Below are 126997 nucleotides of genomic sequence, written 5' to 3' on the forward strand. Positions count from 1 at the left end.
ATTATTTCATGTATTTCTTTCTGAAACACCTTTAGAGTTTGTTTTTGCATAAAGGAAAGAGGGCGTAATCCAGTTCGTTACTTTGCTGTGGATAAAAAGGAAAGTGACTGTTTTATTTTTATTCTGATTATTTTTTAATTACTTTATTAGCATACCATTAGGTAATTTTAGTTGGAGACTTTCCACAAGGCATATTAAAATGCTGGATGGGCTTTTCCACTGCACGCATCTCACACACTAGGGCTGTAACCTTCGGTCGTGGTCGAGAGGGTGGCTCCTACTTTCCCTTTGCGCCCATGAGTTCCCTCTGAGCCTGAACCACCAGCGCTAAACATACTTGACTCTAGGAAGCAACTGAGAGCCGTGTAGTTTTTCATCGACTTCAGAAGTGCAGTTTAGATAAATTTGTGAGGTTCTAAGCTGATTCATCGTGTTCAGCGACAATTAATTACATTTTCTGCTTTGAAGTCTCCCTTTGTTAACAGGTGCCCGGCGCTCTTGTAATTAAATGTATTTATAAAGCTTTTCGCCCGGTCGCCGCCTGCGGATGACTCTGCACCGGGAGCGCGTCTCTGTCCCGCGGGAGAGCTGGGCGCGGGGCGGGGCGCGGACCCGGCGCCTCCGGCCTCTGCTCTGCGGGGCGCGCGGGGCGGGGCGGGGGCGCTGCTGCGGGGGCGCTGCTCCGGCTCGTCCCCCAGCGGCGGCTGCGGGCGGAGGACGGGGCGCGGTGCTTCGGGCGGCTGGCCCGGGTCCGAGCGCCCCCCGCCCGGAGGACGAGCCGCCCTCACCCGGAGGGGAAATCCCGCAGCTTCTTGAGAAATGCCCCCCAGGCCCCGGAAAGAAAACCTTCGGGGATTTGCCCCCGCCCTAAATCCTGGGGGGCCCCGGGCTGGAGGCTGGCCCGGGGAGGGGGACTCCGTGCCCCCAGGGGTGCGGGCCGGCGGGGCGGGGGCGCTGCGCCCCTCGGCGTCTCCCCGCAGCAGGGAGGGTGCGGGCGGGAAGGACACTCACCCCCCGCAGACGGGAGGGGCGACAGCCGGGGGGATCCCGTGTCTGACGGACAGACTCCCGCAGGAGGGCCACAGCCAGAGAAGATAAGGGCCCTGCGCACGGAAGGAAGGGTCCAGCGGGGGCACAGCCCTGCGCGCACATGGGGCCCCCACAGGGCACCTCGACATGAAAGGACCTTCTGCGGCGTCTTGGGGACCCGCGGCCATCCAGCCCCAGGGGCCTTCCCGTCCCACCGCCTCTTGGGGAGACCTCCCGGAGCAAACTCAGCGCGGACGGGGGCTCCAGGTGACACGCCAGGTGAGACGCATTCAATCAGCATTTACAGGACGGTCCACCCAGAGCCGCCGAAGACACACTCTCCTCAAGGGCGCACAGGACATTCTCAAAGATGGACACATGCGAGGGCACAAAACAAGTCTGCACAAGTCCGAGAAGATTTAATCACATCAGGCACCTTCTCGAATCCAGTGCCAGCGGGAATGCAGACGGTGCGGCCACGGGGGAAAGCGGTGTGCAGGTCCCTCAGGAATTAAATCTGGAACCGCCAATCAACCCAGCGAGCCCACTGCTAGGGACATATCCTAAGAAACCCAAACACCCTGTATCCATAGCAGCACAATTTACAACAGGTAAGACCTGGAAACAGCCCAAGTGCCCGTCAGGAGATGAATACATTAAAAAACGGTAGTACATTTTCCCCGTGGAATACTACACAGCTATAAAAAAGGACCTCTCACCTTTGGAGTCAGCATGGAGGGACCTGGAGAGTATCATGCTGAGTGAAATAAGCCAGGCAGACAGACAAGTACCAGAGGATCTCACTCAGCTATGAATCTAATGAACAGAACAAACCAATGAACAAAATAGATCCTGAGAAGCACAGAACAGACTGACAAACCTCAGAGGGAAGGTGGAGGTGAGGGGTGGGGAGCGATGAACCTGAGAATTTATATGCATATAAGCATAGCCTGTGGGCGCAGGCAATAGTGTGGTGAGGGTGTGGAAAGGGGGGATGGTGCTAGGTAGAGGGGACCAACGGGGGAAAGGGGCATCTGTAATACTTTCAACAATAAAGATAAATTTAAAAATAACAACAAAAAAACCACACCACAGAACCTAAAAGTATATCCCAAAGACAAAAAGAACTACAAAGAAATCCTAAATTGAATCCAGTTACTTTAGTGTTAGTAAAACAATATTTGTATTGTTATTTTGAAAAGATTAGATAGACATATATTGTATGTTAAACCAAATAAGTAATTATGTTGATGTTATTAGGATCTCAGGTTTTCAGGGTAAAAATACACAAATATACAAATATTTTTCCCCCCAAATATTTTTATAATTTATATATTTTTCAAGATGTTAAGCAAAAATTCTATAATCTTCCATTGATTTGAAAACATCAGTATGAATTCATGATATATTTTTCCCTTTCTATGAAAATATGTTTCCTAGTCTGTCCACTAAAAAGACCTGAAAGAAATGATGCCTAGTGGCAATGGGCTTTCCTACTCACTATCACCTAGATGGTGGTCTCTAAACACTATTGCCCAATAAAAGTAGCTAGACTTCCTTGCCCCGGTCTAATACAGGACACTTACAAAATGCCCCTTAAGTATCTTGTCATGCCAGAAAGAAAGGACCTATCAGAATACTAGGGCCGAAAAAAAAGATCATTATGCACAGGGGTTCCCACTCCCTAAAGATGGGACAATTTAAACATGACTACAGTGGATTGAATCACATATAACCCATGTGTTATAAATCTATACAACTCCATGAGTTCATAAAGATGCTTAAGAAAAAGTAAAACTATAAACATTTGGAAGTAGCTCTTCTGAAAACTGGTGATGAAAGGGAAAGTATCAGGCACTAATTCTGCCTTCCTCATAAAATCTGTACTTCAGAGGAATAATTGGATGAGAAGGGAAAAGTCTTTATAGAAGAACTCCAGCTAATCAGAGCTAAGGCAATAATAAAAATGGAAAACTCATCATGTTTCAAGCCTTAATAAGATAATGCATCCAAGCAATGAATCAAGGGATGCCACAACCCTTCCATGAAAGTGGATCAGGCTCATTCTGTCAATCTTTTGATTTTTGTGTATGTTTAAATGTTTCCACAATAAACGTTTCATCTTTAGGTTCCTTGTTCCTAGCATAGCACCTGGCATGTAAGAGTCAACTACTTTTTTTTTATTGTGACTCAGTTCAGTCATGCCTTATCTGTTTTCCTCAAACAGCTCCCCATTTTTAGGAAATCTTTTGTTTCTGTCTAAACCTGTGCTGCTCACACTTCAATGGGCCTGAGGACCGTGGGGCGGGACTGGAGGTTCTGCGTCTCTAATAAGCTCCAGATGGTGATGCGTTTCCTGGGCCGTGGACCGTGCTTCGGGCCTCAAGGATCTGAACCAGTGATGTAGTCGGTGGATAGGATGTGATCTCATATCCACTGACAGGAATAAGAAGTAGAAATACATTATAGCTGTTTACTCATTCCGCCCACTTAGGGCACAGCATTGAAAAAAACCTACCACATTGAGCACGCTGACCCGGCCCCTCAACCGCCGCTGCTGGACGGGGCCGGGGGAGCCCCGGGCCGCCATCGGGCTGCGTCTGGGATGATGCCCAGCCGGTCACGGCCCAGGGCGGCCACGTGCTGCGGGAAACGTGCGCGGCAAAGGCGGCCGAGAGCTAGGGCCGGACGGGATGCATTTGTGGGCTTTGTTGGCCACAGGGTCTGTTGGAACATGCGAGCAGACAATATGTAAAGAAAAGGAAGGGGTTGTGTTCCAAGAGAGCTTTATTCACTGCAATTCAAATTCCATATAATTTTCACATATCACAAAATATTATTCTTCCTTTGATCTTCTACCAACATCTTAAAAATACAAAAAATGTTCTTAGTTCACAGGTTGCACAGAAACAGCAGGTTAGATTTCAGCCATAATTTGCCAACCACTGGCTTAAAAGATGGAAAGACAATTATTTTTATTTTGGGGTTGTTGCTTTCTTACTGCTACTATCTATTTTTTCAACCCACTAAAAAGTGCATATTCCTAAAAAGTAGACCCCCCAGCTCATGCTTTCTCAGAGCGCAGGGGTCTTCTCAGGGGTGTTTTTAATCCCTCTCTTAGGGTGAATTCCAATACAAATCGGTATCTTCACACCAACATCTTTCAGCAACATTACCAGGTCTTAGCTCCCACAGAGAAGGTCATTACAACCAGGCACTGCAGTTCACGCTAAGGTATTCATTGGAGTGTTACTTAGAATAAATTTTAAAAACCAAACAAACAGTTAAATAGAAATTATGGAATTATGTGATTCTATCAGGTCACCACTAAGTGGAAAAATACTGGTAGAAGGATAGAATTTACAATGTGATCACGTTTTACGCATTTGTGAAACAAGTGTGATTTGTAATATTTAACATCAATCTAAATACACTCACAGATTTACTGAAAGATTAGAAATATATTTAACCCCGAGGTACCAAAGGAGTTTGAGAATAGACCCTATTTTTATAAGGTATCCTAAATGTCAGGCTACAGTTTGAAGCTGTGCATCATGTTCTTCAATATTAGAGTTCTGCGCAATCTACGTTTTGGGTACAGCAAAAAGTTGAAGTGTGGCTCAGTTATGTCCCACTGAGTTGCAAGAGAGCTTTAGCATATCAAGGATAAAGCGCTTCCACTCTTAAGGACAATCAGATCACGAACGGAATGAGCCTTCTGTTGATAAACAGAAATCCCAGGTATATAACTACATCCTAAAGTCAAATTCATTCACAGAAAACCACTTGTACATACAGTGTAAGCTGCTGCTGTCATGAGAAGCAAGCACTTCTCAAAGTCCATAAACTTTAATTCACCACTTTCTAATATCTTTCCTATTGTACACCAAACATTATATAATGTTTCTATCATGAGTCCTTCCCTATTAATAAGTGGGTCCTTCTGGGGCTCTCTTGGACCTTTCTTTCTGCAGAAAGAATTAGACTTTGCTCTAGGCTCTGAAATGGGACAGAATGGTCTATTAATTGAATGATCTCAATGTCCATTCTGAACTCAGAGACACTTCCACAACCCCAGCTCCACTTCTCTGACTGCACTAAGGGAGATGGGGCTTTGGAAACCCAGGGGTGTAATTCCGTGGAAATAAAGCTTCTTACCAAACCTCATCCTCCCGTGGGGGCCTCCAGAAATGCTTCTTCCAGCAGTACCCCAAGACCACACTTCCACCGATAACAATTTGTTACAGAGCCAGAGAAAACTAACACACTAACAAAGGACACCTACTTTTAAAAACCCACTATCTACATAATCATAGAGAGATATTCTGTTTTTCCTTTGCAATTTTGACAAGAAGTGGATACCAACTTCTCCTCCCACCCTTTTTTGAAACCCTGCTTGCATAAGAAAAATAATATTCTAGGCATTGGAAAAGAAGCAACAAAACTATCACAATTTATAGATTACATGGCTGTTCATGTAGAAGATCCAAAAGAATCTGCAGATAAATATTCAAGTAAGAAAAAATGAGAGTTTTGCAAAATACTGAATCCAACCTCAAAATGCAACATAACAATTTTATTTCTAAAAGCTGGCAAGGAAAAGAAAATTGATTTTTTAAATGACATTTATACTAGGATCAAAAGTATTAAATAATTGAGAATATATCTAAGAAATATATGCAAGATCTCTATGGAAAATATTTTTAAACATTGAGAGTTAATCAGGCAAACTATTAAATACTTTGGAAAACTCAATATTATATATGTCTCTTCTCCACAATTTATTTACAGATACAATGCAATTCCAATCAGAATCCTTGCGGTATATTTGTAGTGCTTGACAAGTTGTTTATAAAAGGTTTTTGGAGCCCTCTCCTGCTTCTTTCTCTTCCAAACATTTTGGTTGAAAGGCGTGGGGACAGAGGCAGGGAGGTGCGGGGGCCCAGAGCGAGGTGCTGGGGCCCGGATGGAACGAGGAGGGTGTGAGTCCGGGAGGGTCCCCTGCCCAGTGTTGGAGCTGGAGCCAGAGCGCCCCGAAAGGCGGGCGACATGGCAGGAGGGGTCAGACAGTGAGGCCAGGGGGCACCCCGCGGGCAGGACAGCCAGCCTGGTCTTCAGAGCCGACAGGGTAAGTCATCTGCAGAGGAGGGCCCGGCACAGGGTGAGGAAGGATGGGGTGAAGAGGGCACATGCCTGGCAGGGCCGGCAGTGGAGACAACCCAGTGTGGGGGTCACGATCCAGGGGGGAGGGAGGGGACACGTGCGCAGGGGCGGGGGACAGAGCTGGTTACCAACAGGAAGCCTGACCCGATAACCAGATACTGCGGATGGGGCCCGCTTACTGCCAGGAAAGGGGCTAAGAATGGAAAGGAAACAACTCGCATGAACCCTGTGGGGTTAGATTGGTGAGAACTCCTGCTTTTCAATATATTTCCAGAGAGCTGCAGACGAGTGTGCGCGGATGTGCGTGTCCATCGGCACACACGGTCCCTGTTGCTCTGCGGGGCCCGTGAGCAAGGAGAGCCCGGGAGCGACGCGCACCCCACAGCCAGCGCCGGGCCTTGGTTTCTAAACGTCCTCGCCCCTAAGGGGAATCGGGGCTTTTATGGAAAAGGCTGGTTCTAGGGCTGGGCAGGAAACCGCAGGGTGAGCCTGGAACATCCTGTTGCCCAGAGAGCAAGGAAGAGCTCACGGGAAAATGGGGACAGGTCAGAAAGACAGGAGGGCACCCCGAAAGGCCACCACGGGCCCAATCGGGGGAATTAAGCACCAAAACAGTCAGCTTTCCCTTCTCCCTCGTGCCCACTTGTCTTTACCTGTCTCGGTGCAGAAGGGATGGCGGGGTAAGGGCCCCAGCGCCTGGCAGACAACATGGCACCGGCTGATTCCAGCAGAATCATCGCGGGCGCTGTGCCAGCTGCGAGAGATTCAGAGGAGGGGCCAGGTAATGGCACCGCTCAGAGGCCCCCGCACAAGGGATCTGTGACATCAAAACATACATCGGAACTTCACTGTGGGCAGGCCTGGCAGACGCTTCTTCACCGCCCGCTCCAGGTCAACAGCGCCAGGCCTGGAGCAGAGCGTGTGCCCCAGGTCGCGGTGCTGGGAGATCCGCATCGCTGCGGGGCGCGCCCGCCCGACGGCATAACCTGCGCTGCGTGAGGGACCACGCGGCCCCGAACGGGAGCCCGCGGAATAACTGCCTGCACTCTGCAAACGGAGAGTCATGAAAAGCAAGGAAGCCCGAAGACTGTCCCAGATGAAGGAGAGGAAAGAAACGGGACGCTGGGCACAACACAGCGTCATGGATGTTCTTTGACCATAAAGGATATTACCGAGACAATAGGAAAATCTAAATGATATCCAAGATTAAATATTAATACTGAACCAATTTTAATTCTCCCATTTTGATAATTATACCGCAGTTAGGTCAGATAATTCCGTTTTCATAGGAAATGCACACTAAAGAACTGAGGAGTAAAGAGGCATGTTTGTAACTTTCAGATTTTATATATATGTGTGTGTGTGTGTGTGTCATACCTACATTTATATTTATCTCATGTTGCTAGTGCGAGAGTCCGTGGTTCAATACTTTGAAACCCCTTTGGAGACTCACTACATACACCAGAGACTGACAGAGACACAGACGAGACGGCAGGGAGTCAAAAGCCAGCAGGGCCCTGGGCAGTTTGGGTCAGTGGTTAGTGTCGGCCCCCAGGCTGAAGGTCTGAGGGGTGGATTCCGACAAGGGCAGGACCTCGGCTGCAGGCTCCATCCTGGGCCCTGGTGGCAGCATGTGCGGGAGGAACCAGCCCCTGTGTGTCTCACATCCATGTTCCTCTCTCTCTGTCTCTTCCATTCTCTCTGAAAAGCAATGGAAAAAATATCCTCTGTGGAGGATTTAAAAACAGACAAAACGTCAGGAGGACGGATGGACTGACCTGGAGATCCCTGCTGGCTCTCAGGGGCAGGGTCTCCCGATGCTCACAGGTGGGGGCCACACACCTGCTGTCCACCCGGGAACGTCATTCAAGGAGACCCACTTCCCTGCTCCCCCCTCGAAACAGTAAAAGGGACAGGACTTTATGAGGCCCCAGGGACCCCGCCTTCCTCTGAATTTCGGGGGAACTGCTGAATGCCCCAGGGGACACCTGTGAGTCTGGGAGCAGAGGGGGTTAGAGAAGGAACCTGTGCCCCCCGAGGTAAGGAAATGGGGGGAAGCAGTGGGTGGGGGGACAGAGGGAAGGAGTGGGACCTGAGGGCGGCTTTCCCAGGGGCTCCGAGGGTCCCTTGGGCCACTCTGCCTCGACCAGGGTGGCGGGACCATGGGTGTGCAATTCTATGGTGACTCCACACTGTCCCCCCAAACAGACTTCTCTCCAGTGTGTCTTGACCGTTTATTACTTCACGGGATCTTTTTATTTCTCTGTGGACAGTGTGGGAATTTTATAGAGAGAGCGTGGACTCCCCCCAGTCCGCAGACAGCACTGAGGGGAACCTGGCTGAGGGTCCCGGGGCCCAGCTCTGACCCTGTGTACACAGCTTCGGGGACACCCTCTGTTTGGCTTCAGCCTTGACGACCTCCCACCCCCTTTCCTCCGGTAACCAAGTTACTTTTGCCCGTGTCTCTGAGCTTCAGGTTTGTGTCCCACGTGTGAGTGAAGTCAGAGGGGTCTCAGCGTCTCCTGAGGGACTTATTTCCCTCAGCACGATATTCCCACGGTCCATACCTGGTGTCGCAAATGGCGGGACCTCAGTTTGCTCTCACTGAGCACCTGGGTTTGAGGCTGGGACGAGGAAGGGAAACACTCTCATCATGGAGCTTCTATCCTGGGGGAAGGAGGTGGGTGCTGGGCTGACTAAACATATTCTATGACAGCCTGGAGAGTGAGAAAAGCCTTGGGGAGAAAGGAGGCTGGAGAGCAGACAGGGCAGTGGGCAGTGTCTGTGTGGCCCCTGTGCGTCCCACAGTCTCTCAGGACTCACTCTCATGGACAAGCATCGTTAGGGGAGCGAACTCACAGTGGGGTCCCCAGCACATCGAGTTTCTGTTCTCATTTAAACTTTACGTGTTTTCAGATAAACATCCCCAGGTCCCCCAGGCCCCTCCATGCTGTCCCACATGGTAAGGTCCTTTCCTCTCGAGGCCCAGTAGTACCCACGGAGGGAATGTCCCAGAGCTTTTCTATGACTCACCTACCGACAGGCGCTGGGCTGCTTCCAAATCTTGGGAATTGTCTATAACCCTGCCATGGACATAGGGGGCAGGTGTTCTTTCAAATTAGCGTTTTGGGGTCTCTTTAGACCTGGAGATTGTTATGCTGAGTGAAATAAGCCCGTGAGAGAAAGACAAGTCCCCTATGATCTCACTTATATGTGGAATCTAATGAACCAAATAAACTGATGAACAAAATAGATCCAGAGGCCTGGAACCATGGAGGAGACGGACAGAGGTCAGAGGTCAGAGGGGAAGGGGACGGGGGGACCTGATGAAAGACAGTGAAGGGATGAGCCAAAGGACAGACACGCACAGCCCATGGACCCAGAAACACTGTGGTGAGGGCCAGGGGGACGGGGCGGGGGCTGGGTGAGGTGGGCAAGGGGGGGAAATGGGGACAAGTGTAATAGCGTCAATAGTAAAAGTAAAGTAAAAATAAAATAAATTTGTTAAGAGTAGATGAGAAGTTCTGACACCCACACCAGTTGTGACTCTGTGATGTGACACATACGTCAGTTCACCGAATCCTGGTCATCATGTCACAATATGTACCTATATCAGGTCATCACACAATGTCCCATGTCCCTTACACCCCAATCAACCTGGGGGGAAATAATATTGAACCAACGGAAACACAAACAGAAGTAAAAACCAGGCAAGTAGACATGGAAGGCGAGGCCTTGTCAGACGTGTCTAGACCTGCGGACGAGCCGTTTGTGGACGTGCCGGTGGGCAGCCCTAAGGTGGCCTTCGGTGGCCTTCAGCTGAGACAGCCACACCCTTGAGTGCAGGTGGCACCTGTGATCTGCCCCCAACCCACAGGGAGAAACCATGAGGCGCCTGTCAGTCCCTTCGCGCGTTTCTGAGAGTTTCTTCGGCCCGGCCGACAAACCGCGGCCGGTGGGTTTGCTGCTGCGACTCCTCACGCGAGGATCTTCTTTCCATTGATTTTTAGGAGGAGCGGAAGGGAAGGAGGGAGAGAAACATCGATGTGAGACCGACACATCAACTGGTCGCCTCCTGCCCTTGGCTGTAATCGAACCCGGGACCCTCGGGAGCAAAGACCAGCCGGGGGAGGCCTCCCTGCGTCCACTCTCAGGCAGAAGTCAGGGGACAGAGGCGGCTTAGGAGAGGACACTGAGCCGGGCCTGTGGGACACTGCGCAGGACACGCCCGCCCAGCTGCCTCAGTGGGCTCTGCCCGCTCTGCTGGGCTGGGGTTGGTGGGCGTGCGCTGGGCATGGCCCGCGTGGGATTCACGCCAATGCTGAGATGCCCGGCGCCTCCCTGTGTCCTGGGGTCCCCGACGATGCGGGAAGAAAGCACGGGGTTCCTTTGGGGTCCGAGCCGAGCTTTGGGTGACCAGGGCCGGGAGCTGCTCAGCCACGAGCAGAAGGCTCTGCTCACTGTCTCGGACCCGACGGAGCTTTAGACTCGGTGTGAGGACCATGGGAAAATGGATGAAACTGGTGCAGAATTAGGGTTGTAACTTTAACACTCTGACATAAAATACTGGGCATTGGCACGCACACTCACACACGGCGCACCGACCGACAGTCCCAGAGAATCCTAGTCCCTGGTACAGTCACTTTAGGGTATAAGGACCCTTTTTGTTTCCCCGAACCCCGGCAGTGGGATGCAGTTTTCTCCGTCTCCCTCCAGGATTCGGGGCTCCCTTCTCCGAGTCTCCGTGCTGTGCGTGGCTGTGTGCAGGTGAGGCAGGAAGAGGGGAGAGAAGCATTGCTGGAGACCACCTCTGCCTGTCAGGGCTCAGGAACAGCGTGACGGGTGGAACATGCCTGGCCCACTCTCCCATTCCCCATTTTAATCCTCTTCCCTCACAGCGCAGTGCCGGGGTCCTAGTGTCCTGCACCCTGAGTGGGGGCTGAGAAAGGAACCAGATCCTGGGAATCCCGAGCTGGGGGTCACAGCGCCGCCCTGCGCCCCCTCCTGTGCCGCCTGCACGGGGTTTCCTAAGATGCATCCAGTTCCCCTGAAGGGAAAGGGACTTGGGGACTCCGGGCTTTGGTCTCAATTCCCTGTCTCCTGGGCTGCGCCAGGCAAAGGCGTCCTGGTCCTGTAGGAACAGCAAAGACGATGCCTCCTGAGGCGGTGCCTCCATGAGCCAGCCTGTGTCCATCTTTCTGCTGTTTCTGATGCAACCCTGTTAGGGACTCGTAAGGGCTTCCATCCAACTCTGAGGGGACACGGACCCTGACACGGGTGACAGGGGCTCAGATAACCAGCCTGACCCTCATTTGTAAAACCCAGAGGAAGCAGAGTCAGACAAGGTGGGGGCCGCAGCGCCCCTGGAGCTGGAAAGCAGCCTGCTGAGTCCTGGGGTGACTGACGCTCATTTCGTGGGGACCGAGGAGGGTGGGAGGCCCCCCCAGAGCCCAGGACCCGCCTTCTCCGCAGGTGAGGCCCGTAGGGATTCACAGTGAACGTTCTCCGGCCCCGGGGCCTTTCCAGTGCCGAACAGAACTTCGGGACACACTTTAGGGACATTGTTTCTACTCAGAAGGCTGCTGACCTTGGACGGATACTTTGTATCCAGTCGCGCTGAGGACGAGAGTCGAGGTCTCAAAAGCTCACTCACAGTCTGCAGTCGTCCCGAGGTGGACGATCCCGCATGTGAACATTCATCTGCACTTTCCTTCCTTTATCTCACTCGCTCTCTCACCCCCGCGGCCTCCCACTCGCGACCTTCACGCCGCGTCGCTCACAGCCTCCGGCTCCCGCACCGGCTCGGCCACCCCGCGGCCCCGCCCCCGGCACGACCCCGGCCTTGGCGCGGCCTCCCCGCGCCGGGGCACACGCGCCGCGCGGGCCTCGGGAAATGTAGGCGCCTCCGGGACGCGGGCGCCGCGGCTCCCGGCGGGTCTCCGGGTCCCGCCTCGCCCCCCCGCCCAGCCCCGCGGTCCGCCCGACTCGCGACCCCTCGAACGAACCCCGCCCCCGCCCGGAAGCCAGCCGCTGTCACCCGAAGGACTTCGGGAGGCCCCGCCGGGCTCCGAGTGCGCGGGCGGCGAATCCTCCGCGGGGCGAGACTAGGGGAGGAGGTGACCCGAGGGGGGCACAGGCGGGGTTCAGAGTGAGGGGCCCGGGGCGCGGGCGGGGGAAGCGCCGTTTGAGAGCGTGCGCGCCTGCGCCTGACGTCAGAGGGCTCGAGGGGCGTGGCCCAGGGATTTTGCGGTGAAACCCGGCAGCGGGTCCAGAGGCCCCTACTTCGTGCCCCGCAGCACAGCTTTCCGGTCTCTCCCCTCCCTTGGAGACCGAAGCGTCCCTAGTTCCCGGGAGGGAGCTCCGCAGACCCGCGCGCTGTTTGGCTTTGTGACCTGTGCGGGTGGGACCGCGGCGTCGCGCGGGTGCGGCCCGCTGAGCCTGTCCCTGCGAGTGCGGCTTCCTTTCTGCGCTGAGTTTTCTGACTTAAGGTTAAGAGCAGCGACTGGGAACCCCGACTGTGTTCAACGTCAATTCTGTGACCCCAGCAACTTAGTACTTTTCTCACCTGTAAAATGGGGACATTCGTGTTCGCGTTCGGAGGCCCTGAGTCAGAGGACGTCTTTGGGACCAGGCCGCTCGGATGGAATCGCGCTCTGCCCTTGCCTGCGGGGACGTGGCGCCTGGTCTGCGGCCACGAGCACCGCCACTGGGAGTTTAACTAAATAAGGTTAAAAATTGTTTTTTCAGGGGATCCAGCAGAAGGAAAAACAGTCCTCTCAGACCTTCCTTTCAAGTGGATGGAGACACCACAAACGAATGAGTGAAATAAATAGTAGATCGAATGGAGGAAAGGACTCTGCAGGAACACAAGGCAGAGAGAGCGCGAGAGAGTAGAGACAATTGGAAAGGTTTGCTGTGGGCCGGGCGCGCGGGGCTCAGCGGTTCAGCATCGACCCCGAACCAAGAGGGGGAGGCCCGGTCAGGACAGGCAGCCGGGGTGGGGGGGGTGGGGGGGGTTGGGGGGGGTGTCTCTCCACCCGTCTCCCTTCCTCTCTCTCTAAAATCAATAAAAAACATTTTTAAACAATAAAACTAAAGTGAGCTTGATTCTACGTATGATGCGAAAACAGCGCCCTCTGCCGCCATGTCCGCGAACATGTTTTGTCTCTGTCGTTGCTCCGTCTGAGGGGACGCTCTGTATTTGTCCGTCTGTCTGTCCTGTCTAATCTCCTGCTGAAAGCGCACGTTCCGTGGGAACAGTTCGGTTTCTTTGACTTCCGTTCACGACAGTTTCTGGCGCAAAGCGGGTCCCTCAGTAGATAGACGGGGGACGGATGTGCCTGTAAGTCCCCCCGAAGCCGGTTCTTTCCCGAGGCTGCCGCAGGTAGAGACGCCCCCTCTGCCCTCCCGGGTGACCTAGTGACAAACACTGTGAAATCCCCGGATGAAAGGAAAAGGCAAAGAAAAACAAACAAACCCCGCCTCGGGCTGAAACCACAAGGCGAGAGCGCCAGGCTGTTCCCAGGCTGGCAGCGCCCCCCTGTGGACGGGAGCTCCAACGACACCAGCCTCCCGTCCTGGAAGCGGAGCTTGTCCCCAAGGTCCCCTCCCTCCCGCGACGTCCCTACTCGGGGCAAGTCCACTGAGACCCAATGACTAGAAGCCAAGGGACCCAGAAGGCTTTGCTGGTCAAATGAAATAGTGTCTCGGGGGTGAGCGTCGGCTCAGTTTCACGTGAGGAGGCGGCAGCTCCCTTTCAGGAAAACGTCCCCCCATCTCCGCCTACTGCAGAGCTGCCCCCTCGCCGGCCGGTTTGACTCAGCGGTTAGAGGGTCCGCGGGGGGCTGCAGGGTCCCGGGTTCTGTTCTGGCCAAGAGCACGTACCTCAGTAGCAGGCCGGATACCCCGCCCAGGTCGGGGTGCATGCGGGAAAGTACAAAGATATTTCATGAAAATGGAAACAAAAGACGAAGAAATCTCGGGTAGCAATACTTATAGCAGAGAACATAGACTTTCAGACGAAGGCCCTACAACAGGAGACAGAGAAGGACCCAGCACTTCTGCTCCTGGGTACTTGTCCGAAGAAGCCCCAACACTACGTGGGAGAGACACAGGCACCCACGTGCTCACTGCAGCATCATTTTCAAGAGTAAGATACGGAGCCACCTAAGTGTCCATCAGTAGGTTAATATTTTTTCAGACTGTTTGATGCCTTGTGTGGTCAGTGTCACAGCTGTCACCCCATAAACGGAATTACTTTGGGGTCCCCCATCATTTGTAAGATGGGACAGAGGTGCTGAAACCGGAACGTGGGATAGTCGCTGAGAACACAGTCCCTGGAGCCAGGACTCAGGGAGACGGGGTGACCAGCGCTCCCCCTGCAGGAGGGTCAGGACTCGGCTCCAGGCCCCCAGCCCTGGCTCTCAGGTCTCAGCCCAAGCGCGTAGTCTGGGGAGCGGAAGCTCAGACTTGGGGTGTCCCCAGCTCCCACATTTCACTTCCCTTCTCCAAACTTGTGTCCAGGCCTCCTGCCCAGATCTTCATGACGCACAATCACTTCTTGTTCCTATTGGCTGCGCCGTTCCTGGATTAGCCAATCAGCGTCGCTGCTGGTTGTGTTCTGACTTCCCGCTTACCGGCCGGGATTCTGATGGTCCCGGGACCCCGAGGATGCGCATCATGGGGTCCCCACCCCTCCTCCTGCTGCTCGCGGGGGCCCTGGTCCTGACCCGCACCCGGGCCGGTGAGTGCGGGGTCGGAGGGCGCGGCCTGTGCGGGGAGCAGCGCGGGACCCGGAAGCGCGTGTCCAGCGGCCCCCCGTCTCCCGTGTCCCCCCCAGGCCCCCACTCCCTGAGATATTTCCTCACCGCCGTGTCCCGGCCCGGCCGCGGGGAGCCCCGCTTCCTCATCGTGGGCTACGTGGACGACACGCAGTTCGTGCGTTTCGACAGCGACGCCGCGAATCCGAGGATGGAGCCGCGGGCGCCGTGGATGGAGCAGCCGTGGGTGGAGCAGGAGATGCCGGGGTATTGGGACCGTGAGACGCGGAGGAACAAGGAACATGCACAGAATTTCCGAGGGAACCTGAAGACCCTGCGCGGCTATTACAACCAGAGCGAGGACGGTGAGCCCCGCGGCCGCCCCGTCACCACCCCCATCCCCACGGACGGGCCGGGTCGCCCCGAGTGTCGGGGTCCGAGCTTCACCCGGAGGCTGCAGAACCGCCCTGCCCCCCACCCGGGAGGAGCCCGCGGGGACTTTGACCCGGTTTCACTTTCAGTTGAGGTTCAGTCCCCGCGGGCGGGGCGGGGGCGGGTGACCCGGGGGCGGGGTGAGTGGGCGGGGCTGACCCGGGGGCGGGGTGAGTGGGCGGGGCTGACCCGGGGGCGGGGTCAGGGTCTCACAGGATCCAGGTGATGTCCGGCTGTGACCTGGGACCCGACGGGCGCCTCCTCCGCGGGTCCTATCAGCTCGCCTACGACGGCGCCGACTACCTCGCCCTGAACGAGGACCTGCGCTCCTGGACCGCGGCCGACACCGCGGCTCAGATCACCCGGCGCAAGTGGGAGGCGGCCGGTGAGGCGGAGAGACTCAGGAGCTACCTGGAGGGCCTGTGCGTGGACTCACTGCGCCGTTACCTGGAGAAGGGGAAGGAGACCCTGCTGCGCACAGGTACAGGGCCCGCGGCGCCCACCTCTCCCTCGGGTGGGGCTCCCGCGAGGAGACGGGAAATGGGGTCCGTGTCAGACACCCCTGCTTGAGGTGCAGGGATGGAGTCCCCGGGACTTTGAGGTCAGGGACCAGAGAGGGACCCTCGCCCTCCTCTCAGGGACAGTTAGGGTGCAGTCTCCGGGGGTGCAGGGGAGACCCCCCTGAAACAGGCGCTCAGCGGTTCCCATGGACCCTGGGGTGGCTCTGGGCCCCAGGGGGCCTTTCTCTCGGGCCTGTTCCCTGCCCCACACCCCCTGTCTGAGGTCTGAGCCCCGCTGCTCTGAGTCCTTGGCCTCCCCCAGGTCAGGACCAGAAATGCCTTTTCTGCCCCCAGAGACCTGCCTCCCTCCCGCCCTGGGCTGTGCTGCTCTGACCCTGGAAGTTCCTAAGAGACCAATAGGTCATCCCCCTGCCTCTGTCCAGGCTGGTGTCTGGGTTGTGTCCCTTCCCCCACCCCAGTGTCCTGTCCCTTCTCATGATGGTCACCTGAGCCCTGCTGGAGGATCCCAGGGTGGAAGCAAAGTTCCTGAATCTTCTCCCCCTTCCCTCAGACCCTCCAAAGACACACGTGACGGGCCACCCCATCTCTGAGCATGAGGTCACCCTGAGGTGCTGGGCCCTGGGCTTCTACCCTGCGGACATCAGCCTGACCTGGCAGCGAGACGGGCAGGACCAGACCCAGGACATGGAGTTTGTGGAGACCAGGCCCGCGGGGGACGGGACCTTCCAGAAGTGGGCGTCCCTGGGGGTGCCCCCTGGAGAGGAGCAGAGATACACCTGTGTTGTGCAGCACGAAGGGCTGCCGGGGCCCCGGGCCCTGAGATGGGGTGAGGAGGGGACGTGGGCACAGAGCCTCTTCCCAGGGAAGCAGGGGCCTCTGGGGGCTCCAGCGGGCTCAGGGCTGAGGCCTGGGGGTCGGGGCCTCACCCTCCCTTCCCCTCTCTTCCCAGAGCCTCCCTCTCAGACCCCCTTCATCATCATGGGCGCTGTTGTTGGCCTGGTTGTCCTCGGAGCTGTGGTGGCTGGAGCTGTGGTGGCTGCAGCTGTGATATGGTGGCTGGAGCTGTGATGTGGGCGAGGAGGCGCTCAGGTGGGGAAGGGGGGTTGTGAGTTTCGTGTCCCCCTGGGGTGTCATCCCAGGGAGACGTGTGTCCTGCTTCATTCATTGGAAGCACCGTCCCCAGGCCTGGGATTGCCACTGTGGGGCCCTGTGTGCTGACTTCCTGTTTAGTGAGGCAGGTGTGACACTGAGGGACACATGTGTCACCTGATAGGTCTAGTGATGGGGACCTGGCCCCAGCAGCCCCAGGTCAGAGGGCAGGTCCCTGCTGAGAACAGACCTGCAGGAGGGAGGTGGGTCCAGTCCCTGCACATGCACTTTCCTCAGGTTTCCTGACCCTGCCCTGGGTCTGTACAGACACAGGGTTGTGGGAACTTCTCTGGGCCCAGGACTAGGCTCCTTTAGGACCTCATGGCCCTGCCCCCTCCCTGGTCTCTCACAGGATGTTTCCTTCCTGCAGGTGGGAAAGGAGGGAGCTACGCTCAGGCAGCCAGTGAGTATGGAGGGGGTGCCCCCTGAGACCCTGAGACAGTGCAGATGGGAGCCCATGGGGACCCTGCCACCCATAGTCCCTCCTTCAGTCTACTGTCCTGGGTCCCTGACCATGTCCTGTTGTGTCCACCCCAGGCACTGACAGCTCCCAGGGCTCTGATGTGTCTCTCTCGGCTTCTAAAGGTGAGACCCTGAATGGGGAGGGTTTGGGGCAGAGGGGACGGGACTGGGTTACGGGGACTCTGTGGACATTGTGAGCATGAAGTGGACCTTTGAGAATGTGACCAGTTAGAGCCACTGCCCTGAACTTGTTCCTGATGGTTTCCTTCCACAGCGTGAGGCAGCTGCCTGTGGGGACTGAGTGATGGAAGATCTGTTCAGGCTCCCACTTGGTGACTCAGGAACCTCAGATTAGGGGGCTGTCCTGGCTCTGCCCCCAGGTCCCCTCCCCACACTTCCCTGTCCAGCAGAGGCGGGGCTGCCCCCTCCCTTCGATTGCACTGATCTGTAGCTTCTTACTCCTGTATTGAAATGAGACCCCTCCCGGCCCGTGTGGCTCAGTGGTTGAATGTCTCGCATCCACCAGGAGGTCTCTGGTTGATTCCCAGTCGGGCTCATGCCCAGAGTGTTGGCTGGATCCCTAGTTGGGGGCGTGCAGGAGGCAGCCAATCAATGTTTCTCTCTCATCGATGTTCTGTCTCTCTCTGTCCCTTCCTCCATGAAATCTGTACAAACATTAAAGAAATCGAAGAAAGAGGCTCTATGATTTTGTTTGTTGACTTCTCGCCGTGAGGGCTGATGGGTGATTAGAGGAGAGGGTCCTAAAGTCTGAGAGGAAATACAGGAGAGCACCTAGGACTTCCCAGAAGCCCTGAGTGTGCTGTGCTGAGCCTGGGCAGGGGGACGGGAGAGGCTGTGAGGACCGAGTGAGGTCGGGGCCTGTGCCCAGTGGGCGCCCAGGGCCTTGTGGGCTTTGACGTGGTCACTGCCCGGCTGGGCCACCTCTCTGCTGCTTTGACCTTGTGCCTTCAGGGAACCTTGTCCCACCAGGACCCGTGGTCACAGGGACTCACATCCCCAGGCCCTGTCACTCGTCCTCGTGAAGCTCATCTCCAGGACCCTGGACAGTGAGGGCAGGTGGGGCCTGGTCAGCCTGGACTCAGACCTGGGCCCCCCTCAGCCCCATCTTCTGGGTGTTTGTTGTTTCTCTTTTCTGTAGAGATTCCGCCTGTGACTGTTTGTGTGAGTTTTGGTCTCGCTCTCTTGGTGGCTCCCTCCCCTCTGACAGCAACTGGGTCGCCTCCCTGTCATTGTCCACAAGGCCCCTTGGTCCCTGCACCGTGAGTCTGGTGTCTGGAGATGGATTTTCAGGCCCATCCTGCTCTCTCCTCCTTCCAGGGCCTGGAAGTTCCCTCCCTCTGACCTGCTTGGTCTTCCTGGGACCAGCCCCATCCTGAAGCTTCCAGGTCCCTCCGCCAGGAGCCATCTCATTAGCATCCCAGAGTCACCTGTCCCTCAGGAGATGCCCGGGTTCTGCTGCTCTGCGGGGACTTGGTGTTTTTACTCCACGCAAAGGAACCTGGAGATGTTCCTGACGGAAGAGGTAAATGACTGACAGTCAGCGACGCAGATCTAAACGTCGCCCCGGGTGACAGCAGGAGAACTAGCCGCTGCACTAAGTCCTGGTCCCTGGGAAGCCTGAGGCGTGGGTGACGCCCAGGTTTCTGGCACACTTTCAGCTGACATCCATCAGCATCGGAGGAAAGGACGGGAGTGGCCAGAAAGGAGAGACGCAGGGCCGGCTGGGTGGCTCAGCTGTGGGACTGTCCCTCGCAGCTAAAGGTGGCGGGTTCGATTCCCATCAGGGCACATGCCTAGGGGTCCCCTTTGCTCTCGGGTGGGGGCAGGAACGGGAGGTAATCAATCGATGTTTACCTTTCACATCGATGCTTCTCTCTCTATCTAGCTCTCTCCCTCCCTCCCTCTCTCTCTAAAATCAGTAAAAACATCTCCTCGGGGGAGGATTGAAAAGAGAGAGAGACACACGGACTGTTGAGGTCTCTAAAAGCTACGGGACGCGATGAGCAGATGCAGAATAAGTGGATCTTCCTCACGCTGCGCTTTCACTGTTCACTCGCTTTGGACAAGAAAACACGTGGTGCAGTCAGCGCCTGTCACCCGGACATGGAAAGTGCCCTTCCCCACTTACAGTGTGTTTCAGAAATCAATGCTGTTTCAATTTAATTAGCAAATTTTGGCAACATACCTTCTTTTAGTTTTCTAGTTAGATTTTTCAAGCTCCTGCTGCATCTGCAGGAAGTCAAATATATTTATATGATTTCCGTTTAATAAGAGACATTATTATAGGAACGAGAAAGAGCTTATGAAATGCGTCCTTTAAATAATGCTTTTAGAGACTAGACCTAACTTGGGGATTGCGTAAACAGAAAAATAATCACATAAATAAAATGGGGAAGAGATGCAAACTGTCCTGGACAAACACTTGATAGACAAGTTCACTTACTAACATAATTTTCCAAAGTTATACTCCTTAGTTAGCTTCCATCCCTACTAATCTCATGAACCTGGCTTGATAAAAATCATGCTTTAGAAACTAATTATGAGGTAAATTTATTTTCTCTGATTTTGTGTCTTGACTTACTCGAGTAGTTGACGTGACAGTGACTTTGTCCATTGTTTTTCTCCCTGGTGGAGTTGGTCATATTTTTCGAATTTGGAAAGTTCGGATTCCAGATCTTTCATTATGAGTTCTAACTCCCTTATTAATGAAGCTTTGGTATTCCCTCCTAACTGCTGTAGATTTTCTTGAGGTAATGATTGCATCTGAAGCAAATAAGAAAGATACATTTTCTAAAAAGCATAATTTGAATAATTATATTTGTTTCCTTTCATTTTGAGTCAATAATTCACAGAGCAGCTTTTAACATGAAAGTAAGCTGGTTTGAAATATTAGGTTAACTAAATTAAATCTAAATTATAAAAAGAAAGTTAACTCTTTCTTTTTTATTTAAATTTTATATTGTTAACACTATTGTAGATGTCCCCCGTTTTCTGCCCCTTTGCTGCCTCTAACCAGCCCCCACCCCCCCCACCTTGGCCATCACCACAGTGTTGTCCGTGTCCAGGGTCTATGCATAGATGTTCTTTAGCTAATCCCTTAACCTTCCTTTCTCCAGGCCCCCCGAACCCCCTCCCCTCTGACATCTGTCAGTCTGGTCCCTGTATCCACGCCTCTCATTCTATTTTGTTCGTCAGCTTATTTTGTTCATTAGATTCCACTTATTAGTAGCGTCATGTGGCATTTGTCTTTCTCTGACTTGCTCATTTCACCTAGCCTAAAATCTTTCTTTTATTAGTACTCATGTATTCTGATAACTCAAAAAATAATAGAATCAATTTACATTTTTAAAAATCAAACAATAGAACTTATAATAGTATAATTTTTAAATCAAAATTTTTACTTTTCTTCCTTAGAGTCTTGATTTACATCAATTGGTCTTTAAAATAAAATGATCCTCTAGTAAGAATCATTCTGAATGGTCAATTTAGTGATAATAATGATGGAAATTAAAATACTGAAATGAGAAACATGCCACCTTCCTTCCTGAAATCTACAGAACAAATTGCTATTAAGGGAAGTGGAGAAAACACATACAATGTCTATGTCCAAAGTAAAATCTGCAGTGAAATGAAATAAAGCACATTAAAGATCAAGAAATTAACCTGTAACAACAGATGGGCTTGTTTTAATTTTTCGTTTAAATGCTGTACTGTTTTCTCCCCGATCGTCTGTTCATGCTGTTCTGTTTCTGACATCTTCATTTCCATTTTTTTTTTGAGCACTTTTGCTTTTTGTTTCCACTTCTGTTTTTTATCCTCTAGTTTTTCACATTTCTTTTGAATTGCTTTCACTGATGGTAATGTCCGTTGAAGTGTATTTTCTTCATCCAGATGTGCCCATGCTGAAGATGCAGGTTCCTCTATTGCTATGAAATCATCAGTCTGCGTGAATGAAATAATATAGTTTGGTTATGAAGCTGTGGACTGAGAATAGTCTTAATTCAACACCAGTTAATTGTGACATTTTGAAATGAATTCAGTTGCAGTACAATGTTATCCGTACTGTAGAACAGTCTTAGAATGTGGAACCTTGGATTACTCAGAATCGAGACCAAAGTTAAAACAACCAGGAGTCACAAACATATATTTGCTGTCGTCATATTTGCCACACAGAGTCTGCAGTTGCTTTTATACTCTTTTTTTCTGTGACTGTTTCATGTCTTCCCTCCACAAAATGACTCTATGTCACCTCTTAGGAGAAAGCCTCTTACCTCTTCCCCCATCTTAACTCTTCATAATTTCTGAAGACGTGCAGGGATATCATTTTGAGGTATTTCGGACTGAGTCAACAAATGCATCCCAAAATAAGACTTTCAAAATGAGACTCTAATTAATGAATCTTCTAAATATGGATTCTAACGCCATAAGTCTTGTATTGAACTACGAACGGTTGATGCTCATTTGAATTGCATTCCAAGAAAAAATGATCCCATGGATTGCGGAGAAATCACACCTCTCACTGTAAAAGTTTAAGCGAGATGAGCCCTAAAAAAGTGGGGCTTAAATCAATAGGGAAATATTGAAATTCTTTGTTACTTCCCACAAAACAAGGGACCATACTAAACAAAAAGAACAGCACCGTCAACAACAAACCTGCTGGAATGTCAGTGACAGTGGGAGGAACAGCTTCCTTGGAGACGATGATTCTTTGCTAAGACAAGGCGAGTGAGGCAGTTCCTGAAACATGTCTGCAACTAACTCCTTTGCACTTCATGAAGCAGAGCTGGCCTTAGGCACTGGTTTCTAGTGAAGAGAATGTGGTGGACCTGCTGTGTGACTGCTGTGTCTGGTGACACAGCTCCCATCTGATATAGGGCCGGGGCCTCCCGTCGGCTGGGGCTGGGGCGGGTCCCGCAGGTGCTGCGGGTTTGGGAAGGGAGGCGGGTCCCGCAGGTGCTGCGGATCTGGGAGGGAGGCGGGTCCCGCAGGTGCTGCGGGTCTGGGAAGCGAAGCCCTTGCTGCCTTTTAGATCCGGAAGGTGGCGGGTCTGCAGAGCTCCCCGACTCCTAGCGCCCCCAATGCTCGCTTTCCACTTGGAAGCATCGAGAGCAACCCCCCATCGTCTTACTCCCCTGTCCCATCTCCCCCACTTGCAGGCTCACTCTACTGAGCAAAAGGGGGGCCTCCGGGTCACCAGGACCCAACGTGGGGCCCAAAGCAACAGGCCTGTGAAAGGGAGAGGAGAGATGGGGCGTGTGGGACACACACGCACACGCACACGCAATCCTAGTCGCTTTTCCTGTTTGGGGGGTTGTGCAAGATGCAAACAGGGACCCAGACAGCTTTCCCTGCTCCTTCCCGATTCTTTACTTCTTTTTATCTTCTCAGTTCTCAGCCGAGGATATATTGTCCTTGCTTTTCGGAGAGTGGGAGGGAGGGAGGGAGAGAACATCCATGTGAGGGACACACCAACTGGTTGCCTCCCCCGCTCACCCCGAGCCTGCGACCGAGGTGGGTGGGCTCGGACAGAATCGAACGAGGGGCCCTTCAGCCTGGGGCCGCCCCGCTGACCACTGAGAAACCGGCCGGGGCTCCAGTCCTTTAACTAACTAATGACTGAGAGAAGGACCCGGTCCTGTGTCTCCCATCGAAGCCACGGCTCGGCATCGACACATCCAGGGATCCTGGTGACCAGAGAACACAAGTCTCTTGAGCAGTGAGAGTGGACTGTACTCACTGCTGCGGGTTAGTTAATCCCAGGTGACACACGACCTTGTACTGGTTTCAGGTGTGCAGCAGAGTGACCGGACAACCCTGCACGTCATGAAGGGACCCCTCGATCGTCCCCGTGCCCACCGACACCACACGTAGTGATGACACTGTTATGGACCAGGTTCCTTGGAAAGCAGCATGGAGGCTCCTCAAAAAAAAAAAAATTAAAAATAGAACTATCTTACGGCCCAGAGATTCCACTTCTGGGTACTTATCTGAGGCAATCCAAAACGCGAATTCGAACAGACGTGTGCATTCTTTCTAATTCTTAGGCCTTTCTCCGATGGCTCCCTGGTTGCCGCTTCCAAACGGCTTGTTTAAATGAGAAACTGCTGATGCCACTGGCGGGGCCTGCGCTGGACACAGTGGGGCCCTCAGGCCAGGCTCCTGGCTCCGGGTCCCGACTCGGGTGGGGAAGCTGTCAGGTCTCCCATGAAAAGGCTTCACGGGGCGTTTCCCGGAGCTGCGAGAGGACAGGCCCACTTCACTGGGATTTTATCTTATTGATTTATGACTTTTTCAAAGCCAATTTATAAAATGAGCTTTAATATCCCCTCCCCCCCCAAAAAAGAAAGGTTGAACAACATAAACGAGTGAACATTTACATCCACTGTGCTTGTCACACTCAGATTTCTCTGGGAGCCTCGGTGGCCACCGGGTGCCCGGGAACAGCGCCCCCTCCGTGCTGGTCCTTAGGATCCGAGAAGCGTCTCCCCAGCCCTGAGCTCTGGATAAAGAACTCGCCCCGACCCGGCCGTCTCCCCGGGGTCTCCGCTTTCCGACCTTGGTTGCGGGCCGCCCTCCAGCTGGTCCTCAGTGGGTGGCTCAGGAAGGTTTTCTGCGTTTTGGGTGAAAGTCCAGTTGGTCCTGGGAGAGGGTCAGCGCGGCTTCCGCTCAGCCCACCGCCATCTTCGAATCTCTTTCTTCTGTGTTGGTTTATTTTTGAATCTGCTTTTCAATGGCAGTTTCCGCGCAGCGTTGCTCCTCCGCTCGCAGCCTCCTCCAGTGCCCGCTGTTCTGTGCGGTCTCCCCGGTGCCCGGGGGGTGCTCCCCCCGTGGCCTGTGGCTGGGGGGAGGGCTCCCTTTACCCCGGGGTGGAGCGGTTTGTCTTTTTAGTATGTTTTTTATTGACTTCTAGAGAGGGGAGGGCGAGGAGAGAGAGAGAAACATGGATTGGTTGCCTTCTGTACGCACACCGACTGGGGATTGAACCCAAAGCCTGACCGGGAATCGAACTGGCGACCCTTGGGAGCACAGGAGGATGCCCAGCCTCTGAGCCACACCAGCCAGGATGGGATCGTGTGTTTTTAATTAGAAACCTGTCTCTGCCCCTCCCGACTAGCGATGATTTACACCTGGAGACGAAGAGGCCAGAGGTAACACCCCCCAGCTGGGTCTTGGTGGCTCCCCGCCCCATCGGAGCTATTCTGGGCCTCTCCCAAGGTGCCCGCGGGAGAGCCGCCAGCCAGGCCGCCCACAGACAGGCCTGGGGGGCCGAGGTTCCCCGAAGGCCAGTCACAAGCCCGGGAGGGGTGCAGCTGGCTTCTCCGGGTTCCCCACATTAGAAGTCTGACTGGTGAGGTCTCCTTTCTCGTCTGCTCCAAACCTTTCCCAAAGGTGGTGTCCCTCCCCTTCTCAGGCCCTGCTGGCATATCCTTTCCTTTCTTTTTAAATCCTCACCCAAGAATGTTTTTATTGACTTTCAGAGAGAGGAAGGGGGGAGAGAGAGAGAAACATGGATGTGAGAGACGCACAGGGGCTGGTTCCTCCCGCACATGCTGCCACCAGGGCCCAGGATGGAGCCTGCAACCGAGGTCCTGCCCTTGTCGGAATCCACCCCTCAGACCTTCAGCCTGGGGGCCGACACTAACCACTGACCCAAACTGCCCAGGGCCCTGCTGGCTTTTGACTCCCTGCCGTCTCGTCTGTGTCTCTGTCAGTCTCTGGTGTATGTAGTGAGTCTGCCAAAGGGGTTTCAAAGTATTGAAACCACGGACTCTCGCACTAGCAACATGAGAGGGAATGAGTCCACGTTGCTGCTGACAGCTGATTGTCTGGCTTCGTAATTTCCCCAGCCTGGGAGCTGAGCAGCGATGTCACATTATGGCTTAATTTTAATTCCCCTCTGAAACTGCTGGGCAACTTTCATAAATGAATGGGCCCCGTAAACATCCTCAATAGGATGAGTGGACTCCTGATCATGACTGAGGGGCACCCAGTAATCTGCCAGTGTCTCTGTGTGACACTTTTGCTATTGATGGATCTCTGGTCAGAGGCCTGGGGGATGAGAGGAAAGGTCTGGTCTTGGCCCCGGTTCCTGGCACCCAGCTCCTAAACCCTGGGCATCTCCCGAGGGACAGGTGACTCTGGGATGCTAATGACATGGTTCCTGGCTGAGGGGCCTGGAAGCTTCAGGATGAGGCTGGTCCCAGGAAGACCAAGCTTGGTCAGAGGGAGGAACTTTCAGGCCCTGGAAGGAGGAGGGACTAGGATGGGCCTGAAAATCCATCTCCAGACACCAGACTCACGGGTGCAGGGACCGTGGGGCCTTGTGGACAATGACAGGGAAGCGACCCTGTTGCTGTCAGAGGGGAGGGAGCCACCAGGAGAGCGAGACCAAAACTCACAGACACAGTCACAGGCGGAATCTCCACAGAAAAGAGAAACAACAAACACCCAGAAGATGGGGCTGAGGGGGGCCCAGCCCTGAGTCCAGGCTGACCAGGCCCCTTCTGCCCTCACTGTCAAGGGTCCTGGAGATGAGCTTCACGAGGACGAGTGACAGGGCCTGGGGATGTGAGTCCCTGTGACCACGGGTCCTGGTGGGACAAGGTTCCCTGAAGGCACAAGGTCAAAGCAGCAGAGAGGTGGCCCAGCCGGGCAGTGACCACGTCAAAGCCCACAAGGCCCTGGGCGCCCACTGGGCACAGGCCCCGACCTCACTCGGTCCTCACAGCCTCTCCCGTCCCCCTGCCCAGGCTCAGCACAGCACACTCAGGGCTTCTGGGAAGTCCTAGGTGCTCCCCTGTATTTCCTCTCAGACTTTAGGACCCTCTCCTCTAATCACCCATCAGCCCTCACGGCGAGAAGTCAACAAACAAAATCATAGAGCCTCTTTCTTCGATTTCTTTAATGTTTGTACAGATTTCATGGAGGAAGGGACAGAGAGAGACAGAACATCGATGAGAGAGAAACATTGATTGGCTGCCTCCTGCACGCCCCCAACTAGGGATCCAGCCAACACTCTGGGCATGAGCCCGACTGGGAATCAACCAGAGACCTCCTGGTGGATGCGAGACATTCAACCACTGAGCCACACGGGCCGGGAGGGGTCTCATTTCAATACAGGAGTAAGAAGCTACAGATCAGTGCAATCGAAGGGAGGGGGCAGCCCCGCCTCTGCTGGACAGGGAAGTGTGGGGAGGGGACCTGGGGGCAGAGCCAGGACAGCCCCCTAATCTGAGGTTCCTGAGTCACCAAGTGGGAGCCTGAACAGATCTTCCATCACTCAGTCCCCACAGGCAGCTGCCTCACGCTGTGGAAGGAAACCATCAGGAACAAGTTCAGGGCAGTGGCTCTAACTGGTCACATTCTCAAAGGTCCACTTCATGCTCACAATGTCCACAGAGTCCCCGTAACCCAGTCCCGTCCCCTCTGCCCCAAACCCTCCCCATTCAGGGTCTCACCTTTAGAAGCCGAGAGAGACACATCAGAGCCCTGGGAGCTGTCAGTGCCTGGGGTGGACACAACAGGACATGGTCAGGGACCCAGGACAGTAGACTGAAGGAGGGACTATGGGTGGCAGGGTCCCCATGGGCTCCCATCTGCACTGTCTCAGGGTCTCAGGGGGCACCCCCTCCATACTCACTGGCTGCCTGAGCGTAGCTCCCTCCTTTCCCACCTGCAGGAAGGAAACATCCTGTGAGAGACCAGGGAGGGGGCAGGGCCATGAGGTCCTAAAGGAGCCTAGTCCTGGGCCCAGAGAAGTTCCCACAACCCTGTGTCTGTACAGACCCAGGGCAGGGTCAGGAAACCTGAGGAAAGTGCATGTGCAGGGACTGGACCCACCTCCCTCCTGCAGGTCTGTCCTCAGCAGGGACCTGCCCTCTGACCTGGGACTGCTGAGGGCAGGTCCCCATCACTAGGCCCATCAGGTGACGCATGTGTCCCTCAGTGTCACACCTGCCTCACTAAACAGGAGGTCAGCACACAGGGCCCCACAGTGGCAATCCCAGGCCTGGGGATGGTGCTTCCAATGAATGAAGCAGGACACACGTCTCCCTGGGATGACACCCCAGGGGGACACGAAACTCACACCCCCCCTTCCCCACCTGAGCGCCTCCTCGCCCACATCACAGCTCCAGCCACCACAGCTCCGAGGACAACCAGGCCAAACACAGCGCCCATGATGATGAAGGGGGTCTGAGAGGGAGGCTCTGGGAAGAGAGGGGAAGGGAGGGTGAGGCCCCGACCCCCAGGCCTCAGCCCTGAGCCCCCTGGAGTCCCCAGAGGCCCCTGCTTCCCTGGGAAGAGGCTCTGTGCCCACGTCCCCTCCTCACCCCATCTCAGGGCCCGGGGCCCCGGCAGCCCCTCGTGCTGCACAACACAGGTGTATCTCTGCTCCTCTCCAGGGGGCACCCCCAGGGCCGCCCACTTCTGGAAGGTCCCGTCCCCCGCGGGCCTGGTCTCCACAAACTCCATGTCCTGGGTCTGGTCCTGCCCGTCTCGCTGCCAGGTCAGGCTGATGTCCCCAGGGTAGAAGCCCAGGGCCCAGCACCTCAGGGTGACCTCATGCTCAGAGATGGGGTGGCAGGTCACATGTGTCTTTGGGGGGTCTGAGGGAAGGGGGAGAAGATTCAGGAACTTTGCTTCCACCATGGGACCCTCCAGCAGGGCTCTGGTTTCCATCCTGAGAAGGGACAGGACACTGGGGTGGGGAAGGGACACAACCCAGACACCAGCCTGGACAGAGGCAGGGGGATGACCTATTGGTCTCTTAGGAACTTCCAGGGTCAGAGCAGCACAGCCCAGGGCGGGAGGGAGGCAGGTCTCTGGGGGCAGAAAAGGCATTTCTGGTCCTGACCTGGGGGGAGGCCAAGGACTCAGAGCAGCGGGGCTCAGACCTCAGACAGGGGGTGTGGGGCAGGGAACAGGCCCGAGAGAAAGGCCCCCTGGGGCCCAGAGCCACCCCAGGGTCCATGGGAACCGCTGAGCGCCTGTTTCAGGGGTGGTGTCCCCTGCACCCCCGGAGACTGCACCCTAACTGTCCCTGAGAGGAGGGCGGGGGTCCCTCCTGGTCCCTGACCTCAAAGTCCCGGGGACTCCATCCCTGCACCTAAAGCAGGGGTGTCTGACACGGTCCCCATTTCCCGTCTCCTCGCGGGAGCCCCACCCGAGGGAGAGGAGGGCGCCGCGGGCCCTGTACCTGTGCGCAGCAGGGTCTCCTTCCCCTTCTCCAGGTAACGGCGCAGTGTATCCACGCAGCGGCCCTCCAGGTAGTTCCTGACTCTCTCCGCCTCACCGGCCGCCTCCCACTTGCGCCGGGTGATCTGAGCCGCCGTGTCGGCCGCGGTCCAGGAGCGCAGGTCCTCGTTCAGGGCGATGTAGTCGGCGCCGTCGTAGGCGAACTGATAGGACCCGCGGAGGAGGCGCCCGTCGGGTCCCAGGTCACAGCCGTACATCCACTGGATGGTGTGAGACCCTGACCCCGCCCCCGGGTCAGCCCCGCCCACTCACCCCGCCCCCGGGTCAGCCCCGCCCACTCACCCCGCCCCCGGGTCACCTGCCCCCGCCCCGCCCGCGGGGACTGAACCTCAACTGAAAGTGAAACCGGGTCAAAGTCCAAGCGGGCCCCTCCCGGGTGGGGGGCAGGGCGGTTCCGCAGCCTCGGGGTGAAGCTCGGACCCCGACACTCGGGGCGACCCGGCCCGTCCGTGGGGATGGGGGTGGGGACGGGGCGGCCGCGGGGCTCACCGTCCTCGCTCTGGTTGTAGTAGCCGAGGGCGGTCTTTAGGTTCCCTCGGAAAGTCTGTGCATTTTCCTTGTTCCTCCGCGTCTCACGGTCCCAATACCCCGGCTCCTCCTGCTCCACCCACGGCTGCTCCATCCACGGCGCCCGCGGCTCCATCCTCGGACTCGCGGCGTCGCTGTCGAACCGCACGAACTGCGTGTCGTCCACGTAGCCGACTTCCAGGTACCGGGGCTCCCCGCGGCCGGGCCGGGACACGGCGGTGTAGAAATATCTCAGGGAGTGGGGGCCTGGGGGGGACACGGGAGACGGGGGGCCGCTGGACACGCGCTTCCGGGTCCCGCGCTCCTCCCCGCACAGGCCTCCGACCCCGCACTCACCGGCCCGGGTGCGGGTCAGGACCAGGGCCCCCGCGAGCAGCAGGAGGAGGGGTGGGGACCTCACGACGCGCATCCTCGGGGTTCGGGGAGGATCTGAGTCCGGGCGGGTCCGCGGGACCTTATAACCGGGACGGGCGGTGACGCTGATTGGCTGGCCCAGGAACCGCACAGCCAATGGGAGTGAGAAGTGTGTGCGCGTCATGAGTATCCGGGCAGGAGGCCCCCACACAGGTTGAGAGAAGGGAAGTGAAACCGGGGAGCTGGGGACTCCCCAGCCCTGAGCCCCGCGCCCCAGACTCCGCGCTCGGGCTGAGACCTGAGAGCCAGGCCTGGGGGCCCGATGCCGAGCCCTGACCCTCCCGCAGGGGGCGCGCTGGTCACCCCGTCTCCCCGAGTCCCGGCCCAGGGGCTGTGTTCTCAGCGACTCCCCCAGGTTCTGGGTTCGGCACCTCTGTCCCGTCTTACAAATGAGGGGGGACCCCAAAGTAATGCTGTTTATGGGGTGACAGCTGTCACTCTGGCCACACAGGCATCAAATAGTGTGAACAATTATTAACTCAGTTTGAACATTAATAACCTATGACGTGTTGGCAGAAATCATGTTTTCATGAAAAATGACTGTTTCCCAGATGAACGCGGAGGTGACAGGAAGGGACCTGCTCCCGTTTCACATCCTTGCGGGTCTCGGCCTGGTCCCGTCACTAGCAGTCCACAGGGTTCATATTTCTCTGTGCATTTACTCTCCTCATTGGGTGCGGGGTATAAATATGCACAGCTTCAGGGACCATGGAGAGGGAGCATTTTCATAACCTTTCGGGTCGTTGTTGACACTCGTCTTTGATCGTCCACTGGAACCACACGAGTGGCACGTCCTGAAATGCTCTGCACAGTGAAAGCTGGCACAGGACTGAGTGGTCCTGCCCGGCTGTGTTGAAAGCCTCGGGCTGTCCTGCGAGGGGCTCTGGTGCTCACGAGGGCATTGAAAGGGGGGCGTTGTTTCTCTGAGTTGGGGGGTCTTCCTGTGGGGACGCATTTAATACATGTCACCAAACACTCCCGTCTGTTAATATCACCGCAGATCCCACTGGAAAAGTCTCAGAACTGGGGCGCTGTGTAGAGCACGTGGTGGGGCCCGAGTTTTCCAAAGCCCTGGTTTTCTCTTGAGAGTTTACATTTTATCAGGAAACCTGGACTGTCTTTTGCCAACTGTCGGCTCATTTTTCCTGAGGTAGAAGCTCAGGTTCATTGTTGAGAACGTGGGCGTCAATCCTCCTAATCTCAGTAACGGCAGTTTCTGTGCAAACAGGGTATCCCCAAAAAAGAGGCCGGCTCCGCCCCCAAAAAGCAGTTTCCTGGGCACATAATCCTCTGGAAGGTGGCAGAAGAGGTTTTGTGGACTTCCCAGGTCACCATATAGGACTTTTTTCTTCATTTTTATTAAGGAGAGTTAAGAAATTAATCCATCTGTATAATGAATTCAAGGTCTATATAAAAATATCTCCCTTGAAAACTGTATTTTATTTTTCAATTGTAGTTGATGTGCAATATTCCGTTGGTTTCAGGTGTGCAGCCCTGTGATGAGACATTTACATCACTTACAAAGTGGTGGCCCTGGTGAGCCCAGTGCCCGGTGACATCCCATGCAGCTGTTACATTATTGACCCTGTTCCTGGGCTGCACTGGACACCCTGGTGCCTACACTGAAGCCACCAGCTTGAGCTCCGGGATCCCTTCACCTTTCTCACCCCGTCCCCCAGCCCTGCTCCCCTCTGGCAACTGTCAAAATGTTCTCTGTGCCCATGGGCCTGTTTCTGTTCTGCTGGTGGGATGGTTTTGTTTTGTTTTCAGACCCACACGTAAGTGACGTCACCTGGCATTGGTCTTTCCGTGTCCGACTTATTTCACTCAGCACAGCACCCTTAGGGCCCATCCGGGTGGTTGCCGACGGCAAGAGTCTGTCCCTCTGTGTGGCTGAGTCACATCCCAGAGCACATCTTCCCAGTTCTTTTTCTTACAGTCCACACCCCAGGGTGTTTTCCACTGATTTTAGGGAGAGTGGAAGGGAGGGGTGGGGAGAGAGAGAGGAGCCTGAGACACGTCCCTGGGAGAGAGGCCCCTGAATTGGTCCCCCCCCAGGAGTCCCAGCCAGGACGTGGGGGTGGGGTGGGGGGGGTAACCTGCAGCCCAGGGACTTGTCCTTGGCCAGGACTCCAACCCTCAACCCTTCCCAGGGGGGCCGAAGCTCTGACCACACTGGCCAGAGCCCAGCACTTCTAATTCCAGGCGCCTACTGATGGACACTTAGGTGGCTCCATATCTTGCTCCTGAAGATGATGCCGCAGTGAGCACGTGGGTGCCTGTGTCTCTCCCACTAGTGTTGGGGCTTCTTCAGACAAGTGCCCAGGAGCAGAAGTGCTGGGTCCTTCTCTGTCTCCTGTTGTCGGGCCTTTGTCTGAAGGTCTGTGCTGTCTGCTATAAGTATTGCTACCCCAGATTTCCTTGTTTGTCTTTTGTCTCCATTTTCATGAAACACCATCTTCCTTTCCTATCAGTCTATGTGTGTCTTTTAAAGTAATTTTCAAAAAATATATCTTTATTGATTTCAGATAGAGGAAGGGGGAGAGAGAGAGAGAGAGAGAGATGGAAACATCAATGATGAGTCATTGATCGGCTGCTTCCTGCACACTGTGGACTGGGGATGGAGCCCGCAACCCGGGCTTGTGCCCTGACCGGGAATCGAACAGCAACCTCCTGGATCCCAGGGTGACGCTCAACCGCTGAGCCACGCCCCGCCGGGCATAAAGTAATTTTGATAGATTCGTGTTTATTGCTGTTTTATTGTTCGTATTTTTTATTTTTGGTCTTAAAGAAGACCCTTTGACATTTCTAGTAATTTGGGGGGGTGGCGGTGAACTCCTTTAGCTTTTCTTGAGTGGGAAGCCCCTTTTCTGTTCTTCATTTAAAAATGATGGATTTGCTGGGTAGAGCAACCTTGGTCGTAGGTCCTGGCTTTTCACCACTTTGAATATTTCTTTCCAGTCTCTTTTGGCCTGAAAAGTTTCTGTTGAGAGACAGCTGACAGTCTTACGGGAGCCCTTTGTAGGTAACTAACTGCGTCTGTCCCGGTGCTTCTGAGATGCTCTGTCTTTGGCCTTTGCGTTTCAGCGATGCCGGGTCTTGCTGTGCACCTCTGCGGTTCCTCCGTTGGGTCTCTGCAGTCCCGGGCCCTGGGCGTCCCTTTCCCTGACCAGGTTGGGGAGTTTCCCATCGTTACTTTGCCACGTTGGGTGTGACTCCCCCACTCTCTCCTCCTGCCCAGCCCCTCACCCAGGTGATGCGAATGCCAGTTCCCTTGGCGCCGGGTTCTGTGGCTGTTTTCGGTCCTGTTTCCTTTGTGCCGCTCTGACTGTGCTCTGCTCCCTCGCCTTCCCCGTGCTGGCTGGGTCCTGCGCTGTGGCTGCTCTCCCGTGGTCCCCGTGAGGGATCCTCCGTCCCAGTTACTGTTGTTCATTTCTCACTGTTCTATGTTCCCGTGTCTTTGCTGAAGTTCACACAAAGCTCTTCTCTCCCCTCAGATCTCTGAGCATTTTCATAACCAGTGTTCTGACCTCTGCGCCCGGGTGATTGCTGGTCTCCATCCGTTTAGTTATTTTCTGGGAGGTTGGTGCTCTCCTTGCACTTGGACCTGTTTCTTTGTCTCCTGGTTCTGGCCGTTGCCCTGTGTTTGCTTCTGTGGGGTAGGTAGAGCTGCTGCGCCCTGGTCTCGGCAGAGTGGCCTTATGTAGGAGTGTCCTGAGGGCCCAGCGCTGCGGCCTCCCTGGTCCCCCAACCTGGGCATTCCAGGGGCACCCCTGTGGGCTGTGTGCCCCCCCGTTGAAGCTGAGGAATGATTTTTGTTAGCCATGGAGGACTGTCCCCAGCCAGGCTGAGGAGCTGTGAGGCCTGGCTGTGACCACCCTGCAGGCCCTGGTCCTGCTGAGTCGGCCCCTGGAGTGTGTCCATTGTGGGTTGTCTGGGTCGTGCTTTGCTGTGGTCTGAAGCTGTCCCCCAGGTCCACTGCCTCTGGGACCCCTTGGGAAGGGCAGGCCAAGGCCAACCCCCACTGTGCCCTACCCGGGCCACCTGTCACGAGCAACAGAGTGACCTGCAGGTGGCTGTGACTTGTGCCTGACTTGGAGGTGCCTGGGAGAGGCCAACCTGTGAACCAAGGCTGCCTGCCCTGAGTGCCGGGCCTGGGGCCACGGAGCTGCAGGCGGAGGGCATGGGGAGGCCAGATGCTGCTGGGTGGAGAGATTTTAGGAAAGTCCACAGCCTGAGTCAATACAGGCCGTTTGTGTGGAAATAAACTACACGGATGGAAACAGCAAGGGTGGGTCCAAAACCTGGGTGGGGCAGGGCCTCAGGGAATCCCTAGGGTGGGCAGGGCCTCAGGGAATCCCTAGGGTGGCCAGGGCTCAGGGAATCCCTAGGGTGGGGCAGACAGTGGGAGCCAGGTGGCTGGAGACTCAGGTGGAGCCTGGGTGCTGACTGTGGGGAGGGCTCAGCAAAGGGACCTGGGCCTCAGCCGGCACTTCTGCCCTGAGACCGCGGCCCCACCCCAGCCCAGCTCTTGACCTGCTGCCAGAGGCGTCAGCCCTCCCTGGGGCCCTGGCTCCTTTCAAGCTGCTGCCCAGGCCTGGGGCTCAGAGGGGGGGTCTGACCCAGCCTGTGCCCTGGCCCTTTAAGAGGAGCACCTGGGCCTGCAGCAGCCTTGGTCTCACTCAGACCCCCCCCCCCAGTATTTTACAGCCCCAAGGGGTGGGGCCTCCTCTCCTGCACTGGAACCCCGGTGGGGGCCTGGCGTGGGGCTGGGGCCCGGAGCCTCAGGGAGATCAGTCCTCAGTGAGAGAATTGCCGGGAGCAGGGCCTGTGTGAAACCTGTGTCCAGTTCAGAGCAGTTCCAAGTCACCAAAACATCCACGGAGGGCAGAGGGGTGGGGGAGCAGGAGAGGGCAGGAGGGCCGATGGCGGTGGAAGGAGCCCTGACTTGGGGTGGTGAACACACAGCACGTTATGCAGACGACACCACTGTGCAGTCGCACACCTGACACCTGCAGGAATTTCTCAGCCAAGGTCACCCCAATAAATTCAATACACAAATAAGACAAGTCAGCTGACTGAGGTAACTAAGTCCTTGTGCTGTGAGCATCTTGCTAGTTTTGGGGTGATGGGGTGAGGGCAGGAGGCTCCTGAGACCAGACTCATGTGTTCTCACCTTCTCATTGAAACGGTCCCGAGAACAAGGGCCTGTGAACAAAACTCCGGGTGAGTCAGAAATAATCCCCCAAAAATTACCTCTCCCCCAACTCTGTTGCTGCCTGGCAGAGACACCTAATGAAAAAGCATCCAGTGTTAGATGCGGTACATTTAGCCCGCACACCAAAGGGCTGTGGGTCCGAATCCCAGTCAGGACACATGCCTAGGTTGGGGGGTCGATCCCCGCTTGGGGCGCATATGGGAGGCCACTAATCGATATTTCTCTCTCACATCAATGTCTCTCTCTCTCCCTTCCTCTCTCTCTGCATATTCTCACGGGAGGGTTAAAGAAAAGCTTATATATTTAAAAAGTAGGGGCAGGGAGAAGGCATTGCGGAGCCAACACCTGAAACACTGGCACCCGCTGTGGAACAGGATGGTGCGCACAGCCCTCGGAGGAATGGAACCTGCGGCACCTTGGCCTTGGACCTGCGGCCTCCAGGACTGGGAGACAGAACATGTCTGTGGTCTCAGCCGCCCAGCGCTAGCCGCCCTAGAAAACTGTTCCCGTGGGTCCATCTCAGGTTAGGCGGAGATAATCAGCAACCTACAGACAAAGGGAAAGTAGTGGAGATAAAGTTTTGAACTGAATATTTACTTTTTACATTTTTTTTCTTTTTTCGTGTTTCAATTGCGGCTGCCGTTGAACATTATTTTGTTAGTTTCAGGTGAAGAGCATAGTGGTTGGACATTGATTGAGCTGAATAGTTAAAGCTACGTGTCAAAGTGAGCAGAATGCAGCTAAAGCAGAGTGAGAATCTAATTTAAAACAACACACAGCTCATCCCTAAGGTCCATGTCCTCCCATCCCCGTGACTCCTCTCTCGCATTAATGTCCTTCTGTGTATCCAGGTCCCCCACCCTTCTCACGGGCTACAGGCTGAGCTGAACTTACAAGCACAACAGTCCATCTGGTCCACGGGTTAGAGGAGGAAAGAGCCAGCTAAGTGGAGGCAGACCGGCCTGACCGAGCGAGGGGTAGAGCCATGGTCCTTTTATTTTTTTATTTTTTAATTCTCACCTGTAGATATGTATTGATTTTTTTAATTTATTTTTTAGAGAGAGAGGAAGGAAACGGGGGGTGGGGGGGAGCAAAACATCCATGTGAGACAGACACATGGTTCGGTTGCCTCCCATACGTACCCAACCAGGATGGAACCCGCGACCTAAGCACGTGCCCTGACCAGAAAGCAAACCCACAGCCTTTTGGTGCACAAAACGATGCTCCAACCAACTGAGCCACCCGGCCAGGGCTATTTTTTTTTTTTAATTTTAAATTGATTTGAGAGAGAGAGAGATTTGCTGTTCCACTTATTTATGGTTTCATTGGGTGATTCTTGTATGTGCCCTGGCCGGGGATCGAACCCACAACCTTGGCTGACTGGGACGATGCTCTAACCCATCCAGCTACCCAGCCAGGGCCGAGCCTCGGCACTTGGATAGAGCATCCCAAGACCGGGAGGGTGAACACCATCATGGCAATAGTCTTTCAACTGAAATTTAACGTGTTAAAAAGCCAAAGTCAGGGCCATGATTAAGGACATGAGGACTCCTCTCTGGATGGTCAAGAAAGGAGGCGGGACAGAGGGGAGGAAGCAAAGACTTAGAGTGAAAAAGCGGGTAAACGGGTAAAAGGGGGACTGAGGGGCAAGACCTGCTGACTCACTGCCCCGGGTCTTCCAGCCGGGTCTTCCCGAGGGGCAGCTGGAACTGGGAAGGAACAGGCTATGGAGCCATAGGGTTGGCCAGTGAGTTGCTCCCTGCCCATTGGCTCAAGGGGGCTCCTGGTGACCAGGCCCAAGAATGGGTGAAACAAATTCCTTTTTTTTTTTTTTTTTTAATGTTCCCACCTTGGGTGTGGTCTAGCTCTTTGCCCCTGGTGTCCTACCAGGGTAATATTTCAAGCAAGATTCCCATTTCAGGTTCCCAGGGCCAAGAGAGAGACACACACACACACACGGAGAGAGAGACAGACAGGGAGACAGAGAGACAGAGAGACTTCCATCTGTTGCTCCACTGATTTCTTCATTCATTGGGTGATTCTTGTACGTGCCCTGACCGGGGATGGAACCTGCAACCTTGGTGGATCTGGGCGAGCTCTAAGCAGCTGAGCTACCGGCCAGGGCAGGCCAGTTAGCTCTGCAGGCCCCAGGTGGCTGGGCTTGGGGCTGGGGGTGCATCCCATCAGCTCTCTCCTGGGTGCGGCCTGGATCTCCTGACCGCAGTCACCCCCCCTTTGAAAGGGTCCGGGCCAGGCCCCGGTGTAGACCCAGGAGAGTATTCCTCTGGCTCGGTGACGGTATCGATGGTCCTCTGAAGTTCGTTTCCTCTGGCACAGCCCAAATCTATGGTCTGGGGGTGCTCGGCCGGAATCCCCAAGAGCTTCAGCATCACCACTCGGCTGTGGCCCATCTTCCAACCAGCAGAGCCTGAGGAGGAGGGAGGGGCGGGAGGAAGGCGGGGACCCCAGCCCAGGAGCAGCAGCGCTTCCCCTCCAGCCCTCAGCCAGCAAAAGACAGAAGGGAGCTCAGAGGACCCCTGGCTTTTCCCCTCTGCTTCCCGCTGGGCTCGCGTGGCTGTGTCAGGGCTGGTGGGGTCCCCTCCTTGCCGATTGGCTCCCTTTGATTTTAAATCCTTTCCTCTCTATTGTCACAGAAGGTCTCCCGCTTTCCTTCCTTCTTTTCTTTCTGTTTCCCCTTGACTCTCTCTCCCCCCTTCCCCTGCTCCCCTCCCTAAAATCAGTCAAAAATAAATAAATAAAAAGCCCGTGGGCTTTACTCCTGCAAAGTCCTCCAAAGTCAGCCTCCAGCTTGCGGCGGCCGCTGCCCCCGGGACAAGACTTCGGGCATCTGCTCACCAAGGAGGAGTCTCTTCCTCTGGAAGTTCACTCATTTCGGTTGATTTTTAAGCCCGTCGTTCTAAAGTAGCTTCCCATGGTATTTATTTCATCCTTTATTGTCTCTATTGGGGTAACACGTGTTAACAAATTATACAGGTTTCGGGTGCACAGTTGTACAACACATGGCCTGTGCGGCGCATCGTGTCTGGTCACCCCCAGACAGGCCTCCGTCCCTCACCATCTGCCCCCCTTACCTCCCTCCACCTTCCCCACTGCTCCCCCTGCTGGGGCCACACTGCTGCCCCCGACCCTCAGTTATTTCTCTGTTTCTTGCTGCTCAGCCCCAGCCCCCAGCCCCCCGCCCACCATCAGCCTGCTCCCTGCCATGAGTCTGCCTATTCTGCCTGTTGGTTTATTTTGTCCGATGGATTCCACGTGTGAGTGAGGACATACGGTGCTTTCTCTGGCTCATTTCCCTCAGCACAGTGCTCTCCGGGCCGTCACCAAGGGGGAGCCTTCTTTCCTTACACCCAGGAGTGTCCACGGGGTGGGCGCAGGGCAGCCGGCCGGCCACTCGCCCGCCCCGGGCACCTGGGCCGCCTCCCGCTCTCGGCTGCTGTGCAGGACCCTGCGCCGAACCAAGGGGTGCGGACGTGCTTTTCTAAAATCTGGTCTTTCTTTGTTATTATTATAACCTTATGTATTCTCAGAAGAAATGGGGCATCGCCTGTGATAAAAACCTGAAGCTTAGTCTACCAATCACTGCAGGTACCTGAGGTGACTCGTCACAGGATCGGGAGACGAAGGTGTAATGAGCGGTCGGTGGTCGGGGCACAATAGGTAGCTGCTGTGAGCCAGACGCTCCGAGGAAACCGCCCCTGGTCTCAGGGATCATTGCCGCAGAGGAAACACACACACACTGTGGATGCTCTTGTCTGGGGAAACCCACAGTCCTCACGATACTATTGACTGCATTCCCGCAGCTCTCCCCTCATCCCCATGGCTGATTTCATAGCTGGGGATCTGTACTTCTTCACTTCTTCTCTGTACCACCCAGGCCCCCAGCTCCCCCCCCATCTGGAGACCATAAGAATGTTCTAGGGCCTACGAGTCCGTTTTGTTGGTTTCTCTTTGAAATTATCCGAATGAGTGAGATCACACAGTGTCTGTCTCTCTCTGTCTGACTTATTCACTCAGCGTAATACCCCCTGGGCCCATCCACGCTGTCACAAAGGGTAAGGCTGTGCTCCTTTTCCTGGCCGAGTAATACTCCAGGACAGAGCCGACCACTGCTTCTTACCCATTCCCGGCAGTGGAGATCCTGTCATTGCGTCTCCCTGATGGATGCTGCTAAGGAGAGATAACGGGTGAAGTTGTTTTTCAAGTGTGTGTGCTTTGCCTGTGCGTGTGTGTATCTTGACCTGTCACCCAGGTTCCGCATTTCTCGGCCCTGGACACACTGACTTAGGTGACAAAGAAACACACACGATTCTCATAAAGGAACATTCCTGCTCCCGGGGACGGATGCCGTCCTAACCATGTGCACTACGAATCCTGTACAGAAACGGTCACAGAAACTCTCCACAGACTGGAAGCTGCCCTTAATTTTACGAGCACTGAGTCCTCACAGGTCCTGCATGTGCTCCTGGGGGGACCGGAGGCAGCTGGGGAAACGATGGCGATAAGAGGGGCACTGTCACAGGGGCAGGGGCGAGACCTGCAGGACGTGTCCCTGACGCCGTTCACACCACTTCTCACCAAGTCAACCAGATGGCGACAGAGGCTCGGTGGCGCTGATCTCCCAGGTCGGCCCGGTGCCAGCCTCCCCCTGCGGACACCCTGTCAGGTCCCCAGAGGCCCTGTCCATTCTCGAGGACGTGGGCCACCCGGAGATGGACCTGCATATGGACGAGCCTGCTGGGGAGTGACTGCAGGCAGCAGGGGCCGGTGCCGGTCCCCCGGCCAGTTTGCTGTCGGGAAAGACGGCTCCAGGCTGCCCCTTCCTTGTCTCATCCAGGCCACAGGGCGGGACGGCCACGGGGGCGCTCAGGAGGGCGACGGATACGCTCTCGATCCTGCCGATCTTCTAGGAAAAGAGGCAGAACAGCCAGGGGTTGTTCCCGACCCTGAGGACAGAGACGCCCGGCTGCGCCCCCGGGTCAGTCCCGGGAGAAAGGAGGCCCGGGGTCAGCTGCAAGCTGGGGCCTGAGGGCCTCTCAGCCGGTCCTGGGGCTGCCGGGCGGCCTTGGCGTCCACGCTCTTCCCACGAGGCCACAGGGCAGACCCAGGACCAAGTCAGCCCCGGACCCTGAGACCCTCCCTCCGCCCGCCCTGCCCACAACCTGCTGGGCATGGATCCCGACCGCGGCTGGGCCCCGGGAACCTCAGTCAGGTTTCCGCTCAGTGCTGTCTGCTGACTGGGTGGAGTCCACGCTCTCTCTATAAAATTCCCACACTGTCCACAGAGAAATAAAAAGATCCCGCGAAGTAATAAACGGTCAAGACACACTGGAGAGAAGTTTGTTTGGGGGGACAGTGTGGAGTCAGCATAGAATTGCACACCCATGGTCCCGCCACCCTGGTCGGGGCAGAGTGGCCCAAGGGACCCTCAGCGCCCCTGGGAAAGCCGCCCTCAGGTCCCACTCCTCCCCCGGGTTGCGGGCTTGGTCCTCTCCAGTAGGGGGCGTGCAGGAGGCAGCCGATCAATGACTCTGTCTCATCAGTGATGTTTCTCTCCCCCTCCCTTCCTCTCTCTGAAATCAATAAAAACATTAAGAAAGAGAGAGAGGGATTAGAGACCGCAGGGAAAGAAATGACGGTTGCGTTGCTCAGCCCGCGTTCCCGAGGTGCCCGTCGCCTCCGCGGGAGGGTTGAGGCCGCGGACACAAAGCCTTCGCTCACTCAGCCTCTGACAGGGCTTCAGGCAGCAGGAAGCACCCGGGAGGCGCGGGTCCCGATCTCCAGGCCGGCGTCCGGGAGGCGGCTCAGAGTCTGCTCGGCCAGGGCCCCCTCCCGCATCTCATACAAGCACTGGAGAAACGGCAGGGGACCCTGGCGGCCATGGGGGCCCTCTGCCCAGTTCAGCAACCGGGCCGCGACCCCGGGAGCCGCCCTACAGTGCAAATCACCTTCCACGTGCCTCGCGAGGTCTCTGCTCAGGAGACCGAAAGCGCAAAGAGCCGTCTGATGCCGGCGGGAGTTTGCGGTCAGAAGCACCCTCAGCTCCTGCAGCGTCGGGATGCCCCCGACGGCCCCGTCCTTCCCTGCAGCACGTAGAACACGGCCCCAGAAGCATCTGGAAGCTCTGGCGAGCGAAGGTGACACAGTCCTCGCAGTCAACGGCTTCCCAAAGCATATTCAGCTTCAGGAGACCATGAGTCAGAGGTGCCCGCAGCCGCCCGGGCCCCACGGCGTCCTCTCTCGCACACGTGAAGCTGGAAGACCAGAGCCCGGCCGCGGCCAGGGAGCAGGGCCCGCCGCTGCGCCAGCCCCTCTGCGTCGGCCAGCTCGGCTCTGCCGCCTCGAACCCGCTGACGAAGGCGGCGGCGAACACACTGGCGGCGGGTGGGCGCTCAGCTGGAAGCGGGGCACCTGGCCATCTGTCGCTTCAGGCCCAGACACGGCCCAGCAGCCGAGGGGCGCGGAGCAGGCGCGGAGCAGAGCTGCGCTCTTCCTGACCCACTGCGGGATTTGATTGGCTTCCTTTCGGTCCCTGAGGTACCTGAAGAAATACCCTCCTGGTCTCCCTCGGTGACCCCGGGATCCCCGTAAACCTCGACCCAATAACAATCGTTTAAGGCCCTGTCTGTGACGGTCCTGGTCGTGACCAGTAAGGTGCCGTGGGAACCAGCTCCTTCTTCGGCAGGTAGAGTAGGATCCTGGCCGCCGGGAGCTGCTGGTACCAGTCTGTACAGGGCGGGCCGCCCACGTCGCAGGGCACAGTCATCTCCTCCAAGCCATCGGCGACGAACAGGAGCCTCTCGGGATGACCCACGAAGTGTCCGACGGGGCCTGAGAGCCAGGCCCGTCCTGGGAAAGCAGGCCAGCCAAGGCGGTGTCGTCCAGGCCTCGGACACCGTGAAGCTGATGTGAGCACGTGGGAGATGTGCTGGAAGAGCAGGCCCCCTGCCCGGTGCATCACAGCCTTGTGGCCAGGGGGGTCTTCCCAACCGCGCCATGCCCTGCAGGACCACCGTCTGGGGCGGGGCTCCCGCCTGTCTCCTTGGGGTACAGCAGGCGCCTCAGCTCTTGGTGCTCCTGCTCTGGGACGTTTCCGAGGTTCGTGTGGTCTTCCGGCCGCGGGACAGCGCTCCGCAGGGCCAGCAGCCGGGCCTCACCCTCTCGGGAGGTTCCTCTGTGGCTGAGAGACAGAAGCGAGTCACAGCCCAACAGTGCCCAGAAGCCACTTCGGCATCAGGACATTTCAGCCCTGGTGGCTGTGGCTCAATTGCTTGAGCATCGATGGTCCAGGCACCTAGAGGATGCCCGCCAGGGGCACACGCCCGGTCCCAGGCTCCATCCCCAGCAGGGGTGTGAAGGAAGCAGCTGATGGATGTTTCTCTCTCGTCACTGATGTTTCTTTCCCCCTCTCTCTAAAATCAATAAAAACATGTTAAAAAATAATGACGTTGCCTTGAACAAGACAAAGAATCTCTGCCTTCAAGGGTCTCGCTTTTGGGAGGTAGCAGGTGGAGCAAAAGTGAAATAGTTTTGTGATCTCTGCACAAGTAAAGATCATGTTTGAAAACCCTTTTCTAATGAATTCCTAGTAAACAAGCGGAGGCAGCCCATCCCCAGACCCTGTAACGATTCCCTAAGCAGCTGTGAGATGTGTGAGCAACAGGCCCTCATCCAGGTCTGTCAAATGTCCCATGAATCAGGCACCACCTGACTGGAGAATACGACCTGTTATACAGCAATTGTTTTCAAATGGTGACTTTTAAAATCTATTAATTCACTCAAAAGACATTACAAGATACCTATTCTGGAACTTTTTCTAATGTGAGAAATAGAAAATAACTTAATATATGTGTTTTTATCAAACCAAAACATTAATTCAAATAAATGATATTATTCGCTTATGACTGGGACTAGAAAAACAACAGTAAAATATGTACAAAAAACTATGTGTCACAAATGCAGGTGAACGTAGGTCCTTTTACGAAGAATATTTACAGAGACTTTTTCTAACGCTGCAGATGAAACGCACAGAACAGCCGCGCCGGCCGCAGCTCCGCGCCTTGGGGTTCGCCCGAGCGCCCGCTTCTCTGCCCCGCAGGCCCGGGGGCGATGTTCAGGGTCAGCGCCCCGAGGAGGCCGCGCGGGGGAGGGAGGGGCCCCTGGGGGGTGAACTTGACTGTCCCCTCCCCCCGCGGCCGCTGCTGACCGAGCGCCAGGCCGGGCGGAGTGCGGGCTCACGGCCGGGGGCGCAGAGGTCTTGAAATGGAGTCGAGGGAACCGGGGACCCCGAAAACGGAAACGCAGGGCGGCCGGAGAAGCGTTTGAGAAGCTCCTTCCAGACCCGCTGGTCCTGCTTCTGGAGCATCTGTGGGAGCAGAAGCCCCTGAGCCCTAGGACTCTGCAGAGCCTCGGAAGGCCATGCCTCCTCCCCCAGCAGGGCCCAGAGGTTCCCGTGGGTGCTCTGAGCTCATTGTTAAGCACAAATACACAAAAGCGCACAAAAACGGGGGGAAGCTCCTTCAGGGGTCAGGCCCTGGGCATCCACCTCCCCGGGAGCTGGTGGGGAGCGAGGGCACCGGGCGGCACAACTCGCCCGGGCGGCTTCGAGCTGACCAAGGAGCAGATGGATGGATGCTGAGCCCAGCTGGTGGCCGAGCTGTTGTTTTAAAGGTAGTTTCCTGTCACTCCTGCCCCATTGTTTGTCCCTCAGGAGCCGAATGACTAACTGTGAGCCCAGAGCACCTGCGGCGTCAGGCCTCTGCTCCGGCTCGCGGCCTGCAGGTCAGTGGGCACCGGGGGCACAGCTGGCCATCCAGGCAGCACAGCTCTCCTGGGCGGAGAAATAAAAGTTAAAAAGAAAGAAACACATAGAACAAAAGTGAAGGAAAAAGAATCCAAATACAAGGCGAAATGAGCTTTGGGAGAATGTTTCCTTGTAACTGGGGACCAGCCCCTGTAGTAGTACCCAGGATAAAGGACATAAGAGACCATGAAAAAGTGGGAACTTCTTTATTTGGAGCTACATTTGCCACCACCATGGTGTAAGAGTAGTAAGATATTGGATGAAGCCGCCTGACATGTTGGGGCAGTGGGAAAAAAAAGATGAATTGGTATCACAAAATTTATACTGAAATTTATTCCATAAGCACATCCCCATGGTAAAGTAAGAATGAACATCAACTCTTAGTTCTCATAATACACAAAAACTCATTCCAAATGCATCATAGATCTAAATGTAAAAGCTACAACTATAAAATTTCTGGGAAAAAATATCAGATAAATTCTTTGCCATTTAGTGTAAGAAAAGATTTCTTTAGAAATAAGCAAAATATTTTAACGGACACTTTACAAAAAAAAAAAAATCGTGGGTGGTCAATAATCACATGATAAGATGCCCAGCAAATAACTAGGTTAAACGTGATGGTCCACCTACACGATGGGACACAGCTCTGCAACGAAAAGAAAGTGAACAGCTGACACATGCGCACCGTGGATGAATCTAAACATAATGTTCCTCTGTGAACTGAAATAGACATTAAAAGGTGTATAGTACATGATTCCACTTATATAAAATTCCAGAAAATTGAAACATATAGTGATAAGGGGCAGATCACCGCTTGTCTGCAGCCAGGGGCAGGTGAAGGGATGGGCCACAAAGGTGCATAAGGAATCTTCCTGGCATGTTGGGTTTGGTCTTTTTCTTAATTGTGGTAATGATCCCACAAGTATATTATTGCTCAGAATTCCCAGAATCATATACTTTCAGCCCGGCCGGGCGTGGCTCAGCGGCTGAGCATTGACGTAGGATCCAGGAGATCGAAGTTCGATTCCCGGTCAGGGCACATGCCCGGGGCTGGGGGCTCGATCCCCAGTCGGGGTGAGCAGGAGGCAGCCGGTCAATGACTCTCATCCTTGGCGTTTCTATCTTTTGCTCCCTCTCCCTTCCTCTCCCTGAAATCAATAAGGATATATTTTAAAGAAATGAATCATACACTTTCAGTGGATTATATGTACAAATTGTAACAAGAATTAGATAAAACAAATATATAAAAGGGTTTTGAACAAAGATGTGCATTGTGCTACAATTTTAAATAGAAACAATTAAAACATGGTTAATTTTCAATATGAGTTTAGTCCAGTTGCCTAAAACAGTTCCACTAAAACCTGAACTTGTTCCTCATGTTCAAAGAGGCATTATCATAACTAAAGTTTATTAGACTGCCAAAATACCTTGGCCCAAGACATCAGACTGCGTCTTTATGTTTTTAGAATTTGGTTTTGTAAATATTTAGAACAATTACATCAACCTTCCTTTTTTTATTATTGACATTAATCATCTACTGCTGTGTATTCCTTCTCTGATGAGCCGCATGTCCAGATACATGGCTTTTGGTTGACTCATTCTGAGCATTACAACCTGGTGGAGTCCACAGAGCTGGGACACAAGCACACCTGGGGCACAGTCACGCTCTGTCAGCCTCTAGCTATTTTACCTTCGACGGGCTACTTACTCTCGCTGTGAAATGAGGCACTAAGAATTCTTATTTCAGAGAGATGTTGTGGAGAATTATTGAGACATGCCAATGATGCTCAGTAATTGTTCTTCTAACTTTCAGTTATTACCAACTACTGCTCCTGTTTAGCTATTTCATTTTACAGATGAGAAAACTGAGATCTAGAAAAGTTAATAGGCTGATCCAAGGTCATAGATTGTTGAGTTTAAAGCCTGGTTTGCAATGGTTTATTCTAATTACAGTTACTTTGCTCTACAACATGTTGACAGACTAGCTGAATTCACCATTCCATCAATTGTTTAATCAAACTAATGAATTAAGACATCTAATTAACTCATGGATAATTTTCATTCAGATCAAAAACGCTCAGCCCCATAATTTAGAACAATGCCTTCCTGCTTCTCCACAGGCCAGAAATACTCCACTGTTGAGTCTTGTGCAGAGAGATGTTCTTTACTCTATAGAAACATGAGAAGGGGAAATCTCACTGACCCCCACTCGACACTCAGAAGCCGTTCTTGCCCTGCAGTGAGAAAGGGGTTTCCAGGGAATCATTTGGGAAAGTTCACAGGACTCACCTTGTCGTTTTTTTAAAGCGTCACAGATTTGTACTGCATTTTGCCCAATGTCGGAGAACAATTATTTCATGTATTTCTTTCTGAAACACCTTTAGAGTTTGTTTTTGCATAAAGGAAAGAGGGCGTAATCCAGTTCGTTACTTTGTTGTGGATAAAAAGGAAAGTGACTGTTTTATTTTTATTCTGATTATTTTTTAATTACTTTATTAGCATACCATTAGGTAATTTTAGTTGGAAACTTTCCACAAGTCATATTAAAATGTTGGATGGGCTTTTCCACTGCAGCATCTCATACACTAGGGCTGTAACATTCGGTCGTGGTCGAGAGGGTGGCTCCTACTTTCCCTTTGCGCCCATGAGTTCCCTCTGAGCCGGAACCACCAGCGCTAAATATACTTGACTCTAGGAAGCAGCTGAGAGCCGTTTAGTTTTTCATCGACTTCAGAAGTGCAGTTTAAATAAATTTGTGACGTTCTAAGCTGACTCATCGTGTTCAGCGACAATTAATTGCATTTTCTGTTTTGAAGTCTCCCTTTGTTAACAGGTGCCCGGCGCTCTTGTAATTAAATGTATTTATAAAGCTTTTCGCCCGGTGGCCGCCTGCGGATGACTCTGCACCGGGAGCGCGTCTCTGTCCCGCGGGAGAGCTGGGCGCGGGGCGGGGCGCGGACCCGGCGCCTCCGGCCGCTGCTCTGCGGGGCGCGGGGCGGGGGCGCTGCTGCGGGGGCGCTGCTCCGGCTCGTCCCCCAGCGGCGGCTGCGGGCGGGGGACGGGGCGCGGTGCTTCGGGCGGCTGGCCCGGGTCCGAGCCCCCCCCGCCCGGAGGACGAGCCGCCCTCACCCGGGGGGGAAATCCCGCAGCTTCTTGAGAAATGCCCCCCAGGCCCCGGAAAGAAAACCTTCGGGGATTTGCCCCCCGCCCTAAATCCTGGGGGCCCCGGGCTGGAGGCTGCCCCGGGGAAGGGGGACTCCGTGCCCCCAGGGGTGCGGGCGGCCGGCGGGCGGGGGCGCTGCGCCCCTCGGCGTCTCCGCGCAGCAGGGAGGGTGCGGGCGGGAAGGACACTCACCCCCCGCAGACGGGAGGGGCGACAGCCGGGGGGGATCCCCGTGTCTGACGGACAGACTCCCACAGGAGGGCCACAGCCAGAGAAGATAAGGCCCCTGCGCACGGAAGGAGGGGTCCAGCGGGGGCACAGCCCTGCACGCACACGTGGCCCCGACAGGGCACCTCGACATGAAAGGACCTTCTGCGGCGTCATGGGGACCCGCGGCCATCCAGCCCCAGGGGCCTTCCCGTCCCACCGCCTCTTGGGGAGACCTCCCGGAGCAAACTCAGCACGGGACGGGGGCTCCAGGTGACACGCCAGGTGAGACGCATTCGATCAGCATTTACAGGACGTTCCACCCAAAGCCGCCGAAGAAACACTCTCCTCAAGGGCGCACAGGACATTCTCAAAGATGGACACATGCGAGGGCACAAAACAAGTCTGCACACGTCCGAGAAGATTTAATCACATCAGGCACCTTCTCGAATCCAGTGCCAGCGGGAATGCAGACGGTGCGGCCACGGTGGAAAGCGGTGTGCAGGTCCCTCAGGAATTAAATCTGGAACCGCCAATCAACCCAGCGAGCCCACTGCTAGGGACATATCCTAAGAAACCCAAACACCCTGTGTCCATAGCAGCACAATTTACAACAGGTAAGACCTGGAAACAGCCCAAGTGCCCGTCAGGAGATGAATACATTAAAAAACTGTAGTACATTTTCCCCGTGGAATACTACACAGCTATAAAAAAGGATCTCTCACCTTTGGAGTCAGCATGGAGGGACCTGGGGAGTATCATGCTGAGTGAAATAAGCCAGCCAGAGACAGACAAGTACCAGAGGATCTCACTCATATGTGGAATCTAATGAACACAATAAACTGATAAACAAAATAGATCCAGAGACATAGAAGTATAGAACAGACTGATGAATATCAGAGGGAGGCTGGGGGTCGGGTAGTGGGGAGAGGGGAGAGATTAATGGAAGAACGTATATGCATATGTGCATAATCCATGGACACACTCAACAGTGGAGAGAAGGCCTGGGGTGGGTGGGCCAGAGGGGGCCGATGCTGGGTGGAGGGGATCAGCGGGGAGGGGGGGCAGACAGGACATCTGTAATACTTTCAATGATAAAGATAAATTTAAAAATTAATTAAAAATTCATATATCTCCTTAATTTAGCTATTTAGAAAATGTACAACTGCTCTGCAAGACATTTTATAAAAATTGAAATAAAAATGCTGTAAGTAAAGTAGCAATTAAGAACATTCTCTCACATAAGAAGATGACAAAAAATGGTCACTTAAAAACAGAAATTAATCCTTTTAGTATTACAAGAGTATTTAATTCATAAAAAGGGTTCTTGAGGCAGGAGTCCCCAAGTTGTATCTTGTAGTAGAATTTCTAGAGGGTACAAAACTATTATTAGCATTTTGAACAAAAAGTGTCTCCGGGACTGGCATCGTGCCGGGAGTGCTGTGTAAAGGTCTCTCCTGTTGCTTCTGCCTGAGGAGTTCATGTTTGACCTCTGCCATCCTCTCCTTAGTCCTGTGAAGACTGTAAACAACAAATGCTTAGTATTTTATTTTTCCCTAAGTGACCTGCATTTTTTTAAGTAGCCACAATAGTAAACGGAATTTCCCTTTTTAACAATGAAAATGTGCTGGAGCAGGCCTTCTATAGTCAAGTATAGGTTCTAAGTTGTCCCAGAGAAGCACTGTGTTTCTGGGGGGGGGGGGGCTCCTCACTAACAAGTAATCCAAAGCAGGGAGGGGAGCGAAGTGGCTGTGATGTGGGCGCGTCTCAGGCGACACTTGCTGCCCCCTGGACAGACCGAACCTACCAGATTCTGGAGGATGCCCTTGGGCATATCTAGTGAACCAGTTGAGAGGTTTTTTTAAATAACCCCTGAAAGACACTGTCAAGCATTTGCTTTCACCACCCCTGTGCAATACACGCATTGCCCTGGGGATTTTAAACATTTCCCATGGACGCATCATTTAGAGCAACAGCCTCTATGGGAGCAAGACAGCCTCGCTGGGGAGCAAAAGGAACGAAAACAGCTCCAGGGGCGATCAGCTCGTGACACTGTTCCCCAGGCCCTGGAGGGGAGCCCCCCTTTCTGTCCCCCCCCAGGGCTCCACCACATTCTTTTCAGCGACTGTGTCAATCACACCGCCCTGCGCCCCTGCTCATCTTTCCCCGTTTACCCTGCGGCCTGGGAGCAGGAAAACTCTAAAGGACAGTGTGTCTCGAGGCGGCCTCCAGTGACCCTAACAAAGGTCACAGTGAAGAAAGTAAATCTGCCCAGCGCAAGAATGTGCCCAGCACTTAACCCTGGCAGTTTAAGTTATTTTCCAAAAGTAGTTAAACTCGTTAATATTTCTATTTAGGGTAATGACAACATGCAACTTTATAAAAATATCGCTGTCTAAATTATAGAGCTTCAGAAACAGCTGAAAGACTAGTGCATCGTGCAGGTTAACTTAGGAAAATATTAAGGGGGAAAATAAAATGGGGAAGAGATGCAAACTGTCCTGGACAAACACTTGATAGACAAGTTCATTTACTAACATAATTTTCCAAAGTTATACTCCTTAGTTAGCTTCCATCCCTACTAATCTCATGAACCTGGCTTGATAAAAATTACGCTTTAGAAACTAATTATGAGGTAAATTTATTTTCTCTGATTCTGTGTCTTGACTTACTCAAGTAGTTGACGTGACAGTGACTTTGTCCATTGTTTTTCTCCCTGGTGGAGTTGGTCCTATTTTTCGAATTTGGAAAGTTCAGATTCCAGATCTTTCATTATGAGTTCTAACTCCCTTATTAATGAAGCTTTGGTATTCCCTCCTAACTGCTGTAGATTTTCTTGAGGTAATGATTGCATCTGAAGCAAATAAGAAAGATACATTTTTTTAAAAAGCATAATTTGAATAATTATATTTGTTTCCTTTCATTTTGAGTCAATAATTCACAGAGCAGCTTTTAACATGAAAGTAAGCTGGTTTGAAACATTAGGTTAACTAAATTAAATCTAAATTATAAAAAGAAAGTTAACTCTTTCTTTTTTATTTAAATTTTATATTGTTAACACTATTGTAGATGTCCCCCGTTTTCTGCCCCTTTGCCGCCTCTAACCAGCCCCCCCCCCCACCTTGGCCATCACCACAGTGTTATCCGTGTCCAGGATCTATGCATAGATGTTCTTTAGCTAATCCCCTAACCTTCCTTTCTCCAGGCCCCCCGAACCCCCTCCCCTCTGACATCTGTCAATCTGGTCCCTGTATCCACGCCTCTGGTTCTATTTTGTTCGTCAGCTTATTTTGTTCATTAGATTCCACTTATTAGTAGCGTCATGTGGCATTTGTCTTTCTCTGACTTGCTCATTTCACCTAGCCTAAAATCTTTCTTTTACTAGTACTCATGTATTCTGATAACTCAAAAAATAATAGAATCAATTTACATTTTTAAAAATCAAACAATAGAACTTATAATAGTATAATTTTTAAATCAAAATTTTTACTTTTCTTCCTTAGAGTCTTGATTTACATCCATTGGTCTTAAAAATAAAATGATCCTCTAGTAAGAATCATTCTGGTCAATTTAGTGATAATAATGATGGAAATTAAAATACTGAAATGAGAAACATGCCACCTTCCTTCCTGAAATCTACAGAACAAATTGCTATTAAGGGAAGTGGAGAAAACACATACAATGTCTATGTCCAAAGTAAAATTTGCAGTGAAATGAAATAAAGCACATTAAAGATCAAGAAATTAACCTGTAACAACAGATGGGCTTGTTTTAATTTTTCGTTTAAATGCTGTACTGTTTTCTCCCCGATCGTCTGTTCATGCTGTTCTGTTTCTGACATCTTCATTTCCATTTTTTTTCTGAGCACTTTTGCTTTTTGTTTCCACTTCTGTTTTTTATCCTCTAGTTTTTCACATTTCTTTTGAATTGCTTTCACTGATGGTAATGTCCGTTGAAGTGTATTTTCTTCATCCAGATGTGCCCATGCTGAAGATGCAGGTTCCTCTATTGCTATGAAATCATCAGTCTGCGTGAATGAAATAATATAGTTTGGTTATGAAGCTGTGGACTGAGAATAGTCTTAATTCAACAGCAGTTAATTGTGACATTTTGAAATGAATTCAGTTGCAGTAAAATGTTATCCGTACTGTAGAACAGTCTTAGAATGTGGAACCTTGGATTACTCAGAATCAAGACCAAAGTTAAAACAACCAGGAGTCACAAACATATATTTGCTGTCGTCATATTTGCCACACAGTCTGCAGTTGATTTTATACTCTTTTTTTCTGTGACTGTTTCATGTCTTTCCTCCACAAAATGACTCTATGTCACCTCTTAGGAGAAAGCCTCTTACCTCTTCCCCCATCTTAACTCTTCATAATTTCTGAAGACGTGCAGGGATATCATTTTGAGGTATTTAGGACTGAGTCAACAAATGCATCCCAAAATAAGACTTTCAAAATGAGACTCTAATTAATGAATCTTCTAACTATGGATTCTAACGCCATAAGTCTTGTATTGAACTACAAACGGTTGATGCTCATTTGAATTGCATTCCAAGAAAAAATGATCCCATGGATTGCGGAGAAATCACACCTCTCACTGTAAAAGTACAAGCGAGATGAACCCTAAAAAAGTGGGGCTTAAATCAATAGGGAAATATTGAAATTCTTTGTTACTTCCCACAAAACAAGGGACCATACTAAACAAAAAGAACAGCACCGTCAACAACAAACCTGCTGGAATGTCAGTGACAGTGGGAGGAACAGCTTCCTTGGAGACGATGATTCTTTGCTAAGACAAGGCGAGTGAGGCAGTTCCTGAAACATGTCTGCAACTAACTCCTTTGCACTTCATGAAGCAGAGCTGGCCTTAGGCACTGGTTTCTAGTGAAGAGAATGTGGTGGACCTGCTGTGTGGCTGCTGTGTCTGGTGACACAGCTCCCATCTGATATAGGGCCGGGGCCTCCCGTCGGCTGGGGCTGGGGCAGGTCCCGCAGGTGCTGCGGGTCTGGGAGGGAGGCGGGTCCCGCAGGTGCTGCGGGTCTGGGAGGGAGGCGGGTCCCGCAGGTGCTGCGGGTCTGGGAGGGAGGCGGGTCCCGCAGGTGCCACGGGTCTGGGAGGGAGGCGGGTCCCGCAGGTGCTGCGGGTCTGGGAAGCGAAGCCCTCGCTGCCTTTTAGATCGGGAAGGTGGCGGGTCTGCAGAGCTCCCCGGCTCCTAGCGCCCCCAATGCTCGCTTTCCACTTGGAAGCATCGAGAGCAACCCCCGCCTCGTCTTACTCCCCTGTCCCATCTCCCCCACTTGCAGGCTCACTCTACTGAGCAAAAGGGGGGCCTCCGGGTCACCAGGACCCAACGTGGGGCCCAAAGCAACAGGCCTGTGAAAGGGAGAGGAGAGATGGGGCGTGTGGGACACACACGCACACGCACACGCAATCCTAGGAGCTTTTCCTGTTTGGGGGGTTATGCAAGATGCAAACAGGGACCCAGACAGCTTTCCCTGCTCCTTCCCGATTCTTTATTTCTTTTTATCTTCTCAGTTCTCAGCCGAGGATATATTGTCCTTGCTTTTCGGAGAGGGGAAGGGAGGGAGGGAGGGAGAGAACACCCATGTGAGGGACACGCCAACTGGTTGCCTCCCCCGCTCATCCCGAGCCTGCGACCGAGGTGGGTGGGCTCGGACAGAATCGAACCAGGGGCCCTTCAGCCTGGGGCCGCCCCGCTGACCACTGAGAAACCGGCCAGGGCTCCAGTCCTTTAACTAACTAATGACTGAGAGAAGGACCCGGTCCTGTGTCTCCCATCGAAGCCACGGCTCGGCATCGACACATCCAGGGATCCTGGTGACCAGAGAACACAAGTCTCTTGAGCAGTGAGAGTGGACTGTACTCACTGCTGCGGGTTAGTTAATCCCAGGTGACACACGACCTTGTACTGGTTTCAGGTGTGCAGCAGAGTGACCGGACAACCCTGCACGTCATGAAGGGACCCCTCGATCGTCCCCGTGCCCACCGACACCACACGTAGTGATGACACTGTTATGGACCAGGTTCCTTGGAAAGCAGCATGGAGGCTCCTCAAAAAAAAAAATTAAAAATAGAACTATCTTACGGCCCAGAGATTCCACTTCTGGGTACTTATCTGAGGCAATCCTAAACGCTAATTCGAACAGACGTGTGCATTCTTTCTAATCCTTAGGCCTTTCTCCGATGGCTCCCTGGTTGCCGCTTTCAAACGGCTTGTTTAAATTAGAAACTGCCGATGCCACTGGCGGGGCCTGCGCTGGACACAGTGGGGCCCTCAGGCCAGGCTCCTGGCTCCGGGTCCCGACTTGGGTGGGGAAGCTGTCAGGTCTCCCGTGAAATGGCTTCACGGGGCGTTTCCCGGAGCTGCGAGAGGACAGGCCCACTTCACTGGGATTTTATCTTATTGATTTATGACTTTTTCAAAGCCAATTTATAAAATCAGCTTTAATATCCCCTCCCCCCCAAAAAAAGAAAGGTTGAACATAAACGAGTGAACATTTACATCTACTGTGCTTGTCACACTCAGATTTCTCCGGGAGCCTCGGTGGCCGCCGGGGTGCCCGGGAACAGCGCCCCCTCCGTGCTGGTCCTTAGGATCCGAGAAGGGTCTCCCCAGCCCGCTGAGCTCTGGATAAAGAACTCGCCCCGACCCGGCCGTCTCCCCGGGGTCTCCGCTTTCCGACCTTGGTTGCGGGCCGCCCTCCAGCTGGTCCTCAGTGGGTTGCTCAGGAAGGTTTTCTGCGTTTTGGGTGAAAGTCCAGTTGGTCCTGGGAGAGGGTCAGCGCGGCTTCCGCTCAGTCCACCGCCATCTTCCAATTTCTTTCTTCTGTGTCGGTTTATTTTTGAATTTCTTTTCAATGGCAGTTTCCGCATAGCGTTGCTCCTCCGCTCGCAGCCTCCTCCAGCGCTTGCTGTTCTGTGGGGCTCCCCGGAGCCCGGGAGGTGCTCCCCCCGTGGCCTGTGGCTGGGTCGAGGGCTCCCTTTACCCCGGGGTGGAGCGGTTTGTCTTTTTAGTATGTTTTTTATTGACTTCTAGAGAGAGGAAGGGCGAGGAGAGAGAGAAACATGGATTGCTTGCTTTCCGTATGCACACCGACTGGGGATTGAACCCAAAGCCTGACCGGGAATCGAACTGGTGACCCTTCGGTGCACAGGAGGATGCCTGGCCTCTGAGCCACACGGGCCAGGATGGGATCCTGTGTTTTTAATTATAAACCTGTCTCTGCCCCTCCCGACTAGCGATGATTTACACCTGGAGGGGAAGAGGCCAGAGGTGACACCCCCCAGCTGGGTCTTGGTGGCTCCCCGCCCCATCGGAGCTATTCTGGGCCTCTCCCAAGGTGCCCGCGGGAGAGCCACCAGCCAGGCTGCCCACAGACAGGCCTGGGGGTCCGAGGTTCCCCGAAGGCCAGCCTCAGGCCTGGGAGGGGTGCAGCTGGCTTCTCCGGGTTCCCCACATTAGAAGTCTGACTGGTAAGTGAGGTCTCCTTTCTCGTCTGCTCCAAACCTTTCCCAAACGTGGTGTCCTTCGCCTTCTCAGGCCCTGCTGGCATTTCCTTTTATTTCTTTTTAAATCCTCACCCGAGAATGTTTTTATTGACTTTCAGAGAGAGGAAGGGGGGGAGAGAGAAACATGGATGTGAGAGACACACAGGGGCTGGTTCCTCCCGCACATGCTGCCACCAGGGCCCAGGATGGAGCCTGCAACCGAGGTCCTGCCCTTGTCGGAATCCACCCCTCGGACCTTCAGCCTGGGGGCCGACACTAACCACTGACCCAAACTGCCCAGGGCCCTGCTGGCTTTTGACTCCCTGCCGTCTCGTCTGTGTCTCTGTCAGTCTCTGGTGTATGTAGTGAGTCTGCCAAAGGGGTTTCAAAGTATTGAAACCACGGACTCTCGCACTAGCAACATGAGAGGGGATGAGTCCAAGTTCCTGCTGACAGCTGATTGTCTGGCTTCGTAATTTCCCCAGCCTGGGAGTTGAGCAGCGATGTCACATTATGGCTTAATTTTAATTCCCCCTCTGAAACTGCTGGGCAACTTTCATAAATGAATGGGCCACGAAACATCCTCAATAGGACGATGACTGGACTCCTGGTCATGACTGAGGGGGACCCAGTGATGTGCCAGCGTCTCTAACTGTTGTGACACTTTTGCTATTGACGGATCTCTGGTCAGAGGCCTGGGGGATGAGAGGAAAGCTCTGGTATCGGCCCCGGTTCCTGGCACCCAGCTCCTAAACCCTGGCCATCCCCTGAGTGACAGGTGACTCTGGGATGCTAATGAGATGGCTCCTGGCTGAGGGACCTGGAAGCTTCAGGATGGGGCTGGTCCCAGGAAGACCAAAGGGAGGACCTTTCAAGCCCTGGAAGGAGGAGAGAGCAGGATGGGCCTGAAAACCCATCTCCAGACACCAGAGTCACGGTGCAGGGACCGGGGGGCCTTGTGGACAATGACAGGGAAGCGACCCTGTTGCTGTCAGAGGGGAGGGAGCCACCAGGAGAACGAGACCAAAACTCACACAGACAGTCACAGGCGGAATCTCCGCAGAAAAGAGAAACAACAAACACCCCGAAGATGGGGCTGAGGGGGCCCCAGGCCTGAGTCCAGGCTGACCAGGCCCCTTCTGCCCTCACTGTCCAGGGTCCTGGAGATGAGCTTCATGAGGACGAGTGACAGGGCCTGGGATGTGTGAGTCCCTGTGACCACGGGTCCTGGTGGGACAAGGGTCCCTGAAGGCACAAGGTCAAAGCAGCAGAGAGGTGGCCCAGCCGGGCAGTGACCACGTCAAAGCCCACAAGGCCCTGGGCGCCCACTGGGCACAGGCCTGGACCTCACTCGGTCCTCACAGCCTCTCCCGTCCCCCTGCCCAGGCTCAGCACAGCACACACAGGGCTTCTGGAAAGTCCTAGGTGCTCCCCTGTATTTCCTCTCAGACTTTAGGACCCTCTCCTCTAATTACCCATCAGCCCTCATGGCAAGAAGTCAACAAATAAAGTCATAGCCAGAGCCTATTTCTTCGATTTCTTTAATGTTTGTACAGATTTCATGGAGGAAGGGACAGGGAGAGACAGAAACATCGATGAGAGAGAAACACTGATTGGCTGCGTCCTTCACGCCCCCAACTGGGGATCCAGCCAACACCCTGGGCATGAGCCCGACTGGGAATCAACCAGAGACCTCCTGGTGGATGGGAGACATTCAACCACTGAGCCACACAGGCTGGGAGGGGTCTAATTTCAATAGAGGAGTAAGAAGCTGCAGATCAGTGCAATCGAAGTGGGGGGGGGGGGCAGCCCCGCCTCTGCTGGACAGGGAAGTGTGGGGAGGGGACCTGGGGGCAGGGCCGGGACAGCCTCCCAATCTGAGGTTCCTGAGTCACCAAGTGGGAGCCTGAACAGATCTTCCATCACTCAGTCCCCACAGGCAGCTGCCTCAGGCTGTGGAAGGAAACCATCAGGAACAAGTTCAGGGCAGTGGCTGTAACTGGTCACATTCTCAAAGGTCCACTTCATGCCCACAATGTCCACAGAGTCCCCATAACCCAGTCCCGTACCCTCTGCCCCAAACCATCCCCATTCAGGGTCTCACCTTTAGAAGCTGAGAAAGACACACCAGAGCACTGGGAGCTGTCACTGCCTGGGGTGGACACAGCAGGACGTGATCAGAACCAAGGACAGGAGGCTAAAGGAGGGACTATGGGGTGGCAGGGTCCCCATGGGCTCCCATCTGCACTGTCCAGGGTCTCAGGGGGCACCCCCTCCATACTTACTGGCAGCCTGAGCGTAGCTCCCTCCTTTCCCACCTGCAGGAAGGAAACATCCTGTGAGAGACCAGGGAGGGGGCAGGGCCATGAGGTCCTAAAGGAGCCTAGTCCTGGGCCCAGAGAAGTTCCCACAACCCTGTGTCTGTACAGACCCAGGGCAGGGTCAGGAAACCTGAGGAAAGTGCATGTGCAGGGACTGGACCCACCTCCCTCCTGCAGGTCTGTCCTCAGCAGGGACCTGCCCTCTGACCTGGGACTGCTGGGGGCGGGTCCCCATCACTAGGACCATAAGGTGACACATGTGTCCCTCAGTGTCACACCTGCCTCACTAAACAGGAGGTCAGCACACAGACCTCACCCTGGCAATCCCAGGCCTGGGGACGGTGCTTCCCATGAATGAAGCAGGACACACGTCTCCCTGGGATGACACCCCAGGGGGACACGAAACTCACACCCCCGTTCCCCACCTGAGCGCCTCCTCGCCCACATCACAGCTCCAGCCACCACAGCTCCGAGGACAACCAGGCCAACAACAGCGCCCATGATGATGAAGGGGGTCTGAGAGGGAGGCTCTGGGAAGAGAGGGGAAGGGAGGGTGAGGCCCCGACGCCCAGGCCTCAGCCCTGAGCCCGCTGGAGCTCCCAGAGGCCCCTGCTTCCCTGGGAAGAGGCTCTGTGCCCACGTCCCCTCCTCACCCCATCTCAGGCTCCGGGGCCCCGGCAGCCCCTCGTGCTGCACAACACAGGTGTATCTCTGCTCCTCTCCAGGGGGCACCCCCAGGGACGCCCACTTCTGGAAGGTCCCGTCCCCCGCGGGCCTGGTCTCCACAAACTCCATGTCCTGGGTCTGGTCCTGCCCGTCTCGCTGCCAGGTCAGGCTGATGTCCGCAGGGTAGAAGCCCAGGGCCCAGCACCTCAGGGTGACCTCATGCTCAGAGATGGGGTGGCGGGTCACATGTGTCTTTGGAGGGTCTGAGGAAACGGGGAGAAGATTCAGGAACTTTGCTTCCACCCTGGGACCCTCCAGCAGGGCTCAGGTGACCATCCTGAGAAGGGACAGGACACTGGGGTGGGGGAAGGGACACAACCCAGACACCAGCCTGGACAGAGGCAGGGGGATGACCTATTGGTCTCTTAGGAACTTCCAGGGTCAGAGCAGCACAGCCCAGGGCGGGAGGGAGGCAGGTCTCTGGGGGCAGAAAAGGCATTTCTGGTCCTGACCTGGGGGGAGGCCAAGGACTCAGAGCAGCGGGGCTCAGACCTCAGACAGGGGGTGTGGGGCAGGGAACAGGCCCGAGAGAAAGGCCCCCTGGGGCCCAGAGCCACCCCAGGGTCCATGGGAACCGCTGAGCGCCTGTTTCAGGGGTGGTCTCCCCTGCACCCCGGAGACTGCACCCTAACTGTCCCTGAGAGGAGGGCGGGGGTCCCTGTCTGGTCCCTGACCTCAAAGTCCCGGGGACTCCATCCCGGCACCTCAAGCAGGGGTGTCTGACACGGACCCCATTTCCCGTCTCCTCGCGGGAGCCCCACCCGAGGGAGAGGAGGGCGCCGCGGGCCCTGTACCTGTGCGCAGCAGGGTCTCCTTCCCCTTCTCCAGGTAACGGCGCAGCCACTCCACGCACTCGCCCTCCAGGTAGTTCCTGACTCCCTCCGCCACACCGTCCGCCTCCAACTTGCGCCGGGTGATCTGAGCCGCCGTGTCGGCCGCGGTCCAGGAGCGCAGGTCCTCGTTCAGGGCGATGTAGTCGGCGCCGTCGTAGGCGAGCTGATCATACCCGCGGAGGAGGCGCCCGTCGGGTCCAACGTCACAGCCGGACATCCACTGGATGGTGTGAGACCCTGACCCCGCCCCCGGGTCAGCCCCGCCCACTCACCCCGCCCCCGGGTCAGCCCCGCCCACTGACCCCGCCCCCGGGTCAGCTCCGCCCACTCACCCCGCCCCCGGGTCAGCCCCGCCCACTCACCCCGCCCCCGGGTCACCCGCCCCCGCCCCGCCCGCGGGGACTGAACCTCAACTGAAAGTGAAACCGGGTCAAAGTCCCCGCGGGCCCCTCCCGGGTGGGGGGCAGGGCGGTTCCGCAGCCTCGGGGTGAAGCTCGGACCCCGACACTCGGGGCGACCCGGCCCGTCCGTGGGGATGGGGGTGGTGACGGGGCGGCCGCGGGGCTCACCGTCCTCGCTCTGGTTGTAGTAGCCGAGGGCGGTCTTCAGGTCCACTCGGAAACTCTGTGCGGTTTCCTTGCTGACCCTCGTCTGTTGGTCCCAATACCCCGGGTCCTCCTGCTCCACCCACGGCTGCTCCATCCACGGAGCCCGCGGCTCCACCCTCGGATTCGCGGCGTCGCTGTCGAACCGCACGAACTGCGTGTCGTCCACGTAGCCCACGGAGAGGTACCGGGGCTCCCCGCGGCCGGGCCGAGACACGGCGGTGTCGAAATATCTCAGGGAGTGGGGGCCTGGGGGGGACACGGGAGACGGGGGGCCGGTGGACACGCGCTTCCGGGTCCCGCGCTCCTCCCCGCACAGGCCGCGCCCTCCGACCCCGCACTCACCGGCCCGGGTGCGGGTCAGGACCAGGGCCCCCGCGAGCAGCAGGAGGAGGGGTGGGGACCCCATGACGCGCATCCTCGGGGTTCGGGGAGGATCTGAGTCCGGGCGGGTCCGCGGGACCTTATAACCGGGACGGGCGGTGACGCTGATTGGCGGGCCCAGGAACCGCACAGCCAATGGGAGTGAGAACTGTGTGCGCGTCATGAGTATCCGGGCAGGAGGCCCCCACACAGGTTGGGAGAAGGGAAGTGAAACCGGGGAGCTGGGGACTCCCCAGCCCTGAGCCCCGCGCCCCAGACTCCGCCCTCGGGCTGAGACCTGAGAGCCAGGCCTGGGGCCCGGGGCCGAGTCCTGACCCTCCCGCAGGGGGCGCGCTGGTCACCCCGCCTCCCCGAGTCCCGGCCCAGGGGCTGTGTTCTCGGCGACTCCCCAGGTTCTGGGTTCAGCACCTCTGTCCCCTCTTACAAATGAGGGGGGACCCCAAAGTAGTGCTGTTTATGGGGTGACGGCTGTCACACTGGCCACACAGGCATCAAACAGTCTGAACAATTATTAACTCAGTTTGAATATTAATAACCTATGACGTGTTGGCAGAAATCATGTTTTCATGAAAAATGACTGTTTCCCAGATGAACGCGGAGGTGACAGGAAGGGACCTGCTCCCGTTTCACATCCTTGCGGGTCTCGGCTCTGGTCCCGTCACTAGAAGTCCACAGGGTTCATATTTCTCTGTGCATTTACTCTCCTCATTGGGTGCGGGGTATAAATATGCACAGCTTCAGGGACCATGGAGAGGGAGCATTTTCATAACCTTTCGCATCGTTGTTGACACTCGTCTTTGATCGTCCACTGGAACCACACGAGTGGCACGTCCCGAAATGCTCTGCACAGTGAAAGCTGGCACAGGACTGAGTGGTCCTGCCCGGCTGTGCTGAAACCCTCGGGCTGCCCTGCGAGGGGCTCTGGTGCTCACGAGGGCATTGAAAGGGGGGCGTTGTTTCTCTGAGTTGGGGGATCGTCCTGTGGGGACGCATTTAATACATGTCACCAAACACTCCCGTCTGTTAATATCACCGCAGATCCCACTAGAAAAGTCTCAGAACTGGGGCGCTGTGTAGAGCACGTGGTGGGGCCCGAGTTTTCCAAAACCCTGGTTTCCTCTTGAGAGTTTACATTTTACCAGGAAACCTGGACTGTCTTTTGCCAACTGTGGGTTCATTTTTCCTGAGGTAGAAGCTCAGGTTCATTGTTGAGAACGTGGGCGTCAATCCTCCAAATCTCAGTAATGGTAGTTTCTGTGTAAACAGGGTATCCCCAAAAAAGTGCCTGGCTCTGCTCCCACAAAGCAGTTTCCTGGCACATAATCCTCTGGAAGGTGGCAGAAGAGGTTCTGTGGACTTCCCAGGTCGTCATATGAGACTTTTTTCTTCATTTTTATTAAGGACAGTTAAGAAATTAATCCATCTGTATAATGAATTCAAGATCTCTATAAAAATATCTTCCCTGAAAACTGTATTTTATTGCTCAATTGTAGTTGATGTGCAATATTACGTTGGTTTCAGGTGTGCAGCCCTGTGATGAGACATTTACGTCACTTACAAAGTGGTGGCCCTGGTGAGCCCAGTGCCGGGTGACCTCCATGCAGCTGTTACGTTATTGACCCTGTTCCTGGGCTGCACTGGACACCCTGGTGCCTACACTGAAGCCACCAGCTTGAGCTCCGGGATCCCTTCACCTTTCTCGCCCCGTCCCCCAGCCCTGCTCCCCTCTGGCAACTGTCAAAATGTTCTCTGTGTCCATGGGCCTGTTCATGTTCTGCTGGTGGGATGGTTTTGTTTTGTTTTCAGACCCACATGTAAGTGACGTCACCTGGCATTGGTCTTTCCGTGTCCGACTTATTTCACTCAGCACAGCACCCTTAGGGCCCATCTGGGTTGTTACCACCGGCAAGAGTCTGTCCCTCTGTGTGGCTGAGTCACATCCCAGAGCACATCTTCCCAGTTCTTTTTCTTACAGTCCACACCCCAGGGTATTTTCCACGGATTTTAGAGAGAGTGGAAGGGAGGGGTGGGGAGAGAGAGAGGAGCCTGAGACACGTCCCTGGGAGAGAGCCCCCTGAATTGGTTCCTCCCCCAGAAGTCCCAGCCAGGACGTGGGGGTGGGGTGGGGGGGGTAACCTGCAGCCCAGGGACTTGTCCTTGGCCAGGACTCCAACCCTCAACCCTTCCCAGGGGGGTCGAAGCTCTGACCACACGGGCCAGAGCCCAGCACTTCTAATTCCAGGCGCCTACTGATGGACACTTAGGTGGCTCCATATCTTGCTCCTGAAGATGATGCCGCAGTGAGCACGTGGGTGCCTGTGTCTCTCCCACTGGTGTTGGGGCTTCTTCAGACAAGTGCCCAGGAGCAGAAGTGCTGGGTCCTTCTCTGTCTCCAGTTGTCGGGCCTTTGTCTGAAGGTCTGCGCTGTCTGCTATAAGTATTGCTACCCCGAGATTTCCTTGTTTGTCTTTTGTTTCCATTTTCATGAAACACCTTTTTCCTTTCCTATCTGTCTATGTGTGTCTTTTAAAGTAATTTTCAAAAAATATATCTCTATTGATTTCAGATAGAGGAAGGGAGAGGTACAGAGAGAGAGAGAGAGAGAGAGAGAGAGATGGAAACATCAATGATGAGTCATTGATCGGCTGCCTCCTGCACACTGTGGACTGGGGATGGAGCCCGAAACTCGGGCTTGTGCCCTGACCGGGAATCGAACAGCAACCTCCTGGATCCCAGGGTGACGCTCAACCGCTCAGCCACGCCCGGCCGGGCATAAAGTAATTTTGATAGATTCGTGTTTATTGCTGTTTTATTGTTCGTATTTTTTATTTTTCGCCTTAAAGAAGACCCTTTGACATTTCTAGTAATTTGGGGGGTGGCGGTGAACTCCTTTAGCTTTTCTTGACTGGGAAGCCCCTTTTCTGTTCTTCATTTAAAAATGATGGATTTGCTGGGTAGAGCAACCTTGGTCGTAGGTCCTGGCTTTTCACCACTTTGAATGTTTCTTTCCAGTCTCTTTTGGCCTGAAAAGTTTATGTTGAGAAACAGCTGACAGTCTTACGGGAGCCCTTTGTAGGTAACTAACTGTGTCTGTCCCGGTGCTTCTGAGATGCTCTGTCTTTGGCCTTTGCGTTTCAGCGATGCCGGGTCTTGCTGTGCACCTCTGCGGTTCCTCCGTTGGGTCTCTGCAGTCCCTGGCCCTGGGCGTCCCTTTCCCTGACCAGGTTGGGGAGTTTCCCATCGTTACTTTGCCACGTTGGGTGTGACTCCCCTGCTCTCTCCTCCCGCCCAGCCCCTCGCCCAGGTGATGCGAATGCCGGTTCCCTTGGCGCCGTCCTGGAGGCGCCGGGTTCTGTGGCTGTTTTTGGTCCTGTTTTCTTTGTGCCGCTCTGACTGTGCTCTGCTCCCTCGCCTTCCCCGTGCTGGCTGGGTCCTGCGCTGTGGCTGCTCTCCCGTGGTCCCCGTGAGGGATCCTCCGTCCCAGTTACTGTTGGTCATTTCTCACTGTTCTATGTTCCCGTCTCTTTCCTGAAGTTCACACAAAGCTCTTCTCTCCCCTCAGATCTCTGAGCATTTTCATAACCAGTGTTCTGACCTCTGCGTCCGGGCGATTGCTGGTCTCCATCCGTTTAGTTATTTTCTGGGAGGTTGGTTCTCTCCTTGCACTTGGACCTGTTTCTTTGTCTCCTGGTTCTGGCCGTTGCCCTGTGTTTGCTTCTGTGGGGTAGGTAGAGCTGCTGCGCCCTGGTCTCGGCAGAGTGGCCTTATGTAGGAGTGTCCTGAGGGCCCAGCGCTGCGGCCTCCCTGGTCCCCCAACCTGGGCATTCCAGGGGCACCCCTGTGGGCTGTGTGCCCCCCCGTTGAAGCTGAGGAATGATTTTTGTTAGCCATGGAGGACTGTCCCCAGCCAGGCTGAGGAGCTGTGAGGCCTGGCTGTGACCACCCTGCAGGCCCTGGTCCTGCTGAGTCGGCCCCTGGAGTGTGTCCATTGTGGGTTGTCTGGGTCGTGCTTTGCTGTGGTCTGAAGCTGTCCCCCAGGTCCACTGCCTCTGGGACCCCTTGGGAAGTGCAGGCCAAGGGCAACCCCACTGTGCCCTACCCGGGCCACCTGTCACGAGCAACAGAGTGACCTGCAGGTGGCTGTGACTTGTGCCTGACTTGGAGGTGCCTGGGAGAGGCCAACCTGTGAACCAAGGCTGCCTGCCCTGAGTGCCGGGCCTGGGGCCACGGAGCTGCAGGTGGAGGGCATGGGGAGGCCAGATGCTGCTGGGTGGAGAGATTTTAGGAAAGTCCACAGCCTGAGTCAATACAGGCTGTTTGTGTGGAAATAAACTACACGGATGGAAACAGCAAGGGTGGGTCCAAAACCTGGGTGGGGCAGGGCCTCAGGGAATCCCTAGGGTGGGGCAGGGCCTCAGGGAATCCCTAGGGTGGGCAGGGCCTCAGGGAATCCCTAGGGTGGGCAGGGCCTCAGGGAATCCCTAGGGTGGGCAGGGCCTCAGGGAGTCCCTAGGGTGGGCAGGGCCTCAGGGAATCCCTAGGGTGGGCCAGGGCCTCAGGGAATCCCTAGGGTGGGCCAGGGCCTGGGAGAATCCCTGGGGTGGGCAGGGCCTCAGGGAATCCCTAGGGTGGGCAGGGCCTCAAGGAATCCCTAGGTGGGCCAGGGCCTCAGGGAATCCCTAGGGTGGGCAGGGCCTCAGGGAATCCCTAGGGTGGGCAGGGCCTCAGGGAATCCCTAGGTGGGCCAGGGCCTCAGGGAATCCCTAGGTGGGCCAGGGCCTCAGGGAATCCCTAGGTGGGCCAGGGCCTCAGGGAATCCCTAGGGTGGGCAGGGCCTCAGGGAATCCCTAGGGTGGGCAGGGCCTCAGGGAATCCCTAGGGTGGGCAGGGCCTCAAGGAATCCCTAGGGTGGGCCAGGGCCTCAGGGAATCCCTTGGGTGGGCCAGGGCCTCAGGGAATCCCTTGGGTGGGCCAGGGCCTCAGGGAATCCCTAGGGTGGGCAGGGCCTCAGGGAATCCCTTGGGTGGGCCAGGGCCTCTGGGAATCCCTAGGGTGGGCAGGGCCTCAGGGAATCCCTTGGGTGGGCCAGGGCCTCTGGGAATCCCTAGGGTGGGCAGGGCCTCAGGGAATCCCTAGGGTGGGGCAAACAGTGTGAGCCAGGTGGCTGGAGACTCAGGTGGAGCCTGGGTGCTGACTGTGGGGAGGGCTCAGCAAAGGGACCGGGCCTCAGCCGGCACTTCTGCCTGGAGACCGCGGCCCCACCCCAGCCCAGCTCTTGACCTGATGCCAGAGGCGTCAGCCCTCCCTGGGGCCCTGGCTCCTTTCAAGCTGCTGCCCAGGCCTGGGGCTCAGAGGGGGGTCTGACCCAGCCTGTGCCCTGGCCCTTTAAGAGGAGCACCTGGGCCTGCAGCAGCCTCGGTCTCACTCAGACCCCCCCCCCAGTATTTTATAGCCCCAAGTGGTGGGGACTCCTCTCCTGCACTGGAACCCCAGGTGGGGGCCTGGGACCTGGAGCCCTCAGGGAGAGCCTCCGCAGCTGAGATGTCCCTCCCGAATTTTACCCCCACACCCGGGTGGGGGTGGGACCCCCTGTGCCATGTCTCCGCCCCTCCTACAGTCTCCCGGTGGCTGCATTACATCCCTGGTGGCAGGACTGCTCTGTGCAGCCGGATTTCAGGAGCTTCTGAATGATGGTGGTTGCAGTTCAGCTGTATTTTTGGGGTGGTTGTGGGAGGACTCGAGGACCCCGTTTGCCTACGCCACCCTCTTGACAGAACCCCAAGGTATCCACCGCCTCTCAGGGAGCCCTACAGGTGAGGCTGATGCTGGACTTTGTATATTTTTAAACATCTTAGAGCTCATTTGAAGCTCTGATGTCTTCCTCTTGATAGTGTTTTTTAAAAAATGTTTTAAAAATAAACTTTGGTTTTTTTAACAGTTTTATATGTAGAGAGAATTGAAAGGTGGTATAGAGAGCACCACATATGGTTTCCGGTTATTTACATCTCACATTCATGTGGGATGGTTGTTACAATTAATGAAGGAAATTGATTCATTATTATGAACTAAATCCGTGCTTTGTTCAGATTGCTTTCATTTTTATTTAATGTGCTTTTCCTGTTCCAGAATCCTATCCAGGATATCATGTCACATTTATTTGTTTTTATTTTGATTTATTGGTGTGTGTTTTTTAAGAGAGAAAAAGAGAGAAACATCCATTTGTGGTGCCACTTATTTATGCATCATTGATTGACCTTTGTATGTGCCGTGACCAGGGATCAAACCCGAAACCTCAGCGTATCGGAAAGATGCTCTACCCACCCCAGCTACCCAGCCAGGGCCAATGTAGGGACAACTTAGCACTTCAGCTTAGAGTCATATGTGGACATGAGCATCGGTCAATCAAGAATGTATCTGTGGCCCTGGCCAGTGTGGCCCAGTTGGTTGCGATTCGTCCCATGCACCAAGAGGTGGCTGGTTCTATTCCTAGTCAGGGCACATGCCCAGGTTGACGGCTCGATCCGCAATAGGGGGTGTGCAGGAGGCAGCCGATCGATTGCCCAATGTCTCTGTGTCATCGATGTTTCTCTCTCCCTTCCTCTCTCTATAAAAAATATCAATTTTTTTTTTTAAACAAAGAATGTATTTGTGTCATTTCAGGACTTGGTGACATTCAAAGATGTGGCAATAGACTTTTCCCAGGAGGAATGGGAGGGGCTTAACCCCACTCAGAAGAGTTTATACAGGAGCATGATGTTGGAGAACTATCAGGGCCTGGTATCCCTGGGTGAGGACCTTTCCCCGTGCATAATTCAGAATCTATCCATAGGGACTCTTTACATTTTTATTAAAACTTTTTTTATTCTGTAGGTCAGAAGAGATTCAGGAAATAAAGAGGGTATTTAGGGATTAATGGAAATTTCAGATTTCGTCAGTGAATTTGATATCTATCCAATATTCTATGGTATGGTTTTTAAGCGGTTGGAACATAGGCCACCATGTGACTCTTACTGGTCTCCTGTGTTCCCCTGTTATCACCAGTAGGCAGTAACAAGGTTCACCAAGAATATAGCTGGATGACTATAAATTCAGAATACTGATTTTAAAATTTGTATCTTTTTATTAATATGCAATAAGTGAACCACTTAAGCACAAACTATGAACGTGGCTCCAGCTTTTATCAGGGAAACTAACATGGACCCCCCTTCTCAGCTGCGGGACCATCTCCTTGGGTAGATTAGTTTTCTGTCCTCTAGAAGCTCCTCCTATTCTGCGTATGGTTCACTGCGCTTCTGGAACTAAATTTATGTCTTTCATTAAAGTTGAGAAATTTGTGGCCATTATATTTTTGAGTATTTTTTCAACTCTCTCTCTCCACTTCTTCTGGGATTTTGATTTTGTTTGATATTGGGCCCAAGGAGCTAAAAATCTGTTTACTTTTTTAAATCTTTTTCTCTATTTTTAAAATTAGATAATTCCTCTAATAGTCAGGTTCACTGACTATTTTCCTGTCGTCTTTAATATCTTGTTAAGCCCATCTAGTTAATTTTAAAACTCCAGATACTGCACTTTTTAATTCTAAACTTTCCATTTGGTTCTTTTTTATAATTTCTCTTTACCTGCTGAGACATTACAACTATGTGTTTTTTATATTATTAGATATAGATACAATAGCTGTTTTAAAATCCTGGTCTGCTAATTCCAACATCTGTATTATCACAGGTTGGGATCTCCACTTATTGCCTTTTCTTCTGAGTATGATTCACTTTTCTCTCTTTCTTCTACTGTCTAGTAATTTGAGTTTTATCCTGGATACTATAAATAATATATTGTAGAGCCCTGGGATTCTGTTATATACAGAATATATATATACATATACATATATATATACATATATATATACACACACACATGTATATATATATTTTGGCCTGGCCATCGTGGCTCAGTGGTTGAGTGTCAACCCAGAAACCAGGAGATCGCAGTTCGATTCCCCCTCAGGGCACATGCCTGGGTTGCTGGCTCAATCCCCAGCAGGGGGCGTGCAGGAGGCAGCTGGTCAACGACTCTCTCATCATTCATGTTTCTCTCTCTCCCCCCCCTCTGAGATCAATAAAAACATATTTAAAAACATGTACATTTTTTGTCGACTTAATAGAGAGAGAGGACGGGAGAGGGAGAAACAGAAACATTAATGTGAGCGCTGAAAATCAATTGGCTGATGGCAGTCCAACTAGACTATGGCATAAACTTTATGTAGTATGTCCTAAAAATGTGCTGTACTTCTTGATGTAATCATTCCTAGTATGTTATTCCGTCAGTAGTAAGGAACTGGCGTATAGTCTGAAATACCCAAAACATGGCCAATTTTTATGTCTTTTTTTTGCACGCAGGACTTTGCATCTCTAAGCCCTATGTAATCTCCTTACTGGAGCAAGGGAAGGAGCCTTGGGAGGTCAAGAGTGAGAGGACAAGAAACCTATTTCCAGGTGAGTGCAGAACCAGGTAGGGGAATCCTGTCTAGGTAATGGCCCAGCCACTCTCCAAGGTCACACCGCTTCACTTATGCCCCTTGGAAGTCTTCTCAGGCCTTCCAGGCCCTGGGGGAATGGCTGAAATGTTACCACTTAGCATGGGCTTTCCAAATATCTTTTCTTCTTGACTCTCCTCTCTAATAACTCATTTAAAAAAGAATCTTGACCCAGCTCCTTTCTATCGCCTCTTTCCTTTTGCCATTCAGACATATGTAAACAACTTGGTTCCTTAAATACTTCTTAATTCAAAATTAGGTGCTGCTTGCAGTTATTCTCTGCTGCTTTCAACCTCTCATTGGTTTCCTGTTATCTCAGCCCCTGTGTGATCAGTGATTTTCTTCTTCTCCAACCTTACCCTTGTCACGAGGTCACGAGGGTGGTCTCTGGGGCGGGAAGGTGGGCAGCGACCGGCACAAAGGAGCTCCCCGGGGAAACAGTGCGAGCCAAATGAATGATACTGGTTTTTAAATTCAGGTCACCTGCAGAATTGCCATGGAAATAAAATCACCCGTAATCCGGCCGCTGGTAACGTTTTGGTCAACGTATCTGTATACAGAGCTGTTCTTTTTATCAAAATGAGATTATACTATATTTCTTTACATATATATGTATTTTTCGAATTTAACATTATGGGTTACTTTAGATGTCAATAGTTCCACGTAATTATTAGAACAAGAAGAAAAAAGATTGCTCAGACCCGGGACCTGCGAGTACGCGGCGGCCGCCTTCGCAGGGTGCGGCGGGCGGGAGGAGGGGCCCCCTGGGGGCAGGGGTGCGCTCCGGGCACCCGAAGTCACACTCACACCCCACTGGAGTCGCAGCCTGGTCCCTGGCGTGGCCCAGAGCTGCTGTCCCCACTCTGTTGACCGTGACGCCCCGCGGGAGGTGAGCGCGGAGGCCTGCGGCGCCCGGTCCCCCGCCCGCGCCCGGTCCCGCGTCCCCGCGCCCGGTCCCGCGTCCCCGCCTCCGCCCAGCAACCCCGCCCGCTCGCTCCAAGCCCGGCGCCGGCTGCAGATCCCAAGGGCGCCGCTCCGCCGCTCCAGGTGGCCTGTACTTCCGGTCAGACCCGGCGGACCGGCCAGCCCCGGGCGTCGCGGACCGACGCAGCGTGAACCCGGGGTGGGCCCGCCGCCCTTGGCCTTCGCCACCGCGGCGGAACTACATTTCCCAGAGGGCGCAGCGGCGCGGACACGCCCACTTCCGGCGACGGCACTTCCTGCGCGGCGGTGGGCTCGGCGTCGGGGGTCCGCGCGGGTCACGAACGGGGCTCCTGGGGCCGAGTCGGGGGTGGGCGGGGGTGCCCGCGGGGACATGCGGGGGGCAGCGAGGGCGGCCAGGAGCGCGGGGGCCCCGGCGCGGCGAGGCGCCCCCCGCACCGCGCGCCGGCCGGGCCGAGGCCCCACAGCGGCGAGCGCGGCCCCGGCTGTCCGCCGGCGCCCGGGGCGGCCGCGCTCCCGGGGCCAGCGACGGGCGGCGAGCGCGGCGCCTGAGGACAGAGGTGAGGGAGGCGGGCGGCCTCGCGGGGCGGCGGGGGCGGCTTCACCCCTCGGCTGAGGGCCCCAGGCCTGGGCGCGGCGCCCGAGCCGGAGCGTCCGGGTGCCCGCCGGGGAGGAGACCCCGCACGGCCGGCCTCGTCCCGCGGGCGCCGAAGCCCGTTCTCGTCGCCGCTGGAGGAGGGTCCGCGGTGGCGGCGTCGCGGGGCGGGCCTTCCGGAGGCGGCGCCCACCTGACCGCCTCTCTCCCGCCCCCAGCCCCGCCTTCCGGGGACGCGGCCCGGCTCCAGCTGCGGAGGCGCCGGCTGCAGGCGCGCGGGGCCGGCCGCGAGCGCCCCGCCGCGTCCCAGGTGAGTCCCCGGCGAGTCCCCGGCGAGTCCCCGGCTCCTCTGGGCGAGGCAGCCTTGCTTTCCAGGCCTGCGCGATGCTGCTTTTCCTTTGCAGTTGCCCAGGTTATTTATTCATTTCATTTTTCACTTACAGCTGGCACGGCATAGTATGTTATTTTCAGGCGTACACCACAGCGATCAGACATTTACGTGATTTGCGAAGCGATCCCCCTGATATTTCCAGGGCCCACCTGGCACCATCCGTAGTTGTTTCATATTATTGACTGTATGCCCTGTGCTGTACTTGACATCCGCGTGCCTTTGCTGTAACTGCCAATCTCTACGCCCTCCACCCCTGTCCCCTTTTCACCCAGCCTCCCACCCTCCCATCCCGCAGCCATCCGTCTGTTCTCTGTATCTGTGAGTCTGTTTCTGTTTGTGTATTTTGTTCGTTAGAACTCACATATAAGTGAAACAGTACGGTGTTTGTCTTCCCCCGTCTGACTCACTTCACTTAGCATAAACCCTTTTTAGGTCCACCCTTGCTGCGGCAAGTGGCAGGATTTCGTTCTTTTTCATGGCTCGGTAATATTCCATTGTGTAAATACACCACAGCTTGTTTATCCACTTGTCTGTTGACAGGCACTTGGGTTGCTTCTCTATTTGGGTTATTGTAAATAACGCTGCAGTGAACACAGGGGTGCTCAGTGTTTTCGATTTAAGAGACCTGTTCTGGGAGCTGCTTCCCTTTCCCCCATGTCCTGGTGAGTGGTGGGCTGTGGGGATAGCCTGGGGCCTCCCTCCCAGCTTCCGGTTGGTCCCATGCAGTGTTCCTCCACCTTGGTGACTCAGTTCTTCCCTGTGCCACTTGGCTTAGAGGGACTCTGAGGAAGCCTTGAGGAGGGAAACATGACCACTCTTTATGCTGTTCTTGGTTTCTTTGGTGTCCACTTCCTGCTAGTCCCAAGAGAAACAGAGGCTTGAGCCTCAGCTCCTTCTCTCCAGTAGCCCACAGCCTGGTGGTGGGAAATGTGGAAGCAGAAAGGTTGCAGACCGCAGGTTGGGCCAGTCCTGTGAGGTGGGCTAGAAGGAGCTCTTGGCTTCTGTGTGCCATGGGGGTAGGTTAGGGAGTGTTTACTGTGGGATATTTTGAGCCATGTTTTGAAGGGAGAGGTGATGCTTGGCGGACAAAGCGGGAAGGACAGCATTTCCGGCACAGTTTGAGAGCGTATGCTTTTCCCGCTTGATTATGTGGCTTCTTAAAATGTTAATAGTTTCGTTTGTTTTTTGTCAGCTGTGTCTCATAAATATATATGAACCAGGTTCCAGTTGTCCCACCCAAGCTGCTTTTAAGGAGGTTACCTGTGATCTCCACGTTACCAAATGCAGTTCTCAGTTTTTAGTCTTTTTGTACTCTCCTTGGTTCTTAAAATAGCTAAGGGGTTGGCAAGCTTTCATGGTTTAAGGCTAGGTAGTAAATATTTTAGGCTTTGCAGGCCACTCCTCTCTGCCTCCTGGAGCTACAGCAGCCACAGACGGCAGGTAAATGGATGGTGGGGTTGTATTCCAATAAAACTATAAAAACTGGTGGCTGTCAGTCCCGGCTGGGTCATCCCTGGGCCTCCAGTGGGGGGTTAGTCGTGCTTGTGTTTGAGGTTCGTGCAAGGTTAATTTCCCCGTGCTTGTGCTGATTGACCTAGGCCCCTCGAGTGTCCTCATGCTGAAAGATGCTCTGAAACCTATTGTGCACAGAATAGTTTACCTTGGTTGTTCATTGTTTTGAATTGACGTCAGAATTTTTTTTCTTTCGTGTCCCTCCTTTTACCCACATAGATTGTCTAGTTCCCTGAGGGCCAGGGCTGTCTTCATCTCTTTTTCTTTGGAGTTTATAACATTAAACTAGATTTCCACATCACCAGGTAGTACTCCTTACAGGTATATTCTCTTACCCCAAATGAAGAGAAGGTAATCCTTAGATCCCTGTGTCACTTTGTGAGGGCTTTCACGACAAAATACCAAAGATAGGGGGACCCAAACAACAGGTTTCTTTTCTCACAGTTCCGGTGGCTAGAAGTTCAAGGTTAAGGTGTCAACAGGGTTGCTTTCTCCTGAGGCCACCTTGCTTGGCATGCAGATTGCCCCCTCTTGCCGCTTCTTTACATGGTCGTCCCTCTGCCCCCTTATTCCTGGTGTTACTGGGGGTTAGCAGTTCAACATATGAATTTTGGGGACATAGCAGCCCCCAGTCATGAGGGGCATGAGCACTGGCTGAGCAAGAACGTGGTTTTGTCTTTGCAGAGCTTGGTGACGTTTGGGGACGTCGCCGTCGATTTCTCCCAGGAGGAGTGGGGACGGCTCACCTGTGCTCAGAGAGACCTGTACAGAGATGTGATGTTGGAGAACTACAGGAACCTGGCAGTGCTGGGTAAGGGTGTCCCCGCTGTCTCTTGCGCTTTCCCCCCTCATCCGCTGCCATGGCTCAGAATTGTCCCCCTTTGGCACCGTTTCCCCACCAGTCCTCCCCCCTCTCTGGCCCACAGCATGCCCACCTCCCATTTCTTTTTATGTATGTAGGACTCTGCTCCTCTAAGCCCTATGTGATCTCCTCATTGGAACAAAGGAAAGAGCCCTGGATGGCCAAGAGAAAGCTGACAGAAGGCTGGTGCCCAGGTGAGCGTGGGAGACCCAGGTAGGGGGAGCCACTGCAGGTCACATCTCAGCAACCTCAGACATGCAGGATCATCAGCAGGCTCTTCCTGAGTCTGGGCTTGGGGAGCAGATTAAGTCCTCCTGATAATGGGCTCCCCAAGTGTTCATCTCCCTGTCTCTCCTCTCCAGCTTTGCCCTGCTTCGTCTAAACATAACTTCATTCCTCTGCTCTGGGTCCATTTATTCCCAGCTCCCCCTCAGACCCTTTGACATTCAGACTCACGTGGTCATTTCCGATCTTTAAAACATCTTTGCCTGATTCTGGTGTCATTTTTACTATCTTATTTCTGCTTGATTAAATGACTGATTTAGGGACTTTTTAAAACCAATTTTTAATGAGTGTCAGCTTTGAGTATGGCCACTGGGTGCTGGTTGGTAAGATAGGGGTCTGCCATTAAAGCGTTAACCATCTCCTAGGGGTGACAACACATACCTGTATGTAAGTTAAATGAAGTAGAAACTGCCATCCTATGTCTGATCTGATAAGTGCAAATAGGGACTTAAGAGGAAGAAGAAATTCACTCCCAGTTTCAGGCCAGGGAAATGAGATTAGAGCCTGTAGCAGAAACATTAGAATTAGGTTGGGAGGTGAGTTTGGATTCAGCAGTAATTAATTTGGGGTTCACATGGGTTGCCCTGTGCGGATAGGCGGCAGGCAGTTGGATGGTTACTCCCAGAACAAGAGAGCACTGGCTGATTTGATGGGACACTCTCACAGATCCTGCAGTGCTCTTTATGCCGCTAGGGAACACAAGTTTCAACCACAGCATCTCTGGTACAATAAATTAATCAAGTGAGACAAGGAATCAGAGTTACAGATCACTGTTGGAGGTTACTGTAATAGGAAATGGCGAGAATTCCCAAGGACTTGAGGATTTTGTAAGACCTCTTTGTGAGGTCATACTTCAGAAGAACAGGTGGTGCTGACAGGACAGGGTGCACAGTTACAAATGACAGTGGCTCAAGTGAGTCGTCATGTGGCATAGGAGAGCTAGAATGGTGTTTTCCTGAAAGTTTTCCATTTAACATTCATGTTTAATCCCATTTTATTAGTAATAGAAAAGGAGGCCTACTGAGCTAGAGAAGACGTTTTTGCTGGATAAAATGGAGAAAGAGTCAGAGGTTTACTGGATAAGCTCAAATGAGGATTATAGGGCATTTTCTTCTGTGGCCTCCCTCCCTCTTGGTCTGTATTCCCGCTGTGTCTGAGATGCCCGAGTTCGTGAGCTCGCGCATCTGAGCTCCGTGTCTGTCTGCAGTCTCCTGCTGACAGCATAGTGTGCGCTGCTTGGTCAGCATTTAGGTGAGAAAGCTCATATGACGTGTGGGGTTAAAGCTACACACGTTGGGCAATGTGAGGTTGGTTAGTCAGGAAAAATCTTCCAAAACGATGCTTTCCTGAAGACTTTAATTCACGTGGTTACGTTGTTTTCTTCATACTGATCCACAATGAAGCGACACTTCCTGTCTTGATGCCCTTCAGACCCGGAGGCTGTGCCAGAGGCCCAGGAGGCCCCTGCAGAGGACGATGTGTTTGAGGAGCAGTTGTCCGAGGCAGCGCTGCTGGGCCGACTGGCCGGCTACCGTCTTCATTGTTCCATGTTGGGGGAGAACTGGGATTATGAGGCTCTGCTTGAGAGGCAGCCGGTAAGTCAGGCCACGCATGGAGGGCAGAGGACATGTCTGTGGGTAACAGGCACGAGGTGGAGTTTACAGAGGCGGAGGAGGGAGTAAACTTCCCAGGCATAGCTTCCTTGTTTCAGTAGCACAGGGTGGTGGGCAGGAGTCCAGCTGCAAGAAGACAGCATTCTATGGTAAGAAACTCGTTCTTGGGGAAAGAGATTGTGTCTACCATGAGTGTGGGAGAAGCTCCCCTTGGAATGTAGTGCCTCCTGCAGGCAGGCTAGCCCAGAAGGAGTGTGCAGGCGTGATGCACAGAAAAGCAGGGTAAATTCAGTTGTAACAAGTCACAGACAAGTCTTAAGGCAGAAACATTCGACATGGAAGGGATATGAGGAAACCTCGCGCAGGTTCCTCAACCCTTACTTTTCATCAAAGATTTCACAGGAAAACCCTGCAGACTTATCAGATAATGTGTATTGAATGTGGGGAAGCCTTCAGTCAGCATTAGAAAATTCATACTGTGCGTAAGTTCACTCTCCTCTTCAAAATTACAAATTCTCCATGACTGAGCCAGGTTCTTCTGCTTTTCTCTTTCCCCAAAACACATGCACTCCAACTAGGCCCAGTCGTCATATGACCTGGATCACTCGGAACTGAAGAGAGAATTCTTGGGACAGAACTCTTAATAGTGTATGGGCACGGCCCCAGCCCCACCCCCCGCCAGAGCCATTGCAGGTTCACGAGTGTGGTTGGGTCAGAAAATGTGTTTGTGCCGTTTCAGGGCTTGGTGACCGTCGCGAGCATGGCCATTGACTTCTCCCAGCAGCTAGACCCAGCTCAGAAGAGTTCCTGTAAGACTGTGACGTGGGAGAAGCATGACCTGGAGGCAGCAGGTGAGGCCGTCTCTCTCCCAGGTCTGAATTTGTCTTTCCTCGGATTCGAAGTGTGTGTGATGGCGGGTCTTCCGCCTGTTGGGCTGAGTGTCTGCTCTTGGTTCCTAAGGTAAGGGTCTGCCGCCCGTAGAGGTGAATGTGGGCATCTTCACTGCGCTCTCTCTGCCGTCTGTCAGGCACTCCTCGCTTTTCTTTCTGCTTCGTCTTGTAATAATACGTTTCTCTTGAAACCAAGGAACTGTTTCTCAGGAAGGCCACAAGCGTGACAGACCCCTGTTTTTCCCCATACACAGGACGCTGTGTTTCCAGGTCAGATTTGCTTTCCCTGCTGGACCAAGGGAAGGAGCCCTGGCTGGTGAAGAGGCAGCCGGCAGGAGGCGTCTTCTCAGGTGAGCGCCGGAGGCCAGGCGTGGAAATGCCATCACAGCTTAGGTGTAGCTTTCCCAGAGGCCGAGTTCTTGCTAACATACAGGGGAAGTTTCACCAAGTCCTCTTGTGCTTGAGAGAAGTCTGAGGTCTGTCCTCCTCCTCTTGGCGGTGACTCATGCCAGGTAGCACTGCTCGTATTTCTGGCCACTCGGACGTGCATTAGCCACTTGATTCCTTAAGTGACCTTTTCCTGACCCGATGTGCTTTTGAGCTGTCTTCCGAAGGCTTACTGCTCCACAGTCGGGGCCCGTTCACTTCATTATGTGTCCTTCAGCTCACTGCATCCGTTCCTGTGAGAACCCTGAATCTACGGCTATTTGAGGGGCCCCTGTTTGGCATTGGCAGCGGTTGGAGAGAGAGGGAATTTGCACGTATGTTAGTCAGTGGGAGGATAAGACACATTTATGGGTAACTGGCATGAGGTAGAATTTGCAGAATTGCCAGCAAGGCATTGCAGAGGCAAAGGAGAGGATCCCCTACGGTCCTTGTAGCTGGACAGGGTGGGCGGAAGTCGGGTGGCAAGAAGGTGTCAGTGGAGGGTCTCTTCCTCGTTGGATTACAAGGGAAGGAAAAGAAACTTCTTTCACAGATAACGGTTTGTAGGAAATGTAATCCTATCACCTGCTTGGATGACTCTGTAAACAATATGTTAGCAAGGCAGCTCTGGCCCCTTTCAAGTCATGATAAACACATATTTTTAACATAGTGGGAATTATGTTAGGTTACTTCACATCTCTTGGTATGAAAAACATATACAGTACGTATCTTTATGTAAGTGAGAGCTGTGCATTTTGGGGATGCTGTATCCCTGGATCTGAACGTCTAGGCTCTGAAAGTTTGCTTTGCTTTCAGCAACTCTGGCGGTGACTAGAAGTATGGGTCTAATTGTGTCCTCAGAGCCTTGGGTATTTTCATGGAAATGTTTGCCTATTATTTGGAGAGAGATTACAGCCTACTTTTTTTTATTTATTTATTATGAAAGAGGTTGACTACTTTCCCTGAATTTGGTTATTCTCCTTATCCTTTTGTAAAATGTTTCTCATTTATACCCATTTCTCTATTCACGTCTTAAATGTTTTAACAGTCTCAGTGACTTTTTTATATAAACATACTAATTCTTTGATGTATTGTCTTAAACTATTTTCCACATGTGGCGTTAAGAATTTTTGTTTTAAGTAGACCTTTTAAAATTGTGACATGTAAAAACTTTGAAAAATTTTATATAGTCTCATCTATTACTACTTTTACGATTTCTCCTTCTGTTTGTGTTCTTAGAAACTTGATTCATATAGTTCTTTATTTTTTTAATGGCTGTCTAGTACTACAAAATATAGATATACCGTAATTCATTTAACTGACTTACTATTGAGGACATTTGAATATTTAGGTCTTTTCCAGTTTTTATCTTCAATAAAAGTGGTCCAGTTTGTACAGACCTCTTTGCATGATCAAAATATACATAATTTTAAAGTTTCATGGATCTAGTTCCATGCCATTGGTGAATAATATATGAGAAACCCTTTCTAGACATCTTCACCAATAGTATTTGGTTGGTTGGGGGATTTTTTTGTTTTGTTTTGTAATTTTTGCAAGCTGTTGGGTGAAAATTGAGTTTTATTTAATATTTATTTTCCAGAAACTTGTGATGTTGAGAATGTATGCAGTTAGAGTTCATATTCTGTTAATGGTGTCTTTATACTCATCACCCACATTTCCGTTGGGTCTCAGTCCCTTGCCTTTATGTAGTATGAATATAAATCCTGTTTTGTGAACATGATATATTTTTTCTGAGTTTTGTGTGGGCTGTGAGTTTGCATGATGTTTCTTGCTGTACAGTGTTTTAAATTGGGTGGTATCTTCATTTACTTTGTTGACTTCTTTCACTCATGGTTTTTCTTTTTATTAATAGATGTATCAAATGATATGTTCGGTCTTGTTTCTGCTGCTTATTTAATTCTTTCTTGCTCTTTTCCTATCCGTAAATACATTGTTAAATCCTCATGTCCATGAACACAGGGTGTCTTTCCATTTATTTAGGTCTCCTTAACTTTATTCAGCAGTGTTTTGTGGTTTTCAGCGTCAATCTTGCACCTCCTTGGTTAACTTTATTCCTGACTAATTTCTTCTTTTAATGTTATCTTTTATGAAGTTGTTTTCATCACTTCCTTTTCAGATTGTTCATTCTGAGGATATACCAAAAAAATGCAGTGATTTTTGTGTGTTGCTTTTGTGTCCTGCAATTTTGATGAATTAACTTATTAACTCTGATACTTTGTGAATTCTTTAGGGTTTTTTATATATGAGATGATGTCATCTGCAAACTTGGATGCCTTTTATTTCTATTTTTAATTGTGCGGCTATAACTTCCAGACCAGTGCTGAATAGAATTTGTGAAAGAGGCATCCTTGTCTTGGTTTGATCTAAGAAGGGAAGCTTTCAGTGCTTATTTGTCATTTTAAAAAGAAGTTTTCCTTTTTCCTTTTTTACCATCTTTTTTTTTTTTTCAGACATTTGTCTCTCTACACCATTTCCCAATACCAATTTCATCTATGTATATTTTTTATATATGCAAAATTTTGGTATATGCTAACTGGTTTAGCAAAAGGATTTCAGGCATATACACTCCTCCCTTAAGCTTAAAGTCTGAGATAAGTTGGATACTTTTCCAGTAGTGTATTTGAACATAATTATAATATTAAGGCTCATCGTTACTACAAAAACAGCCTCTTCAACATGAGAAATTAAGTTGCAAAACCCTATCCTTAATAAATCACCAGGAAAGAAGTGAAGATTTTGTCAGGCTTATGGGAACAAGCAGGTAAACAAATGTAAAAATGATTCTATGGAACTACTGAGCTTTGGCTATCAATTAGCAATGTAGCTTTTGTTGAAATTACTCAAATAAAATATGGTTTACAGAAGCATCATTTTCTGTTCATAGGGAAATAATTGGGCTTTCAGATACCCCTAATGAACATTGTAGAGTACAGTCTCTTTTTTTGTGCTTTGGCATGTTTCTGGGAACAACTTTTGGGATGTGATGACTGCTGTGGCACTCAAAGCAGGATGGACAGAGAGTGAGAGAAATTAAAGTCAGTGAATGTCATAGCATGTATTTTCAGTTGGTGTGATTGCAGAACATTTTTTTCAACTCATTATTCTGATATGTAACCAATTCCACATACAGATTATTTTCTACTCAAGTCTCCTAAGGTTCCTGTATGAATTCAGTCTGAGGTCTCTTTTACAAAAATCATAGGCTGCATGTTTAAATGCAGTAGCTTTTAGAAATGTACAGTTTATGTGGTTTAATTCATCATGTAGTGAATCCATTTATAATTTTCCTTTTAGCATATATTTTTTCTAGTACATGATAAAGGAAATATTTGTTTTCTTGATATGTTTCAGGCCAAAAATCTGTACATGAGACCCAGGAATTATTTCCAAAGCAGGATTTATTTGCTGAAGTGGTAACAGACAGAACTTTAAGCAGTAATCTGGAGTGTTCCACTTTCAGAGAAAATTGGGATTCTGAGGGTATGTTTGAAAGGAAGCTGGTAGGTCAGGAGACACAATTCAGGCAAGAGACAATCACTAATAACAAAACCCTCTCTAAAGAAAGAGAGCGTACGTATAACAAATCTGGAAGATGGTTCCCTTTGGACGTTTCAGAAGAGAGCGTTCATAGTCACGATTCAGTTAAGAAAAGTTTCCAAAAAAATACAGTGGTAATAAAACATACAGTAGTGTATGCAGGAAAAAAACTTTACAAATGTAATGAATGTAAGAAAACTTTTACCCAGAGCTCATCTCTTACCGTTCATCAGAGAATTCATACGGGAGAGAAACCCTATAAATGTAATGAGTGTGGAAAGGCCTTCAGTGATGGCTCATCTTTTGCCAGACATCAAAGATGTCACACTGGCAAGAAGCCCTATGAATGTATTGAATGTGGAAAAGCCTTCATACAGAACACATCCCTTATTCGTCACTGGAGATATTATCATACTGGAGAGAAACCCTTTGAATGTGTCAACTGTGGGAAAGCCTTCAGCGATCACATAGGACTTAATCAGCATAGGAGAATTCATACTGGAGAGAAACCCTACAAATGTGATGTGTGTGACAAATCCTTTAGGTACGGCTCATCCCTTACTGTTCATCAAAGGATTCATACTGGAGAGAAACCGTATGAATGTGATGTTTGTAGAAAAGCCTTCAGCCATCATGCATCACTTACTCAACATCAAAGAGTGCATTCTGGAGAGAAACCTTTTAAGTGCAAAGAATGTGGGAAAGCTTTTAGGCAAAATATACACCTTGCTAGTCATTTGAGAATTCATACTGGAGAGAAACCCTTTGAATGTGGGGATTGTGGCAAATCCTTCAGCATCAGTTCACAGCTGGCCACTCATCAGAGAATTCATACTGGAGAGAAGCCCTATGAATGCAAGGTTTGCAGTAAAGCCTTTACCCAGAAGGCTCACCTTGCACAGCATCAGAAAACTCATACGGGAGAGAAGCCATATGAGTGTAAAGAATGTGGGAAAGCCTTCAGCCAGACTACACACCTCATTCAGCATCAGAGAGTTCATACTGGAGAGAAACCCTATAAGTGTATGGAGTGTGGGAAGGCCTTTGGTGATAACTCATCCTGTACTCAACATCAGAGGCTTCACACGGGCCAAAGGCCTTATGAATGCATTGAATGTGGAAAGGCATTTAAGACAAAGTCATCCCTCATTTGTCATCGCAGAAGTCACACTGGAGAGAAACCTTACGAGTGTACTGCATGTGGCAAAGCCTTCAGCCATCGTCAGTCCCTTAGTGTACATCAGAGAATTCATTCTGGAAAGAAACCATATGAATGCAAGGAATGCAGGAAAACCTTTATTCAAATTGGACATCTTAACCAACACAAGAGAGTCCATACTGGAGAGAGGTCCTATAACTATAAGAAAAGCAGGAAAGTCTTCAGGCAGAGTGCACACTTTGCTCATCAGCGAATTCATACTGGAGATTCATCAACACGCCCCTCTTTACCTTCCTCATCAAGTCCTATGGATCTGTTCCCCAAATATCTCTGGAGTCCACCTTCTCTCCCATCACCATAGTTGCACCATCATTATTTCAGCTAAACTGCTCCAGTAGTTTAAAGAATGGCTTCCCTGAGCTTGCATTTTTGTCCTGCACAGGTCTGTTTTTGACATGGCAGCCAGATTAGTGTAAGTACGACTGTAATTCATTCACTTTCCGTGGAAAGACTTACGTTGAGGTCCTTTACACTGGTTAATGCCTAGGATGCTCTTAAAACAGTGCTTCGTCTGTATCAAGTGTTGAGTAGTTTTAGCTCCTTTAAAAACAGTATTTCGGGACATTGAAGTGTTACCATAGTTAGCTATGAATAAAAATGATGCATAAAACGAGACCAGGTGAAACGAGTTTTGATCAGGAACAGGAGTTTCAGGGTAGTGAATGAAGCTTTGCGTATGTCGGTTTAAAACTTGATTCCATTTTTTTGCGTTAGTGTTGTGGTTTCCCACCTTATCTGCATAAATGTAAAGTGCGCTTGGTGAGAAAATTCAACTTTGCATCTGACAGCAGTCTTAGAAAGTATAGGGAATATGGTTGAGTAGGCCACCTACCTGGAACAATCAGGAAAACGCAAGTGCTATTGGGAAGTCTGGCAAGATTTGATCCACTTAAAGTTGCCTGGACCCACCGATGAATTCTATTAAGCATTCAAGGAACCATTAAGCTGAGGTACAGTCATCAAGAGTAGGGATCAGCAAACTGACTCCTGGCCAAAGTCTCACTGATTGTTTTTGTATGGCCCATGACCTAAATTTTTAAAAAATGTTTAAATGGTTGAACAAGTGAAGAAAATATTTTATGACATGAATATTATATGAACTTTTAATGTCTGTAAATAAAGTTTTATTGGCTCACAGCCACACTCAATTTTTTATTATGTCTTTTGCATGTTGCCTGTGGCTGCTTTTACTCTATAAGGTCAGAGTTGAGTACCTGCAACAGAGACAATATGGCCTACGCATCTCAAATGTTTACTATCCTTTTAGAGAAAATGTTTGCCCACCCCTGCTCTAGCACAGGGAAGTAATATACAAAAGGTTCTAATTATTTCTTCAAGGAAAATAAAACTATCACATCAATAAGAAAAACTGTCAAGTGATTTATAAATAGAGGTGAAGGGAAACTATGAAACCATACTGAACAATAGGAAATATGTCAAACAAATATATTTTTCTAGATGAAATACTCAATACTATTAAAATATTTGTAAATTGTTTTTCACAACAGAGCCCCAGTAGAATGTTTACTTTGACAGGTTTTTTTCAAACCACAGGAAGAAAGATAATTTCACAAGCATAGCTAGATATTTTTAAATAAGTTTCTTTGCATTTGAGACTTTGGTATATAAAAAGACTGGTTTTTATATTTTGGGAAATGACGTTTTGACAGAGAAATATGATACAATCGTATATAATACAGTTGGACTTACTAAGTAGGACATGGAGCCCTAGAACACATAAGGAAGATAGTGAGTTGACCTATATAAAGATTTAAAATTTGAGGTGGTGAAAGGCACCAAAAAGACGTAAAAGACAATTGACAGAAAACGTGTACAATTTATATGAAAAAAGCTATGTCATTGAGGAACAAAGTGCTATTGCACGTACAAAGCAGTGGGAGGAAATTGACCGCTTACCAACAGGCCTGTCATAGTTGAGGAATTCAAGTGAACAACAACAAAAAAATTATTCTTAGCCTCAGTAACCAAAAAGTTACAAATTAAAAAGAATTGTCTTGCCTCTCGGGTGGATCAAAACCTAAAACTTGGATAACATCCCGTACTGGTAAAGTGTGGGAAAACGGACACTTGTTCATCATTAGCTGTGTAAGTTTGCCTCAGACCTTTTGGAAAGCAATGGGACATGACCTGTCAACATTATAAATGTGCATTTCTCTTGAAACCATAATTCTGGATCTAGGAGTTTTATCCCATTGGAATAAACAGGAAGCTGTAAATAATGTTTATGGCAGCATTGTTTTCATTACGCTAAATAGGATTTCAGTGTCCTGCCAAGCAGAGTAAGTTGTAATTATTCAGTACTGTATTGTCCAGTCAGTAGAAAGAGGTTAGCTCTATGTGTGCTTCTGTGAAGAGTTTTCCGTCCACAATATGTTAAATGAAATATGTGATTTGCAGAGCCTTATGTGTAAAATGATCTTGTCATAGAGTCAAAATTTGGAAATATATCTTTGCATGTGTATATACCTGCATGTTTGTGCATATATTTTTCCATATATATGTTGAAATCTGTTTTTGTCTTGAACACACACACTTTTCCTGGCTCTTGGTTGGCACTTTCACTTCATTCTGTACTGTTCTGGTGAACTGCCAGCCACATGGCTTCAGTGAAGCCCACCAGATTTTTCATGCTTTGTGTTCTGATGGGAGACACAGGGACAAGAGTAGGGTCAATATTCAGCTTCACTTATGGCCCGAATGTATGTTTTCTCTCAGTCAGGATTCATTTTGAATGGTTGGGGTCCTTATTGGACCCACTGTTAACTATATGGGGTATCACTCCTGGACTGGAAGTAGTTGTAATTGAGCCATCCTTTGGCAGCAGCCTCAAGATTCCTGCCTGTCTACCTATCACTGCAATCCATTAAAATGATTTCTTTGTTCTTACATCCTAGTTTTGTTCTGTTCTTTAAATCCAAAAGGCCCCTGGTAGTCTTCCAGTATTTTAACTAAGACTAGGAGTCGGGTTTTGTTTAATGTTTGATGTAGTTATAAGTGCCAGAGGCTTTGGTTTCTTTTTGTTTCCTTGCCTCCTCTCCCCGCACTGTTATGTTTGGATTTCCCTAAGAACTTTTTCTTAAATAGAATGTGTGTTTGCGAGAGGGCCTCAATTTTTAGGTGATATGTTTTGGATCAGTCTCCAGCTGAATCACTGTGAGACTGCTAATGCTAAGTTAAGTTGTTGGTGTTTTGCTTTTTAATGAGCACTTCCTGTAGTCATGTGCTGTATAATGACATTTCGGTCAGTGATGATAGACCCCATATACAGCAGCAGTCCCATAAGATTATAAAGGAGGTAAAAAATCCCTATAGCCTAATGACATTATAACACAATGCAAAACTCATGTGTTTGTGGTGATACTGATGTTAACAGAGGAACTGCACTGCCAGCCATATAAAAGTAGAGCACATACAGTTACATATAGTGCATGATACTTGATAATGATACTAAGTAACTATAATACTGTTTACGTATTTACTATACTTTTTATTGTCCACTTAGGGTATACTTTTTATTGTCCACTTAGGGTATACTTTTTCAATGTTGTTACAACGTTTGCTGTAAGACAGTACACTGTGTTGTGCCGGAGCAGCCTCATGCTCACTGTATGTCTTTTCTTCTGCACTTCATTTCATCTTGTGTTGTGTTGTGTTCATCATAGCCCCTAAGTGTACCAAATCCACTGCTGGTGTTCCCAGTAAGAGGCCACGTTGAGCGACTGACCTGGAAACGAAGTTAAAAGTGATTAAGGACTATGAAGGTGGGAATTCAGTGATGGGGACTGCCTGGCAGTCGGACATGTCCCACTCCACCATAGCTACCATCTTGAAGAATAGGAACAAAGTGATGGATGCTATCAAAGGATCTGCTTCATTGAAGGCAACGAGACTAACAAAAACCTGAGAAGGGCCCATATCCGACATGGAGAAGCTCCTAGTTGAAGCTTGGCACGGAAGTGTAGCCCTCTCAGCACCATGATGATCACGGCCAAAGCAAAAGGTTGGTTTGCAATGTTGAAAGCAAGGGCTGGACCTGACTACAATGTTGAATTTACTGCAAGCTCTGGGTGGTTTAAAAGATTCAAGAACCACTATTCATTACATAAGGTGAAAGTGAGTCATGAGAGGGCAAGTGCTAACAAAGGCAGCTGAAGAATTTTTGGAAACTCTAGATCAGCTGATCGTGGAGGAAAAGTACTTGCCAGAGCAAATATTCAATATGGATAAAACTTCACTGTTCTGGAAACGGATGCCTGAGGGACTTTCATCCATAAGGAGGCCACACTGACACCGGGTTTCAAGGCTTTTAGGGACAGGATAACAGTCTTGCTTGGGGGCAGTGTTGCAGGCCACAAATTGAAACCTTTTGTGATTTGGCAGAGTGGGAATCCCAGGGCCTTGAAGCACATGAGTAAGCACAGGCTGCCAGTGTACTACAGCAGCAATAAGAAGTTAGGGAAGACCCAGCTCCTCTTCCAAGATGCCCTCCTGAACTGCTCCGCCAGTGAAATGAAGTACTGTCTGGAGAACAGCTTACCATTCAGGATTCTGCTCGATGTTGGTAATGCTCCTGGACATCCTCTTATTGGTGGTCTTCACCCCATCAAAGTGGTGTTTCTACCTCTGAACACCACCTCTTTGATCCAACCAGTGGATCAAGGAGTTATAGCAGCTTTTAACGCCAAATACCTGAGGAGGGCTTTTGCCCAGGCTGTTGCTGCAGTTGAGGAAAACGCTGAGAAGACGCTGATGCAGTTCTGGGACGATTCCGTCTGTGGCTGCATCAAGAACCTTGCTCGCGCTTAGGGTGATGGCACCAGGGAGTGTATGCGGCATCTGGAAGCAGACACTCAAGAAGGTTTGTCCAGGACTTCAGAGAACTTGCCAAGGGTGAGGGGACTACAAAAATCAGCAGGGCCGTGGTTGAGATGGTCAACAACTGTGACTGGGCGGGGGAGGGCGGCGGTGAGGAGCTCCTGGGCTGGGTTCCCGGGGGACTGACTAACGCTGGGGGTTGGGACCGAACAGGCACGAACGGCTGAAGAGGAGGCGGGAGAAAAGACAACTGCAGAAGAAACAGAAGGACCCTCAAGAAAACTCACAGTGAGGGGTTTAGCAGCAGCTTCCGCAGACCTCAGCGGGCCCCTTACAACGTTTGAAAACCTGGACCCCGACCCCGAAAGGTTTGAATTAATAGAGAGGAATGTTCATGGTGCGCTGTCTGCTTACAAGCAAATCTACGATGAGATGAGAGATCAGACCGCCCGGGACACGCTTCTGTAGAGACCCTCCTCGGGGAGCCCCAGGCGCCCTGCAGGCCGTGCTCCATAGGGGGCGCTGTTCCCGGTGAGCTTCTGTAGAGGGACCCTCCTGGGGAGCCCCAGGCGCCCTGCAGGCCGTGCTCCATAGGGGGCGCTGTTCCCGATGAGCTTCTGTAGAGGGACCCTCCTGGGGAGCCCCAGGCACCCTGCAGGCGGGGGGGGGGGGGGCTGCCCCCGCGGGAGGCGGCCGGCGCCTGTTGGTGCCCGAGGCCCTGCCCTGGGCCCCGTGCGGAGGTGGAGACGGGTGTTGCTGCCCCTGGCCCTGCGAAAGGCCGAGGCCGTGTGTTGGTGCTTTAGCTTTTAACAAGTAAATGTTTAAGAAATAAACATGAAAACTTTGAATAGAAAAAAGCCTGTAAAGTAAGGATGTAAAGAAAACTCTTTTTGTACAACTGTACTGTGTGTGTTAAACGGAAAGTTTTAAAAAGTTCACAAAAGCAAGAAAATTACACCAAACGAAGCTCAATTTATTACTGAACATTGAGAAATACTTTTTATAAGTTTAGCGTGGCCTAAGTGGGCGCATATGAAGTCGTAGCACAGCCGGGTCCCGCCTTCGCCCCTCAGCTCTGACCGCCCCGGCCCCTCCGCCCGCAGCCCCTTCGGGCCACGCGCGCTCCCGGCGCCCCCTGTCCACCTGCCCCGGCGCGCTGCGCCCCCAGACCCCTGGGCTGGCGCTGCGAGCGCGCAGGGGCCCGGCGGCCTGGGAGCAGCGGCTGCGCCGGAGCCCGGGACGCCGCGCTGTCGGGGCGCTTTCCCGCCGGGGAGGACCAGCCGCGGCGGGCCGGGGGCGCTGCGCATCCTCGGGGCCTCCTTCCAGCGGGGCGGGCGGGGCGGGCGCCCGAGACGGTACCGCGCGCCCGAAGCCGCGAGCCGGGCGCTCCCGCCCCGGGGCCCTTCCCCAGACCCGCCAGCGCGCAGGACTTCCGGGCCCGCGGCGGCTGCGCTCCTCGCGCCCGGCCCCCCACCCGCCGGGGCCCGAGGCCCGCGGCTCAGCCGTGGGAGCCTGCCCTTCGCCCGCGCACCAGCCACGGCTCCCAGAAGCCCCCGCGCTTGGCTGGCCTGAAGGCGGCCGTGCTTCTGGGACCAGAGTCGGGGCTGAGAGGCTCTAGCGGAGCCGTTCCCGCCCAGGAGCACCCATGGGAGACGGAGGGCGGGGTCACCAGGCGGGGAGGGGAACCGTGTCCCGCGGCTTCACCGCCCGCCCTCAGAACCGCGCCCATGCCCGGGAGGGACTACATCCCCCAGGGGGCGTCGCGGCTCGAGGACACGCCCACTTCCGGCGAGGGTTAGGAGTGCGCAGGCGCGAGCGAGTCTCGGGGGCGGGGCTGACGGCGGCGCGTGCGCGCGCGGCTGACGGGGCCACGGTGACCGGGCGAGGGAGATGGGGCGGGAGTGACTGGGCCACGGTGACGGGGCGGGGCTGACGGCGGCGCGTGCGCGCAGGGGTGCCGAGGCGGGGGAGATGGAGCGGGGCTGACAGAGCCGCGGTGACAGAGCGGGGTGACAGAGCGGGGTCCCGGGGCGGGGCTGACGGGGCGGGGTGACAGAGCGGGGTGCCGGGGCGGGGCTGACGGGGCGGGGTGACAGGTGGGAGCCCGGGCGCGAGTTCCCGCGTCTGGCGCCCCAGCGGCCCGGGAGGACGCGGCGTCGGCCCGCAGCCCTGGGGAGACCACCGTCCGCAGGCCCCGCCACCCCGCAGCCCGCGCGGCCACCCTGGGGCCTGGGCCGCGGCTCGGACGGGCCCGCGCGGCCCCGGCTGAGCGCCGAGGTGAGGGGCGGGTGGCGCGGCGCCGCGGGCCCGGGGCCAGGGGCCGCACCGGGGCATCGCGAGCCTGGGCGTCGGCGGGGCGGGGAGCGAGCACCCCGCTGCCCGGCGCAGCGTCAGCCCCGCGGTGCGCTCGGGGGACGCGGCGTTTGCGCGGCCGGCGCGGCCCCAGGAGGGCAGGCCCGCAGCCTCGGGGCGCCGGGAGCCCGCCCCCCGAGTCGGGGAGGTTCCCGCCGCGCCCCCCCTCCCTCGGGCCCCCGAGCCCGCGGTGCGCAGCTGCCCAGCCCCCGCCGCCCAATGCAAGGGGACCGCAGGGAAGCCCCGGCACGCGCGGAGTGGACGCCGCCGGTCTCCGTCCACAGACGCGGACGTGAGGCGCGGAGAGGACGGCGACGGCAGGAGGCCCGGGCGCAGCCCCGACGCCCGCCCCGGGACGTCCCTCCGCGGGCGGGGCGGCGCCGCCTGACCGCCGGGGCCGCTGGAGAAACCGGGCCCGGAGGCGCCGGAACCTCAGCAGGAGCGACCCCGGCGCGGGGCGGGGCGGGGGCGCAGGGCCGGGGGCGCAGGGGCAGGGGAGCGCAGGGGCGCAGGGGCGGGGCGGGGGCGCAGGTGGGTGCTCGGCGCGGCCCGCGGCCCTCCCTCCCTCCCTGGAGCGCGCGGGAAAACCCCCTGCGAGGCTTAACAAGAAAAGGGTGAGACCCCAAACCCCTCTGGGCTTTTCCCCTTTCATTTGTTATTATTCTTGTTTTTAGAGAGCGGAGCGGCGCGTGCTGTCCCGCCCTCTTGTGCGGTCAGCGCCTGGTCCCCCCCGCGGGACCGGGCTGAGCGGACGGCGCCCGCCCACAAGGCCACCCCGCCGTGGCCGCGCGTTGTGTGTTTTTAATTTTTATTTTTTAATATATCCTTATTGATCTCAGAGAGAGGAAGGGAGAGGGGGAGAGAGACGGAAGCATCAGTGATGGGAGTCACCGATCGAGCCCGCGCCCGGGCCTGAGCCCCGCCGGAATCGAACCCCGACCGCCTGGGTCCCAGGTGGAGGCTCACCCGCCGAGCCCCGCCGCCGGGTCAGAGGGCTGATGTGTGCGGCCCCACATCTGTTGTGGACGATGAAGGGGTGGCTCTGAGAGGGGGGGGTGGGCTCAGCCCGACCCCGAGCGGGCGGAGCTCCAGGGTGACGGCGAGGTGGCCTGGCGGCGCCTGGGCCGCGGGAGGCTGCGGGGGCGTGAGAGTGGAAACGGAGCCCGGCGGCGGCTCAGCGGCTGAGCGTCCACCTGGGACCCAGGCGGTCGGGGTTCGATTCCGGCGGGGCTCAGGCCCGGGTGCGGGCTCGATCAGTGACTCTCATCATTGGTGTTTCTATCTCTCTCTCCCTCGCCTTTCCTCTCTCTGAAACCAATAAAGATATGTTTTAAAAAAACAAAAACAAAAACAAAACAGGGAGCTGAAGGCCTGTGCTTCTCCCAGCTCAGCCTCCCACGCGCCTTTCTCCTCCCAGCTCGGCCCTCGGTAAAGCCCTCAGATGAGGAGCCAGGCGGCGGCGGCGACGGGCGTTGAACTTCTTGAAGCCGTGTCCCGGGTGAGTCCGTGTACCCCTCTGCCCCGCACACACAGCTTTGCTTCTCAGGGTTTGGTAATGTTTGCTGCCTTCTGAAAGGTGTCCGCCTAGAAGCTCCACCCCGGGCCCTGGGTCCTGTCTCCTCCCTTCCTGATGAGAGGTGGGGTGGCAGGGACAGGCTCACGCGGCCCAGCATCCTCTCAGAGCTGCTGCTTCTGTCTACTTGGTGATTATTGTTCATTCAAGAAACGACCCGCCTGCCGGCCGGGTGGGGCTCAGGGGTTGAGTGTCAAACTAGGATCCAGGCCATCCAGGTTCGATTCCCGGTCAGGGCACATGCCCGGGTTGTGGGCTCGATCCCCAGCGGGGGGCAGGAGGCGGCTGACCAGCGACTCTCATCAGGATGTTTCTATCTCTCCCTTCCTCTCTGAAATCAATAGACATATTTTTTAAAAAAAGAAAAGAGAAATGACGCACCGGAGCCCTTCCCTGCACTCAGCCTTTGTGTGAGCCTATGACTACCCAGAAATACAGTCCTTAAGGAAATTTAGGAGCCACAGCCTACCTAGTTCCCACGACCCCATCCTGGCTGGCGCTCAGAGGGCTTGCAGCCTGTTGGAGAAACGAAAAGGCGGCAAACATTTATGCCTACAGCGTGACTAGTGCTGCCCGCGGAGAGTGGCTCCTGTGGAGCCATGGGCAAGGGTCATTAATAGCCCATGTAAGCACCTTTGGGTGCCTTGGAAAAAGGTGCCCCTTCCTCTGGACTGCTGAAGCTCTGTGACAGGTCACAGTCTGGCAAGAGGAAATCTGCTTCACTTTAACTCCATTTTGCCTCCTTGGGGAGAGGGTGGGAGGACTTGAATCGCAGAGGAAGCGACTCCTGAGTTGCTTCCTGAGGAGACGGAGGAGTCGAAGTTCACCTAGGGCAGTGAAACTGCTGTATCTTATATCAGAGACACAGCAAGCGACTTCTGTCGTAGCCCAACACCTTTCCTTACCAGATACAACGCAGCACCAATGGAACTTGTTTCTTAGCACGTTTGAACATTCTAAGTAAAAGCATGATTGTTGTCAGAGGAAAGGATTTTAAGCGTGGCAGAGTATGGCATGAAGGTTGGTAACGTGGACTCTGGAGCCAGACTGCCTGGGTTCAAACGCTAGATCCACCGGATGTGTCACCCTAATCCCAGCGTCCTCAGCTGTAAGGTGGGAGGGGTCATAGTGCGAATTTATGGACTGTTGTGAGGATTAATGAGTTCATATGTCATCAGTGTTTAGAGCAGTACCTGGTGCATAGTAAGTACTATTTAAACATTAGCTGTTTATGCTGCTGTTTGCCTACATGCCCATGTAGTTCTTCAAGCATGTGTGCACACACGCTCACGCACACATACATATACATGCACACATACATGCACATACACACATGCACGTGCTCGCGCACACATGCACACATGCACACATACATGCACATGCACACATACACACATGCATGCATACATGCACATGCACACATACACACACACATAAGTTGAACTACAATATGATGTTTGATGCACAGGAAGCACTGAACATGAGGAGGCTTTTTATTTGCAACGACATATGAATTTTTAAAAATAATACTTTACACCGAATTTGGGAGTGTCCTTGTCCTGGGTAAGAGGGAATGAGCACTCCGCCCTGTCTTTCCCACTGATGCTGCTGTAAAACCAGAACAGCCTGCCTGGAGCAGCGGTCTGGAGTACCACCAAGTATGTGGCATGTTTATCTGTCCCCCCCCCCCAATAACTCCTACCATAAAACCCGGAAGTGAGTATTGGCATGACTAGAAAGAACTACAGTAGGTGCTAAAATTAGTCCCATTTTTCAGGCCGGTACAATGAGGCACGGGGGAGTTAATTAACTTGGCCAAGATTACCCAGCTATTCGGTACCAGAGTCTGAATTCTTTAATCTGACCTTTTATTCTGGTGCTTATTTAAAACTTATTCTTAGATGTCAGTAGAAGTGAAACCACAAAAGAAGGAAAGGAAAATTTGCCAGCAACCCCAGAGTGGATGAGTGGGCATCGCTTGCTAGCTGGTCCAGAAATTCAGCCCAGGTAACCAAACACATGCTGCTTGACATGTGCCTGCCTCAGATGCTCTCTCCTGACACTTCTCAGCAGACCATCAAAAAATAACTTTCCAAATGTGCTCTTCTCATTCAAATATGTATTTTTTTTCAAAATGAGTGTTGCTAGGCATTTTTTCCTTTCAGTTGTTCAGGCACAGCTCTTAACCTCTTAGGAACACCAAGGTTTCTTAGAACATGCCGCGTAGATGGAGATCACGCTCGTCGGGTCAGCATCCTTCCCTCAGACGTTCCCCTGCCGTCCCAGAGCTCTTTAATTTCTCCACGTAGAAAGGCAGTCTAGCTACGAACGATAGGTAAAAATAATTTAATACTTCATGATATTGTTTTGAATGCAGTCAACATTTTTTAAATAAAGGCTCATAAATTTCATAGACTTGTAAAAGCTCCAGGAGCAGAAAGTGTGTCTCATATTTTTTATTTTTCCTAATACGTACAGTATAACTAGGCAGAAAAGTTGTCCAGTAACCAACTCCCACACCTGCATCAGTTAGATCCCCAGTGCAATTACTTACACACGTGGTAAGTAAACAGCATAATCCTTTACCCTAGAGCCAGCTGAGTGACGACGTGACCACTGAGCAGGATTATGTTTGTGTCACTTCAGGAGGTGGTGACCTTCACTGATGTGGCCGTGGGCTTCTCCCGAGAGGAGTGGGCATGGCTGAATCTTGCCCAGAGGGCTTTGTACAGGAAGGTGATGTTGGAGAACTACAGGAGCCTGGTGTCAGTGGGTGAGTGTCTGCCTCCCTCACCTCCCCACGGGAACCTTTCCACCTCCGTCGTCCCTCGTGCCTTTATCAGCATCTTCCCACAACGTCCCCCTTCTCCCGGTGCCATTCGGACTTGGTCCTCGTTCTGGAATGGCCACAGCATAGGCGGTGTTCTTCTCTTTTCTCATGCGCAGGTCTTTGCGTTTCTAAGCCAGACGTGATCTCCTTGTTGGAGCAAGGCAAAGAGCCCTGGGTGACGAATGGAGAGACGACAGGAGGCCTGGGCCCAGGTAAGCACAGGGTTCCCAGAGCTGGGGAACCTATTCTCAAAATGTTTCTTCCCTGTAAGTGCTGTTGGAAAACACCTCTCAAAATCCCTCCCAAACTGAAACATCTTGTTCCAACTCCATTTTTTTTTTTTAATTGTATTTATTGACTTGAGAGAGGGAGAGGGAGAGGAATACCGGTTTGCTGTCCCACTCATTTATGCATCGGTGGTTGACTCTTGTCTGCGCCCTGACCAGGGATTGAACCCGCAGCCTTGGTGTGTGGGGACGACGCTCCAGCCAGCTGGCCTGCCTCCGACTCATGTTTCAGTCCGTCTTCTGTTCCTCAGTGGTGTGAGTGCCGCCTTCCCTCCACTGATCCCCTGCCAGTCCCACCATCTGTTTCCAGACTGTTACGTGCCACTTGTGTTGACCTAGTTTCGCTCAAGCACCACATTGTTATGATCATTCCTGACTTGCAACATTTCTGAATTCTTTACACAAATTGTGTTTAGTTTTTTGAATTGGTCTAAACCCTTTCCCTTTCTAAAAAATCTGTTGGGCTAAGTATCATAGCTGTGTTCTTCCTGCTGCTTTTAATCAGTTTTCTTGGTTGTTGTTAATTCTTCTTGCTTTGTTGTTTACATATGATTTGTCCTTCCACACCATCCCACCCTTTGAATTGGAAAGGTTCTTAATCCCAAGGTTGTTACTTTTATGTCTATATATTTTCAAATCTGTATTTTAAACTTTATCCACTTGAAACTCAGAACGTCATCCTTTGATACCCATATGAAAGATGAAGAAATTAGCTCACTAACGTTGCCTCCCGGCTTCTTTATCATCTCCCACTTTTATTGTAGTCGTTGGGCTTTCTGGCCCAGTTTATTTTCTTCACACTTAAATAAGTATTTTTCCATGCCTTGTGTGAAAGCTGTTTAGAAAACCAGTTAACAGAGTATAGATATATATTGCAGGGAAATGAGCTTCTGTGAGGTGGTTTCCGTTTGTTCTGTGGCTGTAGTGTGGCCTTTTCCTGCTTTCAGGTCTCATATTTCCAAGCAGAGGATTGTTGCCCCAGCCGGGTGGCTCAGTGGGTTAGAACATCGACCCCATACACCAAGGTTGTGGGTTCAATCCCCAGTCAGGGCACATACAAGAATCAATCAATGAACGACGCAGACATAAGTGGAACAACAAATAGATGTTCTCCCTCTCCCTCTCTCCCCCAACCGCCTTTCTTCTCTCTCTAAATCCTATAAAGTCTTTAAGAAAAAATATCATCAACGTTGGTTAAAATGTTTTGTGACAGCGAATAAAAAGAACTTTAAAAAAATATGTTTATAAAGACAGCATAACATTTTATAACAAATGTTACCATTTATCTTACCAAAATAGCACCCAAAAAGGAAATTACAGACAAATCTCAATTATGGATATTGGTATAAAGTCTTAAAAGTCATCTTAAAATAATATACTGTAGCCAAGGAGGCTTCATTCCAGAAATGTCCAATTAGGTTGCAGTGCCTAATTTCATCTAAGAACTGTCAGAAACATTAACCTCTGCGGGCTCAGTAACTGTTTGATTCACCTGGTTTCATTTGGGAAGTTTCTGTTCTGCTAGCATTAAAGTAGACATTTGCTTTCTTAATGTCTTTCAGACTTGGAGTATGTGTGGATGACCAAAGAATTATCTCTAAAGCAGGACATTTATGAAGAAAAATTATCCCAGGTAATGATAATGGAAAGACTTACAAGCTGTGATAAACTTGAATGTTCCACATTAGGGAAAAAGTGGAAAGGTGAAGACCTGTTTGAGAGGGAGCTGGTAAGTCAGAAGCCACATTTTAGGCAAGAGACAGTCAATCCTCTAGATGCACTTATTGAAAAAGATGACCACTCTGACAAATCTGGGACAGTTTTTCATCTGAATACATTATCTTATATAAAACACATATTTCCCATTGAAGAGAGAATATACAATTTTGGCACAGATAAGGAAAGCTTAAAAACATATTCATTTGTGAAAAAATACAAGCAAATCTATGGAGAAAAGAAACTTCTGAAATGTAAAGACTGTGAGAAAACTTTCAGCAAATTCTCAACCCTTACTCTTCATCAAAGAATTCATACTGGAGAGAAACCCTACGAATGTGCCGAGTGTGGAAAAGCCTTCAGCCAGAGTGCCCACCTAGCTCAGCATCAGAGAATACACACGGGAGAAAAACCCTTTGAATGTACTGAGTGTGGGAAAGCCTTCAGCCAGAATGCTCACCTCGTTCAACACCAGAGAGTTCACACTGGAGAGAAACCGTATCAGTGTAAGCAGTGCACTAAAGCCTTCAGCCAGCTTGCACACCTCGCGCAGCATCAGAGGGTCCATACTGGAGAGAAACCCTATGAATGCATTGAGTGTGGGAAGGCCTTTAGCGACTGTTCATCCCTGGCCCACCACCGAAGAATTCACACTGGAAAAAGACCCTATGAATGTGTCGACTGCGGGAAAGCCTTCAGGCAGAATGCTTCTCTTATACGTCATCGGCGATATTATCACACGGGAGAGAAACCCTTTGACTGTATCGATTGTGGGAAGGCTTTCACAGATCACATAGGACTTATTCAGCATAAGAGAATTCATACTGGAGAGAGACCTTACAAATGTAACGTGTGTGGGAAGGCGTTCAGCCATGGCTCATCCCTGACTGTCCATCAGAGGATTCACACAGGCGAGAAGCCTTATGGATGTGCGCTCTGTGAGAAGGCCTTCAGCCATCGCGGCTCGCTTACTCTTCATCAGAGAGTTCACACCGGAGAGAAACCTTATGAGTGTAAGGAATGTGGGAAAGCCTTTAGGCAGAGCACACACCTCTCTCATCATCAGAGAGTCCACACTGGCGAGAAACCTTACGAATGTAAGGAGTGCAACGAAACCTTCAGCCAGAACGCACACCTTGCACAGCATCGGAAAATACACACTGGAGAGAAACCTCATGAATGCAAGGAGTGCGGGAAAGCCTTCAGCCAAGTCGCACACCTTGTCCAACACCAGAGGGTCCACACTGGCGAGAAGCCTTATGAATGTACTGCATGTGGGAAGGCCTTCAGCGACGGCTCCTATCTCGTCCAACATCAGAGACTCCACACTGGAAAAAGACCATACGAGTGCCTCGAATGTGGAAAGGCATTCAGACAGAAGGCGTCCCTGATTTGTCACCAAAGGTGCCATACCGGTGAGAAACCTTATGAATGTAATGTATGTGGAAAGGCCTTTAGCCACCGTAAATCCCTTACTCTGCATCAAAGAATTCATACAGGAGAGAAACCTTACGAGTGTCAGGAATGTAGCAAAGCCTTCAGCCAGGTTGCCCATCTTACGCTACACAGGCGAATCCACACTGGAGAAAGGCCCTATGGGTGTAAAGAATGCGGAAAAGCCTTCAGGCAGAGTGTACATCTCGCTCATCATCAGCGAATTCATACTGGAGAGCCATCTTCAGTCCTTCCCTCCTCACTCCCATACCACCAGGTCCTCTAGATTCAGTCTCCTAACTACCTCTAGAATCCATCTACTCTTTCCCATTACATGACCCATCGTCATAGTCCAAGATTTTTGGAATAGCATTATAGCCATTTTCCCTCTTGCTCCCCTCAAGTGCATAGTTTTAACACTGGCCAGCTTAATCTTTTGAAAATAAAAGTCTGCACTCGTGTTATTTTTCCATTCAAAACATGTTTTGAAGACTGTGTTAAATAATGCACATAATTAGTGCCATTAATGCAAACGCTGCCTTACAGTTATGTTCAGCTGCAAGTAAAATGAACCAGATTAAGGTCAGATTAAGAAACCTGCAGATTTCAAGAGCAAACAGAGGACTCTTTACTCTGCCTGTAGGTATGAAAAGTGAACACAACCAGAGTTGAAAGATTCTGGATACACAAGGTAACATGGTGGCTTATTGCTCCCTCCGTGAACAAATATGAAAGCACAGCATTGCTGATGAGGAACCCTCCTCACCTGGCACTTAGAAGTGAGAATAGGCCAATTAGGACAAAAGCATTTGGTAGAATGTAGGACTAGCCAGGGGACAGTATTAAAAACAAGTCAGTAGACAAGTTGGAAAACTCAAATGGGTTCATAGCCATGAAGTAAACTGAGAAAGGTAGCTCAACGCTGACCTGTGGAAACGCACCACAGACGATTCCTGAGATATTTATGTTGTTCTAGAGCGTAAAATAAATACAAAGCTTCCCATGAGACTGAAACAGAAAAATATATACTGCAATTAGCTTATACATGTATATGTTAAAATGTAAACTTATTTTTTTAATATATCTTTATTGATTTCAGAGAGAGGAAAGGAGGGGGAGAGAGAGAGAGAGAAACATCAATGATGAGAGAGTCATTGATCGAGCCCACAACCTGGGCATGTGCCCTGACGGGGAATCGAACCCCAATCGCCTGGATCCCAGGTTGATGCTCAACCGTTGAGCTATGCTTGGCCGGGCTAAACTTATTTTTTAAAGCTAGACATGTCTCTGTACAGAAAGACTCAGTCTGGTAAAGATATTTCTCCCCACGTTAAATATGTAAATTCAGTGGTCCAATAAAAATCCCAATATATTTTTAAGTTACCAAACCAATAGAATTGTGGTATAGCGAGGAATGTCGTAGTACGTTGGGGATGTAGCACTCATTCGATTAATGTTAACTGAGCAGTTACTAATGTGCCAGGCACTGTTTTAGATGCTGAGGATACAGCTGGGTGCAAAATGTACAAAGACTTTTTGCCCTCACAGATCAAGTGGGGGAAGACAAAACACTGAAATACTATGTAATAAGAATGTGGTATGTACCATGATCAGACATGACCTAAAGAAGGAGCTAGGGGCCTGGCCGGGCGGCTCGTTGGTTAGAACTCGTCCTGCCGAGCCGAGGTGCGGGTTCGATCCCTGGGCAGGGCACACACAATGATGCATCTATAAGTGGGACAACAAATCAGTGTTTCCCTCTCTCTCCCCTTCCCTCTAAAAAGTCAACAAAGTAAAAGGAGCCAGGGAGGTCTGGGAGGAGGCCTTACTACCCCGGGACCGTGGGCATTAGAGGTGGGGGGCGGGGGGAGAACAAGGGGTAACTATCAGACACAAGGGGCAGAAGGGGAATAGTCGTGATAGTCCCACGGCTGACAGTTATGCCTCCGAGTGTTGCAGGAAGAGAGAATTGACGGTCTGACAAGGACCGTGAGAGCTCGTCTCCCTCTGGCAATAGTGGTTTGGAGGCTGGTGGCGGCGCCTTTCTAACAGCCTCACTGAGGTAGTTCCCGTACCCTGCAGTGCACCCCCCAAGTACAGGGTTCAGTGACTTACGTCATGCTCGGAGTTGTGCAGCCATCGCCAGGTAACCTTAGAGCACTTTCCTCAGCCCGGCCCTTGAGTAGCTCCTGCCACCCCCGGAGGGGCGCGCCCACTGGGGCATCAGGGCTCCCGGGTCCCCGGCGACTCCCGCAGGGGGAGCGTCAGGGCGCCTGGTCCCCGGGGACTCCCGCAGGGGGAGCGTCAGGGCGCCTGGTCCCCGCGACTCCCGCAGGGGGAGCGTCAGGGCGCCTGGTCCCCGCGACTCCCGCAGGGGGAGCGTCAGGGCGCCTGGTCCCCGCGACTCCCGCAGGGGGAGCGTCAGGGCGCCTGGTCCCCCGCGACTCCCGCAGGGGGAGCATCAGGGCGCCTGGTCCCCGCGACTCCTGCAGGGGGAGCGTCAGGGCGCCTGGTCCCGGGGACTCCCGCAGGGGGAGCGTCAGGGCGCCTGGGTCCCCCGTGACTCCCGCAGGGGGAGCGTCAGGGCGCCTGGTCCCCGGGGACTCCCGCAGGGGGAGCGTCAGGGCGCCTGGGTCCCCCGTGACTCCCGCAGGGGGAGCGTCAGGGCGCCTGGTCCCCGCGACTCCCGCAGGGGGAGCGTCAGGGCGCCTGGTCCCCGGGGACTCCCGCAGGGGGAGCGTCAGGGCGCCTGGTCCCCGGGGACTCCCGCAGGGGGGGCATCAGGGCGCCTGGTCCCCGGGGACTCCCGCAGGGGGAGCGTCAGGGCGCCTGGTCCCCGCGACTCCCGCAGGGGGGGCGTCAGGGCGCCTGGTCCCCGCGACTCCCGCAGGGGGAGCGTCAGGGCGCCTGGTCCCCGCGACTCCCGCAGGGGGAGCGTCAGGGCGCCTGGTCCCCGCGACTCCCGCAGGGGGAGCGTCAGGGCGCCTGGTCCCCGCGACTCCCGCAGGGGGAGCGTCAGGGCGCCTGGTCCCCGGGGACTCCCGCAGGGGGAGCGTCAGGGCGCCTGGTCCCCGCGACTCCCGCAGGGGGAGCGTCAGGGCGCCTGGTCCCCGGGGACTCCTGCGGTGCCGCGCGCTGTCCAGGCCGCGCGAGGGGCTCTGACCCTGGACGGGCGCGTCCGCTTCGGCCCAGAGGCTGGGGCGCCGCGGGCGTCGCAGGGGCGGCGGCCTCAGACCCTCCCGTCTGTGCGCCGAGCCCCGGTCACGGCAGCGGGAGACGCGGGTCCCCCGCGCACTGCCGGGCCCCGGGTCGGCGGGCGTGTGAGGCGCGGCACGAGGCAAGCAGGACGCTTCCACAGCCTTGGCTTGGGGCGAAGGCGGCGCAGAGCCGGGACCCGGCTTCCAGGCGGAAAACGTGGGGTCGGAACGGAGAGAGCGCAGAGGCTGAAGGAAACGCTCGCAACCAGCGCAGCGAGACGCCCGGCGCCCCCCGCGGGACCGCGCGTCCGTCGCTGTCCCCGCGCGGCCCGCTCGCGAGGCCGAGGCCGTGGGTCACCTCGGGGGACGGCGGGGCTGGCGGCGAACCCCTACGCGGGGCGGCCCTCCCGCACCCCCGCGCGAGGCTGCCGCAGGCGGCGCCGCCCCCCTTCCCCCCGTCCCCCCGTCCCCTCCACTCCCTCGCGCGCCCCGATCCCCACGAGCCCCGCCCCTCGACCACGGCGCCGCGGGGGCCTCTGGGAGATGGAGCCGCGCCGCCGCGTCCCGGGTTCGGGTCCTTCCGCCTCCCGCCGGCGAGAGGCCCGAGCGGAGGCGGCGCGCGGGCTTCTGGGGATTGTAGTCGGCCCGTCTGCGCAGGCGCAGTGCGGCCGGGCGGGCCTGCGGGGCGCCGGTCATTGTCCAGACGGCGCGGCCGGTGAGTGGGGCGCGGGCGGGGCGGGGCGGGGAGAGGGGGCGGGGAGAGGGGGCGGGGCCGGGCGGGCGTGCGGGCCGCGGAGGGGGGCGAGGCCCGGGGCGGACGCGCAGCTCGGGCGGGGGCGGCGGCCTCGCCCCGCGGGCCTGGTGCGCGGGAGGCGCGAAGGCGGCGCCGGTGGCCGCGCGGGGCCGACGCCCGGGCCGTCCGCGCGGTGTCTGGGGGCCTCCCGGCCCGGCCTTGGCCCCGGCCCCGCGGGCGTGGGCCGCCCGGTTGGCCTCCCTGCGCCCGGGGCAGGGGCCCCCGGGTCCGCCCGTCCGTGTGTCCGCCCGTCCGTGTGTCCCCGCGGGGCGGGGCTGCGTGGGCGTGTGGCTGCGTCCCCCGTCCCGGCTCCCGTCCGAGCCCGCCTGGGGTCGGTGCCGGGCGCCCCGAGCGTTAGTGAGGGTGGCGGGCGCCTGCGTGGCCCCCACGCGCGTGGGCAGGGCCCTGGGGCCCGCGCAGCGAGAAGCGGGTCGGGACGTGAGGTCTGCGGTGTGTCGGACCGCGCGGCCCTTGAAGTGACATTGAGTGACAGCCGTGGCTGCGGTGCCGCAGGACAGGCGGCCGGGGCGGGATTAGAGCCACTTTCCTCGCCGTTTCGAAAGGGACGGAGGCATTTCCGAGGCCCCGGGCCCAGCTGGGGCGCGCCGCTGGCCCCCGCGCCCGCAGAGGAGGACCTGTGAGCGTGAAGTTCTGTTTCATCACCAAGTGGCTGCGGCCGGGGCGCGGTCAGAGGCGGGCGAGGGGCATGGGCCGCACCCTTCCCGCGCCCGGCTCGGAAACACCGCGCCGCCCGGCCCCGCCGGCGGGCCTGGGGTGCCCGGCTGGCCGCCCCTCGCTGCCCGGGGGCCTGGGCCCCCTCTCCCCACCCTGTTACTGAGGGAACTGCTTTTGTCGCCAGGGCTCGCTGGTTAGTGTTTTGCTTCCAGGAACAGTGGTACCGGGACCATCGTTTGTCCACCTGTAGCCTTTCACGAGGGGCCTTTATGGCCACGGGCAGAGCCGCAGGACCAGGGCTGCTGGGTGCTGGGTGCTGGGTGCTGGGTGCGTCCACTAACAGCTCACTTTCCGGAAAGGCTGCGGGGCTGTGTGGGGAGGCCCCTGTCCCTGCGCCTCGGCCAGCTCCAGACGTTGGCTCGTTTGTTCGGTTTGTCTGCCGTGTGAGCGCCTCCTGTGTGCCACACACTGTCCTGGGTCCCGGAGACAGATGGACACCTCAGTTCTGCCCCTGAGAGCCCCGGGGTGGCTGTGTCCCACTCTTTGGACCTCATTCGACTAACGGCAGCAGTAATATCAACACCGGATACGGACTCAGTTCTTACTGGGTGGCGCCTGGCTCCAGGCTCCCTGCGTGTATCTGTCTGTTGAGCCTCACGGTAACCCCAGGAAATCTGGGGGAGCCCCGGAGGGTGGGGGCAGCGTTGGGGTGTCTGCGGGGCCTGGGGCCAGCACTGAGACCCAGGGAGGGGGCAGGGTCCCATTCCTCCCCCAGGCTGCAGGCCTGGCAGTGTGCATGCTCACACGGGCGTGTTGGGGGCGTGTCGGTGGGGGGGTGACGGGCACTTTGAAGGCAGCAAGCATGTGGACCAGGAGGTCCTCAGCCCAACTCCAATCCCAGCTCTCCTCTCGCGCGAGTGGCTTATCTCCCTGGGCCTCAGTTTCCTCATCTGTGAAACGGGGTGAGTGGGAGTAGCATGCGTCTCGTAGGGTGTTGGGAGGGTTGAGTCGGAGACTTCTGTCGAGTGCCTTGTATGCCACAGGCCGCACATGAGAGGGGTGCATGTCCCTCTCCGCCTGTCTCCCAGTGGGAGTGTCCGTCTGTCCTGCCTGCATTGTGGGTTGGCCTCGGCCTGTTCTCTCACTGTGCCTTTCTCTTCCTCCCTCTGTGCACAGCCTGCCCGTCCCTGGTCACCGTGGGCAGTGGACGGATGGCCGCCCAGCCGCTGACCAGCAAGGCCCCAGTGAGTCATGTCACCCTCTCGTACATCCTTCCTAAGGGTCAGGCTCCTGAGCAGGGACGACCCTCTACCCTCCCAGCCCCCCTCAGGGCCCAGGGCCCAGCCCGGTCTCCTAGGGGGGCTGTGTCCAGCCTGAGGAGGGAGGGAACGGCCCTGACATTGGCTTCCGTCCACTGCAGGGGACAGGGCAGCTCAGGAGTGACCTGTCCTGCCCTGGGGGCCCTCAGGAGACACCAGCGGGCACCTGGGAAGTGATGGCTGAAGCATGTACCATCACACGCGGGAGGAAACCAACCTGTGTCTCTCAGTGTCAGTTCACTGGGTCAGGGTCATTTTGGCCTTTCATTGCTTCGCTGTTTCCCAGCTCTCTGTCTGCTCTGAAAGTCCCATATTTCACCTGGCTGTCAGAGGACCATGCAGTGTACTTAGGCACCCGGGACACTGAGTGGCCAGGCCCTCAGACCCCTGCACCTTGTGGAAACCATGTCAGATACATCCTGTGCGCCTTCCCTGACCCTCTGGGCCCTCCTGGCTGGCTCCCTCGACCTCTGTGAGGAGCGGCCTGCGGTGAGCGGCTGTGGGTGTCCTCTTACAGGAGTCAGTGACATTCAGGGACGTGGCCGTCGACTTCACCCAGGAGGAGTGGCAGTGGCTGGAGCCCGCCCAGAGGGACCTGTACAGAGATGTGATGCTGGAAAACTACAGGAACCTGGTCTCGCTGGGTAAGGGGGCAGCCTCGTCGAGTTACTCACCACCTGCCGGCACCGCGGGGTGACAGGGGAATAAAAAGGACTTGACAGATTTGACTGAAAATGAAGTTGGTAGGTGATGAAATGGGGAATAGTATTTAACCACATGTCTGACAGTCAGAGGATTATAAATATATAAAGAGTTCCTAGGAATAAACAAGAAAAAGACTGAACGAATGATAGGCACGTGGACCAAAGGGCAAGTGGGGTGGGTGGCAGAGAGGAGCTGGGGAGCAGCAAGGCGTGGACTGACCCCCGGTGCACTGGGAAGATGCTGGAGGGTTTGGTCTGACTCCTGAGACCCTCTCCCTGGGGGGTGGAGAGTGCGTTGCAGAGGCGGAGGGAGAGGCTGTGGTCACATTTTGGGCAGGAAGCTCCGGGTGGCCACCAACGGTCACCTGTTGTGATGCCTGGATCCTGCCCTGGTCAAGCGGGTTTTCACGTCCCGTGGCTTCTGTTCATGTCGGGACAATGGGAGGGAGGGAGTGAGTCAAGGATCGCTACTGAGTCTTGTTTGCTTTTTATTAAAATGTTTTTAAATTTTCTTAATGGTGGCAAAATACACGTAGCATACAGTTCGCCATTTTAACTGTTCTTAGGTGCGCAGTTCCGCGTTAAGAAGGTTCTTGCTGCGCGGCCATCCCAGGCCTCTCTCCGGGCCTCTTTCCTTCTTTCTTTTGAGCCTGAGCCCGCCCTGAGAGGGGGGCAGGGAGGTGAAGCGCGACGCAGAAGCGCCCCTTGGTGCCCCCCGCAGTGCCCCACCCGGGAGCAGACCGCCACCCTCTGGGGCACAGGGTGACGCGCCACCAACCGAGCCACACCTGCTAGGGCTCCAGAAATCTTTTAAAAATATATCTATTGATTTAAGAAAGAGAAAGGGAGAGAGAAACATCGCTGCTGAGAGTCATGGCTCGGCCGCCCCTGCGCGCCCCGCCCGTGCCGTGACCGGGTGAGCCCGCCTCCTGGGTGCCCGTGGGGAGCGTGCGGGCCGCCCATGGGCGCTGGGCTCGCGGGGCGCCTCCCTTCTCCCTCCCTCGCCCCAGAATCAGCTGTTGCGCAGCAGCTGCCCGCCCGGCCTCGCCTTCTGTCCGAACGTGGCGCCTCCGGCCGCCTCGCAGGAGCGTCGGCCCCCCTGCCCTAGGGCCCCCCGTGAGCCTCCCTTTCCCCTCATTTCTTGGGGCTGGAGGCGCGGGAATCGGGCTTCGCATCGGGAGCGCTGGGTGCGCGATGTCCGCGTGGCCGCCCAGCGGGCCCTCGGTGCCCCCGCTGGCTCGGCGGGCGGGGGCGGGGACCGCCTAGGAGAGGCCAGCGCTCAGGGGCCCCCGAAACCCCGCTGCCGGCTCGGGGGGGCCTCAGCTCGGCGCTGCGGGGCGGCGACCGCCGCGAGCCCCTCCTGCCGCCGAGGGAGGCGGGCCTGGGGCGGCTGAGCCTGCCCTTCCTCGCGGAGATTTCCGGGTAAGATCCGCAGTGCTTAAATGCCCTGAGCTGTAGTCCGGGGCTCAGGGGAGCCCCTGGGCCCCAAACTGGGAAATTCACGGGACTGGCGCGCAGAGGGCGGCGGGGCAGCGCGGGAGGGGGGCCGGGCCATTGGGGGGCTGGGCGGCGGGGGGGGGGGGGAGGACCAGCCCCCCACGCGGGCGCCCGCCCTCAGTTCGTCGTTTCTAATGAAAGGGGTGCTCTGGGAAGCGGAGCCCGTGGGCGCGGGCAGGACGGGGCGCGCAGCGACTGCTCGCGGGGTCTGCGGCGCCCTCCATCCGCCCCTCCGGCCGCCGTCCTCTCTCGGGTGCCCGTCCGCCCGTCTGCCCAGCTCTGCGCTCTGCTGCCCGCCTTTCCCCCACGCCCGAGGGGCCCTTCTCGCCCCCCAGCCCGCGCCGTGTCGCTCGCTGCCTCCCTCCTCCCTCCCGGGACAGGCCGCCACCCGCGGGGCGGGGCGGGGCGGGGTCGTCCTGGCGGCTCCTCCGCCCCAGCGTTAACTCCACGTGAACTCCACGTGTCTTCTCTTCCCTCCCCTCAGACCTGGAGACCAGACCTGACACGAAGGAGCCGGGCCCCCGGGCGCACGGTTCGCAAGACGGGCCGGCCGTTGGGGTGGCGGCGGCGGGACCCCGGAGGAGCGGTGCGCGGGGTCCCGCCTGTGGAGGAGCGAGGACACGGGGCGACCGCGGGGGGCCGCCGCAGGGGAGCGCAGGGGCCTGTCCGGGGCCGCTGGACCCTTCCCAGGCGCTAGCCCCGGGACGTCGTGCATCTCAGGCGTTCGTCCGCCGAAGCGCCGCGCCGGCCCCGCCGGGATCGGAAGGACCGAGAGGAGCGGGGACCCTCGCGTTTGCCAGGCGCGGGAGACACTCGGAGACTTCAGGCCCCCGCCCTCCCCCCGAGCTCCGCGCCGAGAAGAAGCCCCACGCGTGCGGGGAGTGCGGCAAGGCTTTCGGCCGGAGCTCTTCGCTCAGGAAGCACCAGCGGACCCACAGCGGGGAGAAGCCCTTCTCGTGCGCCGCGTGCGGGAAGCAGTTCATCGAGCGCTCGTCGCTCACCATCCACCAGCGCGTGCACACCGGGGAGAAGCCGTACCGCTGCGGGGACTGCGGCAAGGCCTTCAGCCAGCGCATGAACCTGACCGCGCACCAGCGCACGCACACCGGGGAGAAGCCGTTCGCGTGCGCCGTGTGCGGGAAGGCCTTCCGCAAGACCTCGTCCCTGGCCCAGCACGAGCGCATCCACACGGGCGAGAAGCCGTACGCGTGCGGGGACTGCGGCAAGGCCTTCAGCCAGAACATGCACCTGGTGGTGCACCAGCGCACGCACACCGGGGAGAAGCCGTACGCGTGCGCCGTGTGCGGGCGCGCCTTCAGCCAGAACATGCACCTGACCGAGCACCGGCGGACGCACACGGGCGAGAAGCCGTTCGCGTGCGGGGACTGCGGCAAGGCCTTCAACAAGAGCTCGTCGCTCACGCTGCACCGCAGGAACCACACGGGCGAGCGGCCCTACGCGTGCGGCCAGTGCGGCAAGGCCTTCAGCCAGAGCGCCTACCTCATCCAGCACCAGCGCTTCCACATCGGCGTGAAGCCCTTCGAGTGCAGCGCGTGCGGCAAGGCCTTCAGCAAGAACTCCTCGCTCACGCAGCACCGGCGCGTGCACACCGGCGAGAAGCCCTACGAGTGCCCCGTGTGCCAGAAGCACTTCGCGGGCCGCTCGTCCCTGCTCGCGCACCAGACGGGCCACAGCGGCGAGAGGCCGTTCGCGTGCGCGCAGTGCGGCAAGGCCTTCAGCCAGGGCGCCTACCTCATCGAGCACCAGCGCATCCACACCGGCGAGAAGCCCTACCGGTGCGGCCAGTGCGGCAAGGCCTTCATCAAGAACTCCTCGCTCACCGTGCACCGGAGGACCCACACGGGGGAGAAGCCCTACGAGTGCGGCGAGTGCGGGAAGGCCTTCAGCCGGAACACCAACCTCACGCGGCACCTGAGGGTCCACACGTAGCCGGCGGCGGGGGACCTCAGAATCCACGCCAGGCGGGCGGCCCGGAGCCTGTGCGGGACTCCTGGCGTCCGAGCGCACCGGTAGCGCACCGTGGAGCCCAGTCCCGCCCAGGGGGGTCTTGGGAACCTGCTCGCTGGGGACAGGCCCCGCCCTGCGCTCGAGCGCTTTCCGGAGCATCCGCACGGCCGGCCCCAGTGGAAAGCAAGTCCCTGCAGCTCTAGTGTCTGGGAACGTGGCCGGGTTCACTGTGGCTCCAGGAACCTCGGGCGGCAGGGCCCCTGACCCAGCTCGGGGTAAACTGTCCTAAGAGCTTGGACAACGCACTTAGCGTCTGCGTCTCCGTCTCCTCCATAGTAAAGTGGAGGAAGGGAGGGAATGGAAGAGGGGGAGGTGGCCCCCATAGTAAACAAGGGACATTTTCACTTTGTCACGCACGCCTGGATCTAGTGCAGAGGTCAGGTTGTCGCCATCTGTGGGTTTCCTCGCCCCCTCCAACCCCCCGGTTTTCCTACAACACCCGCTAGAAGGCCCCAAGCTAATGAGCAGAAGTTGCCAAGTTGTTCACGGGGAAATTTTTTTTTCAGCCTTAGGAAGCAACAATAATCGCTTCGGATGCCAAAGTTTCTCATAGTGGTCTGTTAATTTTTTTTTAAATAAAACTTTTAATTAAGGGAGACCAAAGTCATTTTAAACAATCATCAGGTGCGAAAGATACAGGTACCGATTGTCCTGTCAAAATGAGCGTCAACGCTTGTGCGGAGCAGGGGTTGGGAGGGGACCAGAACCTCAGGAACCCAGCAGGCGGGCCCCAGATACGAGGCCACCCACCCCCTCCCAGCCCTGGATTCCTGGCTTGGGAATAGTCAGACCAGAGGCTGGGCCCAGGCCCTCAGGCTCAGAGGTGGGGGAAGGCCCCTCCTGCAGAAACCCAGCTAGGCGGCAAGAGCCCCCCCCAGGCTGGGCCGTCTCAGAGTTACAGGAGAGCAGTCCTCTCTCAGGTTAGACTAACCCCCTCCCTCCCCATGCTGGCAGGAATTCTCATGACAATAAAGTAGCTAGGCCCTGCCAACCTAAGACCAAGGCTGCCTCTTAAAAATGACTGTAGTTTTTGCCCTCACCTGCTATCATCCCAACCTCCCCACAGCCCAGAGAGCCTTGTTTCTAGGCAACAGCAGGGTTTTCCTAGGCGGGTGGGTTCTTTGAAGAAGTCAGCGTTAGAGGGAGCTGTGCATTCTGCCTAGAGATTCAGCATCTCTGACAGGTTTCCCAATGAAGTTCAGCGCCATGGCCACGTCTATGGGGAAAGGGGTTCAGCACCACGGACAGCCCAGCAGACAGGGCCCAGCAGCACAGGCAGGTCTCTTTGGGAGGTTTCCAGCACCGCGGACAGGCCCTTTTTAGAGACTTGTTTCAGCACCACGGACAGGGGGGCCTGTGAAGAATGCGCTTCAGCGCCGCGGACAGGTCTCTTTTTTGTAGCGGGAGCGTTTCAGAACCACGGGCAGGTCTCTTTGCAGCCCAAGGGTGCGGACTCAAGGAGCAAGGGGCAAGTTGGAGGCATTGGGGGCAAAAATGTGCCACAAGCACCTACCGCGTGTCGGGCGCGAGGGGGTCTAGCAGTGAGCAAGACGGCCCTAGTGGGGCTAAAATTTTAGTGGAGAAAACAGACCATGAACAAGGCACTAAACAGCAGGATGTTTCTCTCTCTCTCCCTCTCCCTTCCTCGCTCTGAAATCAATAAAGATACATTCTTTTTAAAAATGGTGAGACTTCATGTGTCACTTCGAAATTTACTCACAGGCTTCTGCTTCTGGGGTAAAGGGATACTTCAGCCTTTCTCTTGTCACTTCGTTGAAGCAGCCGTTCCACCCACACGCCAGCCCTGTGACCCCGTTTCTCCTTGTTTCAGGGCCTGGTGGAGCAGCCCAGGGCCCCCAAACAGACCACCTTACTCCTGATCGTGTGCGGGCTCTTTCTGTTCCTGGTTTTAACGGGGATGCTGATGGTGTTCGTCATCTAAACCGCTTGGGAAGCCGCCCCCGCCTCCAGTGAAGGGAGCGTCCAGATGATTGTTGTTTTAAATTTATTGATTTTCAGAGAGAGATGAAGGGGGAGAGGGACATCGATTTGTCGTCCCACTTATTTCTGCATCCTCGGTTGATTGCTGTATGTGCCCTGACCTGGGGTCAAACCCAAAACCTTGGTGTGTCGAGCCCGCCGGGGCCAGGGCTCCTTGCCTCATTTGTATTTTTTTACTAAATCGCTGGCTGCGATACTCTTAGTTTTACCCCTGTGCTTCTACTAGCAGCCTCGGCCACGTCTTAAAGTTCCACCACTCGTGTCGTCTCAGAGTTAGACTGCATGGCTTCTTCCTAAAGAACACTTCCAAACTCGGTGATTGGGCCTATTTAACACTAGTTTTGTTTTCGTGATTTACTGCACTGTGAGCAGAGAATTCGGCCTGCGGTACATTTGTTTTTCAGACCTTTTTAAAAAGCGTTTATTGTGGCCAGAACGTGCCCGATGCCTGCACGCGTTTTGCGGACATTTAAGGGGACTGCGTGCTTTCTGTCTGTAGAATTTAAGACCCTACACGTCTGTTGATTAGCTCAGTCCTGTCACTCGTGTCGTTCAGAGCGAGGTGTTATGTAATTTTGGCTACAACAGTCAGGGACCAACGAGGCTGCGTGAAATCCGTTGGTAGGATTATGTTTGTCAGTATAGTCTGATAACCTTCTGGCTTCATAAACTGCGTGATCTGATGCATAAGTGCAGCACTGGGATGCCTTTGGCGACCGAGTAACACGCACACACGGTGCCCGGCGCCCAGCTCAATAAACGGGAGTGAGCACCTGACTGAGTCCTTTGTCAAGTAGAAAATTATTATCTTTTTTTAAAAAGTATGTTTTTACTGATTTTTGAGAGAGGGGGGGGGAGAGAGAGGAAGAAACATCAGCCGCGGCCTCCTGCCCGCGGGTCCCGGGGATGGAGCCTGCGACTGGGGCACGCGCCCTGCGGGGAACTGAACCGCAGGCCTCGGGTGCTCGGAGCCCACCCAGCTGAGCCCGCGGGCCGGGCCGAGCGATCGTCTTAGTCGGTTGAATCCTTTGCCTTACATTCTGCCTTGCCCCGCAGTGGTTGACTTTACCGTCCCGGTTTTTGAAATTCCTGCGCGTGTGTATCTTTGTGTCATTTTTCGACAGGACTTTCGACGGCCTCGCCCGAGTGAGCCGGTGAGACTGAGCAGCAGGAGGGACCCTTTCCCGTCCCCCTGGGGCCGATGCGCCCAACAAGCCACAGCTGGGCCTACTAAGGGCCGATGCGCCTGCTCCGCTGCCTTCCGCAGGGTTTTATCGGTTGCAAGTGGACAAGCTCGATCCAAATGAGCTGAAGCAGAGACGAACTGGCCACTTACCTGGCACCGAAGCCCCGCTCGGACTGGCTTAATTTACAGCAGGTCCCGCGGCCTTTCCTCTCCGGGGGCGCTCCCTTTTGCGGGCGACCTCCGCTTCCTCCGCGTGGCTGGGGGGTGCCTGTTACCACCGCTGGGCTCACCCCTTCCGCGTGGCAAAGGGGAGCACCCGAGGCCGAGCCTGGGCCCCCATAGCTGCTCTGCCGCGGGGACCAGAGGGTTGGAATAAAAGTGAAAGGGAACAGCAGCTGCAAAGGCCGGAGGCAGGACCGGCGGCGAGCGGACAGCAGCCGGGCAAGGTGGAGACCCCCCGGGGGCGCCCACGAGCCCGACGGCGCCGCAGTCCCAATGAAAATGGTGGGGTATTGAAAACAAGCACGACGCTAACAGGAGCCACCCGAGCAGGGGCCCTTCGCTTGGGCTCGACCGCACGCCAGAGACCTCTCCGCACCCCCGACGGTCTGTTCCCCACCCGGCGGCCAGAAGGATCCCCTCGGACCTGCGTCAGGACGATTCATAACCGCCCCAGCGGCGCCGCGCTCTCTCCCCGCGCTCCCGCCCACGGCCCCTCCCGCGCCGCCTCGGGACCTTCGCGCGCCCCGTCCGCGCCGCCCCAGCGAGCCCTCCCCACCTGCCCCTCGCGTCCGCGCGGCCACTGCTCGGGAACTCTCCTCTGACGACTCCCCGGGGGAACTGAGTCCCGGGGGGCTGAGCCGGGGGCGGGGGCGAAGGGTTCAAGCTCTGCCCCCAGGAGCCCCAGGCGCCGCCCGGCTTGGGCCCCACCCTGCGCGGGAGTTGCCAGGTGTCCTCGGGGGGTGAAAACCGCCCCGTGAGAAGCACTGAATTAATGGGGCTCCGCCCTTACACGGCCCTCCGCACACGCGGGAGGCCCCACGTGCATGGACACACGCTCGCCGCGGCACACGCCGCCTGGGTCAGGCGTGGGCGGTGACACGCGGGGACGGACTCACGCTGAGCCTGCGCGGCAGGAACAAGTCGCACACCTGCACGCGCACAGGGTGCTGGGGTCACGCAGGCGCAAGCCCGCGGTGACCCCTGCACGCGCCGCTGGGTCACGAAGGCAAAGAGGCGCAGACACGGACACGCGCGCGCCCGCCGCGCCCGCGCCCCCGCCCCGCGGGACCAGCTCCCGGGGCCTGGGCTCGGGTCAGGTCCTCCTGTCTCCGGCCCTACCAGGCCCGCGCGGGCCTCCGGTGACCCCTCGTCCCGCGGTGGCGCGCCCGGGGCCTGGCTCTGCGCGGGGCCCTCCCTGGGCAGCGGCGGGGCCGCCGGGCGCTGGGGGGTCGTCGCGCTGGCCCCGCGCCGCGCCTGCCCTGCTGCCCCGGGACCCCCCGGGCGCACCGTCTCCGCGAGCTGCGGGCGGTGCTGCGCCCACGTGCGCCGGCGCCACAGCCAACCGCAGGGGCCTGTGGCTTGGGCGCACCCACCCTCTCGGCGCCGCGGGCCTTCGCCGCCTCCGACGCCTGGAGCCTGGCGGCCCTGCGCGCCCGGGCGCTTCTGTCCGCGCCAGCCGGCCCCGCCGGAGACCCGCTGCCCGCTGGGCATCCCGCCGCGCCCGCTGCCCGCGCCGCTGCCGCCCGGGCCGGGACCGCTCCGCGGCCATCCGCGCGCCGGCCCCCGTGTCCCCGGCCTTCACCCGCCGCTGTTCAGCTTCCCCTCGGGCCCCGCGGCGCCCGCCGCTGCTTCTGCGACGCGCGCCCCGCTGAGCCTGGCCCGCGGGTCTTCGAGGCGCACGTGTTGGCGGCCACCTTCTGTCCGGTGACCACGTCCTCCGCCAGATCCCGGCCACCCGGCGCCGCAAGGCCCTGTCCACGTGCGCGGCCCGCCCGGCCGTGGTCATCCTGTTTTACGGCACAGCGGGGGCCGTCCACTTGCGACCCAAGGCAGCTGTTGCCCGGAGAGCAAGCAGCTGGTGTCCCTGTCCTACACCCTGGTGACCCCCACGCGCAGCCCGCTCACCTGCAGGAACAGAGACGTGAAGGCCGCCCTCCCGCGCGTGTCTCCAAAGAAGAGGGGCGCGTGTCCCACGACCTCCCTGCGACCCAGAACTGCTCGTCCAGGGCTCTGCCGGACGCGCCACGGGCGCGGACCTGAACTCCCGCGGGTCCTCTCCTGGCGGTTCCGCGTCCCCGGGCCCTCGGCGCGATCCGAATGACGGGGTTCTGTCCCGGGGCCCGAGCAGGCACCGCACCCGGTTGAAAAGCAGCGAAGAGCGCCCTGGATGGTGAGGCTCAGTCGGTTGCACCGAGAGGTCGCTGGTTCCGTCCCGGCCAGGGCTCCACCCCGAAGGGGGCGTGCGGGAGGCGGCCAATGGAGGTTTCTCTTACACGGGTGTTTCTCTCTCCCCTACTTTCTCTCTAAAATCAATAAAAACACATTTAAACATAATGAAATAAAAACATATATTTTTTTAAAAAGCAGGTGATAGCACAGGTCCTGTGGCAGTCCTCCTGCTGCTTTAGCAAATATTCATGCAGACACCTGTTAAATTTGAATTTCAGATAAACAGCAAATAACTTTTGAGTGTAAGTATGTCCCCGGCAATATATATATACTTTTTGCAATTATTATTTTTAGTATAAGTACAGCTTCCTTTTTCATGGCCGAGTAGTATTCCACGGCGTGTATGTACCGTGTCTTCTTCACCCGCGCGTCCTGCGATGGATACTTAGGTCGTTTCCGAATCCTGGCCGTTGTGCATAACGCTGCAGTGAACACAGGAGTGCGTATAACTCCGATATCCTGTCATCACTTCCTGTGGGTATTTATCCAGAAGTGGGGTCGCTGGGTCATAAGGCAGTTCCACTTTTAATTTTTTGAGTTTGTTTTCCAGGGTGGCCGCACCAGGCCGCATTCCCGCCGGCAGCAGGAAGGCTCCCTTCCCTCCACACCCTCGCCAGCACGCGTTGTTTGTGGATTTGTGGATGTAGCCGTCCTGACGGTGTGAGGGGCGTCTCATTGGGGTTTGGACTTGCCTCTCTCTGATGACCGGCGACGTGGGACATCTTTTCACGCACCTGTTGCCCACTTGCATGGCTTCTTCTTTGGAAAGCCACCCATTCAGTTACCATTTTAACCGTGTCTGTATAATATGGTCTCATTTGGGGAAAACAAACACATAGGGGTGGGCAAGAGTAGGTTTGCAGTTATGAGTACATGAAACACGGAGTTTATTCTTGTACGTTATTATTTGTTAATTATTGTATTATTTATTTGTGTTACAACTGTAAACCACATACATATATGTATGTATTTTGTGTGAAAACTCTTTGGAAACATATATAACAGCTGTTTTTTATATTACCTATGGGCAGCTGATTCGAGAGGAGAAAGAGTCCATAAGATTCAAACTCTTTTGTAAAAAGCAAATATTTGTTTCATAATTTGAATAGTTGAAAATTTCCTCCAAGTATGTTGACAACTCCAATATTTTTGTTGTTGTGAATCTTCACCCAAGGATATTTTTTCCATTATTTTTAGAGAGAGTGGAGGGAAGGGGGAGAGAAACATCGATGTGAGAGACACATCAATTGGTTGCCTCCTGCACGAGCCCCGACTGGGGCCAAGAAAGGAGCCTGCAACCCAGGCGTGTGCCCCTGACCAGGAATCGAACCCGCAACCCTTCAATGCTCGGGCCGACGCCCTAACCACTGAGCCACACAGGCCAGGGCAATGCATGCCTGTTGATATGGCTGAAAAGTGGATTCCAGATTAGGTGTGTCTTTACCCAATAAAGAGTCAGGAAAAAAAAAATCTTTCCCATCTGTTCTTTAATCCCACAGAGACCAGGGCAGGGAGGCCTCAGAGGTCTTGGGCTTTGGCTTAAGCTGGCGCCTGGCTGTGAGGACAGGACAGAGACAGCGAGGGAGAGTGGCGGGTGGGAGTGTGAGGGGCTGGTGGGGACGCCGGCTGGGGACCGAGGGCAGCTTCCCCCGGGCCGGCGTGAACTCACTCTCCTGGCCTTCTGACCACTGAGCCCTCAGGCTCCGTTCCTGAAAACTACCCTTGAGCGGATGTTCAGGCCACCCCGTCACTGACCGGAGACCCTAAGAGAGAAAGGGGTCCAACGGTAGCCTTTCTAAGAGACCCATTTTGTTCAAGCTGCCCAGGTAGGGAGGCCGGGGAGCTCACTTGGGGAGCAAAGGGAAAGGACTTTTTATCAAGATAAGAAAAAAAAGGTATTTATTTGGGGGGGATGGGAGACATCTGTAATACTGTCAACAGCAAAAATATATATTTAAAAAGATGGTATTTACAACACACAGCCTCCCTCAGGTGCTCTGCTGAGTAACCCTATGGTATAGTTACCAATACGGCTCCTATTGGACAGATGGAGAAGCTAAAGGCCAGTGAGAGTAAGTACAAAATGCTTGATTTTTAAAAATCTGATGCTTTTATTTCATTTTCTTGTTGATACTATTACAGATGTGCCCATTTCCCCCCTTGCCCACCTCACCCAGCCCCCGCCCCGTCCCCCTGGCCCTCACCACAGCGTTTCTGGGTCCATGGGCTGTGCGTGTCTGTCCTTTGTCTCATCCCTTCACTGTCTTTCGTCAGGTCCCCCCGTCCCCTTCCCCTCTGACCTCTGTCCGTCTGCTCCATGGTTCCAGGCCTCTGGATCTACTTTGTTCACCAGTTTATTTAGTTCATTAGATTCCACATATGAGTGAGATCATAGGGGGCTTGTCTTTCTGTGACGGGCTTATTTCTCTCAGCGTAACAATCTCCAGGTCCCTCCCTGCTGTCGCAAAGGGCAAGAGTAACATTTGATTTCATAAAAGTAGCCAGTAGAGGATTTGGAGTCGAGGTCCATGTGATTCTAAAGCCGGAATTCTCCCTTATTTAGAGAGAGAGGAATGGGGGGGGGGGAGAGAAACGCTGACTAGCTGGCCCCCTGATTTATGCAACACCGGTTGATCCTCGTATGTGCCCTGACCAGAGGCCGACCCCACAACCTTGGCGTGTCGGGGTGATGCTCCAACCAACTGAGCCGCCTGGCCAGGCCCCTGAGTTTATATATATATATATATATATATATATATTATTGATTTCAGAGAGAGGAAGGGAGAGGGAGAGAGAGAAACATCAATGATGAGAGTCATTGGTCGGCGCCTCCTGCTCGCCCCCCACGGAGGACGGAGCCCAACCCGGGCCTGTGCTCCCGGCTTTCCGCCTGCGCCGTGGCCGTCCCTGCTTCCCAGGCTGCCCACCCCTCTGCTCGTTTTCTAACTTCCCAATTTCTACTAATCCTTCGAGACTCAGGTAAAATGCCAGGTCCTACGTGAGGCTTTCCAGTCCTTCCTTCTCCAGGCAGACGCTCCTCCGCCAGACCTGCGCCCTGCCTCGCTGGCTGCCTAACTGTCCTCCCTGTTAGGAGGGGTGGGATCATGTGCCAGCCGGAGCTCGCCTGGAAGTCGGCCAAAGTGTGGCTGCCCCGCACAGGCCCAGGCACGCGGAACCGCCTCCCCACGGGAGGCAGCAAGGTCTAGAAAAACGACCGCCGGCTTTGGGATCAGACAGGCCCGGGCGTGGTGACCGGATTTGCCCCTATCCGTGTGGCCTTCGTCAAGGTTCGTCACCTCTCTGAGCTTTTGTCTCTCTCCTGAAGGAAATGCAGAGTCTAGTATTTTGCTCAGAGGGTGGTTACCGCCTGGGTTAATGAGATACGGCAGGTGTCGTGAAGAGGGTCCTAGCCCTGTACGGCACTCTGCTTAATAACAACAGCTACCACTGACTGCTTGTCATGTGCCAGAAATCGAGTAAGTAATCAAATAATCTCCAACTTGCACCTAAGGAAGCCAAAGTTCTATGAGGACATGTAACTTGTCCCAAAATCTCACGGCTCTGCAGGGAAGGGTCCTGATTCAGAGCCAGGTCTCTCTGACTCGTACTTAATAGTGGACCTGGGTGGACCTGGGGAGCACTGTGCTGAGTGACGTGAGCCAGTCAGTCAGAAAAAACAGGTCCTGTGTGATTTCACTGCTATCCGGGGATCTAACGAACTAACAGGCAAAATACAGACAGACTCACAGGTGGAGGGCAGGCTGACAGCTGTCCTGGGGGGCGGGGGCTGGGGCTGGGGGAACTGAGCAAACAAGAAAAGAAAGATTCATGGACACTGACAAGAGCGTGGCGATAGCAGGGGGGCGGGGAGGGGAAGAGGGAGGGTGGGGGGGAAGTGGCGATGGACGGAGACTTGGGGTGGTGAACACTCCGTGCAGTGCACAGGTGATGTGGTGGAGAATTGTACACCTGAGACCTGTGTGAGTTTGTTAACCAGCGTCACCCCAGTATGTTCCATTAATATATGCAAAAAAAACCAGTGGAGATATTACAGAATTTGAGAAGAAGGTAGTTACATCCGTCTTTTTCTCAGAAAGTGCTATTGAGGGTCAGAAAGGTTATGTGACGCGTCCAAGCTCAGCCAGCAGGGAAGCACCAGGTAGCTCGTCCATCTCCACAGTGCCCAGTGCCGTGTTTGCGCTCCATAAATGTTTACGGGGTGAAACAAAAAATCCTAAACGTTCGCTGTGCACCCTGACCCTCGGCTGAGGAAGGATGGGCGGAGGGGGGCGGAGGGGTGGGGGGTGGGGGACACCTGTAGCACTTTCAACAATAAAGATGAATTAAAATAATGATAATAATAATAAAGGAAATGTGGAGAAGCGGTAAGAAAGCACCACGTGTCAATAAAAAAAAAATTCAGAGTGGCCTTTGGAGTGAAAGCGATGGGTTCTTACTGGAGACGAGCATCTGAGGCGAGGCTTCAGCGCAGCCAAGCCTGACCCCGGGGCAAAGGGGAATTAGGAGCAGGAGCGGGGCCAGAGGGGAGGCGGCCACGGAGGAGAGAAGCCGGCGCGGGGAGGGCAAGGGATTAATCGAAGGGCTTACCTGCACAGGTGCATCGCCCCTGGACCGGCAATAGTGTGGGGCTGGCCTTGGGGGCAGCGCTGGGGGGCAAGGAGGGGAAATGGGAGACGTCTGTTATAGTGCCGACAATAAATTTTTTAAAATGCTATTAACCTCACGGCTTCACTTAATCTTTTCTGCAGTTAGATGAGTCCTGGGGCTTCCCTCACACGGACAAGGCATCATCCTCCTGCAAGGCGCGGACAGAGCTGACCTGAAAGCCCCAGGGCTCTCGCTTCGTGCTTGTAGCCTCTGGGAACCTCGGTATTTCTGTCTTTCATAAGAAGGAGAATGGCACCTGTTTCACAGCGTGTTGAAAATGAGCAAAATATTTTATTAAAAGAGCCCACCCTGGACATCAACATATGCAATAAATGTTATTTCCTTCTTTATAACAAGATGGTGTTGGGTGGATACGGTCCTCTGTAGAAAAAATCAGGAATGAAATTTCCTTTTTTTTTTCCCCCCTAGAAAATCCCCATCGCTGACTTTCTTTGCTAATAGATGGTGATAAATTGCAATAAATGACATCCCATCAATGGAGAAATCCCAGGATGAGGAGGTAAGGATGTTTCTCTACTTCAAGATACCCAGGAGGACCCCTAGAGTTCACTGTAGAATTGAGATTTTTAAATGACACCTATAAAGAGACGGAACCAGCTCTATGAAAGGCACTCACTCATTTGTCTAGAACTTTCCCCTTCATTTTTAAAATCCTCACTTGAGGATATGTTTATTGATTTTTAGAGAGAGGAAGGAGAGAGAGAGGGAGGAAGAGAGAGAGAGAGACGTGTTGCTTCCCTCATGCGCCCTGACCGGGGCGGGAATCAAACCCGCAACTCAGGTACGTGCCCTTTACGGGGAATCAAACCCCTTCAGTGCGTGGGCCGGATGCTCTAACCACTTAGCCACACCCTCAAGGGCTTATCAGTGTATTTTGTTCTCAGATGGAGAGGCCCCTGGAGCTTGGCAACATGACCCGAGTGGGAGAGTTTGTCTTGCTGGGTTTGTCCGCGCGGCCAGATGTCCGGGACGTCCTGTTTGCCGTCTTCCTGAGTCTCTACCTGGCCACCCTCCTGGAAAACACGCTGATCATCTACCTCGTCTGCGCTCACGGCGAGCTCCACAGGCCCATGTACTTCTTCCTGGGCAACCTGAGCTGCCTGGAGGTGAGCTACCTGTCGGTGACCATGCCCAGCCTGCTCGCGGGGCTGTGGGCCGGGCCCTTCCTCGTGCCCTTCGTGGCCTGCATGACGCAGCTCTTCTTTTTCGTCTCCCTCATCTGCACCGAGTGCACCCTCCTGGCCTCCATGGCCTACGACCGCTACGCAGCCATCTGCCATCCGCTCCACTACCCGCTGCTCATGAGGCCGGGGGTCTGCCTGGGCTTGGCCTTGTCCTCGTGGCTCGGCGGGCTGCTGGTCTCGGCGGTCAAGACGTCGTGCATCGCTACCCTGTCCTACTGCGGCCCCAACGTCCTCAACCACTTCTTCTGCGACGTCTCCCCTCTGCTCAGCCTGTCCTGCACCCACGTGGCCCTGACCGAACTGGTGGACTTCGTCTCTGCCATTGTCATCTTGTGGGGTTCCCTCCTCGTGGCCCTGGCCTCCTATGTGGCCATTGGCAGGGCCGTGCTCCGTATGCCGTCCGCTGGGGCCCGCCGCAAGGCCTTCTCCACCTGCGCCTCCCACCTGGTGGTGGTGGGGATCTTCTACTCGGCCACGCTCTTCATCTATGCCCGTCCCAGCCGCATCAAAGCCCTGGATCTCAACAAGGTTCTGTCGGTCATCTACACGGTGGCCACACCCATGTGCAACCCTGTCATCTACTGCCTGCGGAACAAGGAGGTCCAGGCGGCTCTCCAGAGAACCCTGCGCCGGTCCCGAGGCTGACCAGCTGACCTGTCACGGGGGAGGCCTCAAGCTGCCAATACTTTATATATTTTTAAAATTAATTTTAGAGAGAGAGAAGCATCAATTAACTGCCTCCTGCATGCCCCCTACTGAGGATCCAGCCCACCACCTGGGCATGTGTCCTGACAGGGAATCAAACAGGTGACCTCCTGGTGCACCAGACGACACCCAACCAACTGAGTCACACCAGTCAGAGCAATACTTTTTATTTTTATTGAGATATAGTCCACATACCATATATTTTACTCTTTAAAAACATACAATTCCAGCCCTGGCTGGTTTGGCTCAGTGGTTAGAGTGTTGGCTTGCGGACTGAAGTCTCCCGGGTTCGAGTATGGCCAAGGGCCCGTACGTTGGTTGCAGGCTCCATCCCCTGCCATGGTCGGGGCTCGTGCAGGAGGAAACCAATCCATGTGTCCCTCTCGCATCAGTGTTCCTCTCTCTCTCCCCTTCCACTCTCTCTGAAAAGCAATGGAAAAAATATCCTCGGGTGAGGATATAAATAAATAAATAAATAAATAAATAAATAAGTACAGTTCTGGGCGTTTTAATATATTCACAAAGTGTGCAGCCATCCCCAGTATTTAATTCCACATTTCGTCACCACCAGAAAAAGCCAGCACACATCAGAAGTTACTCCCAATCCCCTGCCCCCCAGCCCTAAGAAACCCCTCATCCTTCCGTCTCTGTGCATCTGCCTGTTTGGGATATTTCTCATAAATGGAATCATATGCCCTTTTCTGTGGCTCCTGTCACTTAACATATGTTTTCAAGGTTTGTGCGTGTTGTGGTGGGTGTCAGTACTTCATTCTTATGATTGCGTAATATTCCATGTTATGGACATACCGTGTTCTGTTTACCTGTTCATCATTTGATGGATATCTGCATTGTTTCCAGTTTTTTATCTGTTAGGAATAATCTGTGAGAATAAATTTTTCGTTGCTGTTAATCCTGAGCTGAGGATATTTTTTCCATTGATTTTTAGAGGGTGGAAGGGAGGGAGGGGGAGAGGGCGAGAGAGAGAAACATCGATGTGAGAGAAACGCATCAGCTGGTCGCCTCCCACTTGCACCCAGACTGCAGCCTGGGATCAAACTCGCAGCCCAGGTATGTGCCCTTGACTGGGAGTCAAACCCTCGGCCCTTTGGTCCACCGGCCAGTGCTCTAACCACTGAGCAAACTGGCCGGGGCAGGAATAGCCACATTTCCACGTAATGCCCTGTGCAGCTCACTCTCCATTGTGTAGAACTATAGCTTCTCCCTCACAAGAGTTTTTGTGAAGAATCGGTGAGACACAGAAGCCTGGAACAGGCTGACCCATCTCAGCGGGCAGGCAGGGGAGAGGGGCAGGAAGAGATTAACCGAAGGACTTATATGCATATGTGCCTAACCCTTGGACACGGTGTGGTGAAGGCCTGGGGGGACGGAGGGGGTCAGTGGGGGGATTCAGGGGGCCATCTGTAATACTTTCAACAATAAAAATAAATGTTTAAAAAATCAGTGAGATAATACTCGGACGTCCCAAGCAGCAGGGCTGGCACGTGCAGGTGCTGGGTGAGTTTGGGTGAGTGTGTCATGGGCAGCAGGGTTTGTTAAATGAAACCGGGACCCGCATCCTGCCGTTTCCATATTCCCGGGGACGGGCTTAGTTGCTCCAAACCCATGGCAGCCGCCTCCTCTCCCTGGAGCCAGTGCCTCCGGGGGTTGTCTCCTGACCCGGTTCTGGCCAAAGAGAAATAGGGGGACGCTTGCTGGGCGCTCTGGGGACCGCTTGGCTCCCTAAGAAGAGAGGAGAGAGCTCTGCGCAGCTTCTACTCCGCGGACTCTGGGGAGGGCCGTCCTTTGTGTGGAGGAGGGGCTGCCCGGGGCACTGTGGGATACTGAGCGGCACCCCTGCCTCCTGCCCGAAAGGATTCCAAATGTTGCCACGTGTCCCCTGGGGAGCAAAGTCACCCCTATTGAACCACTGCAGTAAAGAAATGAAGGTCATTTTAGGCCCTGGCTGGGTGGTTCAGTTGGTCAGAGCACCGTCCTGATACACCAAGGTTGCGGGTTCGATCCCCGATCAGGGCACATTCAAGAATCAACCAATGATGCATAAAAAAGTGGGACAGCAAATCAGGGTTTCCCTCTCCCTCTCTCTGTCTCCCTTCCTCTCTCTAAAGTCAATCAATAAATTTTTTTTCAAAGAGCATTTTAGCCCTTCAGTCAAGCAACACGCTTTGATCGAGTCTGGGGCACTGGACTGGGCACTGTTCTCCCAAAGAGGGACCCAGAGCGTCAGACCCCCACCCTCACCCAGGCGCCTAGTTTACAAAGAGGAAAGCTCGCCTCACGAGCTGAGGCGCAGCCAGCCCAGCAGGGCCCCTCTGGCTCACCCGGGAAACCTTTTCCTCTCTCCCAGCCCTGGCCTGTGCTTTCTCAGACCAAGGACACCCGTGGGAAGGCCGCACCTGCCAGAGCCTCAGCTTCCTTCCTAACGAGTTCAACATGTCAAAAAGTTCCTTCCGGCCTCCCGGGCCAGCCTCTGCCCCTTGTTCCTAATGAGCTCAGAGACCTGGTCCCCGGCGGGTGGCTAGTGGAGGTGAGTAGAGGCCAATTACTCCGGTCTCACCTGGCCTCTCGTGCTGCCCCTCAGGCCCCATCACCGGGCAGGGCTGCCATGGGGCGCCGAGCGGGTCAGCAGAGCTCTCGTCCCCGGGGAGCCACCAGGAACTGCAGCGTAATGAGAAACTGGCACTAGCTGCGTTTCTGGGTTCTTAATAAGTTACTTTGTCTCTGTAGACACTAAACTTAATAGCTCAGGTAGCAATGTTGAAGATGTGTTCTCTTTAATTGCCATGACTTCCAGGACGAAAATACCCAGCCCTGTGGCTTTCATTGACATTGAGGTGCCGAGGATGGCCCCAGGTTCATGCTCTAGCCAGGACCTGCCCTCGCTGACCCCCATCCCGTGGATCCCTTCTCCTGTTCAGTTTCTCCACTTAAATTCCTAACAGCCATCTCACAATGAACAGAGTCAAATAGAACCGCGACTTTACGTCCCCAAGTCTGTCCTTCTCACGGTTTTCTCAGGCTCCATTAATGACATCACTGTTCACCCAGGTGCTGAGACCCAACGCCTAGAACTCACCCCAACACGACCACATGATGGTTAAAGATATGGGGTCACGTGGCCAGGTTCACATCCTGATTTCCCCACGTACTTGCTCTGTGGCTTTGGGCACAACTTCTGTCTGCCTCAGTTTCCTCATCTGTAAAATGAGACTATATTAGGACCTACCAGATAGGTTACTGTGAGGACCAAAGGGGTGTGTGTGTGTGTAACCCTATATGTATATGATCACACATGTATGCAATCATATATACCACATGTATGTGACGGTGCATGATACAGAGTAAGCATGTTATTATTAGATGTTATATTACTATTATGTTATTGTATCATATTATGTTACTATATTGTTATATTATGTATTGTCATGTATTACATTACTATTATTTCTTCCACAACCCACATGCAACCATGGGCAAGAATTTTCAACCCCATCTTCAAAATATATACGTGTATCTCTCACATCTCTCTCTCTCTCTCTCTGTCTCTCCCTTCCTCCCTCTCTAAAAAAATCAATACATTTTGTGACCTTTAAAAAAATCTATTTTAAAGAAAAATGTTTAAGTCAACAGCCTGGGGGGAAAATTTGTCAAAAGGATCACTACCCATACCATATTTCAAAAATTCCTACAAATCAATCAGGAAAATCAAATAGTCCAATAGAAAACATTTTATGTACAGGCATTTCACAGAAGAACACGTACAAATGACATACATATAAAAAGATGACCAGCCTCTCTAGAAACTATAAAAATGTAAGTATAATGCCTCTGGCCAGTGTGGTTCAGTGGTTAAGGTATCAGCCCATGTACCAAATGGTCAAGGGTTGGATTCCCAGTCAAGGGCACATACCTGGGTTGCAGGTTCAATCCCCAGCCCTGGTCAGGGCATATTCGGGAGGCAACCAATTGATGTGTCTCTTTCACATTGATGTTTCTCTCTCTCTCTCTCTCTCTCTCCCTCCCTCCCTTCCACTCTCTCTAAAAATCAATGGAAAAATATCCTCAGGTGAGGATTAACAATAACAAAAAAGATGATTTTGACCATCAGATGGGCATAAATTTAAAACTAATATATCCACTATTGGCCAGAAAGACAAAGAAACTTGATGCCTTTATACACAGTTGGTATACAATGATAAAGCTTGTTTATGCTGTTTGGATAATTAACCAGAATTAAAATGTGAGTTTCCTTCAATTTAGCAATTCTACTTTAACGGAACCCATTCTGTTCACATATGTGAATACAGTGCATTTTGCATAATGCCTAGATACAAGATCAAAACACAAACCAGTAACTCATGGGGCCCTGGCAGGTGGCTCGGTTGGTTAGAGCATCGTCCCAATACATCAAGGTTGTGGGTTGATCCCCGGTCAGGGCGCATACAAGAATCAACCAAAGATGCATAAATAAGTGGAGCAACAAATCGATGTTCCTCTCTCTCCTCTCTCAAACCAATACCTTTTTTAAAATGTTTAATGTTCAATGATGTGGACTGCTGTCGCTTTTGATATTGGAAACATTTTGTTATTTCTAGAGAACATTTTAGAAAGGTTGTGACCAGGAGGCATGGCTGACGCCCTGCCTACCAGGGAGTCTTGTTCTCAGAGCCTAGAGCCACCATGGGACAGGAAGTCTCCAGAGGTGACCTTGGGCAAATTCCCAAGAAGATGAGAGAGAAACGGCCAAGAGGGGATGGACGGCTCAGAGCCAGCCTCACCCAAAGCAGACAGTGCTGGCCCATCCCTAACGCCTTCCTTGCTGGCACCTTATGAGTGGGGATTCATCTCTGAGCTCGGAATACCAGCCAGCCGGCTTCTCTATCACTCACTCAGCCCCTCGGAGCACCTGGCCTTCTACTAGCATGACTCAGCGGAACCTCGGCTGCACCTGCTGCTGCAGGGAGTGGCCAAGGCCCTCGGCCAGGGAGGTTGGGCTGCTCTATCTTCCAGGGGCTCCCGTCTCACACCTGGGGGCCGCAGAGCAGCTTTTACAACCTGCAGGATCGTCAGCCAGGTGTAGACCCCAGCATGACCACTACTAGCTATGAGACCTTGGGCCAGTTGCTTAACCTCTCTGTGCCTCAGTTTTTCTATCTGGGAAATGGGACGATAAAATAGTGCCAGCCTTCGAGGGTGGTTGGGAGGATTACGTGGCTTGCCTGAAAAACTCTCAAGCTCTCAGGAAGTGACATTTATTTTTATTTTTTATTTTGCTAATCGTCACCCAAGGATATTTTTTCCAATGACTTTTGGAGAGAGTGGAAGGGAAGGAAGGAGAGGCAGAGAGAGAATCATCGATGTGAGACAGACACATTGATTGGTTGCCTCCCGAATGCACCCAGGCCAGGGGCAGGGATCAAACCTGCAACCCAGGTACGTGCCCTTGACCGGGAATCAAACCTGAGACCCTTCGGTGCGAGACCGACGCTCTAACCACTGAGCCACACCGGCCAGGGCAGGAAGTGACCCTTAAATGCTGGTTATTTCTGCTGCTGTGGCACAAAGGACTGAGGACTAAGTCAGCACAGCAACCTCGGTGCTTTTGACATTTGGGGACCAGATCACTCTGCTGTGGGCCTGCCTGTGCCCTGTGGGATGTTCAGCAGCATCCCTGGGCCCCGCCCACCAGAGGCCAGGAGCATCCTCCCCAGTCACCACAACAGAAAACGTCTCCATCTTATGCTGAGTGGAACAAGCGAGTCAGAGAAAGACAAATATCACGTGATCTCACTTACATGTGGAATCTAAGGAGCAAAATTAACCGACGAACAAAATAGGTCCAGAGGCCTGGATGCATGGAACAGACTGACAGGTCTTGGGTGGGGGGAGGGAACAGGAAGAAGTTAACCAAAGAACACACGTGCAAACATACATGGCCCAGGGGCACAGACCTAGTGTGGGGGAGGCCTAGGGTGGGGCAGGGGCTGGGTGGCGGAGGGCAAAGGGGAGGATAGGAGACATCTGTAACACTGTCAACAATAAAATTAAATTCAATTAAAAACCAAGCAAACAAACAAAAAACCCGGTAAACAGTAGACAACAGCCTGATGATGACCAGAGGGGGGGGGGCAGCTGGTAGCAGACGGTAAAGGGGGAATGAGGGGTGACGGAAGGAGACTTGACTTGGGGTGGTGTCACACAATATAATATACAGTTATAGAATTATAGAATTATAGAATTATATAACATACAGAATATACAGCTGTTATAGAATTGTGCACCTGAAACCTGTATAATTTAATTAACCAATGTCACCCCAATAAATTCAATTAAAAAAACTATTAAAAAAAAAAAGAAAGAAGGAAACCAACGCGCAGAGAGAGGGGTTAAGTAACTTGCCTAAGGCCACCCAGCTAGCCAGTGGCAGGGCCGGGGCTGGAACCCAGGCGGCCTCTCCCTAAGTCTGTGCTGTAAACCGTGACAAGCTGCCTTGGCTGTGAACACCGGTGCTGGGGAGTTTGAAATTTACGTTTTCTCAGCAGGATCCTGTCACATCCGATGAAAGCTGAGCCCATAATGCAATAACAGGTTTTTTTTAAAAGAAAGAGGACAATGCTTTTTTAAAATTGATTTTATTTTTGAGGAAGAGGAAGAGATTTGTTGTTCTACTTACTGATGCATCATTGGTTGACTTTTGTATGCGCCCTGACCAGGGATGGAACCTGCAACCTTGGCCTACGGGGTTGACGCTCTAACCACCTGAGCTACCTGGCCAGGGCCTCAATAACAATTTGATACTAAACAGGGGATTGCCTCCAGCTGAAGGAAAGGGGCAGGTCCCTATGCCTCCGTGGCCCCGGAGAGCTCCGTGGAACCGCATGGAAATGCCTTTGCAAGCCCCTGGGTCTGCAGGGGGAAAAGATGAAACAAAGAATGAGAGGTCGGACCGCGTCAGCGCATAAGATCGTGCCGTTCCGAGGGATGCACGCAGAAATGCCGTATTTCTTTCTTTAAAGTACGTTTTGAAAAACACGTGAATGAGATGAGAAAGCATGTCCGGAGAAGGCAGGATGAGCGGGCCGAGGCGTGAGTTCTCTTTCCTGCGAGCTGCGTTCTGCAGGAGCTCCGTGATTCTCTGGTGGGAACAGCTGTTGGGAGGTTCCTTTCCGTCGGCTCTATTTGGAACATCGGTGCCCAGTTTACCTCCTCCCTGGGCCTAATATCGGAAACGCTGGGGGGTGGGGGGGTTCCCTGCCTCTCCAGACGCGCAGGAAAATAACTCAGAGCTGCACAGTAAGCAGAGTTTACACCTCTGCCCCTTGAAACCATCTCACTTGGGTACCCGTGTGACGCTGAGGGAAACCCAGGGACGGTGCCTGCTTCCAGGATCTTGTGGGGGCCGAGGAGGGAACAAAGGGCACCGGCGATGGGGCTGTGCTGTTTCTCTCTTTTACTTGGACTGGGAAGGTTCCAAAGGAGCAGAAACTGGTGAGACACCCAGAGGGCTGTGTCATTCCCTAGGGCGGCGGTAACAGCACCACAGACTTAATCTTTTATTTACTTATTTATTTTTAATTCTCACCTGAGGATATCCCCCCCCACACACATTGATTTTTAGGGAGAGTGGGAGGGAGAGAGAGAAACATCGATGTGAGAAAGACGCACGGACTGGTTGCCTCCTGAAAGTGCGGGGACCGGCGTGGGGATGAGCCCGTGCCCCGGGTATGTGCCCTTGACGGGGAATCGGACCCCTGCCCTTGGACGCACGGAGGAGCCCCGCCAGCTGAGCCACAGCAGCCAGGCCCTGGGTCCGCGGATCGGAGCCTGCAGGGGGGACCAGCGGAGCCCCCTGTGCGCCCTCCGCTCACCCAGCCTCCGGCCCGCTCCCTCCTGGGTCGTGGCTACAGCTGCTTGCCCCCCTCTAGCGCCGCTCGGGGCTCCCCCGCGAGTCCAGAGCTTCCCCGACAGGCCACGGCCCACGGCGGGCGGCGGCGTCCGTCTTCCTCCTGCAGCGCGTCCCAGCTCTTCGCGTTCGTCAGCCTCGGGTCCACGGAGTGTCTTCTCGCCACGGCCGTGGCTCAGGTCGCTGCCCCGCCATCTACAGGCCCCGGGGCACGCGCGGCCGTGCGCCCGGGACCCGCGTCTCCCTGGCGGCGGCGGCCTGGGCGCGCTGCTCCCCGCCTTCCACGCGGCCGACACCTCCTCCCTGCCCTTCGGCGGCCCCCGCGCGATCGACCACTTCTTCCGGGACATCCCCGCCGTCCTGCGCCTCGCCGGTGCCCACGCGCGAGGCGGCTGCGTCGTCAGGAGCCGCTGGGCGCTCACCGCGCTGTCCCGCGCGCATCGTGGCCACCGGGGCTCGGCGGGGCCGCGGGAAGGCCCGCTCCCCGCGCTCGGCCCGCCCGGCCCCCCAGCGGGCGGCTGTTCCCCGGCCCCGCGGCTCTGCCGCCCCTCGCCCTGTTTTATTATCTCTATTGCATTCGTCACCCTCCTGAAATTACCTGTTATTCAGGTTTTTTTCTTCTGCCCTGAATTCCCTCCACTGTCAAATGTAATCTCCAGGAGGGCAGGGCTGTTTTCTTCAAGGCTGTATCCCGTGTGTAGCGAGAGTATTGTCCAGCACACAGTAGGTGTTCAATTTGTATTTTTCTGAACAAGTGTGAGCAGAACAAAAGCCAGAAACCAGAGCTGCTGCCGTGCGAGCTGGCCTGAGGGGGCTGGGGTCCCCCCTCCGCAGGCATTTGTGTAACACTTGCATGGGATTGGGGGCCCCACACACTTAGTTCAGGCACCCTTCCCCTGACCAGATTAATAAACGCTATTAAATCTAAATATCCTCAGGTGAGAATTAACAACAAAAAAATTCAAATACAGACCTAGGATGATCTAGGGCAACAAGCCAATGAAAGAAAGCAGATGGTCCAGACACAGATGCACTGTAGACGGGGGCTGTAGGAATCATCTACTAATTAATGCGGGGACAAGCAACAATGGGTGGGGTGGCAGTGTGGACCCTCTCCACACAGTACACCACAGTAAAGCAAGAATGTTTGCCCGCGGGGCGTGGCTCAGCGGTTGAGCATCGACCTAGGATCCAGGAGATCGGGGTTTGATTCCCGGTCAGGGCACATGCCCGGGTTGCGGGCTCCATCCCCAGTCGGGGGCGTGCAGG

The 126997-nt window shown here is 54.1% G+C and overlaps 6 protein-coding genes, 1 long non-coding RNA gene and 1 pseudogene across 9 annotated transcripts; 6 read left to right on the forward strand and 2 right to left on the reverse strand.

Annotated features, from left to right (window-relative positions):
* The first annotated feature begins 14797 nt into the window (after window positions 1–14797).
* Window positions 14798–17539, forward strand: LOC148091140 (popy Class I histocompatibility antigen, A-1 alpha chain-like; annotated as a pseudogene). Its single transcript, XR_015716004.1, has 6 exons — window positions 14798–14935; window positions 15032–15316; window positions 15589–15864; window positions 16455–16730; window positions 16854–16993; window positions 17424–17539. The product of XR_015716004.1 is annotated as a popy Class I histocompatibility antigen, A-1 alpha chain-like (transcript).
* A 5-nt stretch (window positions 17540–17544) lies between these two features.
* On the forward strand, window positions 17545–18212 carry LOC148091141 (uncharacterized). The gene is made up of 2 exons (XR_015716006.1): window positions 17545–17638; window positions 17790–18212. It is a non-coding gene; the product is annotated as an uncharacterized LOC148091141 (long non-coding RNA).
* An 8211-nt stretch (window positions 18213–26423) lies between these two features.
* Window positions 26424–29729, reverse strand: LOC148091142 (class I histocompatibility antigen, Gogo-B*0103 alpha chain-like). Its single transcript, XM_087826984.1, has 7 exons — window positions 29282–29729; window positions 28734–29009; window positions 27868–28143; window positions 27640–27744; window positions 27177–27209; window positions 26995–27042; window positions 26424–26843 (listed from the first exon to the last, which is right to left on the reverse strand). The coding sequence occupies exons 1-7, from the start codon at window positions 29727–29729 to the stop codon at window positions 26839–26841; spliced, it is 1191 nt and encodes a 396-aa protein (XP_087683110.1). The 3' UTR covers window positions 26424–26838.
* A 26453-nt stretch (window positions 29730–56182) lies between these two features.
* Window positions 56183–59594, reverse strand: LOC148091143 (class I histocompatibility antigen, Gogo-B*0103 alpha chain-like). Its single transcript, XM_087826979.1, has 8 exons — window positions 59489–59594; window positions 59108–59392; window positions 58500–58775; window positions 57633–57908; window positions 57405–57509; window positions 56944–56994; window positions 56763–56810; window positions 56183–56611 (listed from the first exon to the last, which is right to left on the reverse strand). The coding sequence occupies exons 1-8, from the start codon at window positions 59559–59561 to the stop codon at window positions 56607–56609; spliced, it is 1119 nt and encodes a 372-aa protein (XP_087683105.1). The 5' UTR covers window positions 59562–59594; the 3' UTR covers window positions 56183–56606.
* Window positions 59595–69814: 10220 nt separating this feature from the next.
* ZFP28 (ZFP28 zinc finger protein) lies at window positions 69815–83257 on the forward strand. 2 transcript variants are annotated; one of them, XM_087826962.1, is made up of 7 exons: window positions 69815–69904; window positions 72182–72308; window positions 72458–72553; window positions 74076–74239; window positions 74997–75108; window positions 75402–75497; window positions 78946–83257. In XM_087826962.1, exons 2-7 carry the CDS (start codon window positions 72275–72277, stop codon window positions 80649–80651), a joined length of 2208 nt encoding a protein of 735 aa, XP_087683088.1. In that variant the 5' UTR covers window positions 69815–69904; window positions 72182–72274; the 3' UTR covers window positions 80652–83257. The 2 variants fall into 2 exon arrangements, with proteins under 2 accessions (XP_087683088.1, XP_016071378.2); XM_016215892.2 differs by lacking the exons at window positions 69815–69904; window positions 72182–72308; window positions 74076–74239 and having other exon boundaries at window positions 72472–72553.
* A 4132-nt stretch (window positions 83258–87389) lies between these two features.
* ZNF470 (zinc finger protein 470) lies at window positions 87390–95824 on the forward strand. The gene is made up of 5 exons (XM_087826961.1): window positions 87390–87463; window positions 88956–89036; window positions 91758–91884; window positions 92058–92153; window positions 93791–95824. The coding sequence occupies exons 2-5, from the start codon at window positions 88980–88982 to the stop codon at window positions 95662–95664; spliced, it is 2154 nt and encodes a 717-aa protein (XP_087683087.1). The 5' UTR covers window positions 87390–87463; window positions 88956–88979; the 3' UTR covers window positions 95665–95824.
* A 5400-nt stretch (window positions 95825–101224) lies between these two features.
* On the forward strand, window positions 101225–105513 carry ZNF71 (zinc finger protein 71). Its single transcript, XM_087826973.1, has 3 exons — window positions 101225–101287; window positions 101880–102006; window positions 104048–105513. Exons 1-3 carry the CDS (start codon window positions 101255–101257, stop codon window positions 105511–105513), a joined length of 1626 nt encoding a protein of 541 aa, XP_087683099.1. The 5' UTR covers window positions 101225–101254.
* An 11289-nt stretch (window positions 105514–116802) lies between these two features.
* LOC107539382 (olfactory receptor 6Z7-like) lies at window positions 116803–117747 on the forward strand. The gene has a single exon (XM_016215851.2). It carries the CDS (start codon window positions 116803–116805, stop codon window positions 117745–117747), a length of 945 nt encoding a protein of 314 aa, XP_016071337.2.
* Window positions 117748–126997: the final 9250 nt, after the last annotated feature.

The sequence above is a fragment of the Miniopterus natalensis genome, chromosome 18, assembly GCF_054644295.1.
Source record: "Miniopterus natalensis isolate mMinNat1 chromosome 18, mMinNat1.hap1, whole genome shotgun sequence".
NCBI classification, from domain to species: Eukaryota; Metazoa; Chordata; class Mammalia; order Chiroptera; family Miniopteridae; genus Miniopterus; species Miniopterus natalensis.

Excerpts from the sequence above, each read along its gene's own strand:
- LOC148091142 (XM_087826984.1), bottom strand. The coding sequence starts at position 29,729 with ATGCGCGTCGTGAGGTCCCCACCCCTCCTCCTGCTGCTCGCGGGGGCC. Across the intron at positions 27,210-27,639 it reads GTGGGCGAGGAGGCGCTCAG|GTGGGAAAGGAGGGAGCTAC; the intron begins GTGGGGAAGGGG and ends TCCTTCCTGCAG. Across the intron at positions 27,043-27,176 it reads GAGCTACGCTCAGGCAGCCA|GCACTGACAGCTCCCAGGGC; the intron begins GTGAGTATGGAG and ends TGTCCACCCCAG.
- LOC148091143 (XM_087826979.1), bottom strand. The coding sequence starts at position 59,561 with ATGCGCGTCATGGGGTCCCCACCCCTCCTCCTGCTGCTCGCGGGGGCC. Across the intron at positions 59,393-59,488 it reads CCTGACCCGCACCCGGGCCG|GCCCCCACTCCCTGAGATAT; the intron begins GTGAGTGCGGGG and ends TGTCCCCCCCAG. Across the intron at positions 57,510-57,632 it reads GCCCCGGAGCCTGAGATGGG|AGCCTCCCTCTCAGACCCCC; the intron begins GTGAGGAGGGGA and ends CTCTCTTCCCAG.
- ZFP28 (XM_087826962.1), top strand. The coding sequence starts at position 72,275 with ATGTTGGAGAACTACAGGAACCTGGCAGTGCTGG. Across the intron at positions 72,309-72,457 it reads CAGGAACCTGGCAGTGCTGG|GACTCTGCTCCTCTAAGCCC; the intron begins GTAAGGGTGTCC and ends TTATGTATGTAG. Across the intron at positions 72,554-74,075 it reads GACAGAAGGCTGGTGCCCAG|ACCCGGAGGCTGTGCCAGAG; the intron begins GTGAGCGTGGGA and ends GATGCCCTTCAG.
- ZNF470 (XM_087826961.1), top strand. The coding sequence starts at position 88,980 with ATGAGGAGCCAGGCGGCGGCGGCGACGGGCGTTGAACTTCTTGAAGCC. Across the intron at positions 91,885-92,057 it reads CAGGAGCCTGGTGTCAGTGG|GTCTTTGCGTTTCTAAGCCA; the intron begins GTGAGTGTCTGC and ends TCTCATGCGCAG. Across the intron at positions 92,154-93,790 it reads GACAGGAGGCCTGGGCCCAG|ACTTGGAGTATGTGTGGATG; the intron begins GTAAGCACAGGG and ends AATGTCTTTCAG.
- ZNF71 (XM_087826973.1), top strand. The coding sequence starts at position 101,255 with ATGGCCGCCCAGCCGCTGACCAGCAAGGCCCCA. Across the intron at positions 101,288-101,879 it reads CGCTGACCAGCAAGGCCCCA|GAGTCAGTGACATTCAGGGA; the intron begins GTGAGTCATGTC and ends GTCCTCTTACAG. Across the intron at positions 102,007-104,047 it reads CAGGAACCTGGTCTCGCTGG|ACCTGGAGACCAGACCTGAC; the intron begins GTAAGGGGGCAG and ends CCCTCCCCTCAG.
- LOC107539382 (XM_016215851.2), top strand. The coding sequence starts at position 116,803 with ATGGAGAGGCCCCTGGAGCTTGGCAACATGACCCGAGTGGGAGAGTTT.